General features: G+C 38.4%; 8 protein-coding genes and 1 pseudogene across 11 annotated transcripts in view; 7 read left to right on the top strand and 2 right to left on the bottom strand.

Annotated features, from left to right (window-relative positions):
• Window positions 1-515: 515 nt before the first annotated feature.
• LOC125360567 (low molecular weight phosphotyrosine protein phosphatase-like) lies at window positions 516-1,123 on the bottom strand. The gene has a single exon (XM_048358629.1). The coding sequence runs from the start codon at window positions 1,080-1,082 to the stop codon at window positions 606-608; it is 477 nt and encodes a 158-aa protein (XP_048214586.1). The 5' UTR covers window positions 1,083-1,123; the 3' UTR covers window positions 516-605.
• Window positions 1,124-1,954: 831 nt separating this feature from the next.
• Zfand1 (zinc finger AN1-type containing 1) lies at window positions 1,955-14,776 on the top strand. 2 transcript variants are annotated; one of them, XM_048358626.1, is made up of 8 exons: window positions 1,955-2,040; window positions 4,383-4,425; window positions 5,149-5,188; window positions 8,086-8,213; window positions 8,301-8,392; window positions 9,284-9,405; window positions 14,210-14,365; window positions 14,461-14,776. In XM_048358626.1, exons 1-8 carry the CDS (start codon window positions 1,986-1,988, stop codon window positions 14,629-14,631), a joined length of 807 nt encoding a protein of 268 aa, XP_048214583.1. In that variant the 5' UTR covers window positions 1,955-1,985; the 3' UTR covers window positions 14,632-14,776. The 2 variants fall into 2 exon arrangements, with proteins under 2 accessions (XP_048214583.1, XP_048214584.1); XM_048358627.1 differs by lacking the exons at window positions 1,955-2,040; window positions 4,383-4,425 and having other exon boundaries at window positions 5,148-5,188; window positions 8,086-8,191.
• Window positions 14,777-18,497: 3,721 nt separating this feature from the next.
• On the top strand, window positions 18,498-19,828 carry Slc10a5 (solute carrier family 10 member 5). Its single transcript, XM_048358654.1, has one exon. It carries the CDS (start codon window positions 18,545-18,547, stop codon window positions 19,826-19,828), a length of 1,284 nt encoding a protein of 427 aa, XP_048214611.1. The 5' UTR covers window positions 18,498-18,544.
• Window positions 19,829-27,137: 7,309 nt separating this feature from the next.
• Window positions 27,138-42,926, top strand: Impa1 (inositol monophosphatase 1). The gene is made up of 9 exons (XM_048358772.1): window positions 27,138-27,212; window positions 30,288-30,359; window positions 30,779-30,912; window positions 32,717-32,821; window positions 34,869-34,914; window positions 37,714-37,822; window positions 40,068-40,176; window positions 40,486-40,637; window positions 41,229-42,926. The coding sequence occupies exons 2-9, from the start codon at window positions 30,297-30,299 to the stop codon at window positions 41,342-41,344; spliced, it is 834 nt and encodes a 277-aa protein (XP_048214729.1). The 5' UTR covers window positions 27,138-27,212; window positions 30,288-30,296; the 3' UTR covers window positions 41,345-42,926.
• A 6,353-nt stretch (window positions 42,927-49,279) lies between these two features.
• Window positions 49,280-56,783, bottom strand: LOC125360612 (annotated as a pseudogene).
• A 33,931-nt stretch (window positions 56,784-90,714) lies between these two features.
• Fabp12 (fatty acid binding protein 12) lies at window positions 90,715-97,455 on the top strand. Of its 2 annotated transcripts, XM_048358898.1 has the most exons (4): window positions 90,715-90,800; window positions 92,754-92,926; window positions 94,944-95,045; window positions 96,508-97,455. In XM_048358898.1, exons 1-4 carry the CDS (start codon window positions 90,728-90,730, stop codon window positions 96,556-96,558), a joined length of 399 nt encoding a protein of 132 aa, XP_048214855.1. In that variant the 5' UTR covers window positions 90,715-90,727; the 3' UTR covers window positions 96,559-97,455. The 2 variants fall into 2 exon arrangements, with proteins under 2 accessions (XP_048214855.1, XP_048214854.1); XM_048358897.1 differs by lacking the exon at window positions 96,508-97,455 and having other exon boundaries at window positions 94,944-95,280.
• Window positions 97,456-121,895: 24,440 nt separating this feature from the next.
• On the top strand, window positions 121,896-126,978 carry Fabp4 (fatty acid binding protein 4). The gene is made up of 4 exons (XM_048358736.1): window positions 121,896-122,052; window positions 125,152-125,324; window positions 126,085-126,186; window positions 126,748-126,978. The coding sequence occupies exons 1-4, from the start codon at window positions 121,980-121,982 to the stop codon at window positions 126,796-126,798; spliced, it is 399 nt and encodes a 132-aa protein (XP_048214693.1). The 5' UTR covers window positions 121,896-121,979; the 3' UTR covers window positions 126,799-126,978.
• A 6,779-nt stretch (window positions 126,979-133,757) lies between these two features.
• Fabp9 (fatty acid binding protein 9) lies at window positions 133,758-137,761 on the top strand. The gene is made up of 4 exons (XM_048358735.1): window positions 133,758-134,235; window positions 136,612-136,784; window positions 137,242-137,343; window positions 137,498-137,761. The coding sequence occupies exons 1-4, from the start codon at window positions 134,160-134,162 to the stop codon at window positions 137,546-137,548; spliced, it is 402 nt and encodes a 133-aa protein (XP_048214692.1). The 5' UTR covers window positions 133,758-134,159; the 3' UTR covers window positions 137,549-137,761.
• Window positions 137,762-144,050: 6,289 nt separating this feature from the next.
• Pmp2 (peripheral myelin protein 2) overlaps window positions 144,051-144,179 on the top strand; it is a 6,961-nt gene continuing 6,832 nt past the window's right edge. Inside the window, exon 1 of one of the 2 annotated variants that reach the window (XM_048358737.1) lies at window positions 144,051-144,148. In XM_048358737.1, coding sequence (XP_048214694.1) covers window positions 144,076-144,148 — 73 coding nt within the window. In that variant the 5' untranslated portion in view covers window positions 144,051-144,075. The remainder of the gene's footprint in view (window positions 144,149-144,179) is intronic. The other variant, XM_048358740.1, reaches the window with a different exon arrangement.

Here is a 144,179-nt window from a genome sequence, read left to right on the forward strand (position 1 = left end):
CAACAAGTAGTAAGAATACTAAAGATTTATTCACGAGTCTTCCTCTTATTTTGTGTTGTTATTTTATATTTTGAGGCATGTTATAGCCCAGGCTGGCCTTGAACTTATGATCCTCCTGCCTCAGCCTCCCTAGTGCTGGATTTATAGGCACCACCATGCCTTGCATCTTAAACATACAAGTGTGCTCTATGAGTAAACTGAGTTAAAACATTTCTGCGAGCAGAGGAGCTGCTATCAGTACAGCTATTGTGACACTACAAGAGCCCAGGTCAGCAAGGTACAAGGTAAGCAGTAGCACTGGGCAGTGCTAGGCATGCAACATGCCAGGTAGACCACACTGTCCAGGTCTTCCTGAGCTCAGGTCATTATTACTTCACAGGGCTGTATTTTTTTCTTCCCTATTTCCTTGTTCCACTGTTTTGTAATCAGGAGAAAATAAGTCAATTAACTTCTTGGGTAAATAAAACTAATTGTCACCTACAATTATGTTTAAGATAAGAGTAAGTCAACTGAAGAAACAACAGGGGCTGGGGCTAAGGAAAGCTTCTTCACTTAGGCACAGGACTAGTGGGCGAGTTGTTGGCTTGGCTGTGGGCAGTGCTAACCTAGTGGGCCTTCTCTAGGAAGGCCTTGCAACACCGGAGGCACTGCTGATACACCAGCTCGAAGTTGGAGTCGTTTCCATAATAGGGATCTTCAATAATGAGTTGTTTTTGTGGATCATAGCTCCCAAGTAGTTCAATTTTAGCTTTGCAGTTTTTAACTTGATTACTTTTTCTATTCAAATCTCTCAGATTGCTTTCATCCATACACAGCATGTAGTCGAATGTAGCAAAGTCTTCTTTGGTGACCTGTCTTGCCTTATGGGTTGTGCTAATGTCATGATTTCTTAGGCAGCTCATAGCTCTTGGATCTGGGGCACGACCCACGTTCCAGTCGGAAACAGCCCCACTGTCAATGGCCCAATTATCCGAAACATTTTGGTCAGCTACAAGTTTTCTGAAAACTGCTTCTGCGATGGGTGACCGGCAAATGTTACCTAGACACACGCATAGTACGGATTTGGAACTCTGTTCCGCCATCTTCCTGGGTGGTCACTGGCGCCTAAAGACCACGTCGGCGCATCTTCAGGCAGCACATGCGCACTGTGAATATCCCGCACGCCAACGTACTTGGCTTCCCTGAGTAGGCACCGCTCGGTAGGCGGGAAGGCCCGGCATCTCTCCAGATTTTTCTTTTTCTTACACGCTAGGGAGAGGGGAAAAAAAAGACAAAAAGCCCTTACAACACCCACCCACCCCCACAACAAATAAACAAACAAAAAACCCTCTACAGCTCAGTCACAAGGGTACTAGATTCAACCCGATTTGGGATTAATCAGTAACTGCATTACCAAGGCCTGTCTCTATCCTTTCATTCTTGTAACATTTGATGCTACAGTAAATTTTTAAGACCTTAAAAAAAAACAAACAGTACTTTTATCTTTAAGTAGTTGTACAAAAGAGCTGCCATTCAACAAAATAGTATCTGAATAAAATGAATCTTGATCACTCCTCTCAACATTCTCTCCCATCCTTCCTAACCTCACCCATCCCCTCCCTTTTTAAAATTTTGTAGAATATACAGTGGATAGTATGACTGCATTCTCCTCCACCCTTCTTTCCTTTCTTGGTCTACCTTCCCCCTCCTCTTGATCCCTCTGGATCGTTCCCGATTGTAGTGTCTCCGAAACACAAACCCGTGGCTCCTATAGTTCTAAAGACAGAGAGAGGTTTTCATAAGAACTAAATAAGAAACGTTCAGTTTTGGAGAAAGAGACCTAGTTCTAAACCAATGCAACACCAGCATTCACGGCCGGCTTCCGGCACTGGCTCCGCCCCTCAGGCCCCAACCCCGGCTCTCCAAGAGGAGCTCTCGGAGAGAGTTGAGTGCACAGACTTGACCCGCCCCCTGAACTCCGCCCCGCCCCTTCCAGCGCTAGAAAGATGGCGGAGTTGGACATTGGGCAGCACTGCCAGGTGGAACACTGCCGGCAGCGAGGTAATCCCAGATCGCATCCCCCGCCCCCCCTCGGCCTCCCTCTCTCCAACCGCGGGAACCCGGCCCGGCCGGGACGTTGGAAAAGATGATGGAGACGGCAGGGGGAAGGGGGCAGGCCTGTGGAGCGGGTGTGTCCGTGCTTTTTGCTGTTGCTCCTGACTGGACTATTGGGGGGAAAACAAAACACACGGAGTCTCTGCGAGGTTCTGGTGACACGTCACGGCTGGGCTCCCTGCGAGTTTTGTAGGGCGCCTTGCGGGAGCGCCCCGAGCTCCCGCTCCGCGGAAGACAGGGAGGATAGGAGGCGGGGGCGGGAGGGGATGCGGAAGGCCGAGAGGCCGACCGCGAGGGACTCCAAGCCCGCCCGACTGTGGCCCCCAGGACAAGCCACGTTCTCAGGCCTTTGCGGGCTTTATCCTGCACTGGAAGGAGTTGGAGGGTGATAAGAGTAAAAACGTATCTGATGAGATGAGCGAGCATATGGGAAAATGATTTTATATCTGATTACCAAAAGGATTCTAAAATGTCCCTATTATTATTAATTATTATTATATTCTTCCCCATTTCGTCGTTTTTTTATTCTTAATTATCGTTGTTTGAGCTAGCATTTGCCGAGCTTTGATTTTGGTGTTGGGTCCATATAAGCTAGAGCTAACACAAAAAAGTTTTCCGAAAGCATTAATAATATGGTGATGGTCTCTATTAAACCGAGAAGCCTGGTAATACAAATAACCCATGGGCAGTGTGTCAGGGGCTTCCGGATATCTTTCACACGCCTGGAACCAGGAGTTCTTGAAGCAGTAGAGTACAAGGGCAGTATCAGACTTTGGTACTCCAGGGTGTACATAGGATGGCAGTTAAGCTCTCCCTGCAGCGTCTGTCCTTGGTAGCAAGTTTCTGAATGACTGTTGAAAAAGACTTCGAGGTGTTCCTGTAAGTACCACAGTTTATTAGTGATACCTGCTGTGGTGACACTGTCCCTGCTAGGTTCTTGTTACAGCACTCTGAATTTATAATTCATCATTGTCTGTAAAACCAGCCACTTAAGCAGGCAAGAACTTGTTTTCTGGATCCCTTCTTTCTGTGTGTGTGTGTGAGAGAGAGAGAGAGGGGGGGGGGGCGGTTCTGGGGCTTGAACTCAGGGCCTGGGCACTGTCAGGGAGCTGCTTTTGGTCAAGGCTAGCACTCAGCACTCTACCATTTGAGCTGCAGCCCCACTTCCAGCTTTTTCTGAGCCCTTTACTGGTGTTAGAGTCTCATGGACTGTCCTGCCTGGGCAGGCTGCAAACCAGGATCCTCAGATCTTAGCCTTTCCAATAGCTAGGAACAGGTGTGAGACACCAGCCCATGGCTCTGCAGTCCTTTCTTATGGAAGCTTACCCATCCTGGTTTTGATTGTAAGTTATGTGCTTTATCTGGTGTGTCTGATTTCCTCTAGTGAGTCTAAAATATTTCATCTAGCCTCTGTGATAGAATTCATTGCCCTTTCCTTTAGTGTCATTATTTGAAATGAGCCTTCTTCCTCTTGAGCCCTCCTAGTTTGCATCTAATATTTGATTATGTACCAGAAATCTTAGAATAGCGTATGTGTATAATTTTTCCATACTGAAAATACATAAAAGTTTGCTTGATGTTACATGCTTCTGTTTCTTTCATGTACTGCCACTTAATCCTGAATTTCTTGGCGTGGAAAGAAAGCTCATAATAATATCATTGACAATTCAACATACCTTGCTACCAACATAATTATGCAGGAGTCTCTTTTGGTTGCTTACCACTTCTTTTTATTTTGGATTAAGATACCCATCCTGTAGGAGGCAATTGTAAAAAGCTATATTATTATTTTCTTATAAAGAATAAGTTACCTAAAAACATTTTTCTAGTATTTAATTTCACAAGTTTTCTCAGGTACACTGTTAAGATTACAAACACAAGTTCTGTCTTTAGAAGCCATAAGCATGTTTTGTTTTGTTTTGGAAAGCTGTTTTCTTTCATTTTGGAATTAAATTCTTCAAGACAACCTTCAGAGAGTGATCTCTGAAGATTTATTATTAAATACCATACTTAACTTTATCAAGCAGTGGAATTAGAATTAAAACTCAGGTTTTTCACTCCTAATGCAGAATTGTAGCAGTATGTATTCTCAGAAATAACTAATAAATCTTAGAAGCAAAAAAATACATATTGATGTCTTACATTGAGATATTAGAAAGTATTGCCCTGTTGATGTGACCCAACATTTTTAAGGTATTCTTTGTTTTCTTTTGTTTCATTTTTGCTTAAAATAACTAAATGAAAATCACACACTGATCAGTACCTACCACATTTTCCCCTGATTTTAGATTTTCTTCCATTCATTTGTGATGGTTGTTCAGGAATATTTTGGTAAGTTAAGTTTCTATATAGGATTTGAGATTATTTTTGGTGTTTGTAATACAGAATTAATTTCTGAAAAACATAGTGATTTGCAGTAATTGGAATTTCACAATATAAAAATATGGTAAAAGAATCAGGCTATCATTACTGTTGTTTAACATCAGTAAATAAATAAAGCCCAACCTATAAATACAGATATGTTAAGGGGATTTGAACATGCATGCAAAGTAAAATCTGGGCATTAATAAAGGATTTGGAAAAACTTATTTTCTTTACAATTAGCATTTCACTTATTAAGTAGCACAAAGAAAGAACATCTTTCAGAATATAATTGAGAAAGATATTTTAGAATAAAAGTAATATACGTTTTTAAATCATTCAGAGATGAAACACTTCTTGATGTTTTACTTACTGATGATTTTACTAATTCCTTTCAGAATAATAGGGATTGAAAAACTTATTTGTAGTTTTGTACACTTGAAATGACTCAAAACAAAGGTAATTAAGAGTGATGAATTGCTTTTACTCATAATGAAGTTGAATATTTATGTTTTAATTCTGAAGATGTATATACTCCATCATATCTGGCCATTTAGTTCATTCTTACTTAAACAATGTGAATGTAGTGTTTCTTGAGTATGCCAATCATTAAGAAGTTCAGATTGCTCAGATTATCTTTAAGTGCTTTATTTCATTGCATTTAAATAAACACTTTCTAAAAATTTATTCAAGCCTTGAACACAGAAGCAAGGACTCTCATGGTTGCCCTGAGGTATGCTGTTTTTTTTTCCTTATCTGATAAAATGTGTTTGTATTCATGTAATTTGACTCAGAATTTGATTACAAATAAAACTAGTCATGCACCAGAAGAAGTGGGGCTGTGGCTATAAGTGGAAGAGTGCTAGTCTTGAGCATAGGAGCTCAGAGACAGCATCCAGGCCTTGACTTCAAGCCCCAGGACAAAAAAAAAAAGACCCCAAACTAATTGTGTAGAGAGGTTTTTGGTTTGCCTATATTACTTCCTTCTATTTTAGAATAATTTGTCTACTTTGGTATTTTCAAATTTTATCCTTAGAATTCTTTGGGGTTTTTTTTTCTTTCCTCCCCTTCCCTCCCCCCACCCTGTACCTGGTCCTAAGGCTTAAATCAAGCCCACTTGAACTACAGCTCCACAGCTCCACTTCCATCTTTTTAGTAGTTAATTGGTGATAAGCGTCTCACGGACTTTTTTTGCACAGAATGGCTTTGAACTTCAATTCTTAGATCTCAGCCTCCTGAATAGCTAGGATTATAGGTAGGAGCTCTAGTGCCCTGCTCTATCCTCAGAATTTTTTTCTTTAGCATTTCTCTTTAATAAGCCCACTAATAGTATTAAGCTATCTATTTAAAAATATACATTTGGTGTTAGTGTCTACAGGGTCCTGTGGCTCTGAGTTTCCTTCATTGTTGTGTAGATTGTCCTTGATCTCCGATAATAGAATTCTGTGGTAGTAAATTTTTCTTGTCCAGTCAGTATTAGACTATCAGGAATAAACCTGTAGTTGGATAAAATCTCCCATTCTAATTTTGAACAAATTAATAAATTAAGAATGGACTGGCAGATTGAAGCGAAAATAAAAAAATGACACCCTTATTACAGAGAAAGAAAAAAAAAATTGATAGTGAAGCTTAGTGTAGTCCCAGTATATCTGCAGAGAAAATCTAGAATTGGTTGACTTTTCCACTACCCACTGTGGTAACGCCCAAAAATTTCCAAGAGGAAAAAAAGAAAGCCGTACCCACCATGCCTAAGGTAAAAGTTTTCTTTCACTTGACAACTGTATAATTTGCATCATTTCTCTTTAAGGCCAAGAGGAAGTGAATTCAACTGAATTCATTGCACTAGAAAAGAAGTATTTGCCACTAACACTTTTTAACTTTTGCTAGTCCTTGGGCCTGAACTCAGATCAGAGCTTGAGCACTGTTCCTGAGCTTCTTTTGGCTCAAGGCTAGCCCTATACCACTTGAGCCACAGCACCACTTTTGGCCTTTTCTGTTTATGTGGTACTGAGGAATCAAACCCAGGACTTCATGCATGCTAGGCAAGCAGTCTACCACTAAACCACATTCTCAGTGCCTACTAACACTTTTTAATTAACATTTATTTCTGCCCACTATTTAATGAGCTTTTTTTTCCAAGAATTTTTATATCTGTTTTAAGTTATAGAAAACTAATTGGCAGGGCTGGGGATATGGCCTAGTGGCAAGAGTGCTTGCCTCCTATACATGAGGCCCTGGGTTCAATTCCCCAGCACCACATATACAGAAAATGGCCAGAAGTGGCGCTGTGGCTCAGGTGGCAGAGTGCTAGCCTTGAGCAAAAAGAAGCCAGGGACAGTGCTCAGGCCCTGAGTCCAAGCCCCAGGACTGGCCAAAAAAAAAAAAAAAGAAAAAGAAAAAGAAAGAAAACTAATTGGCAGGAAATATTCATTTAGATATATAGTAAAGTTTATTGATGTTTCATATGTAACCTAAGCTTTTGTTTCTTATGATCTAATTTGATTCCTGTGTCACTCAGATTGTTTGATCTCATTAATTAAAGAAGTGAAGTATTATCTTTTGGCTGTTGCAACAAATTTGGAAATTTCTATTTAAGTTAATTTCATCATGACCAAACTATCATTAATATAAAGGGAATATAAATAAACTTCATATTCAGCAGCATTTTTTAAACTGTTATGTGCCTATGGTAGAATATTTTCTGGTAATAAAATAAAAATTATAATATAGAAAATAGTTTATGAAAGCAAAACTTTGTCTCTTGGGTATATACGTAATTTTAATTTTTTAAGGATTCTAGTCCCTTTATCAAGTGCTTAATTCATAAAGTTGGTATAGAAAGTAGTTGTTGCCTAAGTATATGAGAGAAGTATATCATTATGGATTATCTTTGTATGGCACTGTTACAATGTGAATTTAAATTTTAGCCAGGTCTGGTGCAATTCATGTATACTTCCAGCTAAATGGGAGGCAGAAATACAAAGATTTTGAGTGCCAAGTCAACCTGGGCAAAGTTAGTGAGGAGAACCTTATCTCACAAACAAAACACACACAAAGGCTAAGAACCTGGCACAACACACACACAAAGGCTAAGAACCTGGCACAAGTTGTAGAGTAATTGCTTAGCATACACTAGGCCTAATCCCTAATTCCATTAAAAAAAAATTAAAGCAAAGAATAAGCCTGGCTGGTTGTTCATGGCTAAAATTCCAGCACTCAGAATGCTGAGAGACGAGGTTTGTTAAGTTTGAGACCAAACTTAACACATATGAACATATATGAATATATATGAATAAGTAGTTGTTTTAATTTGGTTTAGAAGATCAATATATCACATTAGGAAGATTATAAAATGTAGAACAGTCAGCATAATAAATATTTCCCACAAACATAATATTTTTTTCTTCTAGTACTAGGGCTTGAACTCAGGACCTTAAGCCTATTTGGCTTCCTTGCTCACAGCTGGTGCTTTACTACTTAAGCCTGGCTCCTAGCCTTATAATATTTATATGAGTATAACTTGATCTAGTAAGTTCAAACAAAAGTGATAGGAATGGTAAACTTCCTAAATGGATTAATATATTTGCTTTGAATGTGAATATAATATGTTCCCTTTTTTACATTTTTCAGGTGACTGTAATCAATGAGAGAGTTCATACTGATAAACAAAAATCCTACCCATGTTCCTACAAGGACTGTGCTGAGAAGGAGCTTGTGGCAGTTAGATGTCCATTCTGTGAGAAGAATTTTTGCCTAAGGTTATCTCTTAGACCTTTCAGGCTTTGTATCTCTGTTTGAGTTGTGTACAAATGCATGAATTTGTGTCACTCTCCTGTTGGTTGTAGACATCGTCATCAGTCAGATCATGAGTGTGAAAAACTGGAAATCCCAAAGCCTCGTATGGCTGCCACTCAAAAACTTGTTAAAGACATTATTGGTAAGCCTCTAAAAAGCTTCTTTTGTTACCTTATTACTGCATATTCTGTTAATTCCAGAGCTCTTGCCTCTTGTATTTGTTTACCAATAATGGAAGGTGTTGTTAACATCCTCAGTGACAGTAGCTTGCATTTTAAATTCATTGCTGTGATATTTCTTACAAGGCCTGTCTAAGCTATGAAAATTTAGAAATACATAGAAGTATCCAAACAGATGGTCTCTTTTTCTGGGATAAGACTGATAGACTGTGATAAGACTGTTTTCTGTAAACATTACACATGTTGAGGGGAAGGTACACACGTTGAAGGGGGTACAGGAATGGGGGAGAGGAAGGGTGAGCAAATGCCGTCATATTTAATATACATTTTGCAAAAATTCAGCAATTGACTTTGGGGATGGGGTGAGATGAGGAAAGAAAAGAGAGGAAGATAGGAGGGTGACATCGATCAAGAGGCAACATGCTCATAATCTGACTCATGAAATTGAAACCCCTCTGCACAACTATTTAGCATAAGGAAATATAAATGAACCGTAATAAGCTTCTTCAGCTATACTATGAATGCTGTTGATAGGAGTTACCAGACAAGAATAGTATCTGTGACTTAGTCTCTTTGGCAGTTGTTGTCTATTAAGAAAAGTACCTCCATTAAAATCTTCCATAACCAAGTCCTGAAGTTTAGTGGTTACTTTAAATTAAATAGGCTTACATTGAAAAGGGGCACATAACCTCCATTATATTTTTCCATTAGTCCTATGAACACGATGCTTACAATATCAGTGTGATTTTGATACATCTCTAGCATGCATAGTTAATGTTACAGGACTATATTTAATAAATGCTTTATACAAGCTGTAATGTATAAGTGCTTACATGCTTATACTTATTTCTTAGATTCTAAGACAGGAGAGACAGCAAGTAAACGACGGAAAGGTGCAAAAAATAGTGAGACAGCTGCAAAGGTTGCATTGATGAAATTAAAGATGCATGCCGATGGAGATAAGTCATTGCCACAGGTTGGTCTGAGACATTTTGAAAAATAAAATAATTCCCACGGTTGAAGTCCCATTTTTTTCTTCCCCCATTTCATCAAATAACAACCCAAACTTCATATGTATCATTTCTATAGGTACATAGTATATGGTCTACATAAATAACAAACTTTTGTGAGGTCTTTTTCCGACTTTAAACAGATGATGGTGAATCACATGTACCTTTATCGATCTTTGTTCCCTAATTTGGCATCATTTTTTAAAAACATTTTTCCATGTCCATGTTCTTTCATTTTTTACTTGTCATTCTTTTGATTTCCTCTTTCCTTTCCTATCACCTTTTTATTCGAATTTTGTTATATCTTTCATCCTACTGGTTTAGAGGTCATTGATTATAGTTTTCTTATTTTAGTCATCCTTAATATTTACCTTTTAAAAATTTCATTAGCTGTTTTTATAATTGCCAAGGTTTCAACATACTTTTAAAAGACGCATTAAAAAAACAATCTCCAGTGCCAGGTGGCGCACACCTGTAATCCTAGCTGCTCAGGAGGCTGAGATCTGAGGATTGCGGTTTGAAGCCTGATGGGGCAGAAAAGTCCCTGTGAAACTGTTATCTCCAGTTAATCACTCAAAAACCACAAGTGGATCTGTGGCTCAGAGTGGTAGAGTGCTAGCCTTGAGCAAAAGAGCTCAGAGACAGTGGCCAGGCCCTGAGTTCAAGCCCCACAATCAACAAAAAACAAAACAACAAAAATCCTCCAAACATACCTTTTTGTGTGCTTCACCCATTTCTCTCCCTCTAGCAGCAATTCTCAACTGCAGGTGATTTGTCCCTTGGGGACATTTTTGATTGTCATGACTGGGGCTGGAGTGCTACTAAGATCTAATGTATAGCGGTCAAGGATACTCTAAACATCATACAAAGTAGAGGACAATGTTGACAGCAGAGTTTTCTGGTCCAAAATGTCAATATCAGACTGGTTATATAACTCTACAGTACAATATTTGTCTGCCACTTGTACTGCACTTACCAAAGACATTAGTACTGAACAAGTGAAGAACACCTAACCTTAAGCATCCAATGCTGTTCACATTATTTTCCAGTTGTTTCATGAAGACCTAGTAATAAAACATTTTTATAGAACTTACCTCTTCTAGTACATTTCATCATTACAACAGGCTGACGTCTGTACTGTTGCTGATAAGAATACTAAGGCACAAAAGGTTGAGTACCTTCTTAGCAGCATAGCTGGTAAGGGGGAAACCAAGCCATTCCACTTTAAAGACCATTTTCTGAACATGCTTGACATTGTAATGAAACATTACACCACAAGTCTATAAATAAAACCTCCCCTTATCATAAATGTTTGTATATGTTATACAAATAGATATGTTGGAGATATGCATTTGTGTGTGTACATACATATATATTCATGTTCCTAGGTAATAGCTATACACATGCACACATAAAATGCATGCACGTATCTGTGTATATATGTGTGTATTCATATGGGCCTTAATATGTAACACAAGCTGCATCCAACTCACGATCCTCCTACTTAGCATCCCATGAGGTAGGATTACAGTATGTGCTACCATGCCCAGTTTTCAGCATGTTCTTCAGAAGCCAGACCATATTCTATGGTGCCTGTAGCTGGACTGTGACTTATTTTACTTCGTCTTACTTATTTCATGGTTCTAGATTTTTTTAATCTCATTTACTCATACTCTTATAAGTAGAGCATGATGGTGGTGGGACTGCGTTTCAGAGGAAGCTGCTCTCCTCACGGCAACTGAGAAGCAGGGATGGAGGGGGAAGGACAAGAGACGGTAGTAGTGGGTTTCAGTTCCTGTCTGCCCCATACAGACCCAGACACAAGCTTTCCTAATCCTCTAGGAGTCTCTCAACCTGATCAAGTTGACAATTAAGATTAAACCATGCATATCCTTCAATAGTGTTTCATTTGAGTTATGTTTTCATTTGCTTGGTCAACTTATAGAAACAGACTACAACAGATATTAAGCCTTTATAATCAATCTGCTTCAGAAACTTCCTTTAAAATTGAGCAAAAACTTATCAAATGTATTCATTTCACTTAGGTTTCTCATTGGTCTATCAGTGTTCTCAGTTTTTCTAAGACCATTTAATTCCTATATTGGTTTTCACCAGAATTTTTTAGTTTTTCAGTTTTCATTAATCCATCAGGATTCCCCCCTCCCCTCCCATATTAAGGTTTGAATTCAGGCAGGGCCTTGAACTCACTCAGCACACTATTCACCCAGCACTCTACCACTTGAACCACATCTCCAACTCAGCTTTTTGCTGGTTATTTTGGAGATAGAATCTTATGGAATTTCTGCCTAGCATGGCTTTGAGTCAAGATAAGATCTCCAGATCTCAACCTCTTAACTTGCTAGGATTATAGGCTTGAGTAACCAGTACCCAGCAAAATTGATTTGTTGAGTTTCTTTTTGTTGTTGTTCAGAGCTGGAATTTGACCTCGGGGCTTCATACTTGCACAGAAGACACTTTGAATTTTAGTTTCTCCTACCACTGATTGTTATAAGTAAATCATCATTGCTGAATTGAACTAAAATACCAAAATACCATATATTTGGATTTGATTTTTAAATATTCTATTTCACCTCTCATCTCTTTTTTTTCTCCTATCTGTTTTTTTAAGTTGTATATTAATATTAAATAGACTTGTACAGTCACTTTGTTTGCTGGTACTGGGGCTTGAACTCTGGGCCTAGGTTCTGTCCCTAAGCTTCTTTTGCTTAAGGCTAGTTCTCTGCCACTTGAGCCATCACACCACTTCCAGCTCTTTCTGAGTAATTTATTGGAGATAAGAGTCTCAAGAACTTTCCTGCTCAGGCTGGATCTGAACCGTCATCCTCAGCCTCCCGAGTAGCTACAATTGCAGGTGTGAGCTACTGGTGCCTGGCTTGTACAGGCCCTTTTTAAATGTTCCTTTTCTAATAATACAATCTTGGATAGGAGGTTCTGCATTTTTGTCCCTTCCCTTGCACATCAATTTTTTCTGCCTATTTTATGTCCCCCACCCCCGCCCACCCACTCAGATCTTCCACTTAAAATGAAAACTTTAGGTTCCAAGTTGGTGCTTCTGCCCTACAGAGATTTTCAGATTATGGTTGGTGTATTTACTAAGCTGGAGAGACTTGGCTGAGTTCACTGTCGGGAGATTGTATCTATGCTTTTCTGCTTTCCTAAACACTGACTTACATGAGCCTGAGTCACCATTCAGTAGCTACATATTTAATCTCCTTTCCTAGAGCTTCTCTAACAGTGAGTCTGTTGAGAAACTATGTCCTTCCCTCTGTCCTAGGATGTTAGTTCTCACTCATCCATGGTCTGATCTGTAGAACACCTATTCCTTTTCTGGCACTTGACAATCTTATACATTCTTTTTTTATTTTTTTATTTTTCCAGTCCTGGGGCTTGAGCTCAAGGTCTGAGCACTGTCCCTGGCTTCCTTTTGCTCAAGGCCAGCACTCTACCTCTTGAGCCACAGTGCCACTTCTGGCTTTTTTTATATATGTAGTGCTGAGGAATCGAACCCAGGGCTTCATGTATGTGAGGCAAGCACTCTAACCCTAGGCCATATTCCCAGCCCAACTATACATTCTTTTTTGAAAGAGAAAGTCTCTGTAGTCCAGGCTGGTCTCAAAGTTATGGTTCTCTTGTATTTTCTTTTTTTTTTTTGGCCAGTGCTGGGCCTTGGACTCAGGGCCTGAGCACTGTCCCTGGCTTCTTCCTGCTCAAGGCTAGCACTCCGCCACTTGAGCCACAGCGCCACTTCTGGCCGTTTTCTGTATATGTGGTGCTGGGGAATCGAACCTAGGGCCTTGTGTATCCGAGGCAGGCACTCTTGCCACTAGGCTATATCCCCAGCCCTGTATTTTCATTTTTGATCCTCAGATATATTTATCATTTTTAAAGATAAGACTATAGTTTTAATTTTCTCTTTACATATTTATGCCTTTATGATAGAATTGGCCCAGAGCTTGGATTTTTCCAATTTTCTTTTCCTTCTTTTTTTATTTTTTATTTTTTCGATTGTTGTTGGTCATGGTAGCTTCTTTCTCCTTCCTTCCTTCCTTCCTTCCTTCCTTCCTTCCTTCCTTCCTTCCTTCCTTCCTTCCTTCCTTCCTTTCATTTTTTTCTTCTTTCTCTGTTTCTTTCTTTCAAGTGCCTGTGCCTATTTATAGTAACACTTCCCTGACCTTTAACAATGGTAAATTCTTTAGTGCTAAGACAGCAATTATGTTGAGTCCATTTTTCCTCAACAGCAAAAGGATGTCTTGGTTGTATCATTTTAAAAAAATTGTAGTGGAGGGGCTGGGGATATGGCCTAGTGGCAAGAGCACTTGCCTCGTATACATGAGGCCCTGGGTTCAATTCCCCAGCACTACATATACAGAAAACGGCCAGAGGTGGCACTGTGGCTCAAGTGGCAGAGTGCTAGCCTTGAGCAAAAAGAAACCAGGGACAGTGCTCAGGCCCTGAGTCCAAGCCCCAGGACTGGCAAAAAAAAAAAAAAAATTGTAGTGGATACTGATCTGTAAAGCAGCACTACTTTCTTTGATTCCCCAAAATTTTGCTATCAGCTCTCAGGGCACCTGTTGTCTCAGGCCTATAATCCTAGCTACTTTTTGACCATAAAATTTGATTGGCCTGACTGGTCACATTTCTGTCTTTCTACAGACCACCCTACCAAGGCCTTGTGTTTTATGCCTACGCATTTGAGTGGATACCAGGTGATATGTGTTTAAATCTGAGTTTTAACTTTCTTTTTGACAGACAGAAAGAATTTACTTTCAAGTTTTCCTACCAAAGGGGAAGAAAGAGAAGAGCAAGCCCATGTTCTTTTGCCACCGGTGGAGCATTGGGAAGGCTGTAGACTTTGCAGCTTCCTTAGCCAGTCTTAAAAATGACAATAACAAGTTAGTAGCTAAGGTAACATCAAACTGAAATATTTTTTTTCCTTAAAGTTTTAGGATACTCTTAAGTAAGCATGTGGGTTACAGTGTGATGTGTTTCTCTCTCAACAGAAATTAAGATTATTTCACAGTACTTCAGGAGAAGTTTTACCTCTGGATGACACTTTGGAAATGTGGATTACTAAAGAGGACTATCCTTTATATAATGGTGGAAATATTATTTTGGAATATCTTGATGATGAAGAACAGATTTTAAAAAATATTGAATCTTATTTGGAGTAATCATTGAAGGATTCAAGCCAGAAATCACACACACACACACACACACACACACACACACACACACACACTTCTATGTACATGTTTAAGTTACTTTTACTAGCATTTTTTTTGTTTCTGTTTTTACTCTTTTTGTGTGCTGATAATGGGGGCTTGAACTTAGAATCTTGCCATATTGCTTGGCTTTTTCACTCAATGCTTGCACTACCACTTCTCGTTTCTTGCTGGTTGATTAGAGATAATAGTCTCTCAGATTGGTTTGCCTCCGCTGGCCTCGAACCATGATCTTCATATCTCAACTTTCTGAGTAGACAGGATTCCTGGTATGAGCCAGCAGTGCCTGCCTCATTTTTACTTTCTAAAGTTGCTTTTTAAGTTACCTTCTTTACATCTAAGATTACAGCATCAGTTTTTTATTAGGCTGTAATTCTTGTGACTTAAGTTTAACTGTATACTGACACACAATTATTAGCAAATTCTTGTATTCACTTAGCTCTTGTTAGATTCTGCTTTAAAACTATGGCGTGTTTCCCTGTTGGTGGATGTGAGCTTTGCTTGGCCTTGGCACTTTCTATTGCCATCTTCATGTGGAAGGAACAATCCCCTTTCTGTGACTTTGCAGTTTTTATGGCAGTGGGAGAAGGAGATGGCAGATATCTCAGATATATTTGTCAGTTTTGCTGTTAGCAAGTCCCATGGTCAAGTCTAATATTAATGGACCAGAGTGTATAGCCTACATCACAATGTATACATTGATAGAGATCATCTCATAGAGTCTCCCCGTCCACCCCACCCCAACCCCATAGGATGTGTTTTGTTACAGGGTATACCAGTTGATCCCTGTGGCTTTGCTGCATAGTCTCTGAGCATTAGTAGCCATTGCCGATGTCTGCTTGCAACTCTATTGATGTACATGCCTTCCTCCTACTCAGTCTTGTAATCTTTTTTTCCTGTCCCAGTGCCACTTTCAACACATCCAGTTTCCTAAATTTTTGGATGAAGAATCATAGGATTAAAAAGGGAAAATTACTTTCTTGGTGTAACCTAGCTATGCTGAGGTATAGTTCTGACAAAAATAATTCTCTCCATTAAGACATCTTTTTAAAAAAATGTATATGAGTCTATTATAAATAAGAAAGTGGGTATACCTCAACTTCATTACAGTCTTTCCTGTGTGTATGTATGTATGTATATATGTATATATATATATATATACATATATACACCAAAGCAACACTTCTGTTAAAAATAAGTATATTTTACCAATAAAGTAAAATTAATGCTCCTGACTAATATTTTCCATTTATGCCTACCAAAGTACTATTATGTGGATGCAATAAAAATTATTTCTATTCTTTGTTTTATATTATTATGGATATAGAGTGGTTTTAATTAAAAGAATAAGCTCATAATGCCTATTTTGTCTATTTTAGCTCTTCATTGTATTATTATTATTTTTTTTTTTGCCAGTCCTGGGCCTTGGACTCAGGGCCTGAGCACTGTCCCTGGCTTCTTTTTGCTCAAGGCTAGCACTCTGCCACTTGAGCCACAGCACCACTTCTGGCCATTTTCTATATTTGTGGTGCTGGGGAATCGAACCCAGGGTTTCATGTATGTAGTGGCAAGTGCTCTTGCCACTAGGCCATATTCCCAGCCCTCTGCATTGTATTTTTATGTGTTGAATGATAGTGAACTAAAATGTGACCAGGGCCATGGAAAAGCCCCAGAGCATTTTTAGACTTCAATCTACAAACAGTTGTGCGTTTTTTCCAACCATGGGTAGGAAGTTCTGAGCCAAGCATTGAAATGAAACAAAAAGAATCCCCAAATAGTACCACTGTCTACTCCTGGGTCTGCAGTCAGAATAGTCAGTCACTAGTCTCTTAACATGTGACCTTATCATATGTGATCATTTCAACAGATCCTTCAGTAATCATGATGAAATCTGACAACTGTTTCTATTGAGTACTGTAGATAATTTTGCTGTCAAAGTCATTTTTGTCAGACATTTTGACAAGTTGTAAACAAATGTTATTTACACAACTCTATTCTTTAAATAATTTAAACAATTATATTATCTTTATAGACTTCCGGTGCCATAAATTTTGTCTCTATGTAGGACAATAAGAAAAACAAGACATACTATACCATTGATGAGGGAATGGAACTAATATGTCTCAATTTTCAAGGGAACCTCCTTTGACCATGATACCAGCCACCTACGTTTCTAATGTTCCTTAGTTAATGTGGTCACTATCAAGACAATTATTTTCTTAGGTAGGGACATGAAAAATAGTTTATTTTTGCCCAACAGAATCAATCACACTAGAGTTATAGGAAAACTATTATCAACCTAAGGCTACTACTGAGGGCAGTATAAGGGCATCGTGACAGCATGCACCCTGACAATGACAGCCACCTGACTAAATTCCAAGAAAGCAGACACCATGTCTGGCTTCATCACTGTGTTAAAAACAGTTCCTTAGGTCAGTCCCCCAGCAAGCAAATATGCAGTAAGAATTTAGTTTTGATTCAAACAGAATGTGTCCTTGGTTCCCAAAGATTCCTCAAAGTCTCCATTAGATTTCTCCTGTGCTACTACTTTTAGTATAAATTTTTATAAGCACGGAAAAGAACTAAAAAATGACACTGAAATCAAGGTGCATTGTAAACATAAATTGTTTTGTTAAATGCCAAAAATATCAATACATAACCTAAAAATTAAGGAAAGTGTGAGGAAAAGGGTAGGTAAGGGGTAGGTAAAAGGGGTTACATTGGTAAAGAGACACTGTATTAATAAACTGCTGAATGGCAACTCCTTTTGTACAACTACTTAAAGAAAATAAAAATATATTTTTAAAAAGAGTTTAAAATGAGGGACAAGGTAACAAACAGTACAAGAAATGTATCCAATGCCTAACGTATGAAACTGTAACTTCTCTGTACATCAGTTTGATAATAAAAATTTGAAAAAAAAATAAAGTGTAGGCAATCTATCTTTAGTAGTTTAATTCCATTGGAAATAATGATTTGAATAAAGCCTTGACACTGTGAAAAAAAAAAAAAAAGAGTTAAAAAAAAAAAAGCCAGGCACCAGTGGCTCACACCTGTAATCTTAGCTACTCATGAAGCTGAGATCTGTGGATGGTGATTCTTTCTGCCAGCCCAGCAGAAAAGTCTGAGACTTATCTCCAGTTAACCACCAGAAAAGTGGAAGTGGCACTATAACTCAAGTGGCAAAGTGCTAGTCTTGAGCAAAAGAGCTCAGGGACAGCTCCCAGGCCCCAAGTTCAAGTCTCATGAAAAAAAAACACAAAAATAGATACTAGGCAGTTACAGTACTGTATGCCTATAATCCCACTACTTGATAGGCTGAGGCAGAAGTATTGTGAATTCCAGACAAATCGGGGCTACACTGTAGACACTGTCAAAAACAAAACAACCACTAAGGTTGGGAATGTGGCTTAGTGGTAGAGGATTGCCTAGCATTCACAGAGTAACACATAAACAGCAAATACTGGAATTGGTGCCATAGCTTGAGCAAAAGAAGCTCAGATCCACTGCCCAGTCCCCTGAGTTCAAGCCCCACTATTGGCAAAAAATAAATAAACACCAAGATTTTAAGTTCTGGTAAATGGGCAATATTTCATTAGCAGGAAGAAAAAGAGTAGGATCTTTTTTCTGATGAATTGAACCTGTTAAATGCTGTAACTTTTATATTTCAGCTTCAGGTTAAACAAGTTATATCACTCTGGATAGCTTGGTATTCATTTGAAAAGTACAGCAGCCCCTCCTACTGGACCTTGATCCAAAAATTGTTACTTAACAGCTTTATGGTCAGTACAACCTCTGAGGAATGTTCTCTCATTTTGAAAACAACAACCTTATGCATTCACCATTTATTTGAGCATTCAAAATGATTAGAAAACTTTTTATGATCTTCTTTTTGTGTGTGATTCTGGGAGAAGCCAAAAAGTCATTTCTCAGCTTTCTGGATATAAAACAGACGGTGATGCTATTTTTTGAAAAGACTGAAGAAACCATCATTGTCAGATCAAGTTATGAAGATAAGCAACCTAACTCCAGCTACCTTCTTGTGAAATTACAAGACCCCAAGGTGCTCCACGTGGTGAATGTGACCAAGACAACATTGGATGCTACAAATTTTGCCATAAACCTACTGATGGATCAAGAAGGAGAAACAAGTCTGAACATTCAACTCTGGGATTCTGAAGGTAGGCAAAAAAGACTCATTGAAGAAATAAAGAATGTCAGAGTCAAGGTGCACAAACCCAGCCAAGACAGACCTACCCAGGCTCCAGTGCATGATAACAGATATATCCCAATGCTGATTCTACCCATGATCCTGTTAAATAAGTGTGCTTTTGGTTGCAAGATTGAGTTCCAGGTACTTCAGACAGTATGGAGGAGACCTTTACCAATAATTATTGGGGAAGTTACACATTTTTTTCTTATGCCATTTTGTGGCTTTCTTTTGTCGCAGATTTTGGCACTGCCTGAGGCACAAGCTTTTGGGTTTATTATGACCTGTACATGCCCAGAAGGGGGTGGTAGTTATCTCTTCGCTCTGCTGCTAGAGGGGGATGTCACTGTGGCCATTTTGATGACTTGCATATCCACATCAATGGCTCTGATCATGATGCCTATCAATTCTTACATATACAGTAGACTATTAGGTTTATCGGGTATATTTCATATTCCTGTCTTCAAAATTGTGTCAACACTTCTGTTCATACTTATACCAGTATCAGTGGGAATAATCATCAAGAAAAGGACACCTGGGAAAGCAAACCTTTTAGAAACAATCGTTCAACCACTGTGTTTTCTTTTAATGTTGGCAGGGATTTACTTGACTTTCCAAATGGGATCCTTGCTGCTAAAATCAGCTCAGCTAGACATGCTTCTTTTGGGTCTTTTAGTTCCAGCCTTGGGCTTGTTGTTTGGGTATTCCTTCTCTCACCTGTGCAGGCTTCCACTTCCTGTCTGTAAGACAGTGGCCTTTGAAAGTGGAATGCAAAATAGTTTTTTAGCCCTTGCCATTATACAGTTCTCTTTTTCACAGCCAGAGGCAAACTTAGCTTCTGTGGCTCCTTTTACCATAGCCATGTGTTCTGGCTGTGAAATGTTACTCATCCTTCTGATCTACAGAGCTAAGAGGTATCTTTGTTATAGAAAATGAGAATTTTCCTCAGTCTAAAATTTAAAGCACAATTACTCAAATTCCTCTCTGGGTGATGACACTGAGGAAAATGCTCAATTGTACTCAAAGACTAACGAATTGAATCCCCTATGTACAACTGCTTACAGATTAAAAAAAATTAAATGAAATAATTCATGATCTCAAAGCCACCTATGATCTGGTTAAAATTTTCACATGAGGGTAGAGGGAGTATATATGATCATACATGCTAAGCACCTACTGAGTAAAATGAGTTTAGAAGAAGAAAGCACCTGAAGAACCTGAGCAGCTGTTGTACCTCCATATTGTTGCTTGGGCCTGACCAGGCCCTGAAGCTTCCTAGAATAACTGCAGAACATGTCAATGTGAAGAGCCTGAAAAAAATGCAGTGTAAAATAATGAAGGTAGCCAGAGAGACTTCATTTGACCAGAGGTCAGTTAAAGTTAGAATGCTTTAGCAACTGTGACACAAAGGAAAGGTATTGAAGTGTGGCCCGTGTGTTTTGTGTTCCTGAAACATGGTTAATGTGTCTCTCATAAATGAGAGTAGCTACTTCTAAGAAATAAGGTCCAGGGGCTGGGGAGATAGCCTAGTGGCAAGAGTGCCTGCCTCGGATACACGAGGCCCTAGGTTCGATTCCCCAGCACCACATATACAGAAAAACGGCCAGAAGCGGCGCTGTGGCTCAAGTGGCAGAGTGCTAGCCTTGAGCGGGAAGAAGCCAGGGACAGTGCTCAGGCCCTGAGTCCAAGGCCCAGGACTGGCCCAAAAAAAAAAATAAAAAATAAAAAAAAAAGAAAGAAATAAGGTCCACTTCTAGCAGGTGTGTGACTTAAAGCCCCTGTGACAAAATACAGAAGTGCAGAGATTCCACGAAAAGTGTCAATAACTCTTTTGGGTAGTGAAACTCCCATAATGACCAAGTAATCAAGAAAGTGTCAATAACTTCTTTGGGCAGTGAAACTCTCATAATAACCAGTAATCAAGAAATAACAGGAAATTCCAGATGTCCCCTCAAGTCAAGAATGACTTGGACAAACACCCCTGAGACTCAGGTCATTTACTTAAACCAATCATTGTAAAGCCCTCAAGTTAGCCAATCATCTTTTAGTTGCTAGCTCGTTGCTATGTTGCTTTATGATTTTCCTGTGATGAAATGTGATTTGCTGTATGCTACTGTGGAAGCCCTATAAAAACCTGCTGAATGGAGGGTCGGGGCTCTGATTCAGACCCGCTGCATTGGTGACAATTGTGAGCCCAGGCTCAAGCTTGTAATAAAGACTCTCGTGTGATTACATCAGCTTTCAGCTCCTTGGTGGTCTTTGGGGACCCCGAAATCTGGGCATAACATACCTTTTACCTGTATTAGTTTGAGAACGTTTTATAGAGTAGGATCTATTAAATGAGAAAACACATAATAATAGGTAGTGATTATACATTGTGTTACAAGAAGTGATGTTTGCTAGCTTTTCCCAGTAGGTGCTTAGTCTCTTTAACTTTCCAATCCCTGTCAGATTGATCTTGAAATCTAATTTTTGTCTTTATTTTTCAAGGAAGACATTTTTGCCTTGTATTCCTTAATAAGACACTTTCATTCTTTCCTCTCTGACCTTAATCAAGGTATCTAGTTTTCTACTTTAGCCTTCAACATTTGTTTTTTTTTTGTTTTTTAAATACAAAGTTTTCCTGTGTAACCCCGGGCTGGTCTTAGGTTCCCGCCTCCACCTCTCCAGTGTTAGTGTTATAGGGGTATGCCACAGAGCCCACTCTCTTCTGTTTCTTTTAAACAAGACTTTGCTCCAACTGAGAAGATGATTTAGTACTTCACAAATATGTCTTTGTTTGTGTAAATCAACCTGTCTTATTTTACAGCTATCTCTCTTCCTGTTTTACTCTCATTTGCTGTAAATTCTTGAACATGAGAATTGTGTTTATTTTTATATTCTCTGCAAAATCTACCACAACATTTCCTCTATGCTACGTGCTTATTCAAATAGTCTTGAAGCACTGACTAGGACCAAAATGAAGACATTTATATCACTATTGGGCTAGGGATTGTGGCTCAGTGGTAGATCATTTGCTCAACATACTTGAAGCCATGGATTCAGTCCTCAACATTGAAAACAAAATTACCCTGACATTTTCATGGAAAACTTTTATCTAAGCCCCAGTCTATTCTCCAAAGAAAATGTAGCTATCAAAAATAGGAAATATCTGGCCAGGAATTGTGTTATATATCTGGACTCCCAGCTATTTAGGAGGAAAAAGGATAATAGTCTTAGGCCTGGCCTGGGTTTCTATATGAAAACAAACTAATAGGAAAAAAATAGCTAGGGGTGTAGCTCAGGTGGTAAGAGTGCTTGCCTAGCAAGCCTGAGATCCTGAGTTCAAAATCCCTGTACCACCCAAAGAAAAATATACAGGATTTAATCATTTGTATATAATTGTACTTTCCTTATTTCTTAACTTTGTAGTTGTCAGCAAATTCTATGCTTTCTCTCCATTCCCCTTTTCCTCATGTAAAAAACAGAGGTAATGGTATCAGCTCCATCATATACCCCTAAGCATTAAATGAGGGGATACATGTAATGTGCCTAGAACAGTGTTAGCTATTTTTATTATTTTACCAGAGTTTAAACTTTTTTTTGGTTAGGACTGAGGGTTGAACCTATAACTGTGTGCATGTCACCACCATAGAGTACAAACTTTTAACCTTGATACATTGGCAGCTGGTTTGAAATATCACATCATTAACTATATTCAGAACGTAAACTTTTTTCTTTTTCTTTTTTTAAATAATAATTATTATTTATTGTCAAAGTGATGTACAGAGGCGTTACAGTTTCATACATTAGGCCATGGGTACATTTCTTGTACTATTTGTTACCTCCTCTCTCATTCCCCCCTCCTCCTCCCTCTTTTCCTCTTCCCCCATGAGTTGTTCACTTGGTTTACACCAAATGGTTTTGCAAGGATTGCTTTTGGAGTCGTTTGCCTTTACCTTTGTCTCTCGATTTTTATATTCCCTTTCCCTTCCCTAGTTCTAATACCAGTATATACAGTATCCAGGGTACTCAGATGAGATACAGTGATAGCACGGGTACAACCACAGGAAGGGGATACAAGAGGATCATCAACAAAAGAAGCTATGGTTTCACATGGCATGTTGAAAGTAATTACAACAGTGATATAACACTTGTCTCCATACATGGAGTTCATTTCACTTAGCATCACCTTATGTGTTCATAAGGGCATAGCTATTGGGCTCTTGTGGTCCTCTGCTGTGACTAGCCTAAACCTGTGCTAATTATTCCCTAGGAGGGAAACCATAGAGTCCATGTTTCTTTGGGTCTGGCTCACTTCACTTAGTATAATTTTTTGCAAGTTCTTCTATTTTCTTACAAATGGGGTGATATCGTTCTTTCTGATAGAGGCATAAAATTCCATTATGTATATGTACCACATTTTCCAGATCCATTCCTCTACTGAGGGGCATCTGGGTTGGTTCCATATTCTAGTTATGCCAAATTGTGCTGTGATGAACATTGTTGTGCTGATGGCTTTAGTGTGTTCTTGTTTGTCGTCTTTTGGGTAGATGCCCAAAAGTAGGGCTGATGGGTCCTAGGGGAGCTCTATGTTTAGCCTTCTGAGGAATCTTAATACTGCTTTCCAGGGTGGCTGAACCAGTTTACATTCCCACCAACAATCAAGTAGGGTTCCCTTTTGGCCACATCCCCTCCAGCATTTGTTATTGTTAGTTTTCTTGATGATGGACATTCTTACTGGGGTGAGGTGGAATCTCAATGTTTCAGAACGTAAACTTTTAACATTTCCTCTTAATGCTATGTTTCCTCAGAGTATTAGAGAACTTTTGGTTTGCTTGGCCAACTGACAAAATAATTAAGATTCTTTATTATGTTACCCATCCAGTGTATGAATACTAAGATTTGTAAGAGACCTAGTGGTGTGATGGTGCATGGCTATCCCAATTTACAAAGTAATAATCACCTACCTGGAATTTAACTTCTTTAAACAGAAATCTCTGCTGAGAGATTTAAATTATAGGTAAATATGCACAAATTTAACTTACACATATTTTAATGAACCTATTTTATTAATCCAGACACAGGAGACCCATCTTTTTAGTTGTACTTTTTCATTAACCTTTGAGTAAGATCGTTGAAAGAACTTTTTGTTTGTTTGTTTGCTGGTCCTTGCTTAAACTCAGCCTGGGCACTATCTCTGAGCCTTTTTGTGCTAAAGGCTAGCACTGTACCACTTGAGCCACAGCACCACTTCTGGCTTTTTCTGAGTAGTTTATTGGGGATAAGAGTCCCATGGAATTTCCTGTGCAGGCTGGCTTCAGACCACAACCCTCAGATCTCAAACTCCTGAGTAACTTTGATTACAGGCCTGAGCCACCACCACCCTGCTGGAACAACTTTTAACACATACTAGACTCTACTGTTTATTTGTGTTTATCTGAGCAAAATTGTATCTTACACAGAAGTTGAATGTGAATGAAAATTTGAATAAATTTTATGTTTTATACGAGATAGATTTTTGTGTAAGTTAATGACTAAAATTTTTGATGGCAATAAAATGAACTGTTATTTTGTTAAGAATGTAAAATAGAAACCAGGATGCTGGACCAGTTTTCGTTTGTACTACTTAGTTTCCAAGCCCTTAAAATGGCTGAATTTATGATACCTTATTCTAAGAATAACTATTTGTGGTATCCTCTCTCTCTCTCTTTCTTTCCCTCTTTCTTTCTTTACTTCTTTTTTGGGGTGTGCTACTACAGGGCCTCGAACTCAGGGAGTGCGTGCTGTCCTTTAGCTTTTTCCTTCAAGGTTGTTGCACTATTACTTGAGTCATAGCTCCACTTCAGGCTTTTTCAGTAGTTAATTGGAGATAAGAGTTTCTTAGACTTGTCTGTCTGTTCTGGCTTAGAGTCATGATCCTCAGATCTCAGACCCCTGCCTCGCTAGGATTATAGGCATGAGCCACCAAGTGGTGGGCTGGTATCTGTTCTCATACCTGGGCTTTTCACTTGGGGTATGTGAGAAGCCCTAACCTGTATTTGCAACTCTAACTTATGTCATTAAAACATAGAATCTTTGTAGATAATACATAGGCATCATCCTTGAGCAGGTGCATATGGTATACACAAGTTTGAGTATTTTAAATCTTAGTTAATAGTTAACTTTTAGTGGACTTTGACATATTTCAAAGATTTTAGCATGTGTTTGGGAATGTGGAGAAGTTGCTGTTTCTCAGAATTGTCCTAATCATGGCTGATGACTCTCAGCAAGCTGAACTCTTTTGACAGCAACCAGGAAAGAGTGCTGAGTATATTGAGTATATTCATTTGCAACAGACTGCAGTGGAATTTGAACATTAGACCCACCATGCACATTCCCCACTTCACTCTAAAGAGCACTGGAAGCAGAGTCATCACTTTGGGCTGCAAGAAAAAGTTACTTGAGAACTTGTTAAGTAGCAGCCTAAGCTTCTTAAAAAATTGATAAACTAGGCTTTTGATATAGGAAGCTCATATTGGTTTTGTTTTAATTTTGTTCTTTTTAATTGGAGTAAGTTATGTGAGGCCTTTCCTTATATGAAATTGTTTAAACTGATTTTAGCACTTTGCCAAGTGAGTGGAACATTTTCACTTACAAAAAGCTCAAAGATGTCTCTTAAAATGTTTCTGTAAATATCTGAAAATTTTCATTTGGTTACAAGTCAATACTTGTCAACATGTATTTGTCAAGATATTAATTTTAATGTCATTGACAAAGAAGAACCAAAAATTTTTTCCTGAGGCTTAAAAAAATAAAATCAAGAAACCAAAAGTATCATTTGATAAAGAAATGTCTCCAAATTGTTCTTGAGGGGTCATTCTTTAGAAGAACGAAGAATTGAGTTCACTGTTCACATCACTCATTCTTATTCTGTTCTTGTTTTGGGGGTTTTGTGGGGTTTTTGGTTGTCATTTTTTTGTGCCATACAAGAGCTTAAACTTAGGGTATCAAGTGAGAGGCTTTCTTGCTTATGGCTTATGGTTTTGCCATTTGAACCATGCACCCAGACCAAGTTTTGCTGGTTATTCTGGAGATCAAATTTCACAGACTTTTCTGTTCTGACTGTATTCAAATTGAGATCCTTTGTTTCTCAGCCTCTTGAGTAATTAGGATTATCTGAGTAAGACATGTGAGCCCAGCACCATTCATCTTTGGAATATATTTTTTACATTGACAATAAGTTTTTGTCTTCTGATTAAACTATGGGCAACAATCAATTATGAAGCAAAGACTCAACCCACTTTCTGGTCCTCTTGTGGCTAGGACAGTTGTGCAATGGTTTTGGCACTGGGAGAGACGGAATTATTTTAAGGACAGTAGACTTGTACTAAATGGGATGCAACCTATTGCAGCCTGTATCTTCCTTGCCTGTGTACTTCAGAGTCAGTGTATGCCACTCTCTGCTCTGGCTATGTGATCTGGGGGACAAACCACTTAACATCATCTCTCTAAGTTGTCATTTCTTCATCTGTATGAAGAGAATCACACCTGTATGAAACTGTTGCAACGTTTAAGTTAAATTGCAAATAAAAATACAGCAGTCGCCTGGTGTGGATGTGCAAACCTGTAATCCCAGCACTCTGGAGAGGGAGGAAGATCAGGAATTTCAACCCAGCCTGAGCTACACAGTGAGATTTTGTCAAACAACAAAAACAACAAAAATCAGTAATTGGGGATGTTGCTCAATGGTAAGGAGCTTGCCTAGCACATGCAAGGTACAACTGAAGTACAGTTAAATCTTCAATGAATGGCATCTAAAAGAATTATTGAGAATTAACAATAGTTTCTGGTAACCAATTATTTTCTTAAATCTATGTTTACCTAGTATAGGATTGGCAAGTAAGAGCTGCTCAACTGGAACCCCAATATTATGTTCTGCCAAAGAGTAGGATAGAAAGAAGACAACAGAAGGCATAAAGGGAAATGGGAAAATATGAACAGATGGAAGACAAAATAAGTAATTGGAAAAATAAAAAGGAAGGGAACTCGTAAAGAAGAAAAGGCAAGCGAGAGAAGTTAGAACTTTTTGTGCAAGAGGCAAAAACAAACAAACAAAAAAGAAAAAGAAAAAGAAAAAAGCTCCTATACACCAGGTCTGGACAGGAAAAGGAGTCAGGCTGCAATGCTTGCAGGAGGCGGAGCTCCAGGGAGAGGGGCGTGGCCTAAGATAACCACGCCCTCCACAGGGAAGACTTTGTGGAGGCGGGACTTCCTATCCCAGGCATACCGCTACCTCCGGTAGAGTGATTCCCCCTACTTAACACCGGCGACTGAGCGAGCAGCGCTCCGCGACCCCGAGGTGAGAACCGTTTTTCTCCCTCATGTCTGTGGCCCTCGGGCGGGAAGGATGGGCGCTGAAGCCTGGGTGGCGCGGGTGGGCGCGGTGGGCTGCGCAGAGCCAGCGCCTGGGGCTGGGTGCGGGGCCGGGTGCGGGGCCGGGCCGGGGCCGGGAGCGAGGCCGCTGCTGGATGACCTCTTCCCCATGGTGGAACCGGAGTCGGGCCTGTGATTGGAAACGGACCCGGCGTTCGCGTAGCGGTTTCACCCACACGAGCCTGCCTGATCCTTGAGGCAATCTTTGTGGAATTTCCCAATACGCCTTTTTCGAGGGCGGAGAGGTCTGGCCCGGCCCTGGGGCCCGCGCCGCTGGGGGCCGTGCCGCTGGGGACCGGTGAGGAGGACTGCAGTGGCCCAGCGGCCACCCCGGAGGCCGGTGTGTAGGGAGACCAGTTGGAAAAGTCAGATACTTACCGGCTAGGAGAAGTGCAGGCTAAAAGGACATGGCCGCAGTTGAAAAGAGAAAACAGTTTCCTGAAATAAATGCATTTATTGAGCCATTTAAGAGAGATATTAGACAGGAAAGGGACCAGGGCCTGGGGCAAGTTTAGGAAAACTACCAGCAGCAAAGCTAAGCACTAGTTGAAAAAAATGCCCCTATGGCCTAGAGTATTTTTAGGTTTCAACATAGTCTTATTGGTTTCACACCTCCAGCAAGAAAAAAAAAAGTTAGCTTATCCCTTTCTTCTTCTAGGCCTTCATTAATTACATGTAAGACATATGAGAATTTCTCTTTTTGTTTCACAAAAACTGGTTGAGAAGACATAGCATTTACACAAATGACTGAAAAACATAAGGAAGACATTATTGAATGTCATAAAAGTGATAGTTTTCTTGCAGGCCCAGCCTCCTCCAGGAATCTTTCACACTCAGACTCCATTGCTACCTATTCAAATTGCTTACATATGTATATCAGCAAGCTTACCTGGCTCCAAGCTCAGAATCAGTATATATTCAGTTATCTAGCTGACACTTCATTTTGATTTCACAGAGCAACCTGCTCTAGATCTTCTACCCAAACTTTACCCCTTTGTTTATCCCTTTTTCAGAAGGGGTGGTAATTATCCATGCAATTGCCACAGTGAAGGATGTGGGCATCAATGAACTTATCCTCTTTCTTACCACAAGTCTGATTTGCTACCAAGTTTCCCTAATTTTACTCTCTAATGAAGATGCTCTCAGTCTCTATCTACTGCCCCTCCCCTATACTGAATCAAAATTTCCTAATTTTTGCTTTTCTATTCCATTCTGTAGCCACAGTGAAATGTCTCCTTGAGGGTCTCAACTCAATGTCTTATCTCTAGGGTTTAGGAGCATACCTCCAGTGGTAAAGCACCACCTGCCTAGCAAGAAGGCTCTAAGGCTTTTGAAAGATTATCCTGAACATCTCCTCTAGCCTTATTCCTTTTCATTTCTCATTCTCTGAGGTGTCCTGGTTGGGCCTTTTAAGTTCCTCTTTTTCTTCAATTCTGCAATTTAGTTAATGACTTTTTACTTATTCTTTGTATCAAAATTTAATCATGTCCTCAGAGAAACTTGAATTCCTTAGGTCTAGTCCCAGCTCTTGTCAAAATGCTCCTCCCTGCTTTTTAGCCTTTATTATAATTTTTTTTTATAGACTGATTTTTTTTTGACCAACTCAATTTTCTACACCATAGTGCTGTGTTTAGCATATAATATGTATCAGCAAATACATGTTGAGTGATTGAATAGCGTATAGCTAGAAGATCCTTAGAAGAGAGGAGAGCTTCTGAAATGGGCCTTGATAAATTGGTAGGAATTTGTATTGTGCTCTCAGAAAGTAGAGAATACGTGACTCAAGCAAAGCATCTACTGTGGAAGTGGACACTACCTAAGAACTGTACTGGAAAAGAGTAAGGAGGAATGGAAAAAGTTTGGAAACCCTTCTGGAAGAGTGCTGAAGACTTACTTATGTAACTCAAAAGAGTAGTCTCCTTTTAAAATTTGTTTAATTGCTTATTTCAAGAAGAGAAAGTACCTAGCATGCTGGTACACACTTGTAATCCCAGCACTGAGGGTGGTGGTGGTGGTTATGTATGAAGACCCCAGCTTCTACACTAGTCAGAACAGTTTAAAGAACAACAACAACAGAAACATGAAGGAGAAAGCAGAAATTCACTCTGTGCATCCTTTGCCCTCTCCCCTGATCTTGTGATCAACAAGATCAGCATTTCTGAGCATTCTACAAGATAGACCTCTCAGTTATTCGAAGTGTAAAGGAGACAGAGTTAGGTTGCTTTATTAAAAATGCCCATTTTCTGAGCATGACAGCTTCATTTGTTTCCCTGTGCTGAGCACAAGTTGTAGAGTGTGGTCCAGCCAGCAGTGCGGCTTCAGAAGTTAGTGGAAAGTTCTCACAGGGCAGAGCACAAAACTATGTTGTATTTTTCCCTTCTCTGAAGTTCAGGAAGTAATTTTCACCTTAGCTTTCTTATTCTGCTTTTTACTCTTCAAATTTGTTTTACTCAATATTATGTAAAGGGATAAATGGGCTTTAAAATCAGAATTTTAAAATTCTGGTGTGTCATCTGTTTATACACTAGACAAATTATTTCTTATCTTTGAGCCTGAAATTTTTCATCTTTACAAGTTTACTTTAAAAAAATCGCATTTATAAAGCACCTAACTGTGGCATTGCCCTTTTTTAAATGGAAGCTGCCTTTATTTCAGATGTCCAATGTTCTTTCTCCTGTCTTCACTGTATTCTCCACCCAGCAATACGCCTATTTTTAAAAGATTGTATGTCCTGGTTTGGACATTTTAGGTGACAATTTTATAGAATTTTTCTGTTACAGAATGTTTTCATAATAGAAGTGAAGTATTAAGTGAAAAAATGACTTTTTTACTGAGTTTCTAAGAAAATCAAGGGTAGAGGAAGAATTGAACTCTATGTTAGGGAAGGGTGATTCCTGGAGTAAAAGTCTATTGCTAATTGAGGTGCTGTTCTGAACTAACTATTCTTTAATTAATATTTTAATGGATCTGTAACTACTTTGTACTTAAAAATATGAAATAGATTCAGAAGATGGCTGATCCTTGGCAAGAATGCATGGACTTTGCAGTAACTCTAGCAAGACAAGCTGGAGAGGTAGGAACTAAATTTTTTTTGTTATAACATGGTAGGTGTAAATAGTGCCATTTAAAATACAGTGAAAATCCCTTTATTGTTAAATGTTTTAATTATTATTTTATTATCTTTATTATTATTTTGGTGTTGGGGGTAAACCCTAGGGCCTCACACATGCTAAGCAAAGCACTTTTATAACTGCACACTCAGGCTCATTATTTCAATTTTATATTATTAAACTTTTTGTAATGACAGTTATGGATCTAAAATAGAATGTAGGATTATATAATTTTGTACCAAAAAGAGCATAAGCATTAAATGTCTTATTCTAGGGAGATATTTGCAAGAAAAATTTAAGAATACCATATAAGATTAATTGAATTATTTAAGCCACTTGTGTTATTCTTTTTGTTTGACTTAAAATTACATATACTTTTTAGGTGATTCGTGAAGCTCTAAAACATGAAATGAACATTATGATTAAAAGTTCTCCAGCTGATTTGGTAACTGCTACGGACCAAAAAGTTGAAAAAATGCTTCTCTCTTCTATAAAGGAAAAATACCCATCTCATAGGTATTTTTTAATATTCATTTTTTAATGATAAGAAGAACTCTAGTTTGGGGTCAGTGTATTAAGCAAAAATATTAATTTTTTCCCACCAAACCTTGGATTTATTTTAAGGGTATTACAAAGCTCAGGACAAGTCCATGTGAAGGAAGAATACGTACCTATTGGAGGATTGCAAAGTATAGGTTAATCTCCACAAAGCTGGTGTGATATTATCTCACAACAAAGTACAAAAGGGCTAGAAGTATGGTTCATATGGTTAGAGAACTTGCCTAACATGTAAGAGCCCTGAGCTCAATTCACAATAATATACACACACACACACACACATATATATATATATATATATATATATATTTAAGTTAGAAAGAGAGGGGCTGGAGCCATGGTAGAGCTCTAGCTGAGAAACTTCAAGCCCCAGGACCATTAAAAAAACAAAAAAACAAAAGGAATGTTCGTTTGGCAATTGGGAGCAAGTATTAGCAATAGGCATGATTAGAAAGCTCAGTTATACTCTGTTTTGCTGATGTCTTTGTATAGTAAAGTAGCGGTAGCTTTAATGAATCTGACAAAAAATCTTAAACAACATTGTGCTCTAATTGGCACAAAAATAGAGCAGAAACATTGTCACCAGATGGGCTTAGTTACATGCCTCTAATCCCAGCACTTTGGAAATGGTTTTAGGAAAATAGGAAGGCTAACTTAAACCTGGGATACACAGCTATACCACACACACACACACACAAAAAAAAATACTATCATTATTTTTTTTAAAAAGTCATTTCTTTGTCATTCTGTACTTTCTAGTCAGCCATTTGGCCATTGCCAGTCTTTTAGTCATTGAGAAATAAAAAATACTTAAAACTATGGCTAGATAGAATACTAAAAAGACAGCTAAGAGAAAAAGATGGGAAATAAGACCACAAAAAATGATCATTAGGATGGTTCAGTGTTGAATAATGGAAAATACAAAATAAGAATAGGAAAGCAGAAAGCCAGTGAACTCAGATACCATGTACATATTAATTTTGTAAGTGATTTGTATTTCTATTACTTATTTAATATTCTTAGTATTGGTTATCCATCCCTGCAAAGCAGATTTCCCCTAAAAGCTTAGAGATCTGTCAATAAACAAACTTATATTACCTCACAGTTTCGCTGGAATTGGGAATATGAGGTTTCAGCCAAGGTATTGTTCATGGCTTCTGACATATCAAGGCTCAGCTAGAGCTGTAGGATCCATTCACTTCTGTGATGGTTGGCAGACTTCAGTGGCTTGTGGATTTTTCGCTGGCAGCCTTCCCCAGCTCCTGGGTCGGGAAGGGAGAGGCAGCGTCAACATGGAAAACACCAGGCCATTTGATAAACTGGTCTTCAAAACTATATTGTCAAAGCCTCTTTATTCTTCTGTTGGTTAGAAAGAAGACACTTTGCCCAGCGCACACAGGGTACATTAGAATCTACGTCCTGAAAGGAAGAAAACTAGAGAATTTGTGATCTTAACTAGAATTATATTTTCTTGATCATTTCTGTAACTAGTGCCCTTTTCAGGTACATCTATATGTGCATGTGTGCACATGTGTGTGGCATTACTTAATGTTCCTGTTGCCATTTAGAATTTTGAATTGTTACATTGCACATACCTATGGTCTGAGGAAAACAAAGCTTTGCCATTTTTTAAAAATCAGTTCTTGTAGGAAGCAGCAACAGAAAAACTGCAGACTTTGTCTATGTTTTATAGGAGAGTCTAAGGAAATATTGTACCTTGAAAGTTGTTGAGAGCAATTTAGAGATTTTGTGTTTGTTTCAGTTTCATTGGTGAAGAATCTGTGGCGGCTGGGGAAAAAAGTGTCCTAACCGACAACCCCACTTGGATCATTGACCCAATTGATGGCACAACTAACTTTGTACACAGGTATGCTTTTAGATGTTTGACAGAATTACTGTTTGTATATCAGCTGGATAGGCCTGTGGTACTCTGCTCAAGGAAGTATAAGTTTAGAGAATAGTGTGATTTGTTTATGCTTCTTTATTCTAAGAAAATGTATACAAACCATAGTAGAGCTCAATATGTTATGCAGATCTTTTATCAGATATGGTGGAGAGATGAGAGTACTGTTTTAGACTTGACTTAAGACAAAGTTCATCATGTAAAAATGTACAAGAGCAGCATTAATGCTTGGAGATCAATAAAAAAAATTAAAACATCACTATTAGAGTGTTGTCTATAGAATTAATTCAGTCTAAGAAAGAAAACTGGGGCTTGTGTTTTAGGATCAACAGTTACAGATTTGAATCTGCTGGGGCTTTTGGACTTTGAACAATTAGTTAATCTTTATAAAAGGCCATTTTAATAGCACCTGCCCCATAAAATAATTTCTTATTGGACTCTGAGTAGTACATTTGTGTGAGCCCTTAGTATAGTGCCTACCACAGAATAAGTTAATTGTAACTCAGCATTTTCACTAGATGAAAGCCTGGTGGAATTGCCAGGGAGAGTTAAAATGTATGCCTAGGTTTGTGGGATTGTCCAGAAATGTCCATTTAAAGTCATCATGCTGCTATACCCTATCTGTACTACGTATATATTTACTGTACCCTGTAAGGCTGAGGTAAAGAATCTGTATCTGATAAAATGTGTCTTTTAAATGTGGAAAGCTATTAGTGATACATAGTTATATGTAGCTTGATCCTATTTTTTGCTAAATAAAAACCCAATGTTAAATATTTTAAAGTTTTTATTTTTAGTAGTTATGCTTAAACCTGCTTTGTATATTTGACCATGGTTCTCTTGTGAATCAAAAATTAGAAGCTTTGTGTGCAAACTGTTGTGCAGTCTAGAAATCACTGAGAGTTTTTTTTTCACATGTGAAGCTCTGCATTTGGTGTTGAAATAGTCAGCAGTCAACAATTTATCTATCACAGTTCTTGGATGTAGGGGAAAAAAAGAGTCTCTTTTTTTTTCATGTTTAACAATCACTTCTTTTTTTGGCTGTACTGAGGAGTTTGACACCTTGTGTGAGGTTGGCAAGGTACAGCTGAGCCATGCCTCTAGCTGTTTTTCAATGGCTCTTGTTTTTAGCATAGGGTTTACTTCTCACCAGGCTCCTGCCTGATCCATAGTTGGTCTACTTTTAGCCTTTCATAAGTGCATGCTACCATGTCTGTGGAGACAGAGTCTCACTGACCTTTCTGGCTAGACTGGCATGGCCTTAGGATCTCAGCCTCCCATGTAGCTTGGGATGGAGAGATGTTTACCACTGTGCCCTGCTATGGGCTAAGAAGGAGTCTTGTTAACTTTTCTGCCTAGGTTGGAGTTGAACTAGATCCTCCCAATTTCAATTCTTCAAGTACCAACAATGATAATTTCAAGAAATTGTTATCAATTCTTTTTTTTTTTTTTTTTTTTGCCAGTCCTGGGCCTTGGACTCAGGGCCTGAGCACTGTTCCTGGCTTCTTTTTGCTCAAGGCTAGCACTCTGCCACTTGAGTCACAACACCACTTCTGGCCATTTTCTGTATATGTGGTGCTGGGGAATCGAACCCAGGGCTTCCACGTATACGAGGCAAGCGCTCTTGCCACTAGGCCATATCCCCAGCCCATCAATTCATTTTTTGTAAAACCAATCTTTATGTATTTATTATATTCACAGCATTTGACATTCAAAAGAAGAAAAATGGCATGCATTGCAATTTATTTTCCCAACATTTATTCCCTCTTACAATGGATGTATTTCTGAAAGGGACAATGGTTACCAGTTTCTTGTGAATCCTCAGATCTTTGTCATGTGGGCATGTGTGTAGTGGTTGCTACCATCTCCTGCCCCCTGGTACATACTGTACTCTATTGGGAGGGAGGAGGGTGAGACTGAAAATCTTATAAGCACTTAGGAGAAAATGAATTTTATAAAGCTAAGTTCTGTCTTGGTAAATTTGTGGGTTTTGTCTCTCTTTTTTTTAAAGATTTCCTTTTGTAGCTGTTTCGATTGGCTTTGTTGTAAATAAAAAGGTATGTTTTAAATGTATGGTTCATAAAATGTCTTGCTTGTTTTCTGACAAAGCTGAAACAAGTCTCCCTAATAATTTAAGATGTCTCTATAGTCTGTTTATATAACTGCATTATTTTAAATATGAGACAGCAGTATTGTTAAAATTTTCATGATGCATTTCCAGTGAAGGAAATTTCATGATTTTTTAGTAGCAAGAGTTGTAAGAAAAATAATTAAATAAACATCAGTAAAAGGGACATACTCCTTCTCTAATGAACATTATATATGTAGAGTCAACCATGACAGGAGTTGATGTGACCCAAAATGCTTCAAGGAGAGCTAAATATGGTGATGCATACCCATAATCCCAGCTTTTTGGGAGGCAGAGACAAGAGGATCATGCTTTGAGGTCAACTCAAGCAAAAGTTAGCAAGAGTGTCTCAAAAACAGTATGTGATGGCACATACTATCATTCATGGTCCTAGCCAATCCAGAGTAGGTTAACAGATTGTAGTTTGAGGCCAGCCCAGGAAAAGTTAGCATTCAACCATGATTGGGAAAAGAACAAGTAAAATGTCTATGGTGAAAGCACTTGCCCATCAAGCATTTATTAATAATGAAAGGTTCCCTGGAAAAGATGGGATATGTGCTAGAATTGCTTTAAAGTTGTCAGTGAAGAGAGAAAGTCAAAGATATAAAAGTAGCAGGGACAAAACATGGCTGGAAAGTGCAGAATTTATTTGGAACCTAAACATAATCAAATTTTTATATCTAAAGCTCAAAAGTGTCAAATCCATAGCTTTTAATATTACCTTGCTTTGGCTATTTGGCTGGCCAAATAATGCAGGATGTTCACTAGCATTTGGGCATCTTCTTCTCCCGCCCCCCCCCCACCAATACTGGAGATTGACCTCAGCGTCTTACACTTGCTAGCCAAGTAGGATTACTAACATCTTACATACCTGTCTTCAAGGAATTTGTGATATATCTGATCAGCATGTGTATAAAAGTTGAGAAATATCTGAAAATATAAACACAAAATTAAGGCTGAGTGTTTTAAGGCTGAGGGTTTTGCTCAGTAGTAGAGTTCCATCTCTAGCACCACCAAAAAAGAAAAAGAGAAACAAGTGAAACACAGTACAAATGAAAACTTATCCCATAGAGTTATATTAATCAGTGAGAATAACCCCACTGAGCTAACTGAACATTTATCATATAAGTAGCTCCAAGATGTACTGCCACTGACATTGAATTCATTGTTGCATACTTAAACAAGTGAAGAAAATGTAATAGATGGGCTGAGCATGTCACTCAAGTGGTAGAGAAATTGTATAGCAAGCTCTTGGCACTGAGTTTAAAACCCAGCAAAAAGAAAACAATATGTAGTGGAGCCATTTAAATATCGTGAAAGAAAAGAATATAAACAATTCTCTTAATAGAAGAGATCTTAGAAATCAGATAAAGCAGAAAGGGTGGGAGACATGGCACAAGTGCCTGCTACACAAGCATGAGACCCTGGGTTCCAGGCCCAGTCGCACCAAAAAAGTAAAAAAAAAATTGAAGAAGTGCTTTTCACTTCTTTGAATGAGGTTTCTACATGTCTAGTTCCAAAGAACTAATTTTTTCTCTTTTTCTTTTTTTGAGCCAGTCCTGGGCCTTGAATTTTTATTTGGGGGGTGGGAGGAGCAGGGATAAGAGTCTCACTGGCTTTCCTGCCTGGGCTGGCTTTGAACCATGATCCTCAGATCTCAGCCTCCTGAGTAGGTAGGATTACATGTGTGAGCCACTTATCCAGTGACCAAAGCACTGGTTTTTACCTATGATGGTAAGATTGATGGGAGCCCAAATTATTGACAGTTGGATTTATGGACTGGAAAGGACCAACTTGTAAGAATTTTGGAGCACAAAAAGAGAAATGAAAGCAATGGAAGTAGGAGAAAGATCCTAAAGTACTCAACTTTGAAGAGCTAGGCAAGGAAATGAAATGGATTAATGGGTGAGGTGCAACTAAGCGAGTCTCAGAAACAGAAATATCAAAGTAAGTGTTATACAAGAATTGATGGTGGCTAGTGGTTTCCTTCCAATTCTTGGTCAGTAAGAGTTCATTGTTCATTGATACTCTGCCTGCGAGTTACAGCAGAATGTGAGTGATCAAGGCAGAACCCAAATTGTAATGTACTCACAGGAGAGGATATGTCAAGTTAGTCTACTCCTTGGCAGAGAAGGGAAAGTGGGGTTATGTCATTGTACTATTTCAGCAAAATACCTAAGAATGGGTAATTTATAATGAAGAGAAATTTATTTGGCACCCTGCTGTGTCTTCCAGAGGGAAAGAAAGCTGAATCTTTACATGTCAGAAGCTTTTTTTTGGAGGGGGGGGAGTAAACCCATTCTTTGAGGGTGGAGAGTCCTCATGGCCCCATTAATTACCTTTTATAGGTCTCTTCTCCTAATACCATTACCTTGGCAATTAAATTTCAATGAGAGTTTTGGAAGGGAGAGTCATTCAGTAGGGAAAGAGGAGGCATTAGTGGGAAGGTAGCAGAAAAGAAGTCTAAGAGAAGAGAGAAAACAGGAATGAGCTTTCTCTTACCTAGTAAGAGGTACAAGATTGGGTACTGTTGGGTTAGATGTGCAGGAGGAGAGTGAAGGATATCAGCTGTGATGGTCTCTGTTAAGACTAGAGGTTAGCATTTTTAGTGTCATAGCTATCTAAGTATGCAATTAGTATGCTCATATTTCTTGTTACTTTGAAAAGTATTGATTTAATGAAGAAAAGTACTCAGATTGGCTATAAGAAGCTTATTTTACCTCTGCAGATGGAATTTGGTGTTGTGTACAGTTGTGTGGAAGATAAGATGTATACTGGCAGGAAAGGCAAAGGTGCCTTTTGCAATGGCCAAAAACTACAGGTTTCACAACAAGAAGGTAGGTTTGTCCATTAGTCTTTGGTGCAGTACTCATACTTTATGGTTTTTTTATTATTACTCTATGGAGTCATACATTGTGTTCATTTGCTTTTTTACTTTTATATGCCAGCATCAGTTTGCAATGTGATATTGGAAGCAGGGAAATGGAATTGAAGAGAACATACTACAGGCCTAGTGCTGTATTAAGTGATGGAGAGAAGAAGTTGTAGATATACAACTATATTCCTACCCTCATGGAATTCCTGACTTAGTATTGTTCTTAGTGTTCTTCTTAATGCTCTTGATTTGATGTCACCATACCAATTATTAGTCAATGCATTGAAAATAAAGTATATTCAAAGTGAAAAGCATTAAAAATTGTATCTATTTGGCTCTCTCTCAGTATCTGTGGAAAATTGGTTCAGTACCCCTTTCTGATACCACAGTCCACATATACTGAGCTAACTACCTTAGAGCAGTTGTATGCATTACCCATATACTCCTGTCTGATTTATTAAATCATCTCTGCACTCAGTGGAAATATTATGTAGGTAGTTGTTACGCTGTCTTGCTTAGAGAATAATGACAAGGAGGAAAAGGTCTGCAGATGTTCAGTGAGGTGCAATTCTGGGGTACAGTATTTTCAAGCTGACTTGGCTTGAGGCTATGGATGCAGATTCTGCATATAAAGAATGCTTTTGTGTGTGTGTGTGAGCTAGGTGGCTGACATTTTATTTCCTTGTGATGAAGTTTTGAGTCACCTTTCATAAACCACATCCAACACTTTTGATTTTGTACTTTCAGATTATTTTTATATAATAAGAATTTGGGGGCTGGGAATATGGCCTAGTGGCAAGAGTGCCTGACTCGTATACATGAAGCCCTGGGTTCGATTCCCCAGCACCACATATATAGAAAATGGCCAGAAGTGGTGCTGTGGCTCAAGTGGCAGAGTGCTAGCCTTGAGCAAAGAGAAGCCAGGGACAGTGCTCAAGCCCTGAGTCCAAGGCCCAGGACTGGCAAAAAAAAAAAAAAAAAAAAAAAGAATTTGGTAACAGTCTGAGTTTGGAATCCTGGACATGTTTTTTCTCAACTAAAGAGTTGAGAGCAGATTTTTAAATGTATTTCCTCTTTTATTGAACTCCTAAGACTCCAAACCGATGTCTTTAAGACTCCAAAGATTGGGTGATATACTTCAAGATACTAACATGAGAAAATATACATCTTGGAGCTGGAGGAATGTGGTCACTTTTCATCGAAACAGTTCTCTGCTTTTACATAATGTTTCATAGTGTAGGTCGCAATTAGAAGTAGCGCAACTGTTATAAAGATTCTGGGGACAAAGAGCTGGTCAGTGTGCGTCTCAGCTGGTGGGAAGAGGTGCTGTTTGGGGACTCTTGAAAGTGTTGGGAACTTCACTCATAGTATTGGCTGTCAGCTTAGTAGATAGAGGGCATGATGGATAGAGTGCTACCACTTTACCTTGTTTTATTCCAAATCAGTGCATAAACTCCGTATAGAATTTAATTTCGTGTGTGTGTGTGTGTGTGTGTGTGTGTGTGTGTGTGTGTGTGTGTGTTCTGGTACTGGGTCCTAGGACTCAGGGTCTGGATGCTGTCTGAGCATTTTTGCTCAAGGCTGTCACTCTACCACTTGAGCCACAGTTCCACTTCCATAATTTATACATTTTAAATATTTGATATTTGCTTTTTTTCTACTGAAATTATCGTGCACACAGACAACCTAATTATGTTATAGACTTTTTGGGTAATATTATAAGAAGCTGGATTTTGTAATAGTTATAAAAGCAATCACTTAAAAGAAAGGTCATGCTTATCAATTAAAAGTAATAATAGTCACATGATGGCCAAGTATGGTGGTGTACATATGCAATCTGAGCACTTGGAAGCTTGACATAGGATCACAGGTCTGGGACCATACTATAAGACACATCAAACTCAAGGCCAGCCTTGCCTATATTGTGAATCCATATCTCAAATAAATAAAAATTTACTTAAGGATAATAAGTTCATTACTTTTTGTTAGTTTTGAGAGAGAATTTTACTGTGTAGTCCAAGGTGACCTTGAACTCATAATCCTTCTAGACTCCTGCCTGGCTTGTCAGTTTCTAACATTTAAGGCTTAGAAGGAAACAAATTTGATAAGCTAGAAAAAAGGGTGAGAATGCCTTATTTTTGTTTTAAATTACAAACATCACTTTTCCCCCACAATTCTAGTGATTATCTAAAAAACTTTCTCTACAGATATTACCAAATCACTGTTGGTGACAGAGTTGGGCTCTTCCAGAACACCAGAGACTGTAAGAATTGTTCTCTCTAACATGGAAAAGCTCTTCTCCATTCCCATTCATGGGTAAGTACTTTTCAGTTCCTTCCTAAAGTTTCAGATAATTAATGTTATAAAAGAACAAGTTTTTTCCTTTTGAATGAGATTTTTATTAAAAGATTATAACTCTTATTTTGTAATACACTTTTGAAAACCTTTTTATGTACCAGAGTTTTAACTCAAGTTTGTATTTGCTAGGCAGTTTTACCATTTGAAACATGCCTGCAGTCCTTGAAAACTGTATTAGAAATAAAACTCAAATAGAAGATAAACAGAAGTTAAGGTGGAATACCTTCCTCTCAGGATTATTTTTTGTGATCCCGTTCTTTATACTAGAATCCGGAGTGTTGGAACAGCAGCTGTTAACATGTGCCTGGTGGCAACTGGAGGGGCGGATGCATATTATGAAATGGGAATTCACTGCTGGGACATGGCAGGAGCTGGCATTATCGTCACTGAAGCTGGAGGAGTCCTGATGGATGTAACCGGTAAAGTCACTGGGAAGTAGAGCATTGCTCTCTCTGTCTTTTCTCTCTGTGTTGTTGTAGTGGGCTTTTGTTTGTTTGTTTTAAAAACAATTGATAGAGCCTCAACTTTTAAAGCAAAAGCAAACTTTAAAAGTATCTGTGAGTCAGAATAAGCATTATGAGATGGGGAAGAGTAAGAGCTGCTTGTAAAATTCAGAACACAATGAAAAACTGCTAAATTTTCTCACATGTATCAGAGACTCCTGTGAGGTTGCTGGGAAGATCTGCCATGATCAGAAAGTGTCTGGTCCACACCATCGAAGGCCCAGTCCCTGAAGTCATTAGGCTCATGATAGGACACATGATGCTTAATGACCAGAGTGCACAAAAGAAGAAACCAAAAGGGAAATGGTGTGTCTCACCTGGTGTGAGTTGTGAGCCCCACCTTCCCTGGTATTTATCAAAAAAAGATGTTTTGCACCTCAGATGTGTACTGCCAAAGCTTAAACACTGGAATTATGTTACAGGTGTTTTAGGATTAGCCATAGAGCACATTGCTGTGCTTGTTTTTGTACAGGATATAACTGCTTTGTGTGTTTGATTTGATTTTAGGTGGACCATTTGACCTGATGTCACGAAGAATAATTGCTGCAAATAGCAAAGCTTTGGCTGAAAGGATAGCCAAAGAGATTCAGGTAGTACCTTTACAGAGAGATGATGAGGATTAATAGCACAGCTTCAGAGTCGACCATGGTTATGGTTCCTGTGCCCAGACTCTCCAAAACCCTTGCACTTATGAGACCTACGTGGATGCCACAGGGCTGAGATGTGACTCAGAGCTATAACACTTGCCTAGCATGCAGAAGGCCCTGAGTTCCAACCCTGAGACCACAAAATAAAGGAAAAGAACCAACCAAACAGATGTATGATATGATTGATTTAGGTTATCTTTGATGTGCCAATTTAAAATAGATCTTTTTCTATGGACTATGTTAGAATAAATATTTGTCTATTATAAGAAGTTTTTGCTTATAAGTGTATGCTTTGGGAAAAAATATACGGGACATGTAGTTCCTTAGCTATACATTGAAATAGCCAATTTACATTTTGTGTTTCTAAGTGTATATGATTCTCTGAAATTTTGTGTTACTATTTATATACAAAAGGATTCAAATTAGAAAGTTATGTTTTGGAGGGAATTTTTTTTCTTTTTCTAAAAGGTATATTTTAATTAATTTTGTAAGTATATAATAAATATTTCTTAGATTAATATTTTTTATTTTTAGCAGAAAACTTTGTTTTACTTATCACTGTTGTACATACAGTACCTGTCAAATAGTCTGTCCAAAATAATTACTTCAGAATGAAGATTTTTAGCTGGGAACCTTTGCCTCCTATCTGTAATCTTAGCTGCTCAGGACACTGAGATCTGAGAGTGGCTTTTGAAAGCCAGCATGGGCGGAAAAAATCACTGAGACTCATTTCCATTTAACCAAATGATAAGAGTACCCACCATGAGCCAAAAAGCAAAGGCCCTGAGTTGAAGATTTTCAAGTTGCAATTCCTAGTTATTAATTGATTCATAAAGCAATGAGCTTACTATTATGTATTTTTGCTTCAAGTTTTGAAGTAAAAATTATCTCATTGTCCTTTATCTATTTCATATTAACATAGCATTGCTTACCATGGGCATTTCTGCAGTTAGGAGGTTTCCAGAGAATATGTTTGAGTATAAAATTCCCTTATTAGAGAAGAGGAATTTTCACCAAGTATTCTCATCAGTTATGTAGCTAGAAGCAATATAACATTGCACTAGATTTGATGGTTACATTGTAAAGATGTCACACTGATTTGTTGTGCTATCAAATCATTGCTGCTAATATTGAGCTATTTGATTTCTTCCCAGACTTCTTATTTAATTTCATTGCTGCTGCCTTTTTATATTCTTTAATATGTGTTAGTTTATTAAACCCAAAAAGAAAATTATACTTCAGAGACATTTTTAAAGGATTAATATTGGTAATGTTTTTCCCTTGGTGTATAAACAGATAAATTTGGTTATAGGCATGTAAGAGCTTTATATTTATAGGATAAAGCCTTGTATTCGAAAAGTGCTCACGTAGTTCTCAAAGTAAGGGGCTATTTTATTGTGTATGTAATACATTAAATATATGATACTGGTATTTGGGTATTACAGTTACTGTATTTGTACTGTTAATCACATGCACTTGAAAGATATAATTCTGACACTAAGTCTGGTGGATTTTCCAATTACATTTTAATTAAGACTATCATAAATAAAATTTTAAAAAGCATTATTGGTATTTACATTATTAGAGCTAATGGTCTAATCTATTTTTAGGCATTTGTGATGAGTTACAAATATTGATACTTGAATTTGTGATAGAAAGTATACTGTTTGCATGTTGTTTTCCTAGTTTAACACTTCAAATTTTTCCTGTTAGTAGCTTTTATATCTTTTTGTTGTAAGTACAATTTGGATGTTTTGTGAAATTTCTTTAGATATTAGAAAAGAATACTTGACAAATGAACTGCCCAATAATAATGAAATGTTTTTTCTGAGTAAGATAGACATAGCCTTTCTTTTTATATCTTTATCTTCAAACCCATCTAATAACTTATAAAACACCCTCTTTTTGCTTCATTGATATTCATCAATATTTATTTCATTGACATTCCAGTTTTTATTTCTTTTTATTTTATTTGGCAATACTGGTATTTGAGCTCATGGTCTCTTGCTTGCTAATAAGCAGGCAGTCTACCATTTGAGACCCACCCCCAGCCTCCTCCATTCTCTTAAGTTTAGCTTGTCCCTTGCATTTTCCCTTTCAGTTTCCTCAGTTTCTGGATTATTGTTTGTTTGCCTTTGTCTGTTTTACTTTTGAACATCTTCAGCTATCTGATGATTCTGTGTTTGAAAACATATTAAAATTCATATGGTATATTTATAAGGATACCAGTTATCTTAAATACAGGCCAAGGAAACTAAAAGTGTCTGTTGGTACAAATAAAACTAAAAGTTTCATAAAGAATCTAGTCTATAAAAGAATTTGTGATATCACAATGATAAGGTTAAGGCAGATATGTTTATCTAAACAGCAGCACATCAGATAACATTTAGTACAGATGCTATTTACAGTATATAAAAAGTTAGCAGATACTTAGGGAGCTGTGAAAGATGTGCAAGAGTTGGGCACAAAAAAGAAACTGCAAGACATTATTGAAAAAAGTTTAAAAGGTCAGTGTAATACATTTATGCTTTGCAGTAAATATTGCTCAGTCAGATGTCAGTTCTTACTAAATTGGTATATAGACTTAATATATTCCCAGCCAAAAATCTCAATAGTATTTGCAGGAAGTGTGTTTGTTTTTCTCACTAACAAAATACCTTTTTTTTTTTTTTCAATTCTTTTTTTTTTTTTTTTTTGGCCAGTCCTGGGCCTGAACTCAGGGCCTGAGCACTGTCCCTGGCTTCTTCCCGCTCAAGGCTAGCACTCTGCCACTTGAGCCACAGCGCCACTTCTGGCCGTTTTCTGTATATGTGGTGCTGGGGAATCGAACCTAGGGCCTCGTGTATCCAAGGCAGGCACTCTTGCCACTAGGCTATATCCCCAGCCCCACAAAATACCTTTTATAAAAAAAAGATAAGGCTTATTTTGGTGTACAGTGTTAGAGGTCTAATCCATGGTTGGGTGGTACTGCCACTTTGGGCTTGTGGCAGAGAAGCACAGAATGGAAAGAATGTGGGGGAGCATTGAGGGGAGAGTCCCATGACCTGCTTCAAGGCATAACCTTCCCCCACTAGGCCATACCTGCAAGGTGTTCCACCACCTCCTCAAACTTAGACCCAGTGGACCTGTGTGCCTGCTTGCCTCCCTCCATCTCTCCTTTCCTCTCTCCCTCCCTCCTTCCCTCCCTCTCTCCCCCGTTCCCTCCTTCCCTTTTCTTTACCCCTTCCATCATTCTTCCTCGTGTTATGGGTTTTTTTTTCTTTTTATCACAAATTTTCACTCTAACCCAGGCCGGACTCCAGCTAGCAATCCTACTGCCTCTGCCTCTCAAATACTGAGATTACTAGATTACTGCTGTGTGCTGCCTGCTGGCTGGGAGCACATGGCCCTTTGGAGAACACTCAACTTTTACGCGAAAGCAGGAGGTTAGATGAGAGATAGTTGGTAATTAATATGGAAGCATAGAGTCAAAAACAGCTGAAGCCATCTGGAAGTAGAAGACAAACTTGGAAGACTTTCACCAGAAGTCCATAATTGAAGCAATGATACTGACCGGAGGCTAGGCACAACCTTCCTTTAGGAAAGGGGCCACACTACTGCACTAAGTAAGCAGTTGGTCTTTGCTGTAAATGGATGTCCAAATTGAAGAGGAAACAATATTAATCCTTAGCAGCCTCACTCCTAAGAGCCCTAAATTCAGAACAGACCAAAAAGTCTGTCAGAAACAGAATGACTTGCAAAGCTATGGAATGGTCTCATTATACTTATAGAGCACTGACAAACACTGAAAAATCCATCCACACAAATGTGGATGATTTCTAGTCTAGCATATCCTAGTTATCTAATGTTTCTCCACTTTTTTGGAGTCAACTATGATATCTTACTACTTCACACAAGCCACATATTTTCTGACTTTTATGTTGCTCAACCTGCAACTCTTTCCCCATTTCCTATTCTTTAATTTTAAAATCACACCCTACTTTTTCTTTGTAAAGTGCACAGTTGAGCAGAGAACCTCTGTAGAGATTCAGTAAGGGCCTTGGTCAGAACTCAGCCCCAGTGGCCCTTGCCCTGTAGGCACATTGCAATCATCTGGGAGCTTTCAACATGTTCAGGTCCCACCTCAGCCAGTCTGGAGTGGTGCCTTACCATTTATATTTATATTTCTAAAGTGTTCCAGGAAATGTTAGTGGATAACCAAGGCTGAGAAACTTGTCAAGAATTGAACAATCTATAGCCAACTTACTCATTACCCCACCTGACTTTCACAGTACTTTTTTTTTTTTTTTTTTTGGTGCTGCTCCTGGGGCTTGAACTCAGGCCCTAGACATTGTCCTTGAGCCTTATTGCCCAAAGCTAGTGTCTACCAATTGAGCCACAGCTCCACCTTTGACTTTTTGGTGGTTAATTGGAGGTACTTTCCTACCCAGGTTGGTTTTGAACCACAATCCTCAGGTCTCAGCCTCTCGAGTAGCTAGGATTACAGGCATGAGCCACCAGCACCCGGCCTACGGCTTGAGAATTCTACCACTGAGCCACCAATGCTCACATCTTACAATTTGATTAAAAGGAAAAAAAATGTTACTTTGAGTTAACCCTTTGCCACTGGGTGAGCATGCTGAGAAAAGTATTGCCCAATTTTAGTTCCAAAAATGAACACTAGATGGCAGACAACACATAGAGAATCATGCTAAGTATGTTCATTCCTGAACATTTTACTTTTTCAACTTAACTTTTTTAGTCAATATTTGAGCCTAATCTAGTATCAATAATAAAATATTAAATTGTGTTGCTGGGTATGTAGTTCAGAGTTAGAGCATGTGTTTAGCATGTATAAGGACTTAGGTTTGGTCCTCTGCAAAAAATTAAAACCAAGGGAGGGTGAAGCCCAGGGGTATATGCCTGTAGTCCCAGTACTTTGGAGGCTGAGACCAGAGAATTGAAAGTAAGAGGTGAGCCTGGCTACATAGTAAGATATTGTTTCAAAAACCAAACCAAAGCAAACAAGCAAAAAAACTCAATTGAGTTCATTATAGATTATATTCTGAATTAACTCATTTTCTTAAGCAGAGCCCTAAGTACCCAGAATATGTAAGGTAATAGATTTTAGCTACCTTCTAGCTTCCACTTTTTAAAGTGGTTCACTAGTCACAAAACAGAAAATTAAATGTTTGTGTTTAGTTACTACAACTGAGACTATTTTTACACTGAAACATTTCAGTACTTCTGCAAATAATTGACCCATTTCTAAAAGCATATACAAATGCCCTATACACTAGTGTTTGCCCCCTTTCCTCTAAAGTGAGCCATCCAGTCAATGTGGTCTGTAGGAGAGACCCAAGGGAGGGACATGTCGCTTATCATACATGGAGCAACACTAGGAAAACATTCTATTGACTTGGCCACAGCTGTCAAGAGTTTCACATCCGGACCTCCAAGGGCAGCAACTGTTCTAGTCACCTTAGCTGGCAGAGCTCAAGGCTGGCAAGATGTAGCACTTGAGGAGTTGCTCAGGCTTTTCCTAGTAGCCAAGAGGTCTCTATTTCTAGGTCCCTCCCTTCCCTTTCCTCTTCCTTTCTCTTATACCTGCCTCTGCTCTATGAAACAAGGCTAGAAATACCTTAAGACCAGTTTTTCCTCTCATCCAGCCCAGTGTTTGGCCAATACCAAATCTTCTGTAAATCTTGGTAAATGCCACTTATACCAAGATCTGAGAGCAAGAGCTTTGTGATTGCCTATAAATAAATTGTCTAGAACCATTTCACATTGTCCATTTCCTGCAAAAGGATGAGACCATCTAGGCCCTGACTTATGAAAAAATAATAAAACAGGCAATGCAAAAATTGAAGTTTTTTCTGCTACTGCATTGAATGTAACTACATGATGGAATAAAGCTCATATATATTGATAACTTTGCTGTACTCAAAACGTAGGATGGTTTTGGCTGAAAACAGTCTCATCTTTCTAGACAACAAGTTGCATCTATCCTAGCTCCAAGGCATCTTCCTTCCATCCCAGTACAAGACTGGAGGAAGACTCCATTTTCAAGGATAAGATTAACTAGATAATATTCCTCCAAAACCCAAGTCTAAAGAAGCCTGCTGGTCTATTTACTAAGAGGTTTGCTGAAAGGCTGTTAATTTTCAGCTTGGTAGAAAGGTAGTTCCTCTTTTAACTGAAGCCAAACTGATGAAACTCCAGTTTCTGGGAAATATGGTTTTTGCCCTTGCATCTGTTTTCACCAAATCTCAACACATACCAAATAGCTTTTTAACTTTTTAAAAATTATTATTATAAAGGTGACGTACAGAGGGGTTACAGCTACATAAGTCAGGTAAAGAGTACATTTATTTTTTAGGCAATAGGCTTTATAATCTATTTGGAAGGTTACTGTAAGTGACAAAGTGTGGAGCTCTGACACTTTTTTGGAATCTCTTTTTTTTTTTCTGATTTTCTGGCGCAGGACGGAACTTCCTTAACAAAGACCCAGAAAGGCTACAAATCAAAGAAAGGTTGGACAAATGAGACTGCATCAAACTGCAGAGCTTCTGCACGGCAAAGGACATAGCTCACAAGATAAACAGAAAGCCCACAGACTGGGAGAAGATCTTTACCAGACATTCAACAGACAAAGGCCTCATATCTAAAATATCATATCTAAAATATATGCAGAACTAGAAAAATTGCCTTTTCCCAAAACAAAACCGCAAAGAACCAATAGCCCCCTTATCAAGTGGGCTAAAGACTTAAAAAGAGACTTCTCTGATGAGGAAATGAGAATGGCCAAGAGACATATGAAAAAATGCTCTACATCACTGGCCATAAAAGAAATGCAAATCAAAACAACATTGAGATTCCATCTCACCCCAGTAAGAATGTCATATATCAAGAAAACTAACAATAACAATTGTTGGAGGGGATGTGTCCAAAAGGGAACCCTACTTCATTGTTGGTGGTAATGTAAACTGGTTCAGCCACTCTGGCAAGCAGTATGGAGATTCCTCAGAAAGCTAAATATAGAACTCCCCTATGACCCAGCAGTCCCACTTTTGGGTATCTATCCAAAAGACCACAAACAAAACCACAGTAATGCCACCAGCACAACAATGTTCATTGCAGCACAATTTGTCATAGCGAGAATCTGGAACCAGCCCAGATGCCCCTCAGTAGACAAATGGATCAGGAAAATGTGGTACATATACACAATGGAATTTTATGCCTCTATCAGAAAGAATGACATTGTCCCATTTGTAAGGAAATGGAAGGACTTGGAAAAAATTATACTAAGTGAAGTGAGCCAGACCCAAAGAAACATGGACTCTATGGTCTCCCTTATTGGGAATAATTAGTACAGGTTTAGGCAAGTCATAGCAGAGCATCACAAGGCCCAATAGCTATACCCTTATTAACACATAAGATGATGCTAAGTGAAATGAACTCCATGTTATGGAAATAGTTGTAAATACTTTCAGCGTCCTATGTGTATCTGTAGCTTCTATTATTGATGATGTTCTTGTATCACCTTCCTGTGGTTGTACCTACACTATCTCTGTAATCTTATCTGAGTATATTGGAAACCGTGTATACGGGTATTGGCAGTAGGAAATTGAAAGGGAATACCAAATTTGAGAGACACAGGGTAAAAAAAGACAAAACTACAAAAGCAATACTTGCAAAACTGTTTGGTGTAAGTGAACTGAACACCTCCGTGGGGGGGGGGGAGGGAAGGGAAAGGGGGAGGAGGGAGGGGGGTATGAGGGACAAGGTAACAAACTGTACAAGAAATGTATCCAGTGCCTAACGTATGAAACTGTAACCTTTCTGTACATCAGTTTGATAATAAAAATTTGAAAAAAAAAGAAAACGACAACAACAACAACAAAACCTTGGTACAAGAAAATTAATATATTCTTTATAGCTGCCTGGAGAGCAAATTTTAATCTTTCCATTTGAACAGATAACCACATATCCACAGGAACTCATTTAGAATAAAACCAAATGGATTCCATTACTCATCCCCTCTCCAGCTCTTGTGGCTTTTCTTAGACTTCCCAAGAGACCTTGAGTGGCTCCAGTGTCTGCGACTATGGTGATGAGCTGGAGATTTGCAGCCAGATCTGAGCATTTGATCTTGGGACCTGCTTAGGTGATGACTTGGACTCTTGCTCCCATGCCTTTCTCGGTGGGGTTAGGGCTTCTTTGGGGTGATTGAATGCCTTCTGCAGCTTGTCCAGATTTGGGTAACTTCTCTGGCAGTGATCAGGTGATGACACTTTCCAGCTTCTCATCTTCTTCCTCTTCCTCTTGACTGGACTCCACATCATCCATGCCATCTTCTAGAGCACTAACTTGGGGTTCCTGTGGCCCAGCCTCTAGCATATGACATTTCTGGAGTGGAGGAAGAACGAGCTCACAGACTCACCCACTGTGCACTAGTTCATCAATGGACTCATCTACACGCACCAGTGCAAACTCCGTTTTGGTTCTGGCTCTTGATTTTTTCGATAGCCATTGTATAAAGGCTTCAGATACTGGAGCAATCAATTACAGTGCCAGTCAGCCTCATGTCAAGTGTTCCCGACATGTGGACATACTTGAAATGTTCATTTGTAATCAATTCAACAATGTCATCCTTCTCAGGTTGAATCTGAAGCATCTGTAAGCCCAAAGCACTCTTCCTTCCAGTCCTGAGACTTGTAGACTTGCTTCTGAAAATCTCCTCTACCAGATATTGAGGGTTGGTAACATGCATGCTATGCTATGTGCATCCTTCACTGTATAATTCCTCACTTTCTGAATTATTATTTTAACAAAGTTTGGGAGAATCCTCTTGTGATAGTAACTTCTACTTGCTTAAACTATAACAGTTGTCCTGAAATAACCTCCTTTAAGTTTTCCCTTTTGGTTTATGTCTTGTATGGAGGAACACACACTGGCATTTCCCTTTAAAACAAACAAGAAACCTAAAAGACAGGTTGAGAGATGCCCTGTGGAACCCACTCCTGTACCTAGCAATTTTTCTTGTCTATTCTGTGCCAGCACAGGCAAGTGATCCTGCCAATAAGGCAGGTAATAAACCTGGTAATTACCTGCATAGTGCTGCAACCTGAGCAAACACCCAGCCAGAAGTACTTCAAATCAGTGTTTCAATATTTACTGTTCTTCAACCAGCAGCATAGGCTAGAACACTTCTAATGCCTTGCAAGCACACACAGAAAGGTTAATAGATGTGGACAATAGCGCTCCCACTCCTAAGTCACTTGGTGAGTTCAAAGAATGGTATTGGGTAGATAATGACTGAGGAAATAAGTACTGTAAAGCAGATGGAAGAACTCTGTGGAAAATAACCAACCCACCAGGGTATTGGTTTTAGATTCTGCCCCCTGAATGATCTATGGCGCAAAAGGTGGCTAGTCTCCACCCCTCCCCCCAACACCCTCAAAGAACCAACAGCCCTTAAAAGAGAGTTCTTGAAGCACAATGAAGGCCCCTGTGACTTTCTCCTGTTTCCTCTGGTGATGGAACTTAGGAAGGATGGCAAATGAGACTTTGTTCAAAGGTGTGGAGTCTTCATCAGATTTTGTTTTGGACTCATTTTAGATTTTATCTACTCTTTAAGAAGATGAACCTATAGTTCTAAACTAATTCCACCAAGCCAACAATTCTGAGCTTCCTTCCTATTTTAGAGACACCTATAGAGGCTGTAGAGTACACTGATGAGGGGGATGTTGGCATCAAACAGTCCTGAGTTCAATTCTCTGCTCATGTGTTTTATTATTACTAAGTCATTTGTTAAAGTGTATCTGGAAAGTCAGCAATAGAAGGCTTTGACTCCTGAGATTTCAGAGAACAAGATTACCCAGCTTTGGTCTCAAGAAGCAGGTATTTGAGTTGGAGCACACAGATATCTGGAAAAAAATACAATGAATAAAGTAAAAAGAGGCCTCCAAGGCTTGGAGTGGAGATTGGGAAGCTTTGAGGCTGTGTTATTTCTTACGGTCTTCACCCAGTGTAAGCTTCTTAGTTGGAAGTTTCCACATAAAGTTGTTTGGATGATCCAGTGCAATAATAATTACAATGGTTAATGCTTATAATCCCAACTACTTTGGAGGAGGAGATGGGAGGATCGTGGTTTGAAGCTAGCCCAGGAAAAAAGTATAACATGTTTTCTGAAAAATAACTGAAGGCAAAAGGACTGAAGATGTGGTTCAAGTGGAAGAGTGCCTGCCTGGCAAGCACAAGACTCAGAAATCAAGCCTCAGTACAGAAAAGAAAACTGTCATGTCAATTGTGAATCTCTAAGTATATAGTCTGGCTGGTAGGAAACACATCATGACATATTATCTGGCACTATTTCAAGTATCTCTATGACAGAATTTTGAATTATTTTGTTTTGTTTTGTTTTTGTTTTTGGCCAGTCCTGGGCCGTCAACTCAGGGCCTGAGCACTGTCCCTGGCTTTTTTTTTGCTCAAGGCTAGCACTCTGCCACTTGAGCCACAGCGCCACTTCTGGCCATTTTCTGTATATGTGGTGCTGAGGAATTGAACCCAGGGCCTCATGTATTCGAGGCAAGCACTCTTGCCACTAGGCCATATTCCCAGCCCCGAATTTTGAATTATTTTGTTTAATCATTGCTGTGTCAGTGATACCTCGAGCCATATCTGACATATGGTAGACTGTAAATAAATATTTGTTGGCTGAAAACTTCAGTGACAAAGAAAATCAGCACAGGAAAAAAATGACGACAGCAGTAAAGAAAATTACAAAGAAAAATAAGAATGCTAGAATTTCAGTATCTTAAATATAACTGAATAACATTTCAGGAGGGTCTTGTCTTTCCCCTGCCTAGAAATTGAAGGCAAAATTAATCCTCAAAATGAAGAAATAACATCATTTATTTTCTCTTTGACCACTAGAGGGAGTACATATTCAATGTTCAGTCCTTCACAAGCTCATCTGACTCTAAGTCCCTTAAACACAAATGTGTATGTGTGCATGCATGTGTGTGCGTGCATGCTTTGAAACAGGGTCTTACTATGTATACCAAGGTAGTCTTTAAACTTTTGATCCTCCTAGTTTAGCCTCTCCAGTGCTGATATTAATAAATTATTATTAATAATAATATTAATAGGCTATAGTAATGGCATATACCATGGCTAGTCCTGTCTTTTATAGTTTGATTTAAGTGATTTGTTTTAAAAAAAGTGATCACAACTTTCCATATGCCCACATACAAGGGCACCAGCCTATGTATGTGATCAAGCTAACTAAAATATAATATACAGAGGACTGAAACTCCATCAGATAAACTTTGTGGAAAATTAAGAGTGTAATAAAATGAGCTGGGTGCTGGTGGCTCGTGCCTGTAATGATAGTAAGGCTGAGATCTGAGGATTACAGTTCAAAGCCAGCTTAAGCAGGAAAGGCCATGAGATTCTTATCTCCAATAAACTACCAAGGAAAAGAGGAAGAAGAAGAAGAAGAAGAAGAAGAAGAAGAAGAAGAAGAAGAAGAAGAAGAAGAAGAAGAAGAAGAAGAAGAAGAAGAAGAAGAAGAAGAAGAAGAGGAGGAGGAGGAAGAGGAAGAGGAAGAGGAAGAGGAAGAAGAAGAAGAAGAAGAAGAAGAAGAAGAAGAAGAAGAAGAAGAAGAAGAAGAAGAAGAAGAAGAAGAAGAAGAAGAAGAAGAAGAAGAAGAAGCTGCAAGCTGGCACTGGTGGCTCACACCTATAATCCTAGCTAATTAGGAGGCTGAAATCTGAGGATCACTGTTCAAAGCCAGCCTGGGCAGGAAAGCCGCGATAATCTTATCTCCAACTAACCACTAGAAAACTGGAAGTAGTGTTGTGGCTCAAGTGGTAGAGTGCTAGCCTAGAGCTGAAGAGCTCAGGGACAGTGTCCAGGCCTAGAGTTCAAGCTGCAGGACCAAAAAAAAAAAAAAAAAAATAGAAAAAGAAAAAAGCTAGAAGTGGATCTGTGGGTCTTTTGTTTTTACTGTTTTGCTCAATCTTGAGCAAAACAAGCTGGGGGACAGTGACCAGGCCCTGAGTTCAGGCCCTTAGGACCTGAGTGTGTGTGCACACTCCCCTCCCCATATGCACACACACACACACCCATACATTTAATCAAGTATATATCAGGCTATTAAAGCAAGTTTGAATAGAGAGGAATAGATGAATGAAAAATGAGGAGTGGGTGAATATAGTCATAATATTTAGTGTAGTATTAAATGTACTATTGGAAAAAAGAGGGAAACGATGTGGCTGTGGGGAAGGGGCAGGTGAGTGGGAGAATGATGGAACAAGTGGCTGATCAAGAGGCACTGGACACACAAATGACCTATCAAATCCTAACCCCCTGTGCAACCATTTGAAGGCAAAAAATTAAACAAAATAATTTATCTCAGATCAAATCAGGTCGCAGGCAAAAAAAAAATAACCATCTTTCAAATTGGTAAGAGAAAAACAAAAATCAAAGGCATTGAATAAAATTTTACTGAGAGAAAACCAAGCAAAATTTGTGGCAAACAAGGTGAGTGCCTGTTTCTATTCAATTTTTTGTCTCTCAAATTACGATGTTCTGAAAATGGTTATGATGTTATTACCTAATTGTTTTAGAAATCAAAGTTTGCCAGTGTTCATTTCTTGCATATTTGATTGTTTGAGAATCATAATATTTCTTTTCATTTCATATTAAAAATGGCTGCTGTCTGTCTTCTCACCTGAGGCCGAGGCTATCTATAAACAGAAATGGCCCTCGTATGGCCTGGAGGGAGCATACATGAGGTGATGAGACAGGTGGCCTAAGTAGCGTGCTAATCCTCTCAGAGCCAGGAGAAGCTGGCAGGCTAGATTTGCCCCAGTAACAGCTGCCACTACAGAATGTGCAGATATAAGTGCCAGATCCTTCCACCAGTGACTTCCCATGTGACTTCCTGGAACTCTCAGGTATGACACACTATTGTGCAAGTACAGATCATAATTACTACAAGTTTAGAAATGCCTTTCAAATTGATTACATAGACATAATGTGTGGGATTTTTCTTTTGAGGTTGTGTAGAAATCAGAGGCTCAGCGATGTGAATTGGGATCATCCTAAGGTTCAAATAGTGAACTTAAGGAGGTAACCATGTTTCAAGCCAGTTAGCTAAACTTAGAAGGTCTAACTCAGAATGACCACTGAACGCAAGCACTTTTCTGACAGCATGTACAGCTGCTCTCAGAGACAGGAGAAGGAAGATGGTCTTAGAAAGTATAGTTTGCAGCTTGATGTGGTGGTACCTATAATTTCAGTACTCAGTGGCTGAGATAGGAGAATTCTAAGTTGTAGGCCAGTCTGGGGAACATAGTGAGATTCTGTCTGTAAACAAAAAACAAACAAACAAACAAACAAATAAAACAACCCCCTCCAAAAAAAAAAAAAAAAAAACAAACAAACCTCCTGCATTTTCCAGAGAGCAAAATCTGTGCCTAATAATCCAAGGAGTTTGAGGAATTAAAGGAGCCTTTCCAGGTCTTTTGGGAACACCACAGCAAGAGAAGCACAATGTGGTGGGTAGAAGGTGAAGGGCATGTGAAGGTGCCAGCTGCACTGGCACAGGAAGTGAGCTCACCTCAGCTGGCCTCAGAGGGGAAGCCGAGAGCCAAACACACAGGTCCAAATGTACACGGGAAAGGTCAGGCCTCATTTAAAGAGTCAGTAAGGCTGAGTCTCAGGGAGGGGGAGGGGGAAGAAGAGGAGGGGGAGGGGGAAGGGGAGGAGGAGGGCAAAGGAAATAAAAGAATAAAGAAAGAAGGAATAATTAAAAATGAACAACTTAAGCACAAACTGAAGTGTTTTACTTGGAAAGAGGACTGATTATAGTAGCATTCTATGACACAGCAAACGAACCTTCACTCCTTCAAAATGTCCATCTTTACTTCACATAAAGAGCATTTTTTTCCTGGTGCTGCTCTTAGCCACTGTTTGTGGGCACCAGAGCAATCCTGAGCATGGCTTATTGGTTCAGATTTCCCCTAAATCCAGTGTGTGTGTGTGTGTGTGTGTGTGTGTGTGTGTGTGTGTGTGTGTGTGTGTGTATTGATCCTGAGGCTTGAGCTCTGGGCTTGGTTGCTGTCTCTGAGCTTTTTTGTCCAAGGCTAGCACTCTACCTTTCGAGCCATAGCTTTACTTCCAGCATTTCTGTTGCTTAATTGGAGAGAAGAATCTTACAGACTTTTTTCTGCATGAGCTGACTTTGACATAATCCTCAGATGTCAGCCTCTTGTGTAGCTAGGATTCTAAGCATGAGCCACCAGTGCCCAGCTATAGATAGGTATATGTGTATACTACTAGAATTTGTACTCATTTCCTATGCTGCTGGAACAAATTATTACCAACTAGTGAATTACACACAGATCTATTCTCTCACGTACCTCCCAAAGCCAGAAATCTAAATTTGATTATCATTGGACCTAAATGAAAATACTAACAGGAAAGCGCTCTCTGGAGATGCTCTAGGGACAAAACCATTCCTTACTGTTCCGGTTTCCATTCACTTCTGCCAGCATCCTTCTGCGTTGGTCACCATCACTCTAATCTCTGCCTCTATCTTCACACAGTGTATGGGGGAAATACGTTTTCCCTCTGCCTCTTTTCTTTCTTTCACCACTGGGATTTGAACCATGTGAGTCATTCTCCAGGCCTGTCACGTTTTCAGTTTGTTTTTCAAATAGGATATTCCCAACTGACCTTAAATCTCAATCCTCCCACTTCTGCCTCCCGGGTGGCTGGGATTATAAATGTGTGCCACCATGTCTGGTTTTCCTCTGCTTGCCTCTTCTCTGGAAGCTTGATATGGCCTTTAGTATTCATTAAAATAATCCAAGAGAGTTTCTAACCTCAAGATCCTGAATTAATGGATTCATTAATTTAGAAACAGGGTCTTAGTACATAGCTCTGTCTCTGCTTCCAGAGTGCTGACATTTGAGCTATATACCATTATGTCAGACAAGAACTTAATCACATCTTATCTTATTCCACTTAGTATCTTATTCCACTTAGTGAATGTCTAGTTGACTCAGTTTCCTGAAGGAGACCTACTTTCTAGAAGTGGAGAAGAACAACCCCCCTCAGTCACACCGTGTGGGGGCTGCCGGCCACTTGTGTGCTTCAGTCTACCACCTCAGGCCTGTGGGCTTGTCACTCATGCCTCTCACTCTGTGTGGCCATCACCTGTTTAGTGGCTCTGAAAACATAGCTCTAATAGTTTACTTTCAAATTAGAAATGAGACCAAAAATGATCACCTGTATAAATTTCAAAACATACAGCAGCACAGAGCCCAGCCTTGCATGTCCCTTGTTGTCTGTGGAGTCCCCTGGTTGCTGCACCTTTGACCTCTGAGGATCTCAGGGGCCAGGAAATCTGCAGTGATGGCATTTCGGGAACCTCTGCCCAGAAGCTGAGCCTCTACTTTGGTGACTAACTGTTTTTATCTGACAGGATGGCTGTTCCATCAGGCAGGACTTGCAATAACCTCACTCAGAGGAAATAGCCATTCATCTGCCAGACCTGATGAAAGTTACTGAGTTGTAGTAAAGTTGCAGAAATCAGTAGCTGGAAACTCTGAAGCTAGGCCTTTGGATTATTATGACAAAAGGCTTAAAGTCTACTGAAGACACCTGCAGAGTGCATTCATTTGGAAATGTACTCAGCTTAAAATAGAGTTTAGGCAGGAAAAGGGCAGGCCTACACATAACATCTTTCTGTGGTGAGCCTAGACATGTATAACTTCTAAAGCAATGAAGAGAGTAAACAGTGAATACTACTGAGACATTCTGATTGAACACAGTGGTCTGGAGAGAAGATGGCTAATGGTAGAGGGTGTGGTTGGATAGCAGGAATAACTTCTCATGTTCTATGGCACATTAGGAAAACTATGATTGAAGGTAATTATCTATTGCAAAATAGCTACTGAGGAAGATTTCAAAGGTTCCCGAAATAAAAAAATGATATATGTTGGAGGCAATGGATGTGCCAGTTACCCTCAATCAAAAATCACATGGTTCATTCAGATATTGAAATGTTACATTGTACCCCATAAATGTTAGACTACTTTGCATTGATTAAAATTTAAAGAAAAGATTGCCCTTCTAGACTTTCTGTTACTTAAAATAAAGTGATTGAGCTTTCATTCCTAGTTTGCTTGCTTTCTAGCAAATTATTTGTATATCACTGTATATATGACATTACAGTGAAACATTATACAATGATGTCATCAAACTTTATTTTATATTGAAAAAACACATGCCAAGTGGCCATTTTGTTTTATTTGAGACAAGGTTTCACTATGTTGTCCAGGCTGGCCTGAAATTCTTGCTTCTTCAGCCTCCCCTGTGGAATAGATGGGATGACAGAGTTTTGTCACTGTGCCTGGCTAGTGTGGCTGCTTTGAAGGGGGAATAGTCTTCAAAAGATGATGACTCAGGGCTGGGGATTTAGCTCAGCAGAAGAGCTACTGCCTGGTGAGTGCAAGGCCCCAAGTTTGGTCCTCAGCTCCGGGAAAAAAAAATCTATAAAAGATGATGACTCATTGGAGATGATTTAAAGGAGAGTATAGTGATTTTACAATTGATGCTCTTGTTGGATTGCTTACATAGTTCCCAGATTCTTCTACTTACCGGAGCTCACCCCCATTTACTTTGCTATTTGGGATGGGATGCGATGGACTGGGATGGTGTGACATGGCATAGGATGGAATGGTGTAGTACGGTGTGGATATGGCATGGAGTGGCTATGGCATGATCTGGTGTGGCTTAGTGTAGTATGGTGTGGTATGCTAATCTACAGTGTGATATTATGGGATGGGATGGTATCAAACAGTGTGTAATATTGGTGTGCTATGGTATGCTATGATAAGGACTGGTACGGTAGAGTATGCTATGCTATGGTATGATATGTGTGGGATGCTATGGTATTGATTTTTCTTCTTTTCCTAGGGATTGTTTCCTTGTTTACTGTTTTGATAATGAGTCTTCAGTCATTTCAGCCACAGGATACCTACTATTTAGCCAGGAAGTTAATTTATTCATTGCTGAAGGAAAAATGGTCTTACATAAAATTAAAGTCATGAATCTACTGAGATAAAATATTTCTTTGGAGTTTCACTGGGAAACACTTTAGGCTGAAAGAGTATTTTTTTAGAAATGAAATAAATGGTGGTTAGACATCACAATAGAAATTTAAACTTAAGAAAAGTATCAAACTTTATTTTTAAAATTAAAATAATCCTTGTCTCTGAAAAATGTGTATTTATATGCAGTATAAATTGCAGTGGTTATCATAGTATTTATTTCTTAGCATTCTACAGAAGACTTGAAATAAGAAACATTGAAATAAGACTTTTGTAATAATAAAAAAAGATTCTTTGAGGGGCTGGGGATATAGCCCAGTGGCAAGAGTGCCTGCCTCGGATACACGAGGCCCTAGGTTCGATTCCCCAGCACCACATATACAGAAAATGGCCAGAAGCGGCGCTGTGGCTCAAGTGGCAGAGTGCTAGCCTTGAGCGGGAAGAAGCCAGGGACAGTGCTCAGGCCCTGAGTCCAAGGCCCAGGACTGGCAAAAAAAAAAAAAAAAAGATTCTTTGAAATGAAAGCTTTAACTTGTATGTAACCACAGAATGGTTAGCAAGGATCTAGCACAAAAATTCATGCTGGAGAACTATTCGTTGTTTGATGTTTCTAATACATAAACTAGAATTTCACAAAATATATATTGTTTATAATTAGGTTGTCTAAATAGAGGTTATAAAACAGTTCCGAGGTCAAATGAATTCAAAAGATTACCTGTTATATATTAGAAATTTATAGTTTCTGCCAGCATATTAAATTAAGTCATTTGATTTACAAACTTCATTTGTTTAACCTGATGTTTCCTGAATGAATTAGATCATAGGGTCTTATTTCAGTATCACACAAATCAACCTCCCATGTGATTATTGGGAAATCTAGTTTCCATCTTCTGGTCTCAGCCCTGAGTTTATCACTTAGGGCCGTGATTATAACTTGACTGAAAAGATTGAGAATTAAAACACAACATGTTTTAGATTTTTCTATTTCCAGTTGCAGTTTAGAAAAGGTAGATACAGTCAACTATGTCCTTGGAAGACTTCCAAAAGAAATAGGAAATTACCTAAAAGACAACAGGAAGTAAATGTTCAAATTGAAGTTATCCTGAAAAGTCTGGAGTAAATAAGTTAACCATATCTCGGTGAATTCAAAGCAATGATTTTAAAGTACCCTAACATCTTTGGTGTTGAAGTTTACAAAGACTAGAATGTAGAAAAATAGAGTAATTTGAAAAAGGTTTGGGATTAAGTTTAGCTTCTGCCAGATGATATTAGATGTATGACTTTGTCTCTGAAATATGTTTTTTGGCTCTAAAAAAGAAATCATTCTTCATAAAATAGAAGACTGGATATTTGAAAATACTTTGTAGACATAAAGAAAAATAAACCATTACCTAGTGTGAATGTTTTTAAGACTAACATGGGGCTACTGACATTTTTGAAGTCGGTACTGGGACTTGAACTCAGAGCCTGTGCCTACTAGGCAGGTACTCTGTCGTGGAGCCGCATCTTCAGTTCCTTTCTGCACTTGTTATTTTGAAATTAAAGTCTTGCCTTTTGCCCTTGTCTATTCCAGGACCTTAGGCCTTCTACTTTACATTTCCTAGTACTTGGGGTGACAAGTGTGTGTCACTATGCCCATATTGTTTTATTGAGATGAGGTCTTGTAAGCTGATGTGGGCTGACTTAGAACCACGAGTCTCCTCATTTCAGCCTCTCTATTAGCTAGGATTACAAATGTGAGGCATTGCTAATTTTTCCCTCCCTTCCTCCATCCCTCCCTCCCTCCCTCCTTCCCTTTTTCCTCCTTTCTCCCTCCTTCCCTCCCTTTCCTCTCTTCCTTCTTTTTCTTTTCCTTCTCCTCCTTTTCCTTGTCCTTCCCCTTCCCCTCTTCCTCCTTACTCTCTCACTCTTTTTCTACTCAAGGATTAAAAGCTGATTTGAACTCAAAACTCCTTGGTATAAATCTTGCCCTCTGAGTGCAGTGTTGCAATAGAGCTGTTCCTTCAATCCTGAAGAGAACTCTGCCTGCAAATTTGTCTCCTCACATTTGCTTCCTTACTATGCAGAGGATCACAGATCCAAAGAGCTGGACACTCAGTCTTTGCTCTTTGCACACTTCGTTCACACCAAGAGGAAGTAAGGCAGAATTGCTAGGCCACCTGCTTTCTCCAGAACCCAGTAGTCAGACTGCTCTTGCTGTGTGCAGCTCCTGTGGCCTCAGGGCCTTAAGCTATGTGACCCCACTGACCTCCTTGGTGTTGAATTTGGCTGAGTCTCAGTCAGCCAGGAGGTGAAAAAGCATTTGACAACCACCCTTGGTTTCTACCAAAAGCCTCTTTTGTTCAACTGATTTTCTTTTTTCAGCATCAATGTTTTAAAGCTATATCTACAATAAATTCCAATAGATGGAAAAATAATTCATAAAACTATTTTTTGGCAGTGACTTCATACTTACTAACTCTTCAATTCAATTTTTAGAATTTAAGCTGGGGCCAGCTTAGCACATAAATTATTCTCCCACATACATAATTACCTGTGTATAATCTCAGGAAGAGAGGGGCATAATTATTATATCTTGGGATTTGGAACTAAGAGCTATGATGTTGCTTAAGATCTCACAAAGACTAAAAGTGGCATAAAATAGCTGCCAAATTTCTACCAAATATCCTTGCTTATAAAGATTGAGGAAGGATACAAAAGCAATCTCAGGAAAGACAGGGCTGAGGAGACTTGTGTGGTGGGAAGGGTGGTCAGGACCCCTTTCCTACATCTCAGCTCAGTGACACTCTGAAGCAACGGACACCCTGCAGTGTCAGCTCAACAAGGATCATTTCTGTTGTTTTCCTCTCTTCTTACAGAGAAGCAATAAGAACTAAGAACATAGATTTTAGCTAGGCAAGATAATCCCAGCTACTCAGGAAGTAGGGATCAGAAAGATCATAATTCAAAATCATCCTGGGTATAAAAAAATTAGCAAGATTCCTCATCTCAACCTAGAAGCTGGGTGTAGTGGTGTGAATCTGTAACCCTCCCTATGTAGTAGCATTAGTATGAAGATTATAGTCCAAAGTTGACCCTGGGGGCAGGGGAGGGGGAGGAACCATGGGATCCTGTCTGATAAATACCTAAAAAGCAGAAGAGTGTGGGCTATAATTTTAGCAGGTCATTCACGCTTGAACCTTGCCATTCCTCGCTGTGTGTTCTTGGAAGAACTCACTTATTCTGTGTTTGTGCCGAAGGAGGTAATAATGGCTCTATACTAGGGTTATTGAAGATGAGCAACATTTGGCATTGGGGTTCCTGTAAAGCTCTTAAGGAATGAGAAAGAGATAGAAAATGAGATGGAAGAAGTTTGCAATGTGCTGCATGTATGATTGAGACTTTGACAAGTTGTGCTATTCTGGCTGAATACACTTCACAAAGGTGTTTTGTTTGATTGAAATCAGTGGCCCATCCAGTGTTTGGGATATAAAATAGTTATACTGTGGCCATGAAAACCCTTAAATATGACGCAAATGTGGTATTGGATTGCATTTTACTATTTTTATTATTTTTGTTAGCACTGGTGTTTAAACTCTCATCCTTGTGGGTGTTCTACCACTTGAGTCATACTCCTACCCCTTTCCCTTCAGATATTTCAGATATAATTTTGAGATTTCTGTTCAGGCCAGCCTAGATCTCATCTCTTCTACTTATGCCTCCCACATAGCTGAGGTCACAGGAGATGCCCCCATGCCAAGCTGTTTTGGTTAACAGGGAACCTCACTAGCTTTTGCCCAGGTTGACCTTGAACCAGGATCTCCCAAATCTCTGTGGCCTGAGTATCTGGGCTGGACTGAACCACTGTGCCGGCTCTAATTTTAGTCCTTCAATTTGTGAGCTTTGGGGGAAGGGAGTGGTTCCAGCATCTTCTAACCAATTTAGAAGTAGAGTGGCTCTCTACTTCTCATCCTGTCTCTTAAGCATAAGTAAGGAATGAGGGACATACAGAAAGTCAATTAATAAGTAGCTGCCTAGGAGGAAGACATGACAGTTACTTCCCAGTAGTGATTTCTCTATTTCTTCCATTTGACATTGTTTATCATAAGTGTGTTTAATTGAAGTAGCACACCACTGCTTCAGCCATCTACAAACAGAGCTTAAGGTACAGTGAGAAACAATTTTGTTGGGAAAATAGTTTACATGAATTTTTTACCTCCAAAATGACTTCAGGAAAAATAGACTGTGGCTTGGCTGGGAATGAGAATGGAGGTAAGAAAAACAACCCCAAACAACCCCAGTGTATGATTTTCCCATATAGAAATATCTGAACCTCACATTCAAGCAGACAACTGTTTGACCTCCTGTGGGCCCTTCTGGGAATCCAGCAACTGACAGTAGACAATAAAATGTTGGCCCAAGCCTGGCTTCTGTTAGCAGGGAAGAATGTGTTTTATGGGATCTCAGAGAAGGATGGAACAAACGTTCTCCCATGCTACATTTATTATAGTCTCAGAGGCACTGACTGGGAGAGAAGTACATGGAAAGATGGTGAGGAAAGAGCTATCATCCTTTGATTCCTTTGGGCCAGACTCCTTGTTATCCTGACCCAAGAAAGAAAATGGAGCCTGGAGCTTTAGACAAAAAAAAGTCAGACCTGTGCTTCACTTGATCAGCAGACAAGCAGGACAACCATTTCTCTGTTCTCCAGGAGAGTATAAAATGCAGAATGTTCCATCATCAGTAGACTTCATTCCATAGGGAGAATTATTATTATTAGTTTGGTAAACTGCTTGGAATGAGTGGAATTTGGGATTGATTGCAAAAGGGAATGAATGCTCATAAAATTTGATATGATTGTCAACCTGCCTTGTGAGGAAAAGGGTCCTGTTAAGCAGAGTTTGTGTTTGATTGAGAGGAGTGTGCAAGTTTGGGGTCATGGCTGAATTGTCCTGATACGGTAGAAGTCCTCTCTGTTATTAGTGGTCCTTCCCCTTTGTTTCCCTCTTAGCAAGTTCTCTTCTCACCCATAGTTTAGGTGCCTGGGCCATGTGATTGCTGAGGGCAATACAGGTCACGGCTGACTTCATTTAGAACAGGCTCATGGCACAGGCTGACAGGAAGGGAGCCAGCAGATAAGCCCCAGCCCAGTGTGGTTGCAAAAACAGGTGGAAAATACGGGCTTCTGAAAATATAGACCAAGTCCATCCAATGTCTACTGCCATTTTCTTACAGCTGTAATAGCACAAAATCCAAGTTATTTAAGTTACTTAATAGAATTCGTACTCTAATTACTATGAGGCCTCTCACATTAATGCAAGAGAATGGTCCTCTGACTTCAATGCCATCCAGCGCAGCTTGTGAGGAGGGCTGGGAGAGTGGGTTCACATGTGTTTTTATGACTATTTGTTCTCATTCTTCCTTCTGGAGAAGGATCTCAGCACTTTCTCTCCTTTTGGAATGGGGGTGGGGGGCAGGATAGGATAGAAAGGGGGCATGCTGCAGGACCAGTTCTTTATTTGCTAAGAATCATGCTCATGTAATCCTTGTGTCTGTTTGGCCTAGATGAGGACTTGGGCAATCTTTTCCTACTGTGCTCCAGTGGCTTCTTACCTAACTGGCCTCTCAGACCCCTCCCTGAGTGCCTGGGCTGACCCTGGGCTCCACAGGCCTCCTACCCAAGCAGGGCCAAGGCCATGAGCGCTAGGGTTCACTTTCACAGTATTCATCTGTCAGGCCTGTGTAGAATCCTAAGGCCAAATTAAGGAACTGTTGTAAAACAATGTTTTGTCTTATAATAAAATATTTTATTTATATTGTTTCACAAATTAAGAAAAGGTTTGCTCTGGAAAAGGAAAAATAAAATAGAATCTTTTAAAAATTAGTACGTTCAGCCCAGTTATCAGCTGGGACCTCTCTGGTTAAAAAACAATCAAACCCCAAAACATGATTTTAATACATTTCAGATTGATCTGAAATTATAGTTACTTAAATAGTTTTCTTTCAGAATGTTTATCCAATACTACAAGAACATAGCATTTATTACCTTCCACCAAATCATTAAAAGGCAAATATTAGCTTCAGTATAAAATTGCAAAATTGGTATCTTCCGGAAGAAAGTTAAATTACATTTTCTTAGATTATATTTTTTAATTCTAAGTTTTAGTCTGTTTGTTTGAGACAGAAGTGTGCTAAGTAGCCCCGACTGGCATGGAATTTGAAATCCTCATACTAGTATTACAGACATGCCCCACCACACTCAACTTAATTTTGGTTGAATCTATAGATGTGGAACTTATGGGTAGACAGGGAGGCAAGGTATTCTGTGACTTTGAAGAATGAGCTTAAAATAACATGACCCAGATTTTTGACACAGAAAACAAAGCACATGGTGTTGTTTACTAAAGCAAGGAAGCAGCAGAGGGGATGCAGAAAGGAGTGAGAGACTGGTTGTGATTTACTTATTTTGTTTGACATACTTTTGAAACATCACGGTGGAATATAAAGTAGGTAGTGAGAACCCAGGAGAAAGTTCTGAGTTTGAGATCTCCAAGCTTTTAATATAATTTTTCCTATAATCAATACAATATTGCGGGGCATGCCTGGAGATATGCAGACTGATAACAAATGAGTATCTAGGGTGTTCTCTGAAGTCTGCAGTTTAAGTGACCAAGAGAAGATCTCTCTCTCTCTCTCTAGATATGCCAACTGATAACAAATGAGTATCTAGGGTATTCTCTGAAGTCTGCAGTTTAAGTGACCAAGAGAAGATCTCTCTCTCTCTCTTTCTCTCTCTCTCCCTCTCTATCTCTCTTTCTCACACACATACCCTCTCTCTCTCTTTTATAAAATCTATTTCCTGCCTTCTTTACAATGTGCCACTTATCTCTCCCAGGAATGTTTCTTTGATTAATCTCCACATAAAGCAGGAAATAAACTTTATCATTTCATAAACCCAAAATACTCTAAAATTTTACAAGATGATTAACTATTCATTGTTTACCTTAACCTAGTACACCCCACATGATTTTGGAGTAGGATGCAAGGCTAATAAATCATTTTATAATACATTGCCGTCTAATAGAGTAATGATGCTGATATGAGATGTGCAGGTATAAAAGCAACAATAACACAGAAACACCAAAGAATATGTGCAATATCTGTATCCAGGTAGATTTCACTACACATTCTGCTCCACCATCCACTTAGTTTACCACGGTGGCAACTTTTTGTTATGGTAGCCAACAGCAAGAGACCCAAGCAGGGATTTTCCTACCCTAAAGGTTAGCCAGAGGCTCATGTTCATATCATTATAGCTGTGGGTTTCATGGACATAGCTCCCATCAAATCCCCATCTTGGTTCTGAGGACATCTTATTAGGTGAACCATCCCCTGTGCTCTGGTTTTTGGAAAATCTTCCCATTTCTTGGAAATGTCCACAATTGTGTACATACCCTTAGATGTCATTAAAGCTGAGACCCAAAGCTCAGTGAACCCAACTTCCAGGGTGAGTTGCTTACCCTCCTCGGATTTGGTGGTTTATTGGTGCTAAGAGTCTCACAGACTTTCGTGCCAAGGCTGGCTTTGAACTGTGATCCTCAGATCTTGGCCTCCCTAGTAGCTAGGACCACAAGCATGAGCCACTAGTGCCCAGACAAAATAGAAATCTAAGCATGAATTTTTAAAACTCAGCTCAGCCTTATCCCTTTAGTCTATTCCATGTCTTCTATCTTTATGGTTTTTTTTGTTATGTGTATATTTAGATTAAGATTCCTTAAATGCAGATATAATATTTCTTCTATACTCAGGATATCAGGAAGAGGGTAAGGAATTCCAGTGCTGATAATTCTTCAGGTCACAGGTAACTGCTCAAAGTGACTAAAGTTTTTTTCATCATTATGGTCTAACGACATAGCACTTACATTGTATTGGGTATTATAAGAAGACTAAAGACACTTTAAAGTAGATGAGTAGCTAGATTATGTGAAGATATACTGTATTCTTTTATATAGAGAATTTAAGGGGCTAGGAATGTGGCTTAGTGGTAGAGTGCTTGCCTAGCATGCATGAAGCTCTGGATTAAATTCTTCAGTACCAAATAAACAGAAAAAGCTGGAAGTGGCGCTGTGGCTCAAGTGATAGAGTGCTAGTCTTGAGCAAAAGAAGCTCAGGGACAGTGTTCAGGCCTTGAGTTCAAGCCCCAGGACTGGCGCCAAAAAAAAAAAAAAAAAAAAAAAGAGTTTGAGCATCTATGAATTTGAGTGTCTGCAGAGAGTCCTGCAATCAGCTTCCTGTAGATACTAAGAGACACATGGATATCTAGTCAGTTCATTCAACAGATATTCACTGGTCATTTACTATATGCCAAGCACTGTTCATTGCCTTAGGGATACATTGATAAACAAAAGAGATCCCCAAATCCAACTATTCTTTGTGAAATTCAAATGAAGAACTGTTTTCCTCAATTCTCTAGTTTCTCAGAAATCCCTCTGGTTTCTTTACCTCACCATCTTTACCCTGCTTCCAAGCTCTCTGCTCTTAATTCCTCCAGCAAGCTAATAGATGTCTTTTCAACACTTCCAACATGTTCTCCACACAGTAGCTGTGGTGAAGTCATTCCATTCGAAATCTGATGGAATTAGTCCCCATTGTAAATCTTTTAAACAGTTTCCCATGCCTGAGGATACCATGTAATAATCCCTGCTAAGCCACACAAGAGCATTGACCCTCTCTCCATTCTGACCTCCTGTTTGGACACTCCATACCTTGCCTCAACCTGTTCCCAAGGTTCTGAACTTCTTCCAGCTCCCCTGAAGGACCTGGCCTCTTCTCACACTGAGCTCCACCTCTGGTGTTCTCTGCCTAGATATGCAGATGATCTCTCTCCTTTTGCTGGTTATTTCTTGTCTGGTTATTTCTCTCTGGATTAAGCTGAAATGTCATTTTCTCAGGGAAGTCTTCTCTAAATCCCATAGATTGGTGGAGTCCTGCTGTGCTGAGCTTCCCTTTACCAAGCTTATTCTGTTTTTTCCTTCCTTCCTTCCTTTCTTTTTTCTTCCTTCCTTCCTTCCTTCCTTCCTTCCTTCCTTCCTTCCTTCTTCCTTCCTTCCTTCCTTTCTTTCTTTCTTTCTTTCTTTCTTTCTTTCTTTCTTTCTTTCTTTCTTTCTTTCTTTCTTTCTTTCTTTCTCTTTCTCTTTCTCTCTCCCTCCCTCCCTCCCTTCTCCTCTCTCTCTCTCTCTCTCTCTCTCTCTCTCTCTCTCTCTCTCTCTCTCTTTCCTTTTTGTCTGTGTTCCAAACTGGATTGTAAAAGTATCACAAGGCACTTGTTGGCTCCTCTCTCTGCTGTATCTCAGGATGTAGCACAATGTGGAGCCCAAGAGTGCTGGGTGTGTGTGTGGGGTGAGTGTGTACACACAGGAATAAGGAAATAAAATGACTGTTTAGATGAGCAGTGCCTAGACATTGGAGTGGTAGACAGAAAGTTTTGTGGACATAGAAATATTTCAGTGACAGCCTGGAACTTTTGCTCACACCTGTAATCCTAGCTACTCTAGAGGCTGAGATCTGAGGATTGCAGTTTGAAGTCATCTTGAGCAGAAAACTCTCTGAAACTTTTACCTCCAATTTATCAGCAAAAACCAGAGAAGTGGAGCTGTGGCTCAGAGAGTAGAGTACTAGGGATGAGCAGAAAAAGCTAAGCGAGAGCACAAGGCCCTGAGTTCAAGCACCAGCAATTGCACATGCACACATGTGCACACACACACATGCACATGAAAGGAAAATTTTTTTATCCACCCTGCAACATTCAAAATTAGTCACTACCAGAATAAAAAGAGTAATTTAGTTACACAATGTAGTTTCATCTTACATAACTCCTAAAATTTCAATAATAATTTCCACTGCTTTGGGGAGAGGGAAAACTTTTGCCTTAATTTAAACCACATCTCTCAGAAGTAACCCAGCATATCCTTCTGATTCCCAAATACTGGCTGGCTCTATAGGAACTGTAATTAGACAAAATATTAGTAGTTGTGAAGTCAATTGTGTTCTCCAACACTCATATTGGTATCCTATACTGTGACTATATGTGGAGACAGAACCCTTAAAGAGGCAATTGATGTTCACTGAGGTGGTATGGTGGCCCTCCTCTTTATTGAGGAGATAAACAGCAGGGATGAGCCATTTCAGGACACAGAGAAAGGATGCCACAGAGCAAGCCAAGGAGAGAGGCCTCAGGAAGACAAACTTTGATCTTAGACTTCCAGCCTACAGACCTAAGAAAAAGTTATTTCTTTTTTTTTTGGCCAGTCCTGGGCCTTGGACTCAGGGCCTAAGCACTGTCCCTGGCTTCTTCCCGCTCAAGGCTAGCACTCTGCCACTTGAGCCACAGCGCCGCTTCTGGCCGTTTTCTGTATATGTGGTGCTGGGGAATCGAACCTAGGGCCTCAGGTATACCGAGGCAGGCACTCTTGCCACTAGGCTATATCCCCAGCCCCCCAAAAAAGTTATTTCTTAAACTACCTAGTACATAGTATTTTGTTGTGGATCCATACCAAACTAATAGGGAGAGTTCTTCATTTATATAAGGGAAAATCTACTCCATAACATGTAATTCTCTCATAATTTGTAACTCACTGATTTGAATTTGTAATTCTCTAACTCATAATTCTCTAATTTGAATAGTAAGAGAGCATCACTACCATCTTGTCAACATCTATTTTACCTGAAAAACAAATATTTGCTTCATTAGTTCTAAGGAAGTTCTAAGAACAAACTTACCCCGACACCTATGAAACACATAGACAATTGCCCAGGTCCTTTGCCTTGTGTCATTGCCAGAATTAGTTATTACATTCATGTTATAACACAGGCCCCACAAAGTTTCTAAATCCTTCAGGACTAAAACCTGGGAATAATTTCGATCCATCTTATTTGTTCTTCACCACCTACATAATAGTCGATGACAAATTCCTGCAGATTCTTATTTCAAAATGCTTCTTTCACATGTGTCCCATTGTTCTTTGCACAATTACCAGGAACTCGATTCCCATCTTTTTACAGATAAATTATTGCCAATCTCTTCTACTCAATTCTTCCTTCTCCAGTCTTCCCCTTCCAATTTTCAAGGATTAACAAGTTAATGTCTACAAATGACACCTCTCAATCCTCTCCTAAGGAACTTGAGAGTCTCCATGCTAATGATTAAAATAGGATTTTTCTTTTACCTGGAATCAAAAGCATGTCCTAGGCTGAGGAAAAGAATGTGTTTCCCCAGAACTGAAGACCCAGAAATGAACCCACAGACCTCCAGCTACCTAATCTTTGACAAAAAAGCTAAAAATATAGGCTGGAACAAAGACTGCCTCTTCAACAAATGGTGCTGGCAAAACTGGGTCAACACCTGTAACAAACAAAAACTAGACCCCTATCTATCACCCTGCACCAAAATCAACTCCAAATGGATCAAAGACCTGGAAATAAAATCAGACACCCTGAAAACTCTACTAGAAGAAATAGGAGAAACTCTAGGACTCCTTGGCACTGGAAGAAACTTCCTCAACAAAGGCCTAGAAATGCAACAAATCAAAGAAAGGCTGGACAAGTGGGACTGTATCAAACTGCAGAGCTTCTGCAGGGCAAAGATTCCAAGATAAATAGAAAGCCTACAGATTGGGAAAAGATCTACACAAAGGCCTCATATCTAAAACATACACAGAACTCAAAAAGTTAAATTCCTCCAAAACAAACAATCAAAGAACCAACAGCCTTCTCAACAAATTGGCTGAAGACCTAAAAAGAGACTTCTCTGAAGAGGAAATGAGAATGGCCAAGAGTCACATGGGAAAGGGCTCTACATCACTGGCCATAAAAGAAATACAAACCAAAACAACATTGAGATTCCATCTCATCCCAGTAAGAATGTCTATTATCAGGAAACCTAATAATAACAAATGCTGGAGAGGATGTGGCTGAAAGGGAACTCTACTACATTGTTAATGGGAATGCAAACTTGTTCAACCTCTCTGGAAAGCAGTGTGGAGGTTCCTAAGAAGGCTAAACATAGAGCTCCCCTATGACCTAGCAGCCCCACTTTTGGGCATCTACCCAAAATACTACAAGCAAGATTACACTAAAGCCACCAGCACAACTATGTTCATTGCAGCACAACTTGTCATCACTAAAACATGGAACCAACCCAGATGCCCCTCAGTAGGCAAGTAGATCAGCAAATGTGGTACATATACACAATGCCCCATTTGTAAGGAAATGGAAGCACTTGGAAAAAAATCATACTATGTGAAGTGACCCAGACCCAAAGAAACACAAACCCTATGGTGTGCCTCATAGGGAATAGCTAGTACAGAAATAGGCTAGTCATGGTAGAAGAACAAAATACCCCAATAGCTACACCCACATGACCACATAGAATGCCAAGTGAAATGAACTCCACGTTACGGAAACTAGAGTTATACCAGTGTTGTAATTATTCCCAACATGTCATGTGAACTCATACTACTTTTTTTTCTTTTTCTTTGTCTGTTTGTTTGATTGAGTGGTTTGTCTAGTTTTGTTTCTCTTGTACTCCCTTCCTGTGGCTGTACCCTCGCTACCACTGTATTACATCCGAGTACCCTGGATATTGTCTATACGGGTAATAGAACTGGGGAAGGGAGAGGGAATACCAAAATCGAGAGACAAAGAACAAAAAGTCAAACAATTCAAAAAGCAACACTTAGAAACCATTTGGTATAAATGAACTGCACAACTCTTGGGGGAAGAGGGGAAGGGGACGGGGAGGGGAGAAAATGAGGGAGGAGGTAACAAGTAGAACAAGAAATGTACTCACTGCCTTTCATATGAATCTGTAACCCCTCTGTATCACACTTTGACAATAAAAAAATGAGTTTCCCATGTTGAGTGGCAAACAGTCTAAATTAGCAAGGCATCCTCCCATGCTCTGGGTCCTATCGTGTTAACCTAATGTTCTGTGCCAGGATTCTACACCATCACACATAAATAGCATCTAGTGAAGTTCCTCACTAGTTCTTGACCCCTGTCTTCACTCTCAGCTCTACACCATTTCTTCAGGCTCTTCTTTCTGCTGTATCCCCTCTGGCACTAAAACCTGCTCAACCTGATTTTCTTGGTTCTGAGACAAATTTCCTAATCTATATATCCAAGTATCTCTTAGATCGATTCCCATGGCTTATATAGATTAAATTGGAAAATGTGTGTAAGTGCATGTGTATGTATATGTGTATGTATGTAGTTTTAAATATGTGGGTTTAAGCTAAATTTCATTTCCTTTTGTCCCTACTGTGTCTCTCTCTTCTTCTTTTTCTCTCCTCTCTGTCCCTCCCTCTCCCTCCCCATCTCTGTCTCTGTCTCTGTCTGTCATTCTCTGTCTCTGTCTCTCTCTGTCTCTCTGTCTCTCTGTCTCTCTGTCTCTCTCTCTCTCTCTCCATAATAATTTCTGAGGATTCTCAAACTTTAGGCATAGCACAATAGATCATGTAGCCTTAAGCAGCATAACTAGTGCACAGTTTAGTCACTGCAATTATGAATTTTTGTTTTGTTCCTAGTTTCTGTTGAATTAAATGTGCTTTGTCTACATCCCTCCAGATAGTTTCAGAAACTCTAGGCTCTGAATGCAATACAATCCCAAATGTAGTACTTAATATTCTCTCCTCAAGACTTTTTTAGTTTAGTTTCAAAGAGCATTTTATTCCTAGCTAGTCATTTTCATAAGTGTCACTGGACCATTTTCTAGAATCCATTAGTGAAATAGCACTGCCCATTCACATTTGTATTTTACTTGCTTCTTCTTCAAGATGTCTCATGGAACAAGTTTTGATCTCTGACATGTATTAGCCAACCATGGCCAATCACATGGAAGGCTCTGGACCACTTCTGCTTAATCAAGCACTTATAAGGACACAACCTGGGGAATAACAAGCAAGACCACCCCCAAAATCATAAGCATGGATTCTATTTGGATGAACAGAGACCTTTGCATTGATATTCCTGCTGTGTGGTGGCTCTGAAAACTTCTGGAAGTGTGTTACATGTGAATAAAGTCATACCCCCTGGGGATGGGATGTGTAAGGTTGCAATACAGGCTCACTACTGAAGTTCTCCAGGTGACACCAATGAAAGCCACTGTGTGAGCCCTTAAAAAACATGTAGGACTTATATACAGCAACAACGTGGACTTCTGCCTTAGAAGAGACCCTTGAATGTTGTCAGAGCAGAGAGAGGAATGTCTTGCTTGGGTATTGTTCTGTGAGGTAGGCCTAGTTTCAAGTTAGATAATACTATTTACCTACTCAAAAAGAAAACAATGCATTTTCACAATCATGTTATGAGCCACCTCCTGAGGGTACTCAATGGTATTTTAGAGCAAGATGTCATGTTATTCCTAATATTAAGGGAAAATAATTGAGAGTAACATAAGGAACCCCACAACAACATGAATAGAACACATTAATTTTCTTTAAATATAATCAAGGAACTTATATTTGCTGCCTTCCCTGAATCTCTAGACTGAACAAGCACCCTCTACATATCTACGTGTTCACACATTATGGATAAAGTTTACATGCATCTGTGTGATCATCTTTATTTCCCTCCTACTACTTTACTGTATTATCATCTCTGGGACAATACAGCCTATGTTTTCCCTCAGAGTGTTCTCACCTGTGTGTGTCCACACCAGAGATTCAAATGAACATGATAAACTAAGAGGAAAGGGAAAAGAAGTAGAGAAGGAAAGCTTCCAACTACTTACTGTGTGTTTCCTGGAGAAGTCATTATGTCTAACAAAATCTCCACTCATGAAAATTCTGCTCCATGAAGTTTCTACAAATTAAGTACCAGTAAAGAAAACTCTACTGCCAAGTGGCAGCAATTCATACCTATAATCCTAGCTACTCATGAAGCTTAGATCTGAGAATTGTAGTTCAAAGCCAGGCAGGAAAGTCTGTGAGACTCTTTTTTTTTTTTTTTTTTTTGCCAGTCCTGGGCCTTGGACTCAGGGCCTGAGCACTGTCCCTGGGTTCTTTTTGCTCAAGGCTAGCACTCTGCCACTTGAGTCACAGCGCCACTTCTGGCCATTTTCTGTATATGTGGTGCTGGGGAATCGAACCCAGGGCTTCATGTATACGAGGCAAGCACTCTTGCCACTAGGCTATATCCCCTGTGAGACTCTTATCCATAAGTAACCAGCCCCAAACCAGAAGGGCTCTGTGGCTCAAAGTAATAGAGTGGTAGTCTTGAAGCGAAAGCGTTCATGGACTGTGCCCAGGCCCCAAGTTCAAGTCCCATAACTGACTGACAAAAAAAAAAAGAAAAGAAAAGAAAAGAAAACTATACCATGTTCATAAAGCCAAGGCAATCACATACACTCTCTGCACCAGTATCTTCTGGAACATTTATCCTAATCTATCACTTTTATTTTGAGTTACCCTTTCAAGATTATCATTTAGAACATCACATTTTTGGCTCACCACTGTATTCCCAATACCCACTATATCATGAGACTCAGGGGAGGTATTTAAAGTATATTTAATGAATGTTGAGTGGAATGCTGAGTAGATGAATGAATAAAGTAGTATTTCAACAGGACCAATATAAAATACTAGAAAGGGAATGGGCAGCTTTTAGGCAAATTAAGAAGAAAATTTAGACTGGGCTCAGTGGCTCATGCCTGGAGTCACAGGTACTCCATGGGTGAAAACAGGAGGATCATAGTCTGAGGCCAGACCTGGAAAAGTTAATATGAAATTTTATCTGTAAAGCAAGCTTAAAGCAAAAGGACTAGTGGTATGGCTCATAAAGCATTTCACTCTAGCAAGTACAAGACTCTGAATTCAGTCCCAAGTACTACCAATAGAAGAAGGAGCATTAAGAGGAGGAGGAGAAAGGAAAAGAGAGAAAGGAAAGAAGGAAGGAAGGTAGGAAGGAAGGAAGGAAGGAAGGAAGGAAGGAAGGAAGGAAGGAAGGAAGGAAGGAAGGAAGGGGAGGGGAGTAGGGTGGGAAGAATGGAAGAAGGAAGAAAGGAAGGTAAGGAAGAAAGAGAGAATGGAGTAGCCTGATACATAATAAATTTGGCATTTAACTGCATAGAACCACATATATTACCTAGCACAAAGTAGAAATCTTTGTACGTAAGTAGAAATCTTTGAAAATCCAATTATGAAGTTCGTGCCCTTCTTTCTTTTCATCCTTAAATGTAACTTGATTTATCTTTTTAAAACTCTAGGCTAGTTTTTCATGATTGCTACATCAAAAAAGTACAGAAACAATGCCTCATAAAAGGATAGAAGAACATGAGGTTGGTACCTATGCCAAGGATTTGAAATCCACAGCTTCATTATTTAGATTCCTATCTCACCTCTTCTTGTTCTTCATCCCTATAATGTTGCAATTATTTTTTTTAACTAAAATACTTCTGCCATTCCCTGCCAAATGAAAAAGAAAAGCAGTTGCTTTATGTGCAATCTTTCTTATTAAAATTAACTTGTAATAATTAAGAAACCAGAATGCCATAGAAAGAGCTTGTTTGCTCTCAAATCTTAAACTTGCAATAGTGTGTTAGATTTGCATTGACTCCCAGAGACTAGAGGTCAACATGTAGGGCTAGGACTAGATAAATGGAGGAGATGAGGGAAACATACTATTACCTATAGTGTATATGTACACACATTTGTCTGTGGTGTATACATACACATGCATACACACACATTCACACTTGCATTGAGACACTTCCCATGTTAAAGCAAACCTGGAATGTATATGCCAGGACAGTGACAGCTGATAAAGTTTACTTCAGTTTCAAAGTCATTGCTATTTGATGTCTTTGCCTCATTCTTATGAATCATGGAAGATTTTGGGGGGTTGGGCTTGAACTCAGAGCCTGAGCTCTGTCCTTTAGCTTTTTCACTCAAGGATTGTGCTCTTCTGTTTGAGGCCACAGCAAATTTACAGCTTTTTGCCATAATTTGAGAGTCTCAGGACTTTCCTGCCTAGGCTAGGTTTGAACTTTGATCCTCACATCTTAGCCACCAGTGCTTCACAAAGCATGAGAAATTTTGGTATCTTTTCTTCTTTTCTCCCTCATAAAATAAGTATAAAGGGCAAAGGTATCTTTTGTGAAGAACTCTTTAATCTGTGTGAACAAGTTGGAATTGCCTGAGGGAAAGTGCTGTAGTCCAAGGGTCTAGGTTCAAAAGAAACCTGGGTGTTCTGTGACTCAGTGAGGGCTTGTGAGGACAGGTAGCTATCCAGGTTGGCCCAAAAAATTCAGCGAGAGCTCAGCAGTGAGAATATAAATTACAGATAACAAATAGGTGAGTTTCACTGGTTGACATTTTCTCACAGACGTTAGTTAGATAAAGAACAACAGGACAATATGTAGGCAGAGTAAATGTCGTTAAACATCCAACACTGGCCTTGCTGAGCAAACTATTTAAATGTGGCAAGTCCATTGAAGACTCTTCCTGGGAGAAAGGTTTGTTAAGAGATCATTTTAACATTTCCTTTAAGTCATGACTTTATAGGAATTATTCTAGATCATAAACCGACACTTAGTACACAGCTGCTCCCAACAAGATGTTTTTAACTTGGAAAGTCTACAACATCAACATCAACTACAACATCAAACTAGACTCATGTCAAGAGGAAGTTTTGCAGCCTTTAAGTGTTGACATGAGTAACAAAGTTCATGGCTGAAAAAGTACCATAAGGCATTTACCATCTATTTATGGGCGACATCTTTCACTAACACTGTGAGAGTTGGTGTCTTAGGAGGATCAGTGAGGATTACAAATGGCCCTGTATTCATTCATATTAGGTCTGTCACCAAGTGGGTTGTACCAAGTTTATCTTGAAAACATTAGCTGTTCAGGGTGTTGAAATTTAAAATTGTGGTTATGAAGTTAACTTTTCCATTCATGCTAATATCTCCTTCTTTTTTCGTTTCTCCTTCCTTCCTTCCTTCCTTCCTTCCTTCCTTCCTTCCTTCCTTCCTTCCTTCCTTCCTTCCTTCCTTCTTTCCTTTCTTTTTCTTTTTAAAAACTGTAGACCCAAGTAGAGGTAGCCTAGATGATTGATTAATTACATTTCTGAAAACCAATTCCACAAATGGGTGGTTTAAATGGGAGTGAACTCTTTCATGGATCCGTATACAAGACATCCCAAATCTATATGTCAGCAGGGCCTCTCTTCCTCCAAAGGCTTGAAGGGACATTCAGTTCCTTCCCTCCCCACCTCTGATAGTCTAGACTACCCTTGCCTTGTGACAGAGTCACTGCTGTCTCTGTTATCACAGTCACTTTATCTCCTCCTTTGTGGGTCAGATCTCCCCAAGGGTCTCTTGTAAGGACACTTGACATTGGACATAGTGTCCAGCCAGATAATCCAAGACATTCTCTTCACCCCCAAATCCTTAATTACTTCAGCAAGCCCTTTTATTCCAGATAGGCTTTCATTCACAGGCTCCAGTAATTAGTGGAGCACATAATTTTGGAGAAGGCTACCATTCATCCATCCAACCATTCACCCATCCATTCACCCACCTACCCACCTACTTGCCCATTCATCCACCTACCAATTCACTCATCCATTTATCTATCCATCCACCCATCTACTATCTCATTGTCTATCATATCCCTCTTTGCTCATCCTCCAACACTGACAAGTGTGAAGTTGCCTCATCTCTTGGCTCTCCCAGAGTGCCTTTCCTCTGTCAACATGCCATCTCTCTCCACGGCTTCCCGCTGCACTTTACTAGACCTCTCTGACTTAGCACAACTGCATTTTTCTCTAACAGCACCCTGCATCTTGCCTTCACCTCTTCCAAATTGCCCCTTTTCTCTGATATGCTTTGAAATATGTGTTCATGGTGTACCAGGATCAACTAAAACCTAGAGTGATTCTTCAGATTTTAAAGTAATAAACAATATTATTGGCTTCCCTTTACCATTTCTCTTCTGGTGAATATATAGTCATGCATGGGCTTTTCTCCTACTTTGTTTCTGTCACTTGAAATATTTTCTTAATTGTGACTCAGACAAATGTAATCCTGTCTCTCCATAGTAAAATCAGTTTCCATTTATTCATGGATGTGGGGTTTGTCTGGCTCATGTTTCTCCCTCCCTCCATTCCTTTGTGTCCCTTTATTTTTCCATCCTTTCCCATTTCTCTCTCTTCCCCTTTCTCTCTCTCTCTCTCACTCTCTCTCTTTTACAGACACACACACACACTCATTTTAAGAGCAATTATGGAGAGAGTACTTTATAGCTAGCTCATCATTAATTATTCCACTGTTTAATGTGGATAATTTTAATTTCTTCTTAGACTAGAAGATCTTTAGAGATAGGGCTCCTTTCTGTAATTTTTGTGCTTCCAATTCTATAAGAAGTAAGCAGCCAATATTCAATTAATGTGATTTATTTCACAGTAAGAATGAAATAATGAATAACTTAGTGTCTTCAGAAGAGCAGGCCATTTGAAAAACAAGTGCCATAGTAGTCAAATGAGTTTCTCGTGGTGGGGACCAAACTGCAGTCATCTTCAGTTCTACAGATTTAGCTCGGAGCCAACACTCTAGGTGTGTTCAGTACATGTTGTTCAACTAAGTAAGGTCTAGACTTAGTAAATATAAAATTTGTTTTTAAAAATTTTAAAGAGCCAGATATGGTAGTTTATGCGTGTAATCCCAACACTCAGAGGTTAAGTCAGAAGGATTGTCAGTTGAAGGCTAGAATGAGTTACAGAACAAGCCCCTGTCTCAAAAAAGAAAAAAAAAAAAGAAACTCAAAGTAACATCAACAGAAGTCTTTTACCCTTAAAAATACCAACAGACAAATACCAGAGAGGTAAAAGTTTAGGGAGAGAAATTTGAATTTTTCTAATACCTACTTAGTCATCTTTCCCAGGATTCACTTCTAGTTTTGTGAAGTAGGAAGGAAAACTGGACTTTGATCACAGAGAAACTCATTCAGCAGGTATTTCTTGTGCACTATACTTCCAGGGGAACACAGTACAGCCTATGCCTTGACAGAGTGATTGTCTGTATGGTGTGGGTGAGGACAGGCTGATGAGCCAGTTAATAAACACTAAACAAAAGAACAAATTTAGTGCCAAGAGGAAAGTGAGACCTTTCAAGACTTTAGAAAGTGACAGAGATGGGAACTACTTCTGGCAGGATTTCTACACTAGGCAGCCCCTAAACTGGCACCTGAACCATGAAGAGCTGGTCCTCTGAGGATGTGAGGGAAAAGGGCTGGAGGAAAACTGGCTCAGAACACACACACACATACAACACTGGCTCACAACCACAAAGGCTTTGAAGCTTCCAGAGACAAGAGTAGAGTGAAAGATGGAAGGTGGTAATTGTGGAAAACCAATGCCAACAGGCAAGACTGTGGGACTTCTTACAGGTATGAAAGAAGTTTTCATTTTGAGCTTCCTGAATTATTCACTGAAGTTATTTACTTAAAGGACAAGTTGCACAAGGTGTTAAGGTTTAGGTATAATTATGATTCCCATAACATCAATGTAGAAATGAATACTGTATTTCTCTATTATTTTTGCAAGCAAACAAATCAGTTGTTAAAAACACTTTTAGCAGGTAGGTAGTTCTAGCTAATGAGAAGGTTGAGATTATGGTTTGAGCAGAAAAGTCCTAGAGACTCCATCTATAAAGTTGGTCTGGAGATGTGGCTCAAGGGCTAGACTGCAAACTAACCAAGAAAGTTAAGGAAAGAAGGAAGGGAGGAGGGAGGGAGGGAGGGAAGGAGGGAGGAAGGGAAGTAGGGAAGGAGGGAGGGAAGAGAAGAGACATGGAAGGAAGGAAGGAAGGAAGGAAGGAAGGAAGGAAGGAAAGAAGGGAGAGAGAAGTAAAGAGAAAGAGAGAGAAAGAAAAAAGCAAGCAAGAAAGATACTCTTAAAGGAAGCAATCCAAAAATTCACAAGGAACAATAAAAGACCCCAAATAGCAAAAAAATCCTAAGCAGGAAGAACAGTGCTACACTTTCTCTGTATCTTATCTGAGTATATTGGAAACTGGGTATACTGGTATTAGAACTAGGAAATTGGAAGCAAATATCAAAAATGAGAGACACAGGGTAAAAAAAAAGACAAATAACTACAAAAGCAATACTTGCAAAACTGTTTGGTGTAAATGAACTGAACAACTCATGGGGGGGATGGAAAGGGGGAGGGGAGGGGGGGAATGAGAGATGAGGTAACAAACTGTACAAGAAATGTATTCAATGCTTAATGTATGAAACTGTAACCTCTCTGTAATTCAGTTTGATAATAAAAAAATATAAAAATTTAAAAAAAGAACTTTGAAAAAAAAAAAAAAGTAGATGCCCTGAAAACACTGCAGGGAGGAACAGGAGAAACACTTGGGCTCCTTGGCACAGGTCGAAACTTTCTTAGTAAAGACCTAGAAACACAGAAAATCAAAGAAAGGTTGGAAAAATGGGATTGTATCAAACTGCAGAGCTTCTGCATGGCAAAGGACATAGCTTGCAAGATAAATAGAAAGCCCTCAGATTGGGTGAAGATCTTTACCGGCCATACAACAGACAAGGGCCTCATCTCTAAAATACACGTAGAACTCAAAAATTTAAGTTCCCCCAAAACAAATGCTCAAAGAACCAGCTGACCCCTAATAAATGGGCTAAAGACATAAAGAGAGACTTCTCTGAAGAGGAAATGAGAATGGCCAAGAGGCACATGAAGAAGTGCTCAACATCACTAGCCATAAAAGAAATACAAATCAAAACAGCATTGAGATTCCACCTCACCTCAGTAAGAATGGCCATTATCAACTAAAGTAATAACAGATGCTGATGGGGATGTGGCCGAAAGGGAACCATACTACACTGTTGGTGGGAGTGTAAACTTGTTCAAACACTTTGGAAAGCAGTGTGGAGGTTGTTCAAAAAGCTAAACATAGAGTTCCCCTATGACCCAGCAATCCCACTCTTGGCTATTTATTCAAATGACTACAAACAAGGTCACACTAAAGCTATCAGCACAATTATGTTCATCTCAGTACAATTTATCATTGCTAAAAATATGGAATCAACTCAGATGCCCCTCAGTAGGTGAATGGATCAAGAAAATGTGGTACATATACACAATGGAATTCTATGCTTCTATCAGGAAGAATGACATTGCTCCATTCATAAGGAAATGGAAAGACTTGGAAAAAATCATACTAAGTGAAGTGAGCCAGACCCAAAGAAACATAGACTCTATCGTTTTCCTCATTGGTCATAATTAGTACATGTCTAGGACAGTCCTAGCAGAAGATCACATAGCTCAATAGCTATACACATATGAACACCTAAGATGATGAAGATGATGCTAAGCGAATTGAGCTCCAAGTTATGGAAATAAATGGCTTATCATTGTTGCTTTTATTTTCAACATACCATGTGAAATTATGCCTTTCCCTTTTGTCTTTCTTCCCCATGGTTTTACCCCTGATGTCTCTGTAATGGATTTTGTTACCCTGTGTATTGTATTTATATTTATCAGAACTAGGGAAGGGAAGGGGAACATCAAAATGGAGAGACAAAGGGTAAAAGGTGAACCAATGCAACAGCAACACTTACAAGACAATATGCTATAAACCAAGTGTACAATTTGGAGAGAGGAGATTGGGAAGGGGTGAAGGTGAGAAAAAAATGAGAGAGGAGATAACAAGTTTGATAAGTTCTCACTGCCTTACGTACTCTGTACATCAGTTTGACAATAAATAAATTAATTGATAATAAAAATTCAAAAATAAAAAGAAAGAATCTCTTAAAAGGGGGTTGAGCAGATGGTGTGGTGGTATATAACTGTAAGGCAAGCACTTGGGAATTGGAGGCAGAGAAGTTAAAAATTTGATTCCAGGTACATAGCATGATGCTATCTCAAAAATAAATAAATAAATAAACCCATACACATAATACCTTGTTTTCATCTCTTTTTTTTGACAGATTGGTAAGAAATATACCTTTTTATCAAACAGAAGTCAGTATATAAATAAATAAATAAGTAAAAAAATTCTCATAATAAGGGAGCTACAGGCAGGTTGTGGGGAAGGGAGAAAAATGAGGAAAGGGTAACAAGTATGAGGAGAAATGTACTCTCTACCTTATGTATGTAACTGTAACCTCTCTGTACATTACCTTGACAATAAAATTAAATTTTAAAAAATAAGTGAGCTACATACAGGTTGATACATTCTTTTTTTCTTTCTTTAAATTCATTTCTTTGTTGTAAAAGTGATGTACAGAGGGGTTACAGTTTCATACATAAGGCAGTGTGTACATTTCGTAGGTTGATGCATTCTTTTGTAACAATTGCCTCATTACTCTAGTACACTGATTGGTCTCTCAGACTCAAGTTTCCATTTTAGTCAGCCCTCTCTATAAACTTTCTGAAACAGAAATTTAACCATATGATTTCTCTGAAAGAATAAAAACACTCCAGCCTCCTCTGATTTCTTCATAGCCAAGACCTGCCCCATCCTCTAGGTTACTTGAGGTTACCAAACACTGGTGCTACATAAGATCTCCATGTGCCTGTTCTGGCCTCTAGGCCATTGTTCCTGAGACCTCTTCCTGGAATTACTCTTACTTACCCCCCCCCACACACTTTTTAAACAAAGGGCAGTCAATAAACTGTTCATTAGTCCTTCAGATAATTAGTCACTTTCACCTCTCACTGGACTTCTGTATTCCTCTGACATTTTCTATTTGATTACATTGGCAGTACTTCGCAGTTATTTCGATTACACACTTTTCTCCACTGGACATTATGAGGGCTGAGACTGAGACTTTGTATTTCCATAGACAGAAGAAATATCCAGTGCTTGGGTAGAAAGGCATTATTTTTTCCATCATTTTTTTCTCTTTGAAGCTGCAAGAATTCCTACTTCCTGACCCCTATAAAGGGACCCTGCCTGCCACTCACAGTTCCCACATTTCTTCCCACCCCATATAATGGGTTGAGCAGTTGCCTCTTGAAAGATATGTCATCTCTGTACACAGATGCTAGGCAAATGCTACAATCTGGGGAAAGTGTTTTTGCAGATATCACTAGGGATCTAGATGGACACTAAACCCAAAGACAAATTTTCTCATGAAAGAGAGAAAGAAGGACACATACACAGAGAAGGATGTGTGAAGACAGAAAGAGAGAGACGGGATGTGGTTAAAAAAAATCAAGGCACACCTAGAGCCACCAGAGGCTGACACAGGAAGAAAGGATTCTTTACCTAAAGCCTTTGGAAATATCCCTGTACCACCATCTTGTTTTCAGGTTTCTGAACTCTGAGTGAACTTTGAGTGAACATGTTTCTGATACTGTCAGTCACCCATTCTGTGATCATGTGTCATAGCAGTCCTAGGATTGAATACTGTCTCCATTTCTCGAGCTGTTGTTTTAGTGCTTTCTTACGTGTTAGTTTTCCTTAGCTGGGCATCTGCTTCTCTTCTACCATAGTGCAGACTAACCCATTTATTCCAGAACACCTGAGATTATTTCTCCAATCCAAATCTTAATTGCCTATGCTCCAGATCTGTTCATCCAACTTTCTACAAGTAACTATAAAATGTTACCCTACTGGCTAATAAAACCTCACACATATTTTATTTTTTTTTCCTGCAAAAGTTCTCCTCCTCCTTTTCTTTCTCTTCTTTCTTCTGTTCCTTTTCCTTGTCTTCTTGTTTCTCCTGCTCTTTAACTTTGGGGATCTTAAGCCTTTATGCATGCTGACAAGTGCTATATAGCTGAGCTAAACTCTCCAAAACGTATTTTTCATGCTCTATTTTCTGCCTTTCTCATTATTAGGTAGGTGTTGCATAATAATCTCTGATCTCAACTCTCATATCCTACCAGCCTCCCAAAACCTTATTGGATATACTACCTGTCTTGCATATCAAAATTTATCCTTACATTAATTAGAACAACTAGAGATGAATTAAAATTATTGAAAAGTGGGAAGAAAAAAGTATACCCCTAAATCTATCATTTAAAAATTGTCATTAATAATTTGGGTGCCTTATTCCCCATTGTATCATGTACTTTCTATAATTATGGTCAGATGATATAATATTTTGTATGCTGACAAATAATTAAATGAGAGCTGGGGATGTAATCCAGGGGTAGTATGTTTATGCAGCAATGTGGAAGTCCCTGGGTTCTATCAATTTTCAGAACCCCCTCCCCTCACATAAATAGATGAATGAATGAGCAAATCTCATTGATTTCCAAAATGACTAAACCTTTGCTCTTATGCCTTCAAAAACCAACTCCTCATCTGTTCTGAAATATATTTCAAAAGAGCAGAGTGGCAGGGTATCAGTCACCAGTAATCCCAGAATTCAGGGGCCTGAGGCTGAAGTATCTTAAGCTACCAGAGGCCAACCTGGGCTATATAGTGAGTCTGAAGCCAGCTTCGGTAATATAATAAGACTCCATCTCAAAAACAAAATAAAATAAAATATCCCAAACAAAAAGAGTACTTGCTGATCATCTTTACATTGAGTTTCCTTCCCGTCTGTGGCACCATCATCAACATAGCATTAGATGATGTATTTTCTTCTGACAGCTACTCTGAGTTGCCCAAACCTGCTGAAGAATTATCATGTAAATGTTCCTGGAATGTCATCACTCATTTCAGATTTCACAGTTGATGTTAATTTGAGGGGAAGAAATGACTCATGAATTGCCTAGCCTGAAGCTAATTAGCTCCATAAAACACATGAAGCAGAAGATTGAAATGCTCTGCCTTCTATGAAGATAGGTTTCACTACTGGCTATTTCACCACAATTTTTAGGCTACAACGTGGCTAAATAAAGATTGATTGTTTTAAAGAAGAGATAACATCAAAATACGCTGTTGATAAAGCAGAAAACTCTGTTCACTATCAGACACATGTGGGCTACTTTGTAGCAGCCAGGCGGACAGTGCCCTCAGGAACCTTTGCTTTCTTCTGCCAGTCTTTCCAGTCTTCCTAGGTTTTGCAACTTTTTTTAGTCATTGATGCTATGGAAGACATGAATCTCCTGTCTTTCCTACTCAAATTATGGGAAAATCCAATCTCAGCCCACCTGCAATAAGATTAGAGGTTTTCAAAAGCAGAGATTAAAAGAAAGGTGATGGTTAGATAAAGTTATACTGGTGATCTATGGATTCTTGGCCCACATGCCTGGCTCCAGTCACTTGAGCATGTTCAGCTTGTCCAAGGAGTTGCATATTGGTTATCCCTCATTGCCTACCCCATGTATGGCCCCATTCAGATCTCTTTCATGACTCAGAGAGGCATGGAATCTCATAAACTTCTCCCCATGACTCCTTATCAAGTTGGTTTTAACTTTTAGCTCATTAGAAAGATGTTTCAGTTGCTTTCAGGTCTTCAGGAAGTTGATACCCCTGGTCTCTGAAAAATCCCTGTGTCATGGTACAATTCAGATGATATTTCGGATAACTGTTAACATAATACCTGTCAAGTTGCCTACAAAATAAGCAAGATGAGCCAGGTTTACTTGTAGCAGACCTGGCCAGAACACATTTCCAAGCCATAAGTTGTCTTGACTTTCAGTAATACACCTTATTACTTGCCCCAAGAGGAGAAGATCAATACAAAAGGCTCGGGGGAGGGTGTATGTCCATTTTTCACATTCCAGTTAAATAATATAGCTCCCAGTCAGCAAACCATCATTATAGAATTAGTAGGTTCTTGTTTCTGGGACTTCTAGGACACAAAAGTAATAAAGGACTGGCTACAGAGAAGTTGTTTGCTGTGGTAGCTGAAGTCATATTACAGGCCTCAAGCAGTCGCTTAACTGTGGGCATTGCTCAGATCCTGTTGAGCTTTCGGTTTTTGTTTGTTTAAAGACCGAGGCCTCTGAAAGGGTTGCAAGGTGAATGGGACAGCAAGTTCTCTCCATGTTGTACTATCTCTGGTTACATCCAGGTGTGGGAGAATATGGCAAGAAAAGCACAACTCTTAAGGTCATGCTAAGAATAATGGAAAATCCCAATAGTGATTTGCTGGGGAGATGCAAGGAACAATGTGACTTGAGACTTCCAAGAACCAGCACTTGAAAGCTGACAGTTTATGTCTTTGGCAGGTAGCAGGGCCCCAAGTATGGAGTTAGGGATCAAAGGCAAGGTTCAAGTCTTTCAAGGGAGAAAACGTGTTGGGAATCCAGGGTCAAGCATCTGAGGTGCTGCTATTCCAAGGACAAAGGCAAAGGAGTGGTACAGAAATTTAATGGTTAAAATGAGTTTGCACATGAATGCAAATACATGGCATCTCAAAAGTAGACAGATGTTCAATAATCAAGATGGGTACAATTGAGCTGATGTGAGCATCAGGATTTCTTTGTTACTCATGACCTTGACCCTATGGAAAACAGCAGGACTTGTGAAATTGTATTAGATCTGTAAGTAACTCACCTGAGAATCTTTTGAAAAAAGTACATTCTTATTCTATGGATCTAGGGTTCATCTCAGGACGATGCGATGCATTGTTTTTTAGCTTTGTCTCAATTATATGATCACAATAGCAATAGTTATCTAAGTGTTTTTAGGAACAACATCAGAGGTAGATTGAATGAGTTGAAATCACTCACCGTTCATCATGACTTATACACATATCTGATGGTGACCCTTTCATGTCAGAGGGCCTAAACCACCCTTGGAGCATGTTGACACTGATATTTTTTAACATATGTCTTATAAAGAATAATTCTGATTATGTCTAAGTGACCATTTTGTAACACCGTCTTGCTTCCATATGATACCATCTAGGAATCTTGGGTTCTTTCTTTTGTTCACCAAATAAAAAATTATGAAGCAGGAAAAGTTGATTTAAAAATGAGCATAAAGAGGCTGGGAATATGGCCTAGTGGCAAGAGTGCTTGCCTCATATACATGAAGCCCTGGGTTTGATTCCTTAGCACCACACATATAGAAAAAGCCAGAAGTGGCACTGTGGCTCAAGTGGCAGAGTGCTAGCCTTGAGCAAAAGAAGCCAGGGACAGTGCTCAGGCCCTGAGTCCAAGGCTCAGGACTGGCAAAAAAAAAAAAAAAAAAAAAAGAAGAGCATAAAGGCCCAAGGAAGATGAGGGTGTCCTCTTGTTTACTGGTTAATTGCTAAAAGCCCCCACACTAAACTGGAGGTCTGCCTGATGCCATATGAGATCCTGTCTACCAACTCTCCAGACAAGGAGGAGGAAGAAGAGAGTACTAACATCTAGGTTCAAGAGAGGAAGTAGGTCACTAAATGGAGTGATAAAGGATGAAAAAATGCAGCTGTGGTACTCACTGGACACTAGGTGGAAAATGAACTCTACATACAATTTGTGGGTGGGGAGGGGAGGGAAAAACTGGGAGAGAGTAAGGGAAGGGGTGACATTGTCCAAACAGAAATATACTCTTTACCTGACTTATGTAACTGTAACCCTTCTGTACATTACCATTATAATAACAATAAAACAGTTTTAAAAAGAAAGAGAGAGAAAGAGGTACCTAGAAATTAGGGGCCTATTGTAGTGCTCATAGGATTCCCTTTTATATCCCTTTTGGGCAAGTCTCAAGTGTTCTGACTTCTGGTTGGATTGCTGAGGGGAGGGAGCCTTCCCCTCTATGATCTATGTGCTGCAGTCTCATCAGGGGCATTGTCTCTGCTACACTGCACACTCTCTCTGCCTTTTTTTTGGGGAGGGGGGGTTGTTCTCATTTTGCCTTAAATACTTTCCTCCAACCTGTGAGTTCTTCCAGTTTTCTTTGTCATTCATGATCTTGACATTTTGAAGAGGATATTGTAGAACTTTTCTTTGTGTTGTTTTCATGTGGTTGATAGTACATCATGATTCAAGTATGGTTGTTGGTGTTTAGGAAGAAGACCACAGAGGTGAAATACTTCTCATTGGCCATAGCAGAGAGACATGCTATCAGCAGGAATTAACTGTGTTGTCAAACTTCAACACTGGGCGAAGATGATGTCTGCCAGGTTTCTTGAGTTATTGCCTTTCCTTTTCTGTATTCTGTTCTTCACAAATGAGTCTAAGCTTTGGTGAAGGCTATAAAACTTTTGAGCGTCAGCATCAGTTGGAGAACTTGTTGTAACACGGAAACTCTTGTCCCAGAGCTCCTGATACACCCAGCACATGGAGCCCAAGGATTTGCCTTTCTTTCAAACTCTCAAGTGACTCTGATATTGAACACAAAGGCCACATTTTGAGAACCACTGGCCCCCAGTATTTGTTCTTAACTGTTATGCCTCAGACTTGAGGAGAGATTTTTTTTGTGTGGAGAAATTCAGGAGAAATTTTAGGAAAACATAGTCCTAGGACCAAGTGTCCAGCAATTCTTACCAAGAAGACAAGATTTAAAGTTCCCCTACAATATATCTGATGACAGTGTCATTTGGTACAAGGCCTGGGGGCAGTGCTGAGGAGCAGGTGGGGTTCCTGCAGTTCCAGCTGTAGGAAGCCCCAGCAGAAGATCGTGGGAACGCAGCAGGTCTGAATCACAGACTACAAGGCCCTACGGCACTGACCTCTCTGTCTTTACTCATCTCTCCCTGATGTCTCTCCATTATTTTGATTTGTCTGAGCCACAGGATTTCTTAGAAGCAGACAGCACAGGCAAGCCAGCACTCATTTCCGATACTAGCCTGCAGTGAGTGCGCTTTCTGCTGAGATTTAGAAATTGACATTAACACATTTGTTCTATTGTCTAAATCTTAAGTCATTCAATATATGCTAAAAAGAAATTGTATGATTACTAAAGAAATTGGAGAAGAGAGGGAGAAGGTGGAATTTTAAAAATCTAGAAAAACAATTTCTCTAAAAATGTCGAGAAATAAAAATCTAGAAAAATTGAAAGAAATGTTTTCCTTATATGAACTTCAGAAAGACTTTAGTGTAATTACATAGGCTTTCAGATTTTGTTCTACCCTCATAATTACTACTGTAATAAAAGTTATCTTTGGAGAAATGATAGTCAGTTTTTGTTTTGCTTTCTTTTGTGTTTTGCCAGTCCTAGAGCTTGAATTCAGGGCTTGGGTACTTACTGTCCTAGAGCTGAAAGCTACTGCTCTATCACTTGAGCCACAGCTCCACTTCTGGCTTTTCTGGCGATTAGCTGGAGATAAGTGTCTCACAGACTTTCTTGCCTCCTCTGACTTCTAACTGTCATCCTCAGGTCTCAGCCTCCTGAGTAGATAGGATTACCACGTGAGCCACTGGCACTGAGCAGTTCTTGTTTTTGTAGTTGATCAAAAAATGTCTAGTGAAAAAAGACAATTAACCAGTATTTTACAGGATGAAATAAATGCTTTAATTTAAATATAAAGACTTAAGATTTTAATTTCTTCCTGTTTTATATCTAGCCTGCCACAACAAATTGTCACCAAGTTGGTGGCTTAAAACAATGGAAAGGGAGTAGCTCAGTGGTGGGATGTGTGTTTACCACTCATGAGACCCTGGGTTCCATCTTAGCCCCGGGGCAGGGCTGAAGCTCAGAAACAATTTTCCAGGCCAAAGGCATAAAATTAAGTAGCCTCCAGGAGGCTGTAGAAGAGAATTTATTTCATGCTTCCCTCCTAGTTGATGGTGGCACCTGGCTTGGTATTCCTTGGTATAAGGCAGCCCTTCAATTTCTGTCAATTTTATTGTAAACTTTTCTTCTGTTTCAAAGTTTTCTTTCCTTTCTCTGAAAACTGCAAATAATAGGCTTAAGATGTGCCTAAATCCAGTAGGATCTCTTGCTGAGTTCCTTAATTACACTTGTAAAGACCCTTCTCTTTCTAAAGGAAGTTACATTTACACGTACTAAGGATTAGGATTTGAAGACATCTTTTGTGTGTAGGAGGCAGAAATCAACCTGCTACAATTCTCAATACCACTAAAACATGTTGAACAAGTATGTGAAGAATATTTACATAATGTAGTGCTGTATAATTGCTTGGTTGAATGTCTGTGTGCCAGTTCTGGTCACTTAGTTCTACCTTTTAGTTTGCTATTGGCCTTCAGCTGCTCCTTTGAGGAGTAGGGTAAAAGAAGGATCTGCAGAAAATGGTTGCATACCACAAACAGCCTTGACACTTGAGCCCTATGATTGGCCAATCCGGTGATCTGTAGGAAAATTTTATATATATATATATATATATATATATATATATATATATATATATATATATATATATATATATATATATATATATATATATATGAATGCTTGGTGTGTTACTGAGCCCAGAGAGAGTTCTTGACTGGGACACCATGAATTCCAAACTATTCATTATGACCTGGGTTCTATGAGACCCACAAAGCTCTGAGTTCAGGCAAGCCTAACAACACTCTGTCATAAGACTGCATTTGAGATTGAGCCTGACCAAGACTAGAAGGGATAAGGTCATCACATGGGCAAGTAGCCAGATTGCTAGGTCACCACAGTCACACCAGAACTTTCCTCAGATCATGCCTAGCATAATAAGGGACACTCTGGAACTAAATAAAGAATAAAAAAGCTTCAACGGGTTTGTTTGTCAGCCAGTCAATTGAGGACAGAGGGCAATTTGAACATGGATAGTGGGGAGTCTATGATTGATAAGGAAACAATCTTGATGGAAAATGCTAAGAGTAGCTGTCCTTATTACCCATGTTGGGGGTGGGAGGAGTCAGAAAGTGGCTCAAGCCACAGGACTCACTAATCTCAGGATGGATTGATATGGCAGCTAGAAAACCATCAGTAACAAAAATCTGTGTGTATGTGTGTGTAACTATTTCCTCTCTTTTACTTATTATTAAATTACTTGTTCTAACCCTAAAGTTAACTCTTTCCTTCAAATGCCATGTACACAGTATATTTCAAATTGTTAGGAAAAATAATAATAAAAGAGCCAACAAGCAGCTGTTTTTTTTTAAATGAAATACTTGTGATGAATACACAACAGACCTGAACTTTGCTAATCTAGATGCTAGTAAAGAAAAATCACAAGGACAAGTTCTCCTTTTGTATGTCAGTGTTTTTTCATCTCACTGTTCTTTTTGCCCACAACTGCATTAGAAGTTTCACTTCTATTTCATGAAATACCAACACAGACATCCATATGATTTTTTTTTTCTTTTTTGTTTTTAAAGTGGTGAGGTGGAACCTGGAACCTGGTACATCCTGGGAGAAATTCTACCCTGAACTGTACTGCTCACCTGAAACTATTTTTCTCTGGGATCAAGTTATTTCAGAATGGTGGACCAGCTCCAAGGAACATGGAAATCTATTTCTTGTGAAAATTATGAAAATTACATGAAGGAGCTGGGTAAGTTATATTTATTTACATATTATATCTACTTACATATCAGTATGAGAGTTTTAAAGGCACATATTTTGTTCTATATAAAATGCAATTAATCTTGGATCTCTTAATTTTTCACATTGAAAGGATAAATATCAAGTCAACAAGAAGCACTCAGTTCTGGACAAAGCTAACTAGACTGGAAATGACATGATCCCTCATACAGTTTATCAGGGATTTATATAAACACTAGTCACTAGACAGAAAGTACTTTAAATAATTTAAAAATCACGGTTATTTAAAAAATGATTATAAACATTTATTTGCTTTAATCATTAGGGGACTTAAAAAATAGATCTTATTTCCCAGATTCTGCTGGCTACTAGTGTTCCTTGGCCTCTGGCTACAACAATGCAATCTTTGCCTCTATTATCTCTTTGCCTTCTCTTCTAGAGTCTAACATTCCCCTTCCTCTCATTTATATACAAACTTCTGATTATATTTAGGGTTCTTTCTGATAACTCAGGATAACCTTCTCATTTCAAGTCCTTAAAAGAGCCTCTCTGATGTGCAAGGTAGTAGTCACAGGTTCTAGGGATTAGAATGTAAATATCTTGGGGAAGCATTATCTAATTATTAAATGCAATGATTAAGCTTTTCAACATGAATTCCATAAATCACATTTCCCCACTGTAACCTTTCTTTGATATCTACCTTACGTATTGTTGTATATAGAATTCTGTATCTTTTTTTTTTCCTTGTTGCAGTACTGGGGATTGAACCTAGGGGCTTTCACATGCTAGATAAGTACTCCACCATTTGAACCATGCACTCCAGCCCTTTTGTTTTCATTTTCCTTTAGAGACAGGATGGGGCTCCTATTGCCTGCACTAGCCTTGAACTCTCATCCTCTTGCCTTCACCTGCTGAGTAACTGGGATCACAAGCATGCACCACTGTACCCAGAGAAATTCTATTTCTACTAAAATGTTCCTACATGCATTACACTAGCTGTATGTATAAGTCGGTTCACTGAAGATATAATCATTTCTAACAATAAAATAAAAACAAGTTAGTTGATCATCAAGGAATGACAGAGAAAATAAAATTTCTTTTATGTATTCTCTGGAATATCATATAGCTATAAAATAACATTTATGTGTAGTTCCATTAAAGATCTCTAAGACAGCTGTCCATTGGTGGTTCAAACCTGTAATTCTAGCTACTCAGGAGGCTGAGATCTGAGGATCATGGTTTGGCAAGAAAGCCTGAGACATTTAGCTCCAATTAACCAGCTTAAAAGCTAAGAGTGGAGCTGTGGCTTAAGAGGTATAGTACTATCTTTAAGCCAAAAGAAGTTTAAGGGACAGTGTCCAGGCCCTGAGTTTAAACCTTAGTATCCCCATACCCTAAATCTCTAAGACATAGAGATAAGAGGAAAAAGACTGAAGAATAAGCTGCGCATCAGTGGTTCATGCCTGTAATCTTAGGTACTCAGGAGGCTGAGATTTGAGGATCATCATTCAAAGCCTGCCCAGGCAGAAGAGTCCATGAAACTCTTATCACTAATAAACTACTCAGAAAAAGCTGCAAGTGGCGCTGTAGCTCAAGTGGTAGAATGCTAGCTTTGAGTGCAAAGAGATTCAGGAACAGCACACAGGCCCCAAGTTCAAGAGCCAGAAATCGCAGGAACAAAAGAATACTGAACAGTAACATATATAATACAGTAATTGTGTTGTTGGTTTTTCTTTAAAAAATCTGTATATAGTAGAGATTTACAATATTATGATGTCCATAATGTCACTGAGTTATACATTTAAAATGGTTAATATCGTATATGTGGTTAATGGTATTCTATCACAGAAAAAAAAAACACAAAACAGAGGGAAAGAAACCTCAGAAAGCTTCTTTATACAAATTACGTGAGTTCTTAGAGTCAATGAGACTGAACTTTTTTCCTATTTTATCTGATTTTTAGGAATAAGAAAAGCCAGCAGGAAACTAGGTTGCCTGGCAAAACCCATTGTGACTATCAGTGCTGATGGAGATGTAATCACCATAAAGACTAGAAGCATCTTTAAAAACTCTGAAATCTCTTTTAGACTGGGGGAAGAATTTGAAGAAACTGCACCTGTTGGCAATAAAACAAAGGTGATTTTCAAAACAGCCTTTCAGATACCTTTTTTACAGATGTTAATATAAAATCCCTCTTTGGGGATTGGTGGAGCACATCTGCAATCCCAGCACTCTGAAGGCTGAGGCAAGAGGATCATGAGTTTGAGGCCAGGCCTTGGTGACATTGCAGTTCTAGGAGAGCCTGGGCTGCATAGTAAGACTCTGTCTCAATAACAAAAGCAAAAACAAATCATTCTAAGTAAGCAATCGTAGCAAACATGTCAAGGTCTTTATTAGATAATCTTTCAGTTAAACCATAAGCTTGAAGATAGGGAACTTCAGTAGACATTAAGAGCTTTTAGGATCCTTGTGGAAAAATGCCTGGTGGTCAGGGATGGAGTTGGAGATTGAGTCTGAGGTGGGCACCTGACAATATAAATGCTTGCGGGACCAAATTTTGAGGATCATGTCTGTCATTACAATTTAGTGCTCTCAGAAACAAAACTCTCCCTTTTCAAGTTTTCCACATAGAGAAATACGGTGAATGAAACTTGTGTTAGTGGGTATAGGCAAGGTTGTGACCCTGCCACAGATGAGTCAGAGACCCTTAATGGCCTTATACAGTGGGGAATTGTTTGTAATTCAGAATACATAAGCCATGATGGGGTGAAGTGGAGATGAGGAAATTTGTGGGAGGTGGAGGATGGGCAGGGAGGATTTCTGCCCCTCTTAATATTTCTGGGATTCTGGCTAAAGGAAGTTCAAGTGCTTTGTTACTGCAACATATGAAACTTGGGGTCTTCCTTGATCAACAAGACAGAGACACTTTGGGCTTCTTTTAGTCTCAACTTGGAAGCGACACACAGGCTCCAATTGCCACATGACTTTTATTCATAATATATATTCTATTTAGACCTTATTGTTTATTGTCTGGTTCTTCACACCCATGATGTAAGCACTGCAGACAGGAATCACTGACCTGTTTCCAAGAACCCATAATGATGGATAAAGAACTACTTGTTACTTGAATGAATGGGAACTCAGCAGAGGATTGCTCTATATACTATAAAATGTATATTTATAATTAATGTCAAAAGAATTTTTTACCCAAATGTTTAATAAAGGTATCTGTACTATCTTAAACCAAAATAAATTACAAGAATTAAAAAATGAAAAATATTTTTGAGTAATCAAGAGCAAAGGAAACTTTTCTCCATTAACTTGGTCTTCATATGCAAGTTTTAATTTAGTACATACGAATTTAAGTTGGAACTTAATTGTGATACACACACATATACTATATAGACAAGCTATTATCTTTTTGTATAAAGATAGTATTTTGTATAAAGACAACAGTTTGCCTATACAGTAAAAGGTAAGAAAATTTCACTTGCTCTTCAAGTTATTCATTGTTTTGTTTTGTTTTTGCCAGTCCTAGGGATTGAACTCAGGGGGTGGGCACCGTCCCTGAACTTCTTTTGCTCAAGGCTAGCACTCTACCACTTGAGCCACTGTATCATTTCCAGCTTTTTCAGTTTATGTGGTACTAAGGAATGGAACCCAGGGCTTCATGCCTGATAGGCAAGCACTCTACAACTAAGCCACATTAACAGCCCCATTAAGTTATTTTTGTACTTTTGTGTGTGTGTATGTGTGTGTGTGTGTGTGTGTGTGTGTGTGTATCGATACTGGGGCTTGACTTAGGGACTCACACACTTGTCTTTTTTTCTGCTTAAGTCTGGTCCTTTTTCACTCGAGTTACACCTCTACTTCTAGCATTTTGCTGGTTAATTGGAGATTAAGTGTGATCCCAGATCTCAGCCTCCTGAGTAGCTAGGATTACAGGCATGAGTCACCAGGACCCAGCCTTTGTTTTTACCCTGATAACTTTTTCTCCCTAGAAAAAACAATCAACAAGACTATTGAAAAAGCCATAAAATATGGAATTTATCCTAAAACTAACTGAGCCAACACAACATGGGAAAAGAAATTAATATCTGATAAAATGTTAGTGTGCAAACATGTATTTGACTTGATTCTACCTGTATTTCAGAGTACAGTAACCTTAGACAATGACACTTTGGTTCAAGTTCAGGACTGGGGTGACAAGGAAATGACTATACGGAGAAAGCTGGTGGATGGGCAGATGGTGGTGGTAAGTGAACGGTTTCTCATAATTTTCTTCTTTACTGCACATTTCAACCATAGGTTCTAAACCAATGAAAATTAATGTTCCTTTTTCTTTCACTTTGTAAGAACCAAGAGAAAACATTGACAGATGAATGTGTAACTGTAATCTTATAAAATGCGTTTGGTTTGATGAACTGAGAAAAAAAAAACAGCTAAATAAACTAGAAATGTGTGGACTCTGATTTTTCCATTCACACATGAACCAAAGTAAACATGAATCCATGCAACAAAAAACTGGCAAAAATGTTTGCCAGTCCTCTGCCCTATTCCAGGATTAACTTCTCATTCTTTTTCCAATCAATACCAAAGCATGAACAAAAATTGTAGACTATGGATAGGAAACTGAAATGCTCTCTCTGACTCCTGGATGACTTAATATGTGTAAAAAGCAGGACGTGGCCCACCATGTCTGCAGATTTCCAAGTATGATCTCCCCAGTTCTCACAACATGCCTTTGTGGTAATATTCATTAGCTCTCTTACCAGATAAGGAACCTGAGATTCACATGATGATGTACCTAAGGATACAAAACTAGAAATCTGCAGTGACGTTGGGATTAAAACTCATTGGCTTAGTTCCAAAATTCAGTCTTTCTCAAGCCCCTTTTGTTCCCTCTCAAGATGGCCTCCCAGGTCGTCTTTCCATTTCTACATAGTCGAGGGAAGCAGGTCAATGATTCTCCTCCTCCCAAATCCCACCAGCACCAAAATGAACTAAAAAGGTAGCTTCTGACATAATATAAAATAGTCCAAAGGAAGGACCATCTGTGTGGAGAAACAAATATCTTTAGTTAATATGGGATTTTAATATGTACAATGAAGAATGCATTTTGTTCTTCATAACCTTAAAAGGCAAGGATAAGCATAATTGACTGTAGTGCTTCTAATAACTTAGTCAATGAACAATTAATAAAAAGCTCAAAGAATAAGTTGCTCTTTAGAAAGAAGCTGAGACTCTGAATCCAAGGGCATAGATTTCCTTTTATTTAGTACTCACATGCCTTCGACAAATCACTTATCCTCTCAAGATTCAGGCTCTTTCAAGATGTTGTCTATCTACCGAAGGTTTCCTAAGAAAATTAAATATCTTTGTGTACAAATGTATCAGTGTTCTGAAAACTATAAAATGATGCATATTTTAAAAAGTACAGTATGTAATAAGAGAGCAAAAATATTCTTTAATGTAGGCATTAAATATTTTTCAATGAAAACTTCTGATTTCAAACTGCATGTCTTGTTCTTTCCATTTACAGATAAATATGTGATATGCATCATCTATTATATATATATGCAAAGCATATCTACCTATAGAGTCTATATGGATCTCTTTAGAAGATTTTCAAGAAATGCTATTATTTAATTTATATGTTTCTAGGTGTCAGTTTTATCAATAAAACTGAGCTACTTCATCCTTCTTTTGTCTTTCAGGAAAGCTCAGTGAATAGTGTCATCTGCACACGAGTATATGAGAGAATATAAGCAAACCAATCTCAACGTCTTATACTCTAAACTGCTAGGGATGATGAAAATAAAATAAGAATGATAAAATAAAATGTGATCTCTAGTCATAGGAGAGAACCTTTTGTACACAAATGCCCATAATTTTGGCTGCCTTATTAATTATACATACATGATGACAGCTATGGAATCCAGGATAATATACCTTAGTCCACACAGAGCCAAGATTATATATTCAGATATGCACTTCATATTGATATTTTTTCTCAGTAGGCATGTTATATCCATGCTTTCAATTCAATATGAACTTCTCCATACTGAGAAAATAACATTAACTTTTTTCTATTAAGTAGTTACACAAAGAGATTTCAATTTCATAAATCAGGTTATGATTACAGTGCATTTTCATCAATGCCACCCCTTCCATCATTAAAGTATTAACTTTTAATGAACTACTTGGGGGGCATAATGTTCCTCACAAGTTACATCAGAGTTGTGTATGAAAGAAATATGTGTAAAACTGAGATACTAACACACCAAGCTTTTATTACAGAGAAGGCCCTAGCCACTACCACCATAATAAAAGCCACCACAATGGTGAATATCCAGTTTTCTTTACAGAATAATCTGTTCTATTTGCAGAATATTCTGTTTGATTTATCTCATGCAGTAGCATGCCTGGAAGGGATTTTAGAAGTAGTGTGGATTAAGCACCTCATTTTATAAACTGGGAAGCAGGCCCAGTTAACTATAGATCACTGAACTATAGATGTCAAGGTCACCCCATCATGCAAATGGTTTCTGAAACCATCTGAGGAGCTAAAAGCTTCATGTCTGTTCCAGGGTTGTAACCAGCCACCCATAATAGAGGGAACAGAAGTTGGAAGGTAGATAAAACCAGGCTCATGGTGTCCACCCAAGAGTACTTCTAACAGCTGAGTAAACTTCCCTTAGTCTTACAGAGCATGGCAGGATGCTTGGAGTAGTTCTTTAAGACATAGTGTTTGTTTATTTGAATTATGACCTGGTTGGTCATGGCTTGTTTGCCCCAAATAGTTTGCAGGGGCACTTTCTATTTTAGTAAAAGCAAGCAAAATTCTCAAACTGCTAATTACCTGGGTTCATGTTCTGCACCTCCTCAACCAGAAATTTTGATCAGATGTATCAGTCAATGAAATAATATATTGATTCCAGTCCCAAGCAAAGTTCAAACATGACTGTTTAGCTGACAGAAAGTGGCTTAAATAACTACTTTAAGGAAAAGGAATTATTCCTTACTTCAGGACATAAGTTCTTTGCACAAAACTTGCAAGTTATTTTTTCTTGCTAGTGGTTTCCATTTTTTCCAATCAACATTTATGTCAAACAAAGTGCATGTAGAGCCCTAGTGGGTAAAAGAAATCATTCCAGAACTCCTTTTTTTTTTAAATCTCATCTGCCTTTCTCATCTCCATAAAATGCTCCAGAGAATAGATCTAAAATGGTCTTTATAAACAATAGAATTTACCTGTAAGTGTGCAGTTCACTGATATGCTTAGCATATTTGTATTATATAGTTACTCAAGCAAAATCCTAATGCAATTTTTTGTGCCAGTATCAAGACTTGAACTCAGGGCCTCATGCTCTCAGTATTCTTGTTCACAGCTGGCATTCTACTACTTGAAGCACACCTCCAATCCAACACTTGGTTGGTTTCTTGGAGATATAATCTCCCAGACTTCACTTTCCAAGCTGACTATACTCAGATCGCAGACTCCTATGTAACATGAGCCATTGGTTCCTGCATGGTACCATCATCTAACTTTCAATTTTATTTATTTATTCATTCATTTATATGTTTGTCTTTTGTGCCAGTACTGGGGAGCTTGAACTCAGTGCTATCCCTTAGCTTTTTGCTCAAGGATGGCATTCTACCACTTGAGCCACACCTCCACTTCTGGATTTTTGCTGTTTATTGGAAAAGAGGTTCTCTGGACTCTTTGAATCTTGATCCTCAGATTTCAGTTTCTAGAGTAGCTAGGATTACAGGCATGAGTTACTGGCACCTGAGTAAAGGACCTATTTTTAGATACTGGAGAACAAAAAATACATGAGAAATATTTGAAATGACCCCCAAACTTAGTCTGAGCTTTCAGCCTAGTGATACAGTCCTGCTGGCAGTGTAAAGAGTAGATGATGAAGGAAAGCCGGTGGCCTCACTGACTGTGGAGAAAGATTGAAAGGTAGGTGGATTCTTTCTATTTTTATTTTTTTCATTTTTGTTGTCAGAACTGTGGCTTGAACTTAGGTCCTGGGAACTGTCACTGAGTTTTTTTCCCCTTCTTTTTCTCAAGGTTATTGCTGTACTAGTTGACCCACAAATCCATTCCTGGCTTTTGGTGGAAAATTGGAGACAGAGTGTCATAGACTTTCCTAACCAGGATGGCTTTGAAACTTGATCCTTAAATCTCAGCCTCCTGAGTAGTTAGCATCACAGACTTAGCCACCAGTTCCTGGTGGAAGGTGGATTTTAAGACAGTTGGAAGCTATAGGACAAAGTTCTGAAAAGGAGAGACATCTATAGTAAATGAAAATCTGTGGAGAGCATTCCAAAACCCTTAGCTGTGCACTAACAGAGTGAATCTTCAGTGAGGTCAGGGAAAGAATGGCCAAAGGACTGCACAGCACTTCCCTCACCTCAAACAGAGCAGGGAGTTGAGGTGCAGCAGAGTGAACTAAGTATTCAACTAGGGCATTCAAAAAAGAGTGGGTCTAGGCCATGCTAGACTCACCTTAAAAATGCTTAAAAACAAGTCTTGGAAGAAGTATGATGATGAAAGTAACTTCATTTCTGTAAGAATGAAGACCAACACTCTTTAAACAAAGGAGGATACTCTAGGGGAGGAAGGTGAAGGCATAATGCCTATGAGCCTCTGAACACTGAAAGTTATATTAATTGAAATGGACTCCAGGAAATGGAAACAAGAGGTTTTTTTTCTTTGTTGTTGTTTTTGTTTTCTTTTCTTTTTGCCCTGTTTATTCCTTTGTCTGTCTTTGGGAGGGCATAGGAACCAAGAAAATGGAGGGACAAAAGATGAACAGATGCAGCAGTGGTACTCACTAGACACTATGTTCAAAATGAACTGTACAAATTGTAGGTGGGGACAAGAGAGAAAAAACTGGGAGAGAGTGAAGGAAAGGGTGCCATTGTGCAAAAAGAAATAAACTCATTACCTGAATTATGTAACTATAACCTCTTTGTACATCACCTTTATAATATAAATAAATAAAAAATTAAAATATCTGAAATGAACATTTTCTGGTTGCAAATGAGAACAATTAGAAACTATAGAAGAAAAGGCTAATGAACTTGAAGCTGTAGCAATAAAATCTAGCCAAGTTGAAGCACAACATCGAAGGAAGTCAGAGCAACACTCTTGGCAGTGCAAGGCCCCTTATTCAAGTGTGAATATCCTCCTAAAGTGGACACAGCACCATCCTGTGGCTGGTAAGAAGGTTCCATGATGAAGTCACAGGTAGAGCCTTGGAAAGCCTGCATTGGAGATGTTATGGAGTGTTGTGCCTCAGCCCTGAACCTGAGAAGAGGTAGACTATGCACTCGCTATATTGCTTTTTGTTTTGTTTTGTGTTTTTTCAAAGCAGTTTTAGGGTTGATAATAGAATGCTCTATAAACCCTGATTGATAAAACTTCTTTCCATGGAAACATCTTTTGTTCTATTTATTTATTTATTTATTTATTTATTTATTTATTTATTTATTTATATTTATTTGTTTATTTATTTATTTTTTGCCTGTCCTGGCACTTGGGACTCAAGGCTTGAGCAATATCCCTGGCTTCTTTTTACTCAAGGCTAGCACTCTGCTACGTAAGCCACAGCACCAGTTCTGGCCTTTTTTGTTTATGTGGTACTGAGGAATCGAACCCAGGGTTTCTTGCATGCTAGTCAAGCACTTTACCACTAAGCCATATTCTCATCCCCCATGAAAGCATCTTGTACTGTTTATTTTTGATTTTAAAAAATGATTCTTTTAAAATTTTACCATATTTTCAAAATGCTTAAAAAAATTGTTCCTGAGGGTGGGTGGGAGGAGGTAAGGGGATGGGGAATGAGGGAGGAGGTAACAAGTTGGGTAAGAAATGTTAAGCATTGCCTTAGCTATGAAATGGTAATTCTTTTGTACATCACTTCAACAATAAATAAATCAATTGATTAAAATTTTTTTCAAGTTGATTCATCATTTAAAAACAAAATGATGGGTAGGTAAATCAGTCAATAAGTCAGGCTCTATTAAACATAGCAGTAATATTTCTCTTTGTTTTCCTCCAGGTGGGGCTATGTACAGTATAAGGATTACCTGAGAAATGTTTTCTTTTCCTTTCCCTAATATAGCATTGATGTCTAATCTATTTTCTTTTCTGTAAATCTGTCTTTTAAAAAAATCTTCTCCTCTTTCTGGATTCTTGATCTTTACACTTATGTTCTTTACTAAATGAGACATACAAGATGGTCAGTGCTTTTTTTGCAGTTTTCTTCTCTTACTTTTTTATTATTATTAATATATTTATTGTCAAATTGATGATGTACAGAGAGGTTACAGTTTCATACATAAGGCAATGAGTACATTTCTTATCAAACTTGTTAGCTCCTTCCTCATTTTTCTCCCTCCTTCTCAACCTCCTGCTACTTTTTTTTTTTAAAAAAGCTAATTGTATACATAACCATTTCTTTAAGGTCATCTTGGAAGATAGTAATCTACTGTGCATTTTTTTTTGCCAGTCCTGATGCTTGAACTCAGGACCTGAGCACTGTCCCTGGCTTCTTTTTTGCTCAAGGCTAGCACTCTGCCACTTGAGCCACAGCACCACTTCTGGCCATTTTCTGTATATGTAGTACTGAGGAATCGAACCCAGGGCTTCATGTATAGGAGACGAGCATTCTTCCACTAGGCTATATTCCCAGCCCTACTGTGCAATCTTATCACTTGTTGCAGAAAGATTTATCTGACGAACTTCTACACTCTCAATATGAAGATTTCTGAATAAATTATTTGTTTCTTTTTATATTTCATTGTATAAACCATCACATGTGGAGATGACAATTTGCTAATCCTTCCCTTACTGATACAGATATACTTCTGAATTTTAGGCTGCTCTTTTGCAACATTTGTATGAATGGGCTTTCACATGGATACTTTTATTTCTCTTTAGGAATGGGACAGCTGGATCCCATGGCAAATGCATATAATGTTAAATAAATGGTCAAATAATTTCACAAAATAGGTGTACTATTGGTCATTCCCACAGTGGTGTATGAGAATTCCAGTTTTCTTCACTCCTATGCCAACAATTGGGTCAGTCTTAAATAATTTTATTTGTTCTACCATGTATGGAGTGATGTCTAGCCTTTAAATCATCAATTACTTCAATTTAGCTATATTTTCAGGTTTATTTTTGTAAATTCAAAAGAAAGCCTTCTAACATTTAAATGTAAAGGCTAAGGGAGGATAGAATTGTAATTAGTTACTCTCCTAAAAATTGGCCCTGGATATACAGTCCATGTATTTTGTACTGGCCCTCAATTCAGGAGCTAGTATAAAACTAGGAGGAATGATTAATGGGCTATGACGAAGCCATTTTCTTACCCCCACTTCTGCCTCTCGGATATCTCCCACTGCAAGTTCTCAAACTATGCCATTTATTTTCTTTGGCTCTTCAAACGTGTTCTATCTTCAAGAGTTTATTTTCAAGCCAAGTATTGCTGGGAAAAAAGGACTGTGTTAATCTCAGTTATTTCCTAACTCTGGATGAGCTCCAGTCTTACCAGGTTCGAAGGTATAGAGAGGGACTTAAGTTGTCCAGGGGTACAAGCTATTGACATAACCAGTGCCCTCAAAGGAGGCCTTCTCCACTTTGCTCTCCAATGAGACTGTAAAGATTTCAGTTCACTCGTGACTTGTGATACCTGAAAGAGATCTAGACAACACAAAGCTTCACCAGGCCTGTTCTAGCTCACCATAGTCATTGTCCATTCACTCCCAGTGTTCATACAAAAATGTAATCCAAGCAGAGATCACGCAGATGTAAAAGCTAATCATAGGAAATGTAAAGCAATACACAAAAAATTGTTTATCTTTTTTGAAGGAAGAAGTGAGTGTCTTTAATTGATTCCTTAGTGATTGCAAATAAATAGTTCTTACATTTTCTATTTGGCCAATATTCAAATTCAGGTGATAGGTAAATTCTGATTTACAAGTTACACACACACATGCACACACACACACACACACACACAGAAAAATGGGTTTACATAAATGAAATACTAACAATAAGTAGGGTGATCATAGCATGGCTAAGTGGAACAAAGATTGTCTACACGTGAGAGGAACAAAGAAGATATGCATATAAGATTTGTTATGCTTCAGCTAGAGACTTTAGTTCCCTGGAGAGTGTCACTGGGTGAGGCATGTTATGATCGTCCCTAGAGGAACCTTGACAGGGATCCAAAAAGAGAACATTTTACACAGCCCAACCTGGAATGTATTGTGCTGCTCAGGTGGATGAGGGTCATTGTCAAAGCCTTTCTTGGCCACAGGTCTTTTCTGTAGTCCCAGGAGTCAGAGTACCAGCTTTTGTTTGCTCTAGGTACTTGGGACTAAAAGTAGGTATAATATTTACAACACCCAGATCACCAGGATCAAGTCCTCTAATAGTTCTATGCCTTACTCTACTCATTTGTAACTATAAGACGATTGTGCTCACATGGTAGGATCACTGCGAAGATTCACATTTTTATTCTACCTGTGGCTCTGGCCCTTGGAACAATGCCTGGTCTGAATTAAGCACTATGTAAATATTATCAATAGTTATTAATAAGGAGGTGAGACTCCAAAATGAATGTCACCTCTCAATTCTAAAGAAAGCACCAAAAGTGTAAAAGATAGATGTTTAGCTATTTCGACTCAAACTCTTAAAATTAGCCTCATCTTAAAATTACTCTTAAGCATTTAATTTATTTTCCTGTTTTAATATTATCTTTAAATGGTTGGATAAAGGGGTTCAATTCAACATGTTCATTTATGTGTACAATGCATTATTTTGGTGAGTCTGACCTCTTTTATCATTTCTCCACCCCCTCTTACCTACTTATCACCACCTAACACCTTAAGTTCCTTGTGACAGTGTTATTTGTCCTGATGGATGAATAAAATTCTGTCATTCACATATATATGTATTTGTATGTATGTATATATATATATACATGTGTATATGTTTAAAGGTATATAAATACCACATTTATGTGTTATATATCTAAATATCACATTTTCCTGATCATTTGGCAGTTGTAAGACTGTTTCTGTAATGTAGCTATTGTGAATAATGTAGTAATGTACATGGGAGTTAAGCACTTAATTTTGATGCAGGAAGTATTTTAATTTCTTACTTATGTCCTGATTTCTAGTTTTGTTGATCTACAATTGCCACTAGCATTTGTTTTCCTATCTCCTACAAGATGTCCGCTGCCTAGGTGTGAGTTTTTTGTTTCATTCTGCTCTTGCCTTATTGCTTTTCCATGTTACCAAAATCACCTATCTTGCTTTACTCCTGGCTTCTAAGTGCACTTAATTCTTCCAACACGATCTTTGATAGTTAGGACATAGTCCAGAACTCTTGCAAAATGGAAACATTTATATACCTCCTATTAATTAGATCTGTGTTTCCGAATTCTAGGGTACCAATTTAAAACCAGAACTTCTGACATGGGAGTGGATGAGGACAAGGACTAGGTCTTAAGAACCAGAATTTTCATGCAGCATTACATAAGTGCAACATTGAAATAAATATTTTGCTTTACCAAGGATTATGAGCAAAGAATGGCTTAAAGAGTTACATAAAATAATTTTAATATTTACATTATTATAGTAGGAAGGATGCATGAAGGCGAAATCTGATAGAACTATGGTGATCAATATTTATACCAACTTGTTCTCTTTCAATATATTTGTCACTTGATTCACCCATCACTAAACAGCTGGTTTCTTTTCTTTAGGACTGTGAGTTGTAATCCACTCCCTAGAAGAACAATGCTGCAGGATGTAACCTTTGGGTTGTTTTCTACTTACTTGCTCAGGCATGACCAATAGACTATTTTTCATATCACTTGCTTTCTTAGCTCCTATTTGTTCCCTCCCCACCCTTTCCTGCTTTCCTTTCTTGCAAGGCACTGTATGGAACACTCTAACAATGCCAAGTAAACAAATGGTAGAGAAACTTAGTTATGGGATCAAGTGATGGCTTGGAAGTTTCATCGGTATGCAGCTATCTGAGAAGTTATAGCAAAGGGTAAAAATCAAGGTAATCAAGCCTATTAAAAAGCATTTCCCTCAAGAAGAAGTTCCCTGAGATTTCTTTCTGCCTGCCAGATTTGTTTTCTGTGGATTCCAAAGAAGCACCATGGCTCTCTACACAAGCGAGTTCTCCAATCTTGTTGTCCCTTCACTAGAGTTCTGTGAGTAATTGCTCATTTAAGAGATTAATTTTCTCCGTTCTATTCCAAACATGAGTACCACACGTTTCAAGAGTATGTTCAAAGTAATAGAATAAGATTCTTTAAAGCAGACCTAAAACAAATCATGTTAACTGAGGTAAGCCAAGCTCATGTAACTCTTTCATATGTGAAAGCTAGATATAAAATATACTGGAACATAATGAATTTTATGGGTCTCTAGGCATTTACACACAGTGAGACCAAAGGAGGATGCTCTTAGAAGAACAGAAAGATACAACGCCTATGTGCATCTGATCATACAAAATCATACTTATTGAAATGAACACCAGGAAATGGCAACAAGAGGTTTTTTCTTTTTTGCTGTTTTTGTTTCATTTGTTTGTTTGTCTTTGGGAGTGTAAGGGGAAGCATAGAAATGGAGGGACAAAAGGTGAACAAATGCACCAATGGTACTCACTGGATGCCGTGATGAACACGTGGAAAAACTATACAACTTGTGAGTGAAATGGAAGGGAAAAACGGAGAGTGCTAAGCAAGGGGTGACCTTATCCAAAAGGAAATGTACTCTGCCTGACTTATGTAGCTGTAAGCCCTCTGTTTTTAGCATTTCCAAATAAGATTGTTTAAAAAAAAAACAAACTCACTTAAACTAACAATTAGACAATATGTAACTATATGTAAAGTGTAGGGACTGTTTTATAGCAACCTACATCAATGGATCTCTGGCCAGAACTTTCTAGTGTATGTTATCTGATTCCAATGGAAATGATTTAGTCCTACAAAATAAAAGTATTGCTTTGGTGGTGGTAGTGGTGGCATGTGAATGGGTATTGACTTGCTTCAAGTTAAAATCTGTAATGGTGTGTACTTCCATCTGTTTTTAGAGCATGTGGGGAGAATCTAACTTGCTGACTACTTTCCTTTTTTACACCCAACTTTGTATTTCAAAAATAATTATTTGCCTCACTAGCCACAGATGTATTTCACCTAAGTATATTTTTAATAATTTAGTTAAAAATTTCCCCATGGTTAGAAATATACTACATGCTGTTTCTGAATCAATAAGTCTAGATAAGCTAGAAGCTGGTGGCTCATACCTATAGTCCTAGTACTCAGAATCTGTTGACATCTGACGATTGTGGTTCAAAGCCAGCCCAGACAGGAAAATCCACAAGACCCTTATTTCTAATTAAACAGCAAAATGCTGGAAGTGAAGCTGTGGCTCAAGTGCTAGAGTGCTAACCTTGAGCACAATTTCCTCAGGGACAACACTCAGGCCCTGAATCTAAGCCCTAGAACAAGCACACACACACACACATACATACACACACACACACACATATCCTGGATACACACAGACACTAGAGAGTTAATTGTTTAGCTAATGAAAGCCAAATCAAATCCCTATATATCTAAATCTACTAGAAACTAGCAGCCTTCTCAGTAGGTCTATTATAGGATGAGAGAACATGCACATTGAAGGGACTATATATTAATTTTAATTGATTTGCTTTGTTTTTGATGTCAGTTCTTACTGTTTCATCTAGTCTATCTTTGACCTTGAGTTCCTTCTGCTTCAGTCTCCTTAATGCTAGGAATATAGTTGTACACCATTAAATTTTACTGAAATGATAATTTACATGATCTTGGTCAACATCCTGATAATCAATAATCCTATTCAATAGTAATCAATAATCCTACTCACAAGATTGGAGTCACATGTATACTTAAAGATTGTCATCAACGAACAAAAGGTGTCTCAGTATCCTGGGCCATCAAATGCTTCAGTAGTTCAGAGAATACAAGGGCAAACTCTAAGTAAGATCCTTTGGGGACAGTTTTACAGAGAGGGGAATTTAAAAGGGAATCACGGGAAAAGGAAATTATTAGACACAGAGAAGCAGGAGTAAATCATCAGAAATGATGAATGAGAAAATAAATAATTGAATGATAGGTTTTTTAGCTACTTAATGCAGGAAAAGATAATCAAATTGAGCCTCCTGGCTTTAGGGAGGTAAATGCTTATTACCTTATTTTGCAGATAAAATAAGTGAGGCCAAGTACCTGGAAAGGTTAAATTAGGTGACTCACTCATTAGCCTTGTGTTATTTTTCCTGCAAACTTTAATATAAGAAGATGTTCTTATTTTTATTTTTTTTCCAGCATTGTTTCACTATGTAGCCCAGGATAGCCCCTGTCCTGTGATCTGCTTCAGCCTCTCTACTGCTGGGATATTGGGATTGCAAACTCTGTGACCATACCCATCTTTATAGAAGATTTTTAAACATACAGGTTTCCAAAAGATTTTTATATAAGATTTATATAAGATTCTTCAACATACCACTCCTATCCCTCCCTTTTTCTTTTTATGCCCACTCCCTAGATAGGGCTCATCTTTTCAATTCCTCTATCTGGCCAACTTCAACAACTAATTCAAGTGACATTTGCTCAGTGAAGCCTTTCTGAACACTTTCCCTAATAATTCTGGGTAAAGTCAGTCTGTACCTAATAATTCTGGACAAAATAACTTTAAAGTTGCAGTGGGATTTCTTTTTTTCTTTTGAAGAACTTCCTGAAAATTTCCAGTCAAATGAGTTGTTGAGCGATCTATACTTCAAAGTCAATTATTCCCTTGTCCATGGAGCTAGACAAGACAGTTTACTTGTATTCTTAGCACTATTCTTTTTTAAAACAAATTCTGTACATACTTAAACAATAGGAGGAAGAGTCACATTTTTCAGTAGGAGAACACTCACTGTCTCTTTCAGAATCTCAAACTCCTAGAAGTTCTCTGGATAGAAGCCTGTTTACTTATTCCATTTTGAATTAAGGCAAAAGGCTGTCACTATTACTTGCCTGAAAAACTTTTCTAAGAAAGAAATTTTTATTCTCAGAAACAAAATATCCACATGTATATGTATAATATGTGTGTATACATACACACATATATGACCAATTTTTCTTATGTAGCAAAGCATTTTGATAGACACAAAATCTCTCATGAGAGATTCATTAGACCAGGAAAAAGGAAACCATGGGGACAGACCTAAACCTAATGCATATTGTTCTGTTTCTGGCATTCATTAGATTCTAGCATGGTGGAGAAGCCCAGGTGTCCTTTTGTTGTTGTTCTAAGCTCAACAAAAGATGTTGAGGAGGACTCAGGTTCAGGAAATACTGCTTTGGGATTTGTGACTCATCACTTTAAGCTGCTCCATTCGCAATTTTCCCACCTTCATTCCCCAAGCAGGTCCATTGTTGCATTAGATCTTTTTCAGACTCAACACAGCTCCCACACCCTGGCAAGTGAGCGCATGGAGAAGTGATGATCCTTCATTTCTGAACTGGAAACACAGGCCTTACACAGTCAAAGGGAGTTCCCCTAGAGTCTCAGGCAAATCAGAGGAGTAAGAAAAGGGCTCTGATGCAATTGATTAGATCAAAGGCAATTGTGTGTCCTGTGTCAGGAAATTTTCTGCTAATAGGGCACCAAGTTCTTAACTGCTGGTCATTGGTAGCTGTTCCATTTCAAGGCGATGTCTTCATGGTAATAAGTTGTGAGGGGGACCTTCTTTCATCTTAACCTCTTTGTTTTTCAAAAACTTTCTGTGGTTAATTCTATAAAATTACAACTCAGCTATCCCTTTGTAATTACATGAGGAAAGGTCAGAGGACTAATTATTTCATTTATTGAAGCAGCAGCAAGATAATCTACCAGGAAGACAATCTTGGGCAATGGTTTCTAAATCTAAGTGGAGGTCCCCAGGAATGCTCCTGCTGTGTTAGGACTCCCTGTTCAACCTAAAACTTCACATCTTCAGAGGAATAATGTCTTAAGGGCTATTTTTTTAAGTTCCTGGAGCCAGATAAATTATTAGCTGAGTGTAAGCACCATCCTCAGGGGTTCTCAAAGTCACTCTCCACTAGGGAAACTGTAAAATGGAGAAGTTTTATGTCCAAAGGGACTTTGATTCCTGGAAGATCTAGAAACAGGCATTTTTAACAAATCCCCAAGATGATTCTGGAATAGATGGCCAGGGGACCTCATTGCTCCGCTTGTGGTTTAGGGGGAAAAAAAACCTTTGACTTATTTGTGACACTCAGTAGTTGCCCATCCAGGGCCAGTTGCAAAAATAACATGGCAACTACATGGAACAAGATGTGCCAGTACCAAAGACCATGAGGGTGGAGGAAATAACTTTAGGGACAGGTTGGGCTTCTTGGTGCATCCTGCTCTTCCTAGACCAGGACCAGAGAGAGGCTCATGTCCTCACTCCTGATTCAGCAACTTGTCTGTCCTTCCTGGCCTTGATGGCTCCCTGGCTTGCTGGCTTCTCTTTTCCCAGTTTGATTTCAATTCCAACATGGATACTTTTATTAGAATTATCTTTGTAACATATATATATATATATACATATATGATACATATTACACATGTTATATATATTATCATTATATATTTATATATTGTATATAACATAATACAATACATTATATACATATGTACATAAGTACATAGTTTCTCTGTGCCTTAACATGTTTCAGAAATGCACAATAATCTTTCCATATCCAGATTTTTCTGCATAGGACTTGAACTTGTTTGTTACACAGCTAGCTTCAGTTTTCCAAGCTGATTCTTAAATGGTCATCTTATATATGTCATGGCTACAGGAAATGCCTTTGCATCCAATATCCTTGCCATGACCATTTGATGGACTCTTCATCTTTCAACCTTAAGCTAAACTATGATTAATGCTATTAAAAACTTCTTTGACCTTTATAAGTACATTTATTACTCTTTCTGAATCTTGTATAGGCCTATATTAAAGTATTTATTAGTCTATATTACAATTATTTATTTAAAAAATCTATTCTCTGTAGTATAATGCAATCATGCCTTAATAATATTATTAGGAAGAGTGGAAATAATAGTAGTAGTTATTCTATTCTATATTATTGAAGGGTGCTGTGCTCTGTACTTTGTGAGAATTATCTCATATGATCCTTCTAAAACCTTTAAAAACCTAGATATTACCAGCAGAAAACAGAAAGCTAGTAACAGAAGATAGGTTTATCCCCCTTAAGGGTCGGTGCTTCACATTTAGTAGGCACTTAAATATTTTAAAAACAAATTAACAACTCATGTCTAAATCCATCTAGCACTAAATAATACCATGTTTTATAAAAGTGGCTTATTAAACAGTTATGAGTGTGGCTATTCACTGAGTGGTCTGTCAGGATTCTTGGGCAAGTTATAGGTGCTGTTCAATATGGAAAAAGGCATAGTGATAAACTTGGAATAAAACCTAACTTAACATTCAGCAAACTGGATTGTGTTTCTCAGCATTACAATTTCCTTGCTAAAGAGATCTACGGTCTACATAAGGCCCTCCCTCCCTCCCTCCTTCTCTCCCTCCCTCCTTCTCTCCCTCCCTCCCTCCCTTCCTTTCTTTTTTTGGTCAGTGCCTAAACTCAGAGCCTGGGTGCTGTCCCAATAAAGGTGGAAAGCTATCTCTACCAACAAAGTATGTAATGGACTATATTGCATAGAAAACAGAATAACACTGGGAAAATGAAATTTCAATATGGAAGAAAGTATAAAATGAATTGAACTTCAGTTAAGGTGGTGCCTGCATGTTGCTGGCCTGAGGTGGAATCTACACAACTCTGGACAAGCCATATATCATATTGGGGCCCTAATTTCTCATTCCTAAAATATAGAGAAGTCATTAGAGAGCAGTAGTAGCAGTATGATTTGTGATTTTTTTTCTAAATATTTTCTACGTGACTGTGTAAAACAAATCATTGAAGGAATCCAGAGCAATAAAGCATAAATTTATTAAAAATATACCTTACATTCCAAGAGAGGAAAAAGAACATTTTTGGAAAAAATAACTTTAAAATATTAAAAATAGAGAATATATATTATATTATGTGTGATTATAATATAATTCCTTCCACAAGCTACTTAGATGCTAATTTGTATTTCCAAAACATAATATAAAACAAGTATCCTACAATTAATCAGAATAATGGGCCTCTAAAATGATCTTTCAATTAAGGTTTTGTGTTTCATGTACTTTTACAGCTGTGGCATAGCCCTGTTGCATTTTCTTTTTAATAACAACGGTATGTGTAAATAATTTTTAAAAAGCATACAAATGAGAATGAAGCAGTTTGTCATTCAGAGGAGCTCAGAAGTATGTCAAAGGACAGGGTGAGGAAAGTCATTCAGCACAGGGAAGACAACATCCCTGGGTATTTGTGAGAAAGCAAGAATTACATTTGCATAGTTTGGCCAGATTACTAGGGGAAAGAGCAGGGACTGGGACAACTGCTTCCCAGCTTCAGGGCAATCAGCAAGCAAACCCCAAGAGAACCTGGGTAAAGGGAAATTCCACTATAGAACCACTGGGAACTCTTAAGCTCATAATCTTGCTGCTAATATTGTTGAAAGGATGCTGATGTCTTCCTTTGGCTCACACAGGGAAGGAAAAGAAACACATTTCGTAAAACTCAGCTGCATTGTGGGACAGTAAAATGAACAAGCATTTCACCTAGGATGTTTTTCCAAAACAAGACTTTATTGAGAGGGAAGGGGCTGTAGTTGAAATGGCAGACTCTGTTACCATGTTAAAGGACGTAGCACCACAGGAAAACAAAACAACTGAACTAAAAAAAGAAATAATTAAGGTGATTCTAAGTAATATAGGTATATATTCCAAAGAATACCTCTAAGCAACCACACAAATAATAAACATAAACCTAGATGAATTTTTTTTTAATTTCAGGTTTTCATATACAATCATTACAAATGTTTTGCAAAACACAATGGAGGGGGGAAAACAACATGGGGGGAAAACCATTAACTCATGTGAAAATGATGCATGACTCTTTACAAATACAACGATGGTTAATTGACTCAGAAATTAATTAACTTTATTTGTATCAGATGACTTTTGCTGTCTGGAATTTTTAATTATCAATATTTAACACTAGAGGTTCATTATCTTTTACAAAAAGTATTTAACATTAGAGGCTGAGTATCTTTTATCCCAAATGCTGGGATAACTCTGTTACTTTGGCATCCCAAGTGCTAAGATTAAAAGCATGTGTCCCACATCCAACTCTCCTTGCATTTTGATTGTGATCTGTCATATGAGTAAGGAATGGGATTTTCCACTTGTGGCATCATGTTGTTATTCAGAAATTTTTGGATTTTAGAGTATTTCTTACCTCATATTTTTGCATTAGAGTTCTTTAACCTATAATGACTATTTTCAAAGAAGTGTCTCAGCTTTCCCATCCAAAATTCCTGTCTTTGAATGATGAGTGTCTTTGTATAGGCAAAGCAAATTATTCTTGGTAGAATTCCTTGCTCTATGTACTACTAACAATTAGGTGGCAACTTCACGGTGAACACACCATGGGAGAGTTATGAAATGGACAAATGGTCCCAATGGTGCACTCTTTGGCAAGGAAATTGTAATGTTGAGAAACACAATCCAGTTTGCTGAATATTAAGTTAGATTTTATTCCAGGTTTATCTCTATGCCTTTTTCCATATTAAACAACAACTATAACTTGCCAAATTTGTGTTGGATTTACCATAAATTTATTGAAGATGTGTACTTAATTTAATTAAGCTACCCAACTCCCTGACTGATAAGATCATTCTCTAATACACTTAAGACACTCTTTAAGGTTTAAATATTTGTAAAAATATGCTGTCTATATTAGGGGGGATTCATGGATGAGAGGAAAGGAGGTTGTGAAGGAGAGGGTGATGTGCTAAAAGTATTTTATATACATGAATAAAAACAGAATAATGGAACCCATTAAAAGTTGTTCTGAAAGAGGGCAGGGGGATAATGAAGTTTTGACCAAGGTACATTTTATGTGTTTCTGGAGATATCACAAGAAAAAACACTTTGTATAATTAATAACACTAATTTATAAAAGAAAAATAACCATTTGAAAATAATTAGAACAGTGAATCCTTTCATCTTAGAAATTTATCAAGTTTGCCTTCTATAATTAGGAAGAAGGAAAATCATTTCCCCTGGGAAAATTTGCAATCATGCAGAAGGCACAAAGGGAAAAGCCATACTTTATAAAATCTTGATTGGACTTGAGACAGTAGATAGAATTTAAGGACAGCCACTCTGACTGTCTTGGCATATGGGTTGAAAAGCCAATAAAAATACTCAGTTGAAGGCCATATACTTTATGTCTCCCTGATTGGAATGTCAAAGGATCTTACTTTTTGCCCCATGTCTCTCAAAAGAGGTTACTTCAAAGCCTATATTTCTAGTGTTTTTTTCTTCAGCAGGTCAGAAGAGCAAATGCTCACACATAGGGTTTATTTCTTCATTCAATTAGTTTACCTTTATCCTCTGGATTGGTAATTTGGGCTGGACAGAAAGATACTCAATCAGCAAATACAAGGTGAATGACTATTGATTTCTTTGAACCAAGCCCTCTGCAGACATACGCATATACACTTATATTTTCTATCTTGTGCTTAAACTTTATTCCTATGATAATTAGATCAAATGAGAAGCATCATTGAAAGCAAATCTTATTTTAAGTCATTTTCATTCATTCATGAGTGTTTAAAGTGCATGGCCTCTTCTGTACTTTAATTTTAGAAAGAGTGGAATAACTGCCTTTTTAAAAACCATATCTGTGTAGCTTTAATTTTTGTGTTAAGCATTATAAATTGTTTGTTTCATACCAAATCTTAGTAGCCCAAGCTGGTCTCAAACTCACAATGCTTCTGCCTCAGCTTCACCTACCTAAACTAGGATTATAAATGCATACCACCATACCCACCTGTGTTATTTACTTATCTTCTTTTTATTAGCATCAATTAGTTATACAAGGAGGTCATTTTTAACATGTCTATTTATTTATACAATTCATCTTGGTTATAATCATTCTCTCTGTCATTCTTCCTCTTTTCTCTACTTCCTTCTGGTACATTATTGCTTTGTAAGCATTAAAAAATATTCCCATTTGAAGATGAAAAATTTTCTACCATGAAAGGAAGATAGAGTTAACAGTATGGCATTGGGATAGGACAGATTGAACCCAGGGCCTTGAACATGTTAAGCAACTGGCCCACAACTGAGCTATATCCCTAGCCACAAGAAAAATAAATTCTTATTCCAAATGATAAAAATTCATTTCAAGTTTTTCATAAAGTTCTGTACCTGGAACTGATCTCCAGAATATATTTTGTCTGAACATAATGGCACATGCCTTAAATAGCTACTAAGGAGAAAGGCAGGAAATCACAAGTTCAGGGGGAAAGTTAGCCAGAGGAAAATTATCAAAGTTATCATTATCTCAAAAACAAAACAGAAACAAGGGAGTTAAAGATATGGCTCAAGTTGTAGAGGCTCAAGAGGCCTAGCACATTCCATGCTCTCGGTTAAGTCTTTGGTATTACAAATCATTGCTAAGAAACCCCAGCCTTTAGAGAAATTTAAGAGATTTCTTTGAGTAAAACTATTCTGTGTCCAAAAAGTTTCTTGTTCTTCTCAGCCGTAATGCTCCTATTCTCAACTGAGGGATTTGTCTTCTGGGCCTATATTATTATTACTACTAATCATATAACTAGTTGTTATATTGTAAGGAAGGTAAATTCTAGGCAACATCTAAAATACTTGACATTTAAGAGTCCTCATTTAAACAATAACCATAAAACATAATTTTCCAGTTGAAAAACTGTATCATGGAAACGAATCAGCTTGCCAAAGGTCGGAAACTAGTGACTAGTGGAAATAGAAATTCAACATGTCTGACTCCAAAGCCATGGATCTTTTCCCTCTGTCACCAGGTTTATAAAGCAACCATTAAAATATCACAGTGACCCTTAGTACCATTACACCAAAATTTCCATGTAATGACAGTTATAAAGAATGATATTTATCTTTAAAACACAGGATCCCTATCAAGTATCTTAGGGGCAGAGAAATCACAGGTATCCATGGAGAATCTTGGAAAGCTCCATGATAAATACAGGAATGCACATTTCACCCAGTAAGAAAGGATTGTTGTCAAAAGGGAAGTTCACACCCAGATGGCAAATATAGTTCACAGATGCCTGACACTTGAGCTTTCTTTCCTGATCAGAGTTCACTGGTAGAAATGTCACAGCAATGCCTCCCAGAAGGAATGCCTGGTGTTTCCTTGTGATCAGAATTATTCTGGACAAATTGCTCCTGTTGTCTCTTTGTAAGCATTTGGTGCCTATTGGGGCATCTGTTGCCATCTGGTAATTTTCTTAAAGCACACAGGTCTCATAATTTCTGCCCCCTCTGGTAGTATCTGTATGTGCACTGTGGGTTCTCTTTCCTTTCATCCCTCATCCCTCCTGCCTTTGTAATTGCCTTTATTAGGCACATGGTCTAGCTCTATCATTTGAGCTAAGCCACACCCTCAGCTCTCCTTTTTTCTTTCTAAATTCTTGTTTTCCTTAATCTTCTCCTTTTTCTGTCTTTCAAATCTTACATTATTTATTTATTTTTTCTGCCAGTACTCTCACATGGTTTTCTTGTTCATGGCTGTTACTCTGTTACTAGAAACATGGCTCAGTCTTAGCGTTTTTCTGTGTAATTGGAAATGAAGTATTTAAAGACTATTCTAGTGGGGCACTGGTGGCTCATGCATATAGTCCTAGCTATTTCTATTTCAGGAGGCTGAGATCTAAAGATCATGGTTTGAAGCCAGCCTGGGCAGAAAAGTCCTGGTGAGACTCTTATCTCCAATTAACCTTGCCAAAATAAAAAGGAAGTGGAGCTGTGGCTCAAAGTGGTAGAGAGCTAGTCTTGAGCACAAAGGGGCTCAGAGACAGAGCCCAGGCCCTGAAGTCAAGCCCCACAACTACTCCCACCACTACCACCACCCCCAAAAAAGACTATTTTATCAGGGATACCTTCAAACTGAGATCTACCAGCCTCTGTAACAGCTAGGATTACAGACTTAACCTACCAGCACCTGGAAAATATTATTTTTCAAATGTCTATTGTGGTCTGGGAACTGTGCCTACTGTTTTCCGGAAGTGCTCTGGCTTTACAATTCCTCCTTCACCAATCTCCTAGCATGCAGCCAGAAGCATAATGAGACATGGTCATGATGGATAGGGTGCAGCAGGATCGCACAAAGATCATGGTTCTGCAGATGAATTCAAGTGCAACCTCACGTTTCCTAAATCTAGCTCCATGTCAGACACTTTTAAACTTTGTGCTTCAAAACTGCTTTGTTTATTCACAGGGGCATAGAATAATCTAGAAAAGGATAATAGACCCAGATTGGCTGGATGCTAGCTGCCATTGTATCACTATTGATTGTTTCTAAGCTCTTTCTAGGTACTCATACAAGATTTCCCTCTGGAAATCCCTCATGCTCAACTTCATTCAGCAACTTATGACCTTTGGCCTTGTTTTGAATGTCAGGCTTTGGGAAAGTCTCTGCCAGTCCTGACTTCCCTGACCCCCTGATCAAGGGCACATGAGCTATCTTATTGTCACCGAAGCCTGTGGTTCTTAACTTTATGTCCTTATGACACTACATTGATCCTCATGCTCCATCCCTTCTTGTCTTATTCATTCTTATATCAGAACATCAAACACATTTATTAGGCATTTAATGAATATATGGCTGAATGTCATCCTTGCATTTAGCCCTATGTATATAATTTAAATTGCACAATATACAATGTAAGTGGGCTGAGATTGGTAAAGGTGTGGTTATGAATGGAAGTTTAGGAGAAATAGATTGCAAATAGATTTGGATTGCAAGGAGTTCTTACAAACACAACTAGCAGTTTGCCTACTACAGCTATGGCAAATCATACCTGAAATGTTTTCCTTGACTTTATCACAAACAGTTGCAAGAGAGGAGGTCAAGTGTCCTTTTAAAATTTTTATAATGCAAATACTTCTATTTGTTGTACTATTTGATCTATATACTTAAATATGATCTAAATCTGTTGGATTAATTTTCTCCTGATTCAGCAATGGATTTGATACATTTACACCATAAGTCATATATAATGTTAAGCCTGAGCTACACAACAATGGTTAAAACCCAATCCTACCCTCAAAGAGCTCATATCCAGGAATCAGAAGACAAATTACTTAATGTTACATGAGCACAAAATGTGTTTGCATGTGTGTGTGTATGTGTGTGTGTGTGTGTGTGTGTGTGTGTGTATTTCTGTCTTTCTGCACTTCTGAAAATTTTCTTGGTGATATCTTCTGATATCACAACTACTTTGCTAGGTTCCTTTCTGTTTTGCCTACTGGAGATTTTCACCTTTGCCTACATTGGGTTCATAGTGATGTTTGCTTTAAGAAATGAAGGCAAAGGAGGTTAGAGTTGATATTCAGAAAGTGCTTTGCCAGCTTTTCCGTTGGTTCCTCTTAGCATTTGTACCCACTGAACTCTTGAGTGAAGAGTATCTTTTATGAGTAAGAGGGCAAGTGAAACAGTTACACAACAGACCACAAGGCGCCCCAACCTGTGATTAGCTACACAGCCCTTGAAGCACAGCAATTGACTTACTAACTCTTCCCCCATTGTTCACCATCTTGAAGACAAAGAGTCAGCGGTCAGTCTGTGTGCACACATGTGCAATGAATGATACAGGGTTTCAGAAACTTTGCCTCTTAAACCTAGGAGAGTGAATGTAAAACCATCCTCTAATTAAGTGCTCTCACCAATCTATAAAGATAGAAAATCTACAAAATATCTACATTCATGATCTTCACCTTCAGATGCTAACCCTCTCCAAATCTATGTAAGAATAATACGTGAATAAAAGAACTTTGCTTCAGATAAAAGGAGAGCCTGGGCACCAACCTACCCCTCACCTCACTAAGTTTGTGCAAGCTGTGAAAACCCTCCCTCTCACAAAGGCTTTGTCTCTACTCATTATCCATACAGGGGTCTGTTTCCTCTTCAACTCAGAAATCATCAGAGAAAAAAAAAGTCCTCATTTCCTCCCAAAGAAATAAACACAGGCAAAGGTCAAGGGAATGCATTCCATGGACTCTGTCCATAGTGGAGCAAAGTGCATGGCAAGCAGCCTGGGCCAGAGGTCTGTGCCTGTCCGCATTGAGCATCTGGGGCTGTGCCCCCAGAGTCAAGTGAGACCCCTCCCCTACGACCCTTCAAAAACATTCTGCCTGGGTGTGCTTATTTTTTTTATATGTCTGTGGTCTTTTTTGAGTAAATACTTTACTGTGTATCCCAGGTTAGTTTCACATTTGTTAGGTATCCCAGCCTTGCTTTCATCTCCCAATGTTCGGCCTCAGTTTCCTGATTGCAGGTGTGCAACACTCTGCCCAGCTAGTATGCATGTGTTTGTGCACATGTATGCTTGTACACACATGCATTTGTATGCAATATTGGAATATTTCTAAAGAAAAGCATGGTCATTGCAGTGGGAATCCTTTTCATCATCAAAATCAAACTGAATTTCATGTGCCTGTCCAGGCATGCTTAGGCTCCTCCAGAAGGCAGGGGCATCCTAAGCCCCTTCTATGTCAGTCATCAGCTTCTACTTTTGCATTGCTTTGTTGCCATTGTTCTTGTCAGATCATCATCATCTCTAAACTCTTTGCTCTAAGCAGATAATATGCTTAATGATCCATTCTTCCTGGGGCCATAATGTGAATGCTTCTAAAATCAGATGGGAGTCCATGGCTTCCGAGCTTTAAAATATATACACAAGCACGAAACATGATTATGTAGCCTAAACTCATCTCATTCCTTTTGTCAATTAATTTATAAATGCAAATTTTTACAGAGTGAGCTAAGTGCTAAGTGCTAAGAATATTATGGATAGGAGAACACTGGGAATGGAGAAGGGAATTCAGGAACGGGAGGAGATTGGGGACAGGGTACAAGACCTCTTATCTTGTATGCTAATTATATGCTAATAAAAGATGCTAAAAGCATGAAAAAATAAGCATCAAGTGCCTTTTGTACAAAAATGCGTGTCTCAAGATAACTATAAAAACAAAACCCCTTCAAAAAAAATCTTCATACTTTACTTTGGCCCCAGGCTGGTACCTAAAATGGAAACTTGAAATATTATACAAAAACAGAAATCATGTCTTATTTATATTCCCTTATAGCACAATGTATTGGATATAGCAGATTTGCAAAAAAAAATTATTGAGAATTATCTGCCAGTATAAACTTTATTCAACAAAACTAGGTCTGAAAAGAAGACTGGTATAATTTTCTACTAGTTTTCTACTAGTTTAGCACTAAAAATTTTGGTTAAATTCAAATTACCTTCATAAATGCTTAGGGAGGATATTGTTGAAACACTATTCTCTTGACTTTATAATATTAAATTTTAAGCTATTTCTAAGAACAAAATCCCTTTGGGCTAAGCAACTGCCAAGGGTACATGAAGTACCATTCTTTCAAGTATTAATTCTTTCAATGCTGTTTAAGTTACTAAGGCCCTTTACTATGGGTTACTACCACTCTAATGTATATGAAATCATGAAATGAATCAATAGTTATTTTTAGAAACGGTCAGTTGTGCCATTTCTCCAGTGATGATGAGACCCAAACACATCAAGATAGGAAGCCTTTGCTGCTGGCTCAGATATATTCTTCAAGTTTTTACATGTCCTACTTAATTAGGGCTTCCTCAATCAAGCTCATTGACTAATAAGTGCCTTGGTATATAATAGTGAATAAATTTGGGCAAAAGTCCCTACCTAAATGGATTTTGGCTTCTGCACATGCATGTGTGTGTGCACAAGTGTGTGTGTGTGTGTGTGTGTGTGTGTGTGTGTGTGTGCCAGTCCTGAATCTTGAACTTAGGGCCTGAATGCTGTCCCTTAGCATTTTCACTCAAGGCTAGTGCTCTACCACTTTAGGCTTTTTTATAATATTTAATTGGAGATGAGTCCCATGGACTTTCCTGCCTGAGCTGGCTTTGAATCTCGATCCTCAAATCTCAGCCTCCTGAGTATCTAGGATTGCAAGTGTGAGCCACTGGCACCTACCTGGACCTTGACTTTTGATAACCAGGAACACACATCCATATATGCCTGTCTTGTATAGTAGGTGCACTGAGTGACCATGTAAAGTTGTCTTGAAAGGAAATCAAACCAGTAACTCCAGAGTTTCCCAGCATCTGGAATGCATGCACTTCCCCCAATCATCTTGTGGTTGACTTCTCACCCTTCAGATTGTCCATTTATTTTTGGTGGACCTTCCTAGATTGTCCTATTTACTGTCATCAGATGTCCCCATGGTGCTTGATCTGAAACTCAGCGGTAACTGCAGCCAGTTTACTGATTTGTTGTCTTGCATATTTGTTCTTTAATGTAAGCTCCACAGAGCAAGCAGAGCTCACTTGCTCTGTGGAATCCCCAGCTCTTAGCACAGTATCTAGTTCACATGTTGAGTAACCAAAGAACTTTGCTGTCACAGTGGTCCTCTATAACAACCTTGTAAACAAAAATAATGTGAGTTACACACACAGTATAAAGTTTTCTAGTAGCCACATTAAGGAAATGAAAAAGACACAGGTTCATTTTGGTAATGCATTTCATTAACCTCAACATGTCTTGTCATCTCAAAATATAATCAATGTAAGTAATTTTCATGACATATTATGCGTAATGTTTTCACACTGACTTCTAGAAATATTGTATGCTTTACACTAGTGGCCCATTTCAGTGTCTTGGAACATATTGGGTGAGTTTATGGGAGTTTTTGTGCACAAACAAAATTCTAGTGTGGCAAGAGAAGATTGAAACCCATGATTATCTTAGAAAATTAATCTCACAAATCAGTTACTATGTAAAAGAAGAAAACAGGATTTTTTTTTTTAAAGCAGGATCGCTGGCCTCAAACTTGCTATCTCTCTGCTTCATCTTCCTGAGTGCTGGGATTGCAAGTAGGCACTATTGTGATATTTGGCCAAAAACCAGTTGCAATAACTTGTGACCATACCATTTCAGATAATTCAGTTAACATAACACCGTTTATCTGGTTAAATTTTGAGCTTAAAACATATTTCAGAAACAATATATTTTCTCAGTAGCATACTAAGAGAATATGCTCTCCGGAGCATACTTTGGCTTGGAACCGTTTCTGGAAGGGGTTCTTAGAAATCAATACTACACTGGGAGTTAGGGATGGAAAGAGTGAGGTTATTTTAATTAAGTTTTCACTCTTGATTCCTTGTACATGAGCTGAATGCATTTTTAAATTGGTAAAACAGTATTTTAAATTAGAAATCTAGGGCACTTTAAAATAAATTCTCTCAATTCTTTTGTTGCAATTGGCAAGTAATTTCTGGGACAACACTCTCTTAAAGAATCTTTGCAATTATTTAAGAATCTCCAAGGGAGTCCTTTTTGTTTAATTCAAAAGAAGCACGTAATACTAATATGTATTAGTATTAATATAAATATTAATAATTATGTAATTAATTAGTATTAATATGATTATAATACTAATAAAATAAAAATTCTACCCAAGAGGGTCAAAGTTCATCCCAAGATAATTGTTCTCAACAATAGGGTAAATATATGAATGAGAATAATAAGGGGAAGTTCAATGTACTAGGCATTAAGTAGTCAAAACAGGAACATTTAAAATACTCTGTTCATAGTTAAAAATAATTTGTACTCTAAGTCCAATGACCATTTGCCAGGGAGAACCAAAGTTGAGAAATTTCTATTAAAAACATGACTCAGAGGAAAAAAAAATACAGAGGCTAGTAATGAAGGAAATGATCTGAGATTGTCTCCAATTGGTTCCTCCTACTATCACATGTTCTGGACATCTTTAAAAAGGAGTTATCTGGACTCAGGAGAGCCACAGTACCTTCCTGAAACCTGCAGTCTCTTTCTCACCTGGACGAAGAATCCTAGAAGGTTCACAAAATGTGTGATGCATTTGTAGGTACCTGGAAACTGGTCTCCAGTGAAAACTTTGATGAGTACATGAAAGAAGTCGGTAAGAAACTGTACTTGGATAATTGGATTTGTATATTTTTATCTTGGTGGGAAAAGGGTTTGGAGCTGGCTTTTCACCCTGGAAGCACTGACCAGAAACTATAAGGCTATTTTCTATATAGAAGCTGTACAGGCAGCAAGTGAGATTTCTAGAAACATTCAGAACCAGAGATATAACTCATGCTTCCTCCAGGTAAAACAACTTGAAAAGTATATAAATGTAATTGTTATGAGCTACAGAATGATAAGATTTCTACTTTTGCTGCAAAGCTTGAGTGTCTTTGGTTTACGTGACTCTTTGCATGCTTTACTTTCATCCCCTTTGTATGTAAAATATGCAACAACTTGGAAAGGAGAACATTGATTTTGCAATATGCGATGATTTCTCTTTAAAACTGAAGCCACTATATTTCCTATCTTAGCATTATATTTCCTATGCTATCTTGGCATATTATTTTCTTGATGAACCATTAAAAAGTACAATTGTTCTATATAAAGAAATCTTAATTTTTAAAAGATATTCTCTAAGGGGCTTAAATACTTCTTAGAGTAGAAAGAACATGGGATGCCATAGAATTATTGAATAATTCAAAAGACGGAGTTATATAAGTAACATAGCTTTCTTTTGATGGCAAAGGCTTGCAATTGTTTAGGCTCCGTTCACACCTCCAGCATGTAACTGGGTGAATGTCTACCAGATAGTTATGGTAGTAGAGCTGTGGAGGTAAATTAGGGAGACCCTTCTACGAAGGCTTCAGCTTTAGAACCCCTTACTCGTCCAATTATTATACAGGGTTAGATGCAAGATTAGAAACCTGGGAACAAATTTTAGACACTATCCTCATGACGGTTTAAGATTTAATTCTCTAAATTTCAAAGACTTGACCCTCTCCTTAGTTATATAGTATACACTTTAGGTTATTATACATTACTACTGATTTTCTTTTTTCCCTCATTTTTTGAATTATCTTTAATAAAGTATAAAGTAATTTCAGTTCAGCATGTTAATTTATGAGTGCAAGGCATCTTGAGTGATGTCACCTCTTCCCCTAGTCTTCCCTCCACCATCTAGATCCCAACCTACCCATCTCCTCAAGTTACCTGGTTCCATTTCCACATATGTACATTGAGTATTAGGACTATTACCAATCATTTCTCTCTCCATTCATTTGCCTTCCTCCCCTCAAGCCCTTTGTCTTTCTTGTTTGAAGATGAAAAGGAAATCAAGAATTTCAGCATGACTAATTAGCTATTGCTTTTTAAAAAAGATTTTTGCACTTGTTATATGTACATTCAAGTTTTAAAACTACTGGTAATAAAGTATCTCCTGGGGGAAACTGGCAATTCTAAGGGAGGGTGAATGGGCAGATATTGCCTTCAGTGGTTAAATAAAGGAAGAATGGAGTAGAGAAACAGGATGACTTTTCCCAAGCTCAATCTTTCCCCCACATTCCACCTTGCCTCCCTTAGTAGGCTAGATGGCTTGTTAGTTTAATGCAGTATGTTGTGCCAGAGCCAGTGCTTGATTGGCCATACATTAACTTCCCGCCTGTGGTCATTTCTTAGCTAGGAAGCTGAATCGGGTCCTAGGCATTGCTTATGTTACACAGTATTTCTTTCTTAGTCACTCCCTATTTCCTATGTTTGACCACTTTTCATCAAAGAAATAGCTTAGAGTTTTGTTCATGGGCCCAAACCCCACACCTATGATGTCTATAAATTCTGTATAATACATGCAGCAACAGAAAAGTATCATTATTCATATTGGGATGTAGGTTGTTGATCCCACATCTTACACATATGTATATATATGTATATATATATATATGTATATATATATATATTCTTTTTTAAAAATAAGCAAATAGGAGTTGGCTGGGAAATAGTGGTACATACCTGTAATCCTAGCTTCTCAGAAGGAAAGCCAGGAAATCCATTGAGACTTTTATCTCCAAATAACTACCAAAATGTCAGATGTGGAACAGTGGCTTGTGAGATAAAAGTTTAAGGACAATGCCCTGGTCCTGAGTTCAAGCCTCAAGACGAGCACACAACCAAGCAAAAAAAAAGGGGGGTGGGTGAAAACAGACAACTGGAATTAAAGTATCAGTTACCAAACTATTCTAAGAAATACTATTTTGTTAAATTTTGAAGTTTTCAAGTTGATGTCTATGTAATCCTTCTTTAATGTTTCCAATAGCTTTTGCAAACTTGTATTATCATTTTCTTCTGGGAAAATTAATCAAAATCTTGAATTCATAGTGGAATAATCTGGGAAAGCCTAGAAAATTAGCCTTGGCAGCAAATGTTATGAAATGTTCAACCAGTAACCCTATATTGGACCTATACATTGTCTTTCACTTTGGCTTTGCAAAAATAATTTTTAGGTCAGGCATTAGTGACTCATATCTGTAATCAGAACAACTCGGGAGGCTAACTAAGATCACAGTCTGAAGTCAGCCCTGGCAGAAAAACTCAAGAGACTCTTACTTCCAAATAACCAGCAAAAAGCCAGAAGTGGAGGTGTGGTTCAAGTGATAGAGTGCCAGCCCTGAGCAGAAAAAGTCAAGCCATAGAACAAGGCCCTGAGTTCAAGCCATAGAACTGGCAAATAAAATAACTTTTAATATCTAAGAAGGAATGAAATAGTGCCTCAATTATAAATAGGAAAGTTACTGTGGAAAAATATATTACAAACATATGATCATGTCAACATACATGTATATATACATGTGTGTGATGTGTATGTATCATGTGTGCCATGTGTAGAAAACCAAATCTCTGTATTTTTTTTTGTTGAAAAATTAATACTAGGTCTTCTGAAGTTGGATCCAAAACTACAAATACAGGAATTTGAGGAATAAACCTATGTTTCTTGAAACTCAATTTTTCTTTAAGTATTAACCTGATATATTTATCAGCAAGAACCATTTAAATAAGACCTTAAGAAACTCACTAGTGCCTTTTTCCTCTTGCATGTGCACATGTGGATGCACACACATACAGACATTCATGCATATACATATACACACAGGTCTTTGATTTCAAAGATGTGAGCAAAAATGTCACTCCTGACAATGTTTTCTTTTCCTAACTGTAGGAGTGGGCTTTGCGACCAGGAAAGTGGCTGGCATGGCCAAACCCAACATGATCATCAGTGTGAATGGAGATGTGATCACCATTAGATCAGAAAGTACCTTCAAAAACACTGAGATTTCCTTCAAACTGGGCCAGGAATTTGACGAAGTCACCGCAGATGACAGGAAAGCCAAGGTGAGAAGTGAACAAACCTGCTTTTTATCTCCTCTCCTCACCAGAAGCAGTTTCATACTAACAGGAGGAAAAATTCTTCAGTCACAGGCCAAATATCCTGAACTCCAACTAAAACTCATGTTGCATGTGTTTCCATATGTAGTTGATGAATTATCCCTTTTCACTCAGTCATCTTTACAGTACAAATAATTAATATAATTTATGTGGTATTCAATACATAGAGTTTTTGAAGCAAATTCAAGCAATAGAAGAAAGTTTTTCTTAAAAAATTTATTAAACTGGGTATAGTGATGTACACCTATGATCTCAGCTACTTGGGAGGCTAAGGTAGAAGGATTTGGGTGCAAGGTCATCCTCAGACACATAGAGACACTCTGTCTCAAAAATAAATAAGTAAATAAATAAATGTTTTTTTTTAAAAGTGGACCAGGATCTAGGTAATTAATGAAGCACTTAGCTATTGAACCTAGGGCTTGGGGTCAACCCTCAGTACTGCAAATAAATAAATACATTTTTTTATTTTAAAAGGAAGTTTACAAAGAAGAATGCTCACCTATAATGTCATCATCTCAATGTAAATATAGCTATCTTGTTTTATAGTTTTATTTTTTCAAATTGCTCTTGTGTTGACTATTCAAGTCATTATATACATGTAGTATATATATATACATATACACACATATATACATGTGTGCGTATGTGCATAGATATACATATGTATGTAAATACACATATTTTTCTACCTTTTTACTTCTTGCAGAGCATCATCACTTTAGATGGAGGTGTTTTGGTACAGGTGCAGAAGTGGGATGGGAAATCGACTACCATAAAGAGAAAACGAGAGGATGATAAGCTTGTGGTGGTAAGTACATTCTAGGGACCTGATTCTAGACTATTCCTTTGTCATCTCATGGTCAAGGAACTCACCTTGCTTGTCATCTTTATTAGAGTTAGGTTTCTACTCTGGCAATTGTTCCAGATTTCTTTGGTTAGTTTGGCTGTTTGTGGTTTGATGCAGGAATTGAATCCAAGGGCTTGAGCTACTTGGGCATAAACTTCCCACTAAGCTACCACACAGGGCCTCTCCATGCTGTCAAGCTCAGTCCAGGGATTTTGCCTCCCAGGAACCATTTATTCCCTGACACCTCCCAGACCTGTCTAAAGTCATGCCCTACCACATTTTGTTACATGCCTACATGTTTGCATATGCCTATTGATGTAACTCTCTAATCATAGATTTTAAAGCTCCTGTAGGAAAAGGATCATACTTTAATATGGGGGATTTATGTATATAAATTTAGGAGCCCAAAACAAATGTGTTTAGCTGATTCTTGTTTCTTTCCCAAATATGGAGAGATTCAATAGTTATGCCCATGCTGTAGCCCCACTGATTGACCAAGAATGTGTTTGCATCCATGTGTAGGAATGTGTGATGAAAGGTGTCACTTCCACCAGAGTTTATGAGCGAGCCTAAGCTGAGGGACACAAACCTGGACTAAAGTTTGCATCGGACACAGCAACATTCGATTGGATATAGGGTTCAAAAAAGATATTATTGTTTTCCACTAATTGACATGCAACTAATTTTTCCCTAAGCTGGATTTTATTGACTGTGGCTGTGTTTAGTTAAATAAAGCTTTTTTTGATTTAGAAAGCAGTGTAATGGTCTTTTCTTATGCTAATTTTGTACTCACACTGAATGAAGGAAATATTTCCATGATTATATTATTTCAGATATAACTAAAGAAAAGCTCTTTCATAATAACTCATGGTAAGCAGATGCTATCAATGATGCTAAGTCCTTCTAAAGCACACCTCTGAGACACCTAAGGTAATGTTAAGTTCATTCTTGCCCTGTCTAGAGCTTTGTGAGACAGAAGTACATATGATGCATGTTATTGACAAAAAAGAAACAAAAACCTATACATTTTTTAAAAAATTTCTGAGATAGTATCTTGCTTTGTAGTCCAAGCTGGTCTTGAACCCAATATGCATCTCAAATTGGCCTCAAACTTAGAATCCTTCTGCCTTCCATCTAGTCTATAATTTTGACTCTAAAAGTAATGAATAAACCAGGTAGCTTAGTCTTCTGTTGATATAACAAAATGGCTGAGGCTGGCTACTTGAAACAGAAAAGTTTATGAAGCTCACAGTTTTGAGGCTGGAAATTAATGATTGAGTATTGTGTCGGGTTTCAACCTCTGATAAAGACTTCACAATAGGTGGCATTCTGGGGGAAGCACATAGGAGACGGAGACATTGGCCTGGTGAAATAGAAAACCAGAGATCAAGAAGAGACCAATCTTGTTCCTTTATAACAATGCATTCTTGTGTCATCTAGCTAGGGTCCCACTCATCCCATCGGTGGGCATTCCTCCTCCCTACTAATCGCTCGGTGAACTAGGAGGTCTAGTCACCTTCCAGTAGGACCAGCTCTTAAAGTTTCCAGTATCTTAAAACCATCAGATTTACAGGATGTGAAAAACATATCCAAACCCCAGCACCAGGCTGCCTCCAAAATCTGTGCCCATAATTTAGTAATATTTATTCCAGAAGATGGGTGATAGGATAGTTTATGAGTAAAGATTCAAACCTTATTATAATAGTTTCTAATATTTATTTATCTTCAACGAATTTGCTTTTCTTCTTCTCACCAATACCATTATAAATTTTTTAAATTATTTCTGCATGTTCCTAATATACCTCCCTCTGAAGTCTCTATCATCTCTCTTCCTTTCCAAGTCCTTTATACTTCAATGGTGATCACACGGCAGAATTCTTTCTGATAGTATCTCCTGTTACTTCCAGAAAAAATTTAATTGTCTTAGCATGGCATATACAATTTGCTTTATCTTGCCTTTTCTTGTATAACTCCCCAGTCTTATTACTATTCTGTTATGTTCACATGCCTTGCTCAGTCATATTCTTTCCTTCTTTTGAAGCCTTCTGTTTTTTCCTCAGCAGAATTTATTGCCCTTCCCTTAATGAGCCTTCCCTTCCTGTTAATGTTGCTGTTATGCCAATCCTTTATTTTTTTAAAAAAACAAACTAGGACCAATTCTGTGTGTATGTACTGGTGAACTGAGTTATTTTTTTTTAAATAATTAAACTCTTCAAGATCACTTCTTATTTTTCAGTTGATGTAAAAACCTAAGGTAACAAGATGCAGTCCACTGTTAATTTGATAGATAAGTCTATTTTATATCTCTATGTTTTTACTGTAAAGCTAGAGACACCTTTAAGGATATACCTTTAATTAATCATTCTTCAATTTATTCTTTTTTTTTTTTTTTTTTTGGCCAGTCCTGGGCCTTGGACTCAGGGCCTGAGCACTGTCCCTGGCTTCTTCCCGCTCAAGGCTAGCACTCTGCCACTTGAGCCACAGCGCCGCTTCTGGCCGTTTTCTGTATATGTGGTGCTGGGGAATCGAACCTAGGGCCTCGGGTATACCGAGGCAGGCACTCTTGCCACTAGGCTATATCCCCAGCCCCTTCAATTTATTCTTGCCTGGGATACTTCTGGAGTTCACCTCACTTTCATTGTCTAGCATTGTTTCTACCAACACATACAAAAGAACACATGGAGGAGATGCTGCTCTTAAAGAAGAGAGGCAGGATCAAATGGGGATATCTCAGAGAGACAATATGTGAGCACAGACCCATCTGCCTATTGTATCATTCATATCTTTTTCAGAGTCACAGGAGAGCAGGGGAAGCAATGGCACAACACAGCAATCCCCAGTTCCCACTATCACTGAGCTGTAATATGGGGGTTAGAAACACTCCTTTCAGGGTCTAAAGTATTACTGACTTCAGGGTTTGTATGACAATTACTCCTCACTTTTGAGCTACAACTCTATCTCTTGCTTAGAAAAGTGATTTTTTTCAGTCATTCCTTCAAGTCATGGAGCCTTTCTTGTCAGGAAAGAATAAAGATTAGTTCCTCATTGACATGTTGGCCATATGGGATTTTAGATAGGATTCTGGACCACAGAGGACAGGGTGGAGGAGGTTGAGAACTTGGAGTAGCAATAGAAAAACTGTTAGGACAATGAGTAACAGGACAAAATATGACTGGGGATGCAGCTGAGTGGAAGAGTGGGATGCACAAGGCCATGGGTTCAATCCCCAGCACTACAAGAAAACAAAATATAACAATCTTTAATGAGCCCAGCCACCACTAGCTGACATCTGTATTCCTAGTTACTCAGGAGACTGAAATCTGAAGAATAAATGTTCAAAATTGACCTACACACAAAAGTCTGTGAGACACTATCTCTCAATTAACCAGCACAGTGCTAGACTAGAGGAATGGCTCACGTTGTAAAAAACAAAATAACAAACAAACAAAAAAAAACTATGAGCAAGAAAGCTGAGTAAGAGCACAAAACTCTAAATTTAAGACCAGATTCTTCTCTCTCTCTACCTCTCTCTCTGACACACACACACACACACACACACACACACACACACACACACGGGGGAATAGAGGAGGGGAGCTGGGAGGGAAGGCAAGGGAAGAGAGGAGAGGAGGTTTCAGACTTTTCTGAGAATTAGTTTGATAGGGTCTGTGAATTAGATAGTTGTTATTGGTATAACTTTCCTGACTTTGGTGCACTGTGGAAATATATAAAAGGCTCTTATTCAGAAAGGAGTAGAGCAGTATTTCACAACATTTTCTCAAATGTTCAGCAAAACAAAAGGCTCTCTGTCACAGAGAGAGAGGAGGAAGAGAAAGAGAGAGGAAGGCAAGGGAGGATAGGGAAAAGGGAAGAGGGGCAAATGTGTTGGAATGCTGGTAAACTGGAAAATCTGAGCAAACTTGTTTTCTTTTTTTTGCATTGCTCTTCCAATTTCCTTGTAACTTTTGAATGATTTCAAAATTGACAAAACAAATATAAAGTTGGAGTAGCAAGTACTGTGAAACAATTGAAAGTGTCTATTATAAAGAAATTAGTTCAAGGGGCTGGGAATATGGCCTAGTGGCAAGAGTGCTTGCCTTGTATACATGAAGTCCTGGGTTCAATTCCCCAGCACCACATATTGCCTTGAGCAAAAGAAGCCAGGGACAGTGCTCAGGCCCTGAGTCTAAGCCCCAGAACTGGCAAAAATAAAAATAAATAAAAAATTAATTCAATTAAAAATTATTCCCAAGCTAATTAGTCTTTTCTACATACCTTCCTCAAGAAAAGTTCCAATTTCTATATATAGAGTAAACATTGAACAGTAGAGATGGGCTTATTTTGAACTACAAAACTGAACTAGAAGTTTTCATATTGAAAATATGTTTTCTTGGTATTAGTTCAGCTTGATTGTTTTATCTGAAAGAGTTGCAGTAATCAAAACTTAATATAAAAGTTCTCTCCAAAGCTCTCAAATGCATTAAAGTTATTAGGCCTGATGTTTATTTTTAAAAAGTACATCATTTGTGCTCACAAAATACTATGTTAACAAATTTTTCCAGTAGCAAGTGGGGTTCTGAATATTTCAACTGCATTTCCCATGTTTAGACTTGATATTAACCAACACAATTTCAAAATAATTTTTTCACACAATGGATAATATAATGTTATCTTAAGAGGAGGTATTTATAACAGAGAATCACTTTTTAGTTTTGTAGATTATTGATTGTAATACATATACATTGTGAAAATGCACTATGAATATTAACTTTTTTTGCCAGTCCTGGGGCTTGGACTCAGGGCCTGAGCACTGTCCCTGGCTTCTTTTTGTGCAATGCTAGCACTCTACCACTTGAGCCACAGTGTCAATTCTGGCCTTTTCTGTTTATGTGGTACTAAGGAATTGAACCCAGGGCTTTGTACATGCTAGGCAAGCACTCTACTACTAAGTCACATTCCCAGCCCACTATTAACTTCTTACATCCAAAAATATAGACAACTGAAGGTGAATAATAAACCTAGGGAGGATTGTGATGCAGAAGAGGTATCAGTGCATAAAGGAATAGCCCTCTCATTGAGAAGGGAGAGGTAGGTATAGTAATAAGGAACAGACTCCACAATACCTTTACTATCCAAAGATGACTAGAACACAGGTTGATCACAGCACCGGGTCAGGAGAGGACAGCGTACAGAAATGCTGTCAGTCATCAAGAACACCAACGAGGAGAACTGCCAGTCAAACAGAAATAAATTCTGTTTATTTTTTAGTCACTCATTAGACATCCACTTAACATTTATGATCTGCCAACCACTTGTAATAGCAACAATACAGAGATTAATATAAAAATATTGCTCTTGTTGATGAATTAACTTATGTTTGAGTCATGGTCTTACTATGTAGCTCAGACTGATCTTGAATTCTCACAATCCTCCTGCCTCCCCCTCCACAGAGATAGGATTGCAGCCATTACTACCAGGCCCAGCTGTCTGTTCTTGCTGATTTGATGCTGCTGAAGGATATCTCACTGTAATTCAATGAACTATGTTCTCCAATATATTCTGGTAAAGGTCTAATTGTATCACAATTATGTGATCAATGAGTTCTGAGACTGATTCTTCAAGGAAGAAAATACATTAGAGATGGATTTGGGAAGATGGGCTGATTCTCTACTTGAAGTGTGCCAATTAGTCATTTTGTGAAGCTATTTAACAAAATTGCATCAATTGTACAGGTTCAATTGGCAAGTAACAAAATCTCAGATATGTTATGTTTGCTGGTACCAGGGTTCTCAATGCCTCACACTCACTCATCTTGCTTGTTCCACTGGAGCTCTGCCACTTGCACCACACCTCTAGTCTTCCTTTTGGCTAGTTACTTTGGAGATGGAGTCCCTTGGATTTTTCTGCTCAGGATGGATCTCAGTCACCTGAGTAGCTATGATTACAGATGTGAAACCACCGGCTTCTGGCCCAAATTATTGAGTGAATAATGACATTTATGTTCTCACATAATAGAACTTCCAGAAGTAAAATAATTCTTCATTCCTTTCATATCTTTATTCTGCCATCCTATCTGGCTCCATCCTCTGAGTTGACCTCCACAATGGACGCTGTTGCTATGATGTGAGAAAGCAAAGTATATGGAGAAGGATGAGAGGTTCTTTCTTCTCACTCCCTTCTAGATGTCGAGAGTTTTAGAGAAGCCAGATGTTGAATCTTCCTCTTTGTCACATAGGCCAGTTGACTTGGAAAATGGACCACAGGACTGATTTCTGATTAGATTACAGGAGAAGCAGAACAATAAGGGTGGCTACACAGATGGGAGACTTTTATCTTACTACTCCACTAACCAACATGCTTAGCCGTGTACTCTCACTGTCCTTCAACCAGATTGCCTACATGTCTGAAACCAATAAAGGGAGCTCTCTATTTGCCCATCATACTTTATTACACCTTTGACAGCCTAGAAACTTATTGAGACTTGAGTCTGTTTTATGAAAGTATCCTAGCATCTCTACCTTATTTTTCCTCTCTTCATCTTCTCAATGATTGTTCCACTTATAAAGACACAGTGTTACACAAATCTTAATCTGTTTTTTCCAGTTAATTTATTATTTTGTGGTACCTACACATAAATCTTTTGTTTACTTTGTCCTTAAGGAGATGGGCTGAATAGGTTTTTCAGAATTGAAGGAATATTTGACAAGAAGCAAGTGTTACTATTCTACTGTTCTCTGAGCTTCTCAATTTCCCGCATCTTCTAAACAGTGGAAGCCTAGAGTTGTGATGTAAATCTAAGACCCTTGATTCAACTCGGGCCTGCCACACTCATTTCTATTACTTAGATTGCAGAACATAACTTCAGAAGTCATTGCACAGAGATTTAATTTATTCACTGCCTTTTTTCTCCTTTAGAACATAGATCTCAAACATCATTTTCCTCTTGCTGGGCACTGGTGGCTCACACATGTGATATTAACTATTCATGAGGCTGCAGCCAGCCTGGGCAAGAAAGTCTCTGAGACTCTGATCTCCAATAAGCTACAAAAAAGCCAAATGGAGTTGCATCTCAAGTAGTAGAGTGCTAACCTTGAGCAAAAGAAGCTCAGGAACAGTGCCCAGGCCCTGAGTTCAAGCCAGGAACAGTACAAAATAAAAATCTTCCCAAAATTTACCTCAACATTTCAAATGGTACTTTTTAAGTGCAAGCACTTTATAATTCTGAAAGATTTTCTAAGCACTGTCTCTCTTTCTTCTAAAACTTAAAGCAATCTGCTCAGTGATAATTATTACCCTTTGTCTCAGTCCTCAATTACCCTTGATTGACAACAATGATAATATTAATGATATACTACACCTCACTCCAAGCCACTGTAGTCATTTCAGTCACATTAACAAATATCAGTCCATCAACCCTGCAAGGAAGGGAAGGGAAGACATTATTTTAATGAAGAGGGTGATTTAACCAAGCAAAAAAACAAAAACAAAACAAAACAAAAAAACCCCAAAAACCCAACCCCCCACCACACAAATGAAAACAAAAAACAGCTGAGGTAAACCAAAGAAGGAGATCTTTGAGTGGGAAAACATTTCAGTCGGGTGTTCACAAGACATTTGTTGGTACTTCCTCAGGGTAACTCAGCATTTATTATTTCAAAGGTGACACCGAAAATTTCACAGTAATATTTATCAGGTGACTCTTGGGTGTACATCCCTGAATTAAACTTCACATGTTAATTTTGTGTCTCTTAATTTGAAGGTAAATAAAATGAGTCAAATGCAGGTGCCCAGGATCTTAGACTTTCTGCTGCCAATTGGCCACTTTAGAAGCATCACATGCTGAAAACATGCTTTAAATGAAGCTGCTGGTAGCACCGTGCTGCCGATACTTCTCTGGTCTTTGGTTGTGAGTGCCTCTTCTCAGAGCACCTCCTATGATGATCAAGCCCTTCCTGGGAACCTGGAACCTGGTCTCCAGTGAAAACTTTGATGAATACATGAAAGAACTGGGTAACAAATGTCTTGATAAGATTTTGGATGTGATTAGGTTTATGTATGATTGGGTTTGCATTTTACAACAAATGTGATGTGATTGGGTTTGCATTTTGCAACAATTTTTCCTACGATTCTGGGTTATATTTGTGAGATTAACGTAGGTTATTTCTTATTAATACTACTTTGGGGGGGAGGGGTGCTGGTTGGTCTAGGGCTTGAACTCACGGACCTGGGCACACTGTTCTAGAACTTTTGTTTTTTGTCTCAAAGGTAGAGCTCTACCACTGGAGCCATAGTTCCACTTCGAGCTTTTTAGTTTGGTAGTTTAGTGGAGGTAAGAGTCACATGGAGTTTCCTGCTCAAGCTGTCTTTGAACCACAATCTTCAGACCTCAGCCTCCTGAGTAGCTGGGATTATAGGCATGAGCCACCAGAGCTCTACTGAACTTTCCTTCATAGTAAATATAACTGTGTCATTGAAATCATAGCCATATAGGTACCTAAGTCATAATTCATTTATCCTTTTTGGAAAATACTTTATGCTTATCTATACATAGCTTCTTTCTGATCATTTAATTGAATAGCTTTTCTGACCTCAAATTTATAGGCAGTGCTAACTATGTAATGGTGCATTTATTAACTGAACTTGTGAAACAAAGTTTCCAGTGATGGGGGGAGGTCCGGTGGTCGTGGGGCTTGAACTCCCTGGGTGCTGTCCCTCAACTCTTCAGTTCAAAGCTAGTGCTCTACTACTTGAGCCACAGCTCCACTTCTGGTTTTCTGGTGGTTAGCTGAAGATAAGAGTCTCATAGCCTTTCCTGCTGAGGTTGGCTTTCAACCATGATCCTCAGATCTCAGCCTCCTGAGTAGATAGATTTACAAGTATGAGCCACCAGCACCCAGCTTATAGTTATTTTTTTTTTAGCATTTTCATTCATGTGAGACATTTAAAACATTATTTTGAAGAACTCCTAATTTGGGTAGAAGAAATAGAATACTTTCACTTATCAACTGTCTCATCAGTTCATGTTTCTCAGAAGTATAAACCGTATCTGCCCTTTATCACAAACTCAAGCTAAGTGGCCAAATATTAATTACCATGAATTGGGCTTATAATAGTTATAGTTTTATTAATACTAAAAGAGAAGCAATTACTTAATTTTTTCTAGTTAATTAAAAAATGCCCTTATAATAATGAGCTCTACACAAAGATGCAAATTTTTCCACTACTTTTAGTTTGCTTGGATTGATCAATGGAAGCTCACAATAAGTAATAATATTACTCAAGCTAGACATTGAAACAACAATGCTTTATTTTCGATAATAAGAAGCTGATGTGCTTATGAATGAAGATTTGTTCCTCATTCTTAATCCATATTAAATTTCTCAGAATATAAAAAAGTAATCCAGGTCTTCATGAATTTTTATATTCACTTCTTTTGACATAACAGAAACTTGAGATCACACAGCACTTGTGTTGACTGGAAGCCGGGCTAGTTAGTGTGACAGGGCAGGAGAAATAACAATGGGCACTCACTCTGTACCAGTAGTATGCTAAGTCCTTCCATCCGATTCCAGCACAACTGTGAGGTGACTGCTAGTGACATGCATTTTACCATCAGAAAAGCTGAAGGAAGGGGCTGGGGATATAGCCTAGTGGCAAGAGTGCCTGCCTCGGATACATGAGGCCCTAGGTTCGATTCCCCAGCACCACATATACAGAAAATGGCCAGAAGCGGCGCTGTGGCTCAAGTGGCAGAGTGCTAGCCTTGAGCGGGAAGAAGCCAGGGACAGTGCTCAGGCCCTGAGTCCAAGGCCCAGGACTGGCCAAAAAAAAAAAAAAAAAAAAAAAGCTGAAGGAAAATGTGCACACACTTGAACATGATAAAATTGGAGCCTACATTTTAAAGTCTTTGTTTTCCTTTGCAATCCACTGAATACTGCTTCTCTACAATGAAGTATACTGCATCTTTTCCAAAAGATGTATGAACAGGAGATAGAGAGAGGAGTTCTGTTTACTTTCCACCTACTGAAGGATTTAGGTTTGACAGTACAAATCCCTATCCTGAACAAAAAGGCCAGTCTTTATGTCAAAAACTTAATTTTGAGAAAAAGGGCAAGCATTTGATCCCCTGAAAGGAATACATTTGGGATGAAACAAAATAGTTCACAATTATCTTTCCGAAATGTCACAATTTCTAGCTATACTTTGTACTTTGGGAGGACCTGGATGAATCCAGATAGGATAAAGCACTAAAAAAATGTTATCACATGTTATCCAAAACTTCAACGTAGGAACTATGCATCCTTTGAAAACAGGTTTCCAAAATGCTTGAAAAAATACATCTTCCTAAATATCTGAATGAGATCTTTAGCTGTTGCTATCTTCCAGGAGTGAATTTTGCAACCCGGAATGTAGCAGGATTAGTGAAAATGAGTGTCAGGATTAGTGTCAATGGAGAAACAGTGACCATCCGGACGGAAAGTTCTTTCACAGACACTGAGATTTCTTTCATACTGGGGCAAGAGTTTGATGAAACTACTGCAGATAATAGAAAAGTAAAGGTCAGTGAAAATTTGTCTTCCTAGTGTCTCCAATAATCAGGGGGAAAACTCAAAGGTTACTAGCCATGGCTTAATCTATGCAATCTGATTTACTACCAAGTCAGTTTGGGCTTTTTTAATACTTGCACATCTCTTAAATCATTTCTTTTGTTAATTACTCTGATGGTTTAATAGGACTAACACATTCACGTTGCTCTCACTTTTCTTTCTGACGTTTACATATAAAACACTATATAAGGGAAAAAACAGTTATTAGGCATAAAGAGTTTAGAAACTTTACCTAAGAGAGAACATTAATTGAATAATCTCTTGAGAATTTTCCTACTTTTGAGAGTACTTGATTATGACAAGAATCAAAGGGAGGATTTTGAGGAACAGAATTTCAAGATCTAGATGAAAAGGTGTCGCAGGTTTGTAGTCAATTATTATTGTAACTGATTCATTCTTGTATTTGTAGAGCATCATCATATTAGACAGTGACACAATGATTCATGTCCAAAAATGGCTTGGCAAAGAAACGACAATAAAGAGAAAAATTGTAGCTGGAAAAATGGTAGTGGTGAGTGGTCTCTAAATTAAAATTTTTGTGCTCCTGTTTGATACATGCCTATCAAGCTACTCCATTGTTTTTGTATCCAGAATTGGTCTAGTGGGGGGCAGGGCAAGTCTTACCAGTTAACAATCAAATCTAATAGGTTCTTCTTTACTTTTAGGAATGCACCATGAATAATATTGTCAGCACCAGAATCTATGAGAAAGCATGAAGAAAGGATCCAATGAGAACTTTAAAAAAGACGATACTTGAAGAAGGAAGGCCTCAGGGCGAGTGATTTTAAAAATTCTCATCTGAATTTGCTCAATAAAAGCATCAAATTAAGCTCAATTTTGGATCTACTTGATAATGGAGATCAGAGAGGGTCTCGTGAATTGGAGAGGCAAAAAGCTACTTGCCTATGGCATGAATGTAACAGCACTTCTCTGTCCTCTGACCACTTAGCTAGAGGTTTTGAGTTCCTTCCAATGGGCCCATTCTATTTATGTGAAATTCATGAGGAAATCCACATGACCTCAAAGGAGGATGTATCATTGGAGCCTACTTCAAGAAGCACATAAGCCCAAAAAACTCATCATTGCTGACTTTATACAAGTCCAATCATGATTAAAGATCATAGATGGGGTAGTGCCAGGTACCAGTGGCTCAAGATTACTTGGGAAGCTAAGATTTGAAGACTGCAGTTCAAAGCCAGCCTGAGAAGACTAATCAAAGAAACTCTTATTTCTAGTTAATCAGGAAATAACTAGAAATGGATCTATGGCTCAAGTGTCAGAGCACCAGCTTCAAGAGGAAAGCCCAAGCAAGAGCTCAAGGCCCTGAATTCAAGATCCAGTTCTAGTACACATGCACACACACAATAAGTTAATACACAGGTTAGATGATAATGGGAGACAGGCAGCAATACAGAGTACAAAGTAGGTATTAAGCACTGTGTTGTGACAGAAGTGTTTGAAATAGTCATTATCTCTCTTCTCTGTAAATGCATTTTAAGGGATTCAGATTAGTCACGTGTCATTACCACTTACAATTTAGCCCTTGCATAATGACATTTTTATTAGATTCCAGACATGAATTTCTAAATGCCCAGTGAGAATATCACTGTAAGAACGGCACAAATGTCTCAATGGTTTCACCAAATGAAGCCACTAGATGTAGGTGCTCTCAGAGCTCAGAGTAAACAGAACAATGGAGATAAAATGAAAGAATAACATCTTAAAATTAGAAGCTTTCTACAGCAGTGGGAGGAGAAAGAGGCAAAATTCTACTTTAATTGAAAAATAGAAATTGAGCAAACATAAACCCCAAGCAAGTGAAACATGGTAAAATATCCATGCATCTGTCATCCAACATAGGTGTGAAGTGAAAGTGGAAAGGGACACTGCTATGAATTATACCTAAGTAGGAGGAATGAGCAGGAGTGGGACTGGGCAAGCTGAGGGCTTTGGTCACCCTAGTAGGGTGACACTGAATAATAATTAATAAAAATGCTAAAGTAAAGGTTTGGTCTATGAATGGCTTGTTGGCCAAAGGAAAGATTATTGCATTCAACCTTTGAGCATGTGGCTCTGCAGTAGAGTGGTGGACTTGGTGCTGGGTACTGGCTGTGAGCAATAACAGACATCCCACTTGGCTTGTTCTCTTTCTTAAGGAACTCTGGTATGGAAGAAGAATGACAATGGGCTTTTTCATTATAGTGTTTTGATTATTAAAGAGCTATTTTTTATTTAGTCTCCAAAATCATTTGAAAATAAAGATCAGGAAATTACTTTTATAAGTCACAAAAATACATTTTATTTTGAATTTTTTTAGCCTGAATAACATAGTAGTAAATCACATTGTACTTCAGATACACACTAATATTCAGAGGAAAGTATTCATTTTCCAAACAAATCAACCATACCAAAGCCATCATTAATGTTACTATCCAAGAATAATTCACTAGATTTCCTTTATTGTTACACAACACTGAAATCACTGATTGATTTACTTTATTTTCTAAATCATTATAAAAATCAATTTGTTTTGCACATTCATAGTAATACTTCATAGTCATTTTTTGCACCAAAAGTATAATAAACATAAAATAACCTAGTTTTCATCACTGGTTATAAAAAGACATCAACTATCCCAAAGGTAATAATGAAAGACAGATGGAATCTTAGGACACATTATCAGAACATCACCTGCCCCAAAAATTATGTGCTTACTATTTCTGATTTGAATATTTAAAAGGAAATCAAATGTTTCCCTTTTGAAGTTTGGGATGTAGGCCTTGTGTCCTTTTTCCAAGAAGGTAGGATGAGATTATCTCACTAGTCCCACACATAGAAGAAGACTCTTGTGTTGTGCAGAGACACCTGCAGTGAAGTAGAAGGGAGTTTTAGGGCCCATCAGAACTGGACCTGAAACATCTGCCATTGATGGCTTTATGATAGTTTGTATGAGCTGCTAACCACCTTCCCTTTCTCCATTGCTGGATGAATTCTGGTTTCTTATCTACTTCTCAGAGAGTGGCGAGGGTGAAGGAGACCTGAAAAAGAGTCTCCCAGGAAATCCTTCCGCACATTGTTTTCTCTGGTTTCCTTCACTCACTGGTGAGCACGCGCAGAAGTCAGAGCCAGGGAATCTCAGGAGAGAGCCTGTGCAAGAAGCAGCTTGTAGAAAATAAGCTTGGAGGAAAATGACCAAGGAAGAGGGAGTCTGTTTTACTTTGTGAAATAGACTTCAGAATTCCAGTGGTTAATTGACCAATGTTGCCCCAGTACAGTATTGTTGCTAGGCATTCTACAAACTGCCACACAAACTGTTCAGTCCCTCTCTACTGTCTGCGCTAGAACTTGTGACTTTTTTTTTGTAATATAATCATTGAGTGATAACGCCATTGTGGGTTAAGAGAAGTAAGAGTCAATCTGTATCATGTGCTTGGAGAAGGACTTGAGAAAAGAAGTAAGCCCAAAGTAAATGGAGCTAAGTGACCCTATGGAGAAACTCCCCACAGAACAGGAGCCTTTCAGTGAACTGGGCCACTGAACCAGGTTGGTGTTTGTTGCAGTAGCCAGTGCTACTCAAAATCCATACAAAATTCAAGAAATCTCATTTGTTTACAATGAATCATCGATTATGAACATATAGATGGGAACTGTAACTACAAATCTAGTTTTCAGTTGAGAGAATAAAAGGTCAGGTTAGCTGAATAAAAGAAAATACAAGCTAGGTACCACTGGCTCACACCTGTAATCATAGCTACAAAGAAAGAAAAATCTAAGAATCTCAGCAACATGAAGCTAGCCCAGGAAAGAAATGTTTGCAAGACTGCAACTCCAATTAGCCAGAAAAAATAAAACTGGGCTGAAGATATGGCTCAAGTGGCAGAATGCCAGCTGTGGGAGAAAATTGCTGAGTAAAAGCAAAAGATTTGAAAGCTGTGGCACTGGATAAGAAAAGAAGAGAGAACAAAGAGAAGGGAAGGGGAAGAAAGGGGAGGAGACAGTTATATAAAAGCTTCACTGATTTTTCTGACCTAACTGTATCTCTTTTTCTATATAAAAAGATAGTGTGTAAATTATACTCTCTCCCAACCCTTATACTCCCTCAATTACTGAAAAAGAATTACACAACACAAGCAAGAAATAAAGTAGAAAACAAGGCAGGATGCTTGGGGGGAAAACACGATTCAAAATTCATCTGACTGCCTATGAATTTTTATTTGTTCCTTATGAAATACTATATAAACACATTTTTGGAATGATTTTTAAGAGATTATTTCTTCCATCAGTAACCTGAGAGCCAAAGGCAAAGTCCTATAAGAGTCTGTGAGCTTTTTTGTGCTAAGGCCTCAAAGGTCAAACTACTTAAATTTATTCTGAAGGTGTTACTGTCCTTTTTTTTCCAACTGCAAATACAAAAGCATTAGATCAGCTGTGGTAAGCTCCATACATGCCATAATGACCAGAAAGAGAAACTGAAATGCAGAAATCTGTTCTGATATTCCCTCCCTAGAAAGTAACTTCAATTCTCGTGATTAATTAAACATAATAATGTGAAATCTGAAAAACAGTCCTTGAAAACAGTCCTATATATATATTAGATCCCAGAAAAAAAGAAAAGCTAATTGCATTGTTTGGAGGAAACAAACTGAATTTGAATTTTCCATCTTTTTATTGTCATTCAACAAAAGAAAGGCTAATTGTCTTTGGGGGCAGTATAAATGAAATTATTGCCATAGTAACCAAAAGATTAAGTACCTACTGGTCAATGAAGAAGTTACAACCAACAACTTGTAATAAGACATTTTAATCTTGGTATCCTTATACTTATACAAAACCACTTATTTGAAACATGAAAGAAGGGATAGAGATTTTATCAGACCCAAAGTACTATGCCCCAGTAGCTACATTCTTTTTGTTGTTGTTGGTGGTAGTTGTGGGGATTGAATTCAGGGCCTGGACAAGTGTTCCTGAGCTCTTTTGCTCAAATATAGCACTCTACCACTTTGAGCTACGGAGCCACTTCCAGTCTTTGAGTTATTAATTGGAGGTAAGAGTCCCATGGGGACTTTTCTGCCAGGGCTGTCTTTGAAAGGAGATCCTCGGATCCCAGCTTCCTGAGTAGGTAAGATGTAGCTACATTTTAATGCTAAATAAGATTATTGTCCTGGATAATGTCTATGACATTGCACAAAGTGTCTCCCTACTTGTCATGGTCATTTGGCTCTTTAATTTCACTCTATGTGTCTCCGAACAATATGGAGCTGAATTTGAAGTCTATCTTCCTAACTAGAGAACAAGTTTCATTAAAGAAGGACATTTGATGTCTCTGAATAAATATTTTTGCAACTGAATGGGTAAAAAAGAATGCATCCAAATGGAAGATCATGAGTACTTTTCTCTTTTCTACACATCGTTTCTCTTACCCCTTTCCCAAATATACAACTGGATATAGCTTGAAAACAACATAGAAAGGACATTTACATCATATTTATAAACATGCTTTTTGTATCCATTTTCTTTGGACCTCTGAGCATATTTTCAGTATAGGATTCAAAGAACTTCATTCTATCTTAGGAATTTACCTGGACAATAAATTCTGAAAGGAGAACTGAACCCATACTTAACAAAACTACATGTAATTATAAATGCATACATATATATGCATGAAGTTATAAAGTGGTTCTGGTGCTTATTATTCATCCTTTCTCTTAGGGTACTGATAAATTTCTTAACATCTCAAGCCTGGCTCAGTCTAGATGTTTTTTCATGGCTCTGATCTGAAGTTTAGACCCATACATTGGCCTCAGAATCCCAAGCCCATTATAGCCAAAGATTCTGTTCCAAGGAAACTCATTGTTGGATTTCTTTTAAAATTTCTGATATGTGAAGAGTGCCAACTTGTATAACAAACATATAAAACTTGGTGCAATTAGTTGTCTCACAGCCAACATCACTGCTGGTGTAGAAGACCAGCTAGGGAGGTGTGGCAGCCTTTAAGCATTCCTGAGAGTGAAACTTAATGTGAATGGGACCTATATTTTTTAGCTACAGCCAAAACTGGAGATCTGATAGTCTGGTCTTGCATGAGATAATTAGTTTAAACTGTAGATACTGGGGAATAATACTAGGTTCAAATCCTTCCCCTCTTTCTCTCTTTTTAGAAGTATTAGGGTTTAAAGTCAAGGCCTTGTGCTTGCTAAGATGGTCTCTGCTGCTTGAACCAAGCCTCCCATCCTAAATCTTGCCTCTCGTTATTTCAGCTTTGCAAGCAAGTTTCTTAATATCCCTAAGCTCCAGTTTTCCTCACTAGCAAAATGAACATAACAACAGTGCCCAATTCTTAGAGTATAAAAAGGACTCAATGAGATAATCGATAATCTATATTAAACACTTATGCGTAGTTACTGTAAACTCTCAATATCCATGACTATTTTTTTAACAGAAAACCTTGTCTTTACAAAACTATGGATTTATTATACATGCCTTAAACTCAAAGTTGTCATAGTAACAAAGAACCTGCTTGGTTTGCACCGAAGGACATTTTTAGATGAAAAATCTTAGCCATGGTCAAAGATCACCTCACAGTGCTACTTCTTGTGCTATGATATGAATACAATTTCTGTACTCTGCTGTGGCAGACTGACCTCATTGTCCGCCTACTCTGCCTGCCTGGGCTATGTGAACTATGCCAAGCCTCCCTCACCTTTGAATGTGTCCTCACACTGCTGCCCTGTGTTTCTCTCCCACAGCATATTTAAGACTCTTATCACAATACATATGGACCTTTTCTTCTCTTTCTTCCTATTGAATTGGAATTCTTTAATTGTGCCCAATCAGGACTGAGAGTGATTGAAATGCCTAACCAACACACACACACACTCATACTCACACTCATTCATGTTCATGTAATCTATGGAATCTTTTCCAAAATGCAAAGGACTTTAGCAGGTCTAGATGTAAGATTAACCAAAATGCTTTTAAGGCTCAAATACCACCCTCTTTCATTTTTATACAATTATTTGGAAACAAAAGGAAACTTTATGTAGGATTTTCTTTTATACAAATGAATGGGCAGCTGGTGATTGGAGAGCCATTCATTGGCCATCTGGACACTGCCCTTCCTCATTGGGTCTCTGTGAGAGTCACATGCTTTGGACATCTTTGAAAAGAGTCTTCTCAGGCCTCAGCCTTATATCAGAGCCTCCAGAATCCCACCTAGAGTTGTGCTGAAGTCTCATCCGTCACCATGAGCAACAGATTCCTGGGCACCTGGAAACTTGTCTCCAGTGAGCACTTTGATGATTATATGAAAGCTCTGGGTAAGAAATACTATGTGTTACTCTGGCTGCA

This window comes from Perognathus longimembris, chromosome 12 (assembly GCF_023159225.1).
Source record: "Perognathus longimembris pacificus isolate PPM17 chromosome 12, ASM2315922v1, whole genome shotgun sequence".
Classification (NCBI taxonomy): domain Eukaryota; kingdom Metazoa; phylum Chordata; class Mammalia; order Rodentia; family Heteromyidae; genus Perognathus; species Perognathus longimembris.

Excerpts from the sequence above, each read along its gene's own strand:
- Fabp12 (XM_048358897.1), top strand. The coding sequence starts at position 90,728 with ATGGTGGACCAGCTCCAAGGAACATGGAAATCTATTTCTTGTGAAAAT. Across the intron at positions 90,801-92,753 it reads AAATTACATGAAGGAGCTGG|GAATAAGAAAAGCCAGCAGG; the intron begins GTAAGTTATATT and ends TCTGATTTTTAG. Across the intron at positions 92,927-94,943 it reads CTGTTGGCAATAAAACAAAG|AGTACAGTAACCTTAGACAA; the intron begins GTGATTTTCAAA and ends CCTGTATTTCAG.
- Slc10a5 (XM_048358654.1), top strand. The coding sequence starts at position 18,545 with ATGATTAGAAAACTTTTTATGATCTTCTTTTTGTGTGTGATTCTGGGA.
- Fabp4 (XM_048358736.1), top strand. The coding sequence starts at position 121,980 with ATGTGTGATGCATTTGTAGGTACCTGGAAACTGGTCTCCAGTGAAAAC. Across the intron at positions 125,325-126,084 it reads CAGATGACAGGAAAGCCAAG|AGCATCATCACTTTAGATGG; the intron begins GTGAGAAGTGAA and ends TACTTCTTGCAG. Across the intron at positions 126,187-126,747 it reads AGGATGATAAGCTTGTGGTG|GAATGTGTGATGAAAGGTGT; the intron begins GTAAGTACATTC and ends ATCCATGTGTAG.
- Impa1 (XM_048358772.1), top strand. The coding sequence starts at position 30,297 with ATGGCTGATCCTTGGCAAGAATGCATGGACTTTGCAGTAACTCTAGCA. Across the intron at positions 30,913-32,716 it reads GAAAAATACCCATCTCATAG|TTTCATTGGTGAAGAATCTG; the intron begins GTATTTTTTAAT and ends TGTTTGTTTCAG. Across the intron at positions 40,177-40,485 it reads TTCTCCATTCCCATTCATGG|AATCCGGAGTGTTGGAACAG; the intron begins GTAAGTACTTTT and ends TCTTTATACTAG.
- Zfand1 (XM_048358626.1), top strand. The coding sequence starts at position 1,986 with ATGGCGGAGTTGGACATTGGGCAGCACTGCCAGGTGGAACACTGCCGG. Across the intron at positions 5,189-8,085 it reads ACTCTCATGGTTGCCCTGAG|GTGACTGTAATCAATGAGAG; the intron begins GTATGCTGTTTT and ends TACATTTTTCAG. Across the intron at positions 9,406-14,209 it reads GAGATAAGTCATTGCCACAG|ACAGAAAGAATTTACTTTCA; the intron begins GTTGGTCTGAGA and ends TCTTTTTGACAG.
- LOC125360567 (XM_048358629.1), bottom strand. The coding sequence starts at position 1,082 with ATGGCGGAACAGAGTTCCAAATCCGTACTATGCGTGTGTCTAGGTAAC.
- Fabp9 (XM_048358735.1), top strand. The coding sequence starts at position 134,160 with ATGATGATCAAGCCCTTCCTGGGAACCTGGAACCTGGTCTCCAGTGAA. Across the intron at positions 134,236-136,611 it reads TGAATACATGAAAGAACTGG|GAGTGAATTTTGCAACCCGG; the intron begins GTAACAAATGTC and ends GCTATCTTCCAG. Across the intron at positions 137,344-137,497 it reads TAGCTGGAAAAATGGTAGTG|GAATGCACCATGAATAATAT; the intron begins GTGAGTGGTCTC and ends CTTTACTTTTAG.